The 144,179-nt window shown below is 37.8% G+C and overlaps 1 protein-coding gene across 1 annotated transcript; it reads right to left on the bottom strand.

Annotated features, from left to right (window-relative positions):
- Positions 1-36,313: 36,313 nt before the first annotated feature.
- On the bottom strand, positions 36,314-140,505 carry LOC149256491 (diaminopimelate decarboxylase 1, chloroplastic-like). Its single transcript, XM_089460764.1, has 8 exons — positions 139,657-140,505; positions 103,247-103,421; positions 103,009-103,158; positions 38,062-38,223; positions 37,709-37,894; positions 37,314-37,436; positions 37,067-37,156; positions 36,314-36,961 (listed from the first exon to the last, which is right to left on the bottom strand). Exons 1-8 carry the CDS (start codon positions 140,157-140,159, stop codon positions 36,881-36,883), a joined length of 1,470 nt encoding a protein of 489 aa, XP_089316890.1. The 5' UTR covers positions 140,160-140,505; the 3' UTR covers positions 36,314-36,880.
- Between the last annotated feature and the right edge of the window lie 3,674 nt (positions 140,506-144,179).

The following is a 144,179-nucleotide window of genomic DNA, read 5'->3' as shown; positions in this document are numbered from 1 at the left end:
GCAATGTAACAATTCAGGTCGGATCCCAGCCTTCTTTTTACTAAAACTATCATTATATTTCATTTTAAAAATAAAATAAAAAATTTGATGTGACTTGGTATAAGTCTTAATTTTATCTCAATCATATGGTTAACCTCTCTAACTAAATGAAATTCACAGAGAGGGGTTCAATAACTTATTTTTTATCTTAATTTTGAGTGAAAAATCAAATATAGTTTAGTGCTTCCTTACTATTCAATTTCTTTATATAATATGTTGAAATTATTTTTATTTCAAAGAATTTATACATGTACAAATTGTATTTTTCTCTTTCTCATTCAAAGGTCATTGTACTACTAATGTCAAGGGATAGGTTATAATAAATCATTTCCAAAAATAAGTATTATATTGATCTCTCTTTGTGTATAATAAATGGAGTTAAAGATAGATATTGATGCAAGAGCATTCAACCGAGGAGAAAATCATTGTATTTTAGTAGACAATGGGGGGTCATATGTTTTAAGGAAGTTGGATTCCTAAGTCTCAAATTAATGTAATATTTAGGCTTTTAAGTGATTAGAATAGGAATTAATTAGATGTGTGAGGATGTTTGTAAATGATCTCAAATAAAGGAGAACATGAGTGGTTAATAATGACAAGAGAGTTAGAAGTCAATTATAACTCTAAAGGTAGTTTCATGATTCGAGGAACTAGAGAGAGTTCTTAGGAATTAATTGAAGTTAGAAGTGGACATAGAGGACATTTAGGAGTCAATTCAGTAGATCTAGGATTTGAACTAGAATTAGTTCAACAGAACCTTTATGGTATAAATGTAAGCCTACGGGCAAAGTAAAAGGGAGAAGGCCATTGATACTGAAGATTAGGCCTGTGAGAGACAGAGAGTCTTGATTGTAACCAATTGTTCATATTTATATATATAGATAGGTTTATTTCAGAACTGTGTAAGTGTGTGAATGAATATCGAATGATTGAATTACATGTAAGTTGTGAATTCGTAGGTTATGTAACAGGGTTGCAGGCAGAATTCTATAGAACACGCAGAGGAGAGAATGATTCAGAGGAATCATCACAGATCTTTGAATCCAATTTGAAGATTAGATTGAATCTTTGGAGAGAGACTGCGTTGTGAGAATTCGCAGAGGAGTGAGTTGAGTAGTGGAAGCGGAAGAATGAAACCCTTTGAAGAATCCTGAACCGTGGAGGAAACGCTGAAGAAACAGTGAAAACCATAAAGGAAAGGACGAAGGAAGAAGCGAGTTGTCGAAGCATAAGTATCGTTGGATCTTATAGATCAACGGCACAAGTGACAAGGAACGAGAACCATCGATCTCATAGATCGATGGTCATCGAATGTTGAACGAGCGCGGAGGATAATCGGCGAAGAGCAGTTTGCAAAGGCATGAAAGTGGATTTCGGGCGGAAGAAAGACAGCAAGTGATATTCTTTCGTTTGACTCTAATTACATTCATAACATGACACGTAGCAGAGAAGTGGAGAGGGGAAACCACTTTTTCAAACGATTAAACCCCATACTTGTTGGTTATCCAAAATCATCATGAACTGTCTGATCCTTTAAGTCTAGATCAACGGTCGACAAGTGTCGTGCAAGTTTGCTTGATCGGAACCGATAGGGTTATGCAGGCATGGTTAATATGTTTTGAGTTCCAGAGGTTAATCGCATATCGGAGGAGATGGGGAACCATATGTTAATGTGACCGCGGACTATGGCGATAGCGATTGCGAAAAACTAAACCTCAGTAAATGTGCCAAGACCGTACCAAGGCGAAAAAGGTATGGTTTGCATATATTTCCTTTGTAAATGGTTATAAATGGATTAAGCGCGGATATATGGGGGTTTATATATAAGTCCAACTTTATCAAAGGATGGAATTTTTTATGTGTTAAACATATATAACCAATGTATTAAAGGGAGAAGGTTATATATATGTGGCTTATGGGTTAATAAGGGTTAATGAGGAGTTTGAAAGTCCTGATAGGAAAGACTTAATGAAAGGCTTTAATAAAATGGTTAATGAAGGATTGAGGGTTGATTAAATTCCCAATATGTGGAGTTTTCCTAAGAGTTAGGCTATGTTGGGTTTTATCAAATCATTGAGCATAGGAATTGATAAAGGGATCTTAACCATATTTAAATGAAGATTTGACTCCTTTGAGAGTTAAATACCTGGGACAAATGTGCTTATGCATTTTACATGCATACTGTGGGTATAAGCGGGGGTAAACCTGGCATCATTTGGTATCAGAGCAGGTTTTTAATTGAAACAATTGGTGTTAAATTAGAACAAAGAAATTCTATGTGAAAGAATTGAGAACAAGTTATGTGTCAAAGATGTTTATGCAGGCAAGGAAGGATCATATTCTAATCTAATAGAAAGTAGTCATACAGAGGTGATGTGTAGCAGAACTTGCAGATGCAAGAAACAGAGGACAATCCATTCAAGGTATAGGTGGAATGGTGAAACAAAATCATGCTGAGATCTTAAAGGTGAGGTGATATGTTCTGTTTTGATTTGAGAATGTGTGTTTATACATTGATATGCAGGTGATAGCATACGAAGGTGTGAAGGTTGCAGCAATCTAGAGCAAGGAGTGCTCAATTGGTTCCAAAGGAAAGAACCAGAGAGATGTTAAAAGACTGAGCTCAAAGGAGAGAATCTTGGTGAGGCATATGTAGCAAGAAGGATACTTGTTACTGCAGAGGGATTGTTTCAAATCACAAAGGAAATTCCATAGAGGATGTGGGTAGAATTGCTAAGGTAAGGAAGGAAGCTAGTAAGACTTTCTAAGTGAAAGTAGAGGTGGTTAGAACGAAGTATTTCATTGTGATTGAAATACAAGAGGACAGTTGTGTTCTTGAGAAGTGCAGATGAGTTGAAGCCTAGAAGGAGAAAAGAGAAGTGCTCAAAGGAGGTTCCAGAGATAGAGAACCAAGGGCTTGCCAAAAGACCAAGTACAGAGGAAATCTTGGTGAGGTAAGTTGCAACAAGGAGGACTTGTTGTTGCAGAGGCTTTAATGCAGCTCATAGTGAGTGAGCAAGGAGCTCATGAAGATAGGGAAGAAGAAGATGGCTACTGATAGTCATAGAAGAGATTCTGAGGAAGACCACAGCAGAAAAAAGATGAATAAAGAGGATGCCAAGGAAAATGGAAAGAGGATGAGTCAAGAGGAAATTGACAAAGAGATTACAAAGTTAAAAGAACAACTCGATGCATTAAGGAGAATACTTGAGGAAAGCCAGAGACTAGGTTGGGTCTTGAGGAAGAAGCCAATGAAGTGGCATAAGTTACAAAGAAAGCTACAGCAGAGACAAGTAAGGTGGCTGATGGAAAAACTCAAAGAAGCTGAGTTGGAATTGAAAATGGAAGTGTCCATTTGTGAAGCAGAACAGGGTGAAGTTTTGAGTGAAGATGAAGACTTGAAGACTGAAACTTCAAGTGAGGCCAAAGGGTCACATGGTTTTAAATCTGACAATTTGTGTATGTTTGCAGGTGCAACATGTAAAGAAGGAAAATTTGTTGATATTGTCATAAAGGAGGAAGAAGACAAGAAGAATCTAAATTCTGTTCTGGAAGAAGATGAGATAGATAGGTCTCATTTACATTTGGAGAAAGATATCAAGAAACCAAGTGAAGAGCTTGAGGAGATTGAAGAGGAGACCATCGAATAATTTCTGAGTCATAAAGAGAACTTGGAACAGCAAGGAGATATGATGGTTGAAACATCAAGTGGGACCACAAGGTCTTATGTTTTTAAAACTGATAGTTTGTGTATGATGGTAGGTATTGCAGAAGAAAAGCAACCTTTTGAAGATATCTTCAGAGTAGATGAAGATCTAGAAGTAAAAGGTGACAAAGAAAACTTCTCAGAAGAAGAAGAATTTGACTACATACAAAAGAAAAAGTCTATGGATGAGTCTATAGAAGCTGTCATAGAGATGAGGAATCAAGATCTTATTCTGATGAAGAATGAAGGAATATTGTCTCAGAAAGGTAATCAAATGAGTTTGATTAATGATTTTGATGAAGAACAAATGCAGGAGAATATTAATGCAGATGGTGAGACAAGGGTAGCTCTTGGAGAAGGTAAACAACAAGAGATTAAAGGCAAACTTGAAGAAGAGACTATGTTAGCTGAAAACATAGTAAAGGATCATCAGTTCACCATGATGATAGGCACAGTGGAAATAGCCATGGAAGCTATTGAGACAGTCAGAAAAAGAGAAGGACATCTACTGAAAGATGTTAAGAAGGAAGAAACCTATGCAAAGGATTTAACCTTGGGAAAAAGGACATCTGATGATTTATCAATAACAAAGGAAGGTATGGAAAATTGTGTGAAATTTCCAAATTCTACTCCAATTGAAATTATTGAGTTATATAGAAAATTAGACTTTCAAAGAAGGGAGTTGGAAAAACAAAGGATAGATGTTCAAGATAGATTGTTGAAAAAGGAAGACAAAAAAATTGTCATGAATGACAATCATAAGAAAAAGGAGATGGTAATGAAAGTTCAGCAAATTGACACTGCAAAAGAAGAAGTTCACTACAATGAACAAGGACAGAAAAACATCATTAGAACAGATGGTGTGGAAGAGAGACTAGTTGACAGTCTCATGAATTCTTTTGAGAATTCAAAATAGCATACTGATGTGCTGACAGAGGAGAAAGAAATAGAGCAGCAAACTGAATTGTTGCCAAAGGAAGATAAGGCACAGAAGCCTTATGTTTTTTATTTTAACAAGTGTTTCGTGACTGCAGGTTTTGTTGTAGATGCTGAAGGAAATTTGGAACAGCTGAGCAGCCAAATAAAGATAAAAGAAGAGGATTTTGTGGAAGAATTTAATCCATGGAACAGAAATGTTCAATTGCTGGAGAGAATGCTGGAAAGTCAGAGTTCAATGCAGAAATTAGATGTTGTAGAGGGAGATATCCTTAAAGATATTCAGGAAGTTTGGGTGGAGGAAATGTCTACAATGGTAGCAAGAGAAAAAGTAGAAGAAAATAAACAGCAATTTGAAGAGTTAGTAGACAGCAGCAACAACCTGAAGCAGAGAGAAAGAGGTAACAGTGAATGGCAGAATATGGACCAACCCAAAGATATGCTAGAGATGGAGATTGAAGAGTTATGGCAGTTAATGATGAAGCAGTCCATATGGAGGAAAATGATAGCAGCAGGAAGGATGATCAATTAGAACTTGAACCTGATTAACAAGGAGAGGAAGATGAAACAGAAAATGGCAGACATACAGCAACAGTGAAGAGCTTTCAGACAGTTACAAACTAAAGTTTAGGACCCTGGAGATTTTCTATCAACACATGATCAGGAGATCATGAATATTTTCTACTCTGGGAGTCTGATGCAGGAGCATTCAACCCCAGAGAAAATCATTGTATTTTAGTAGACATAGGGGGGTCATGTGTTTTAAGGAAGTTGGATTCCTAAGTCTCAAATTAATGTAATATTTAGGCTTTTAAGTTATTAGAATAGGAATTAATTAGATGTGTGAGGATGTTTGTAAATGCTCTCAAATAAAGGAGAACATGAGTGGTTAATAATGACAAGAGAGTTAGAAGTCAATTATAACTCTAAAGGTAGTTTCATGATTCAAGGAACTAGAGAGAATTCTTAGGAATTAATTAAAGTTAGAAGTGGACATGGAGGACATTTAGGAGTCAATTCAATAGATCTAGGATTGAACCAGAATTAGTTCAACAGAACCTTTCTGGTGTAAATGTAAGCCTACGAGTAGAGTAAAATGGAGGAGGCCACTGATACTGAAGATTAGGCCTGTGAGAGACAGAGAGTCTCGATTGTGACCAATTGTTCATATTTATATATATAGAGAGAGGTTTATTCCATAGCTGTGTAAGTGTGTGAATGAATATTCAATGATTGAATTACACGTAAGTTGTGAATTCGTAGGTTTTGTAACAGGGTTACAAGCATAATTTTGTAAAACACGCAGAGGAGAGAATGATTCAAAGGAATCATCACAGGTCTTTGAATCCAATTGGAAGATCAGAGTGAAGCTCTGGAGAGAGACTGCGATGTGAGAATTCACAGAGGAGTGAGTTGAGCAGTGGAAGCGGAAGAATGAAACCCTTTGAAGAAACCTGAACCACAAAGGAAACGCTGAAGAAACAATGAAAACCATAAAGGAAAGGATGAAGGAAGAAGCGAGTTGTCGAAGCATAAGTACCGTTGGATCTTATAGATCAACGACGCAGGCGACAAGGAACGAGAACCATTGATCTCATAGATCGACAGTCATCGAATGTTGAAGGAGCGCGGATAATAATCGGTGAAGAGCAGTTTGCAAAGGCAGGAAAGTGGATTTTGGGCGGAAGAAAGACTACAAGCGGTATTCTTCAGTTTGACTTTGGTTCCATTCATAACGCGACACGTAGTAGAGAAGTGGAGAGGGGAAACTGATTTATTGGACGGTTAAACCCCATACTTGTTGGCTATCTGAAATCACCATGAACTGTTCGATCCTTTAAGTCCAGATCAACGGTCGGCAAGTGTCGTGCAATTTTGCTTAATTGGAACCGATAGGGTTATGTAGGCACGGTTAATATGTTTTGAGTTCCAAAGGTTAATCGCATATCGGAGGAGATGGGGAACCATATGTTAATGTGACCGTGAACTATGGCAATGGCGATTGCGAAAAAGTAAACCTCGGTAAATATGTAGTGACTGTACTAAGGCGGAAAAGGTATGGTTTGCATATATTTCCTTTGTAAATGGTTATAAAGGAATTAAGCGCGGATATATGGGGGTTTATATATAAGTCCAACTTTATCAAAGGATGGAATTTTTTATGTGTTAAACATATCTAACCAATGTATTAAAGGGAGAAGGTTATACATATGTGGCTTATGGGTTAATAAGGGTTAATGAGGAGTTTGAAAGTCCCAATAGGAAAGACTTAATGAAAGGCTTTAATAAAAGAGTTAATGAAGGATTGAGGGTTGATTAAATTCCCGATATGTGGAGTTTGCCTAGGCGTTAGGCTATGTTGGGTTTCAGCAAATCATTGAGCATAGGAATTGATAAAGGGATCTTAACCATATTTAAATGAATATTTGACTCCTTTGAGAGTTAAATATCTGGGACAAATGTGCTTATGCATTTTACATGCATACTGTGGGTATAAGTGGGGGTAACCCTTGCATCAGATATCCAAATCATCCCTTCTTAATTATTTTCTCCACTAAATTTGGAAATATAATTGTTAGTTTGTTTGTAAAATTTGATAATTTTGCTTATAATTCCAAGTTGGTCATTCCTAAGCTTGGAAAAAAAAATCCTTTAGCTTCTTTGGTGGGCTTTGAAAAAAATTGATTACACCAAGCTAATAATTGTATATGAGATCATTTTTTCCTACCTCCTTACTAGCAAGGCACAAGGTGTAATTTCATTTATAACAAAGTGATTTAATTGTCAAATTAAATTATTTTTCTCTCCAATGTTGTCCATTTTTCAATTCCATGTTTACCTTTGATTTTATTTTAGACGATATTAAACTTAGATTATCTATTGTATGTCCTCAAATTAGAAAAAGAATGAATCCTTTGCTTGAATGACTTCTTTGGTGGTGGTTCATCAATTTATACATGTCAAATTCGACATATCCCTAACTATAATCTAAGACTCCAACCCAACATCATCAATGATTAATTAATCACATATTTTCACTAGTGTGGTCATTATTGTCATTGGCCTTATGACTTGTCATATTTCTTGAACCTCGCGACCTATCATGACCTCCCATTCCTTATGATGGAGTGTAGTATGTGGTAATTGATATTGTAAAGAGAAGATGTACAATGTCTAATGCATGGGATGGTTGAGTGGAATATGCTTCCTATTATATTATATTTTCTTTCAATAGAAAGTAAATTGACAACAAACACTACTAAAGAGAAGTTGATCTAACCTAACTAGAAAAATTCAAAGAAGAGCCTTCCCCATAAGTACAAACGTCACAACAATAGAAAAAATGAAGGCCATGATAGAAATATTGTTAAATGAAGATCAAATTGTAAAAATATTGTACACCATAATAATGGCCCTCATTCAAACCTTGAAATTAAAAGTCCCTTCACTATTTTCCAACCCAACGGTTATATTTGTTATTGGTGTACTTAGAGATAGGCAGTGTAGAAGGGAAACCTCTCTACGCTATTTTCCCAAATATGTTATCATACAATGAAGTTAAAACCATTAAGACAATCAAAATAGAATCATATGATGGGTGGGATAATGCAAAGATTGAGTTAGATAGATTGAAGACCGATGAGAAAGTAGTATTGAAGGAGATGATAGAAAAGTTGGAACATATCTAGAGATTTTTCCAATTGCATTGGCCTCATGAGCCTTAGCTAGTATCAACATTATAGTTTTGTCTATTGAAAATAGGTTTTATCATGTATTTAAAAATCACAAGAAACAACATCAAGGAAAAACAAGGTTGAATTAAAAGTGAATTTATGTTAATGGCTTCAGTAATAATGTGCTTTACTCAAGTGTTAGAGGAATATAGGGTTGTAGCAGCTCAACATTGAAAATTGGATGCATTTCAAGACAAGAAAAATGAAAATTAGAAAACAAGTTGTCAATTACAATATAAATAGAACTACGTCATTACAATTTTATAATTAAACATCAATTATATACCTCTCAAATGGTTAAATTCACATATTACAAAATTCAAGCAAAATAAAAAACTAGAAAAACAATTACTAATTACATGACACTAACACTACATAAAAGCTAAAAAATATCATTACATTGTAATGCTCTGGAGCCCGCCCTTGTAGCATTCACACCTACATAAGGAACCCTCAAGTAGATTTGAGATTCTCAAGTTTTTGTTGATACCTTCATCACAAATAGGTGTAGAGATATACTTGCCACATATTTATATCATATACTTACACCCACTCCATTTTCAACAAAAGTTGTTCCAAACAATCATGAAGAAACAAGTTGATGAAAAGGAATCTAATGTATAATACTAACTCCCATTATATCTCAAAAAGGGATCATTTCTTTGTGATTGTTTCCCAATCTCTCTTCAAGTTTAGAATTGTTGGATTCCATAAGAAATAATTTGAATTCAACTTGCATTCCTTGTGAATGATTATTGAATTCTATTCTTTCATCTCTTTGTCTAATAACTATAAGAAAGTTGACTTATATCGCTCTTTATTTGATTGATATAGACAGACTATCATAAATACTTCTCTTATCCTCATCTTCCAACTTTATTTCCTCTTTTCAACTTCCATGAATAATGGTATATTAATTCATAAATTAACTGCATTAATCTACTATCAATTATAGCACCCAATTTTGCACTTCGAATGAAAAGTATTTACTTTTCCATTATTAAATAAGGAATATTATATAGTTTTTAAATATTGCATATTATGATGATGTATTTACTACTCAACAATTTTAATCTATTAAAGTATTATTTAAAATTGTATAAATAGAAATATAAAACCTAAAAAAATTGAAAAGAATATTTATGTTAATACAATATAATACTATTACTTTTCTTTCATGCATAAACCTTAATAAAATAAAATAAATCAAATCAATAGTAAAAAAATTCACACTAGATAATTTCACCCTCTCAAATCTTCTCTTTAATAATATGGTTATATTTATAACTACTTTTATCGCCTAGTTTGTTTTTAATACAGTGTTAAAAATGTAATGTATTTAATAATCTACTTATATGAACAACCACTTTCGTGACCTATAATTATTTTTATATTTGATATTAGAAATGTGATACTTGGAAACACTTAAATATGTCCAATATACCCGCTAATTACCTAAAAATATTTATCAAAACAACCAAGTACTTTAAAAATATGGTCACTGAACACTCAATAAATAAAAATAAATGGTCAAAACCATTAAAAATATGAGAGGTGAAGTAATAATGACTTTTAGTATTATAATTATTGTGTAATTAATCATTATCATTACACTAGTACAAAAGTAATTATCTTTTTTTCCCTCGAAGATCTTGTGTGATCACCTTTCTTTTTTTAAATGAAGAGTGACTCAAATGTCAACCATAATAATCACTAATATCCCAAGGGACGTGACCTTTGGACCCAAGGCCTATAGCGTCCCCATAGAAAGTATGACTTTGATAAATGGTTTCACTAATTATCTAGACCTTAAAATTATTAATTTAACCACCAATATGTAAAAAAATAACATAATTTAGCCATAGATAACCAATCTTCAGGACTAATTATTTAGTCACAATCAATATATATGGATCAAAACAAAATAACAAATAAAATAAAAAATAATGATAACCATTTATCAACCATGAACCATGACCTTTACTAATATAATTATTATCATTCAAATTATAGACAACTAAATAATTTAAATAATTACGTTTTAAGGCATTTCTCTATGAAAACAATTCCCCAACTGCCACTGTGTATCTATCTGCACTATAAAATACAAACGTTAGACGATTGAAATGTTTTAAGCCATTAGATCCATAACCTCTTTCATTTAGCCCACTAAATACCTAACTAACTCTTCCCTTCTTTCTAGTTACAATAGATCCGATCTCAGGCTTTTTTTTGGCATTCTTGGCTGTCAGCTGGCTCCCGTTCCAACGATTCCCTGTATGTTATTGGGACAGTGAAAATGATTTCCACTGAAAGAGACCGCGAGCAAAGTGATGAAGAGGAATTCTTCATTCAAGATCGCTGAATCTGGGTGTTTTGTGTTGTGGCAGATGATGCCGCACATGTGGTCCCTGGAGATGAAATTTATCTTTGGTATTCTCAACCTTATTAATCTTTAATTTCCATTTTCAACACTAGCATGATATTTTCTTTATTTTATCAATTTTCCGTGTTCAGGGATTGGATGCGAGGTCGATTTCCAGCATGTTTTCCAGTGCCCGGTGCGTGAGCAAGAAGAGAATCGGAGACAAAGACTGCTTCATCCTGAAGTTGGCTGCCAATCCCTCGAGACATCACTCACCCTCACATACTGTGTACTTCCAGTCCAATTATTCATGGTTTTTCACTATAGCTTAAATATGATAAGCGTTAATGTATTATGACAATTTGTATATGGGCAATTTTGGTGTAGAAATGGGGCGGTCGCTTTTGCAGATATCTCTTGTGATTTAGCAAGCAAATTGGGGTGTTGTGGAGTGTTTATTTTATATTCTATCATTTTCTCAGAAAGTTGTCCAACCTTCCTCTCAAGATGAAAGCGAAATACCAATGTTTTTCAAATTCGTTCCTGTTTCCTTGACGTTTTTAGATCGGTAGAAAATTACAATTTGAATTTTTTTAAAACTATGGGTTGTGAGGAGTAGTTTGAATCGTAGAATATGAATAACCGACATGTCGGGGATCTAGGCAATGTAACTGTAGGAACGAATGGGACTGTGGAATTTTCAATAACTAAATCGTAGAATATGAATCTGATGAGAGATGCTCAAGGTAATATATAATGTTGTCAAAATAAAATATGACTGTTTTAAATCAAATATAACTGCCTTAAATTGAATGGTTGATAAATACTAACCATAAAAATACTCCCGCAACCAAGCCACCTGGAGCAGATGACGACAACAACCATAGTAAAGTTAAAGAGAACATGGATGACGAGGAGGCCATAAAGCAGCAGAGTCCACATTTCAAAGAGTGTGAAAAGGTTCTTGCCTACCATGGCCCCCTCATCTACGAGGCCAAGGTATTATTTATTTCATTCCTTGAAATATTGTCACCAATTGCCTTCAAATTCCATTCCTCTGACCCTCCATTATCACTTGCAACATTGCATGATCTTGTTCTTGGGAAGTATTTTAGTGACTGTGTTTTGTTCTCAGGGTAGCATGTAAATGGGTTTTTAAATCATATTATATTATATAATATTATTACACGATATCATTTGAATTTTCACATGTACCCTTAATTTTCATCCTAGTGGTCCTCTATTACCACTTGTAAGCCTTGCATTGTTTTGCTTGTTTGGTTTTTACAAGCATGCCCTGTAATTTGCCCTTCTTTGGTTTTTACTAGCATGCCCAGTAATTTGCCCTTTTATGTGTGTAACATTGTTTTGGGTTTTCATTCTAGTCATGTTTTTTCATGATTAGTATGGAAATAAGAGCAAAGGTGTTTGTTCATTGGACAACAATTACATTGTTTGATACCGGCATCTTGTTTGAATCCATTATTTCTATGATTTTTATGAGTAGGAATGAAAACAAAAAACAGTTTGTTAAACTATTAAATTTAGCCTATTCATATATATATATATTTTAAATGAAATTTTTGAAAACTCTATTCCAAAATAAAGTATACCTTCTATTATATTGTTTGAACATTATGATATGTTTTTGACATTTTAATTGTGGATTATTAGAACTCACTTTTATTTATGTTTGATAAATAATATATATTTTATCATAAAATAATAATATATTTAAAAAATAATATATAAATTGTAATAAAGTAATTTATGTTATATAAATGTTAATAATTAAGTTATTTAGTTTTTTTATTTATGTATCTATTTAATATATAAATTAATCATGATCTTAAAAATAAATTATTGTTATTAATATTATAACTATTTTTATATTAAATGTATATAACACTTATTATTACAATACAAATTTTAATTTGAGAATAATAAAGGGAAACAACTATATTTATGGAAACAAATAAAACTGAAAAGCCAACCAACTTTGATGATTCTATAAGAAACCAAGGTTTCATATGGTGGCTCTCATGGTAGCTACACAGTGTTATGGAGAGATGTTATGTCTTACAAATGGCTTTAAAATGTATAAATATTTCAAAGGTATTGGAAAGCATATTGGATGGACATGTGAGAGGTTTTTTATTTTATTTTTGAAAAACAGGTGACTCCCAAAATAAAATAATAATTTAGATGTCAAATTAGTAGTGAGGATAGTTATTCTTGAAATTTGAGTATGCAACGTCATTGATAACTGTTGGGTCCCTATAATACTAGTGATTACCCCATTACTATTGTAGTTATACCCCTTATTTATATTGTTGTGCCCCTATTACCCCCATATTGTTATTTTTGTGCCCCATAGAATCCCTCTATTGTTATTTTTGTGGCTTTATATTATTATTGTTAGGTCGGCTGGATTATATTGTGACTCCTTAGACTCCTATATATAGAAAGGAGGTTTTGTCATTTGTATCATCCAAGAATTGTTCATTTATGTAATGTAAAGGAGGTTGCCCCCTCGAAGAGGCTGAATTCTAAGGCGTGGATCTATCTTTTCTATCTTTTTGTGAGCTGGTTTCATAACATTTGGTATCAGAGCTTTGGATTCTAGGGTTTCGCTGCTCCAAACAGGTCATCGTGGCATTTTCGCTATAACTTTTTTCTGTGACGTTTCAGAAGTCGCAAAAAAAACCCATTTGAGAAGAAATCGCGCTGAACCTTGGGTCCGAATTTCAGAGCTTTTTGCGCGATATTTGCGGAGATATGATCTGAGGAAGTTGGTCTTTTTGCAGACTCCTGAATTACATTCAAAACAGGTGACCTGGGGAAAATCGTCATAACTTTCTCTCTGGGGATCGGATTGAAATTTCGTAAGAAGGTACAGAAAGAGGACGGACTGTAGTTTCTTGTCTGTGTGTTTCAGATTCAAAGGTTGAAACAGTGACTCGTGGCACGTCGTACAAGTTCGCTCTACTGAACCAGTCTAAAAACAAGTCACTGTGGGAGATTTCACATAACTCTTCCTTGGAGAATCCAATTTGGCTCAGACTTGTGGCATTGGAAAGAGGATGCAGAAGGCTACTACAGGTAGAAATTTCAGAATTGGATGATCCGAAATTACAGAGATACATCAGATTCAATATCAAGCTTCTATAAAGTGAAAAAAGGTGTGTAGTTTTTTTTTTAAATTTTTGTGTAAGCTTGGTTTAACAGAATTCAAAGGGCATAGTAAAGCATTATTATCGGTAACTGATGCCCCGAGGAAAGAAAATGCAAACACCTAGTAAGGAACCTGAAAGCTCTAGCATGACTCATGAAGAAGAGGAAGAAATGCTACATGATATATCAAAATTACAAGAACAAGTGCAACAAATGTCACGCTCACAAAAGCTAACAGAAGCTAAGATAAGTGGCGTGGAATCTAAGATAAATGGCGTGGAATCTAAGATAAAGGGCATGGAAGCTAAGATGGATGATTCGAAGACAGATTTGAAGAGAGACATGGCAGATTTGAAGATAGATATGAAGACAGACATGGAAGAATTGAAGAAGTTGCTACAAGAAAGGGTCACTAATGGTGAAAAGGTAGTAAAGGAAACTCATGATGAGAACAAAAGAAATGTTAATCATGATTCCATAGACTCTAATGTTGGATCGAAGAATCACCATATTCCAAAAATCGATATGAGGAAGTTTGATGGCAAGGATCCCGCCACATGGATATTACAGATGGAGCAATTCTTCGATCTCAATAATGTGCAAAACACACAAAAGGTACGTATGGCAACTGTATATTTGGAACCAAATCAGTTTGTATGGTATCAATGGCTTTGCTCTTGCAAACAATTTATCACTTGGGCAATTTTTACGGAAGAATTGATAGCACATTATGAGATACAAAAAGCAACACTTTTTTTAGCCAATTGATAAGTCTCAAACAAAAGGGTTCAATAATGGAGCACATTGAGGAGTTCCAAAAATTGAACATAAGGGTAAAAGATATTCCAGAGGAGCATAGGATTGATGTGTTCATAGGGTCTTTAAAGGATAATATCCAACATGATGTTCGCCTTTGGGAACCTGATTCATTAGAGAAGGCATTCAGGTTAGCAAGAAAAATGGAAAGCAAAATTATGGCAACCAGGAAGCATACCACTCACAACTATAAAGACGGAAGTGTTGTTGCCCCTAGTCTTCCACAACCTATAAGGTTGACACCACAACAATTGGAAGAAAAAAGAGCAAAAGGGCTTTGTTACAGTTGTGATAGCAAATACACTAAAGGTCATAAGTGTGCTGAGAAGAAATTATTCTACATAGATTGTGAAGAGGAAGAAGAAAAGGAGCAAGAAAGGTCAAAAGAAGAAGATATACTTCAGGAACAAAGCCTAGATGAAGAACAAATAAATCCGACCATATCTTGTAATGCATTGGCGGGAATTACCACTCCTCAAACCATCAAGATAGAAGGACAAATCAAGAAGAAAAAGGTAATAGTGTTGATTGATTCAGGAAGCACCCACAATTTTATTCATTGTAGGGTAGCAAAAGAATTGAATTGCTTCCTATATCCAGCACCAGAGTGTCAAGTGATGATTGCAAATGGAGGAACAATAAATTGCTCTGGAAAGTGCCATAATATCAAGCTATCCATGGGAGAATATGTATTGACTAGCCCAATGCTTTCCATTCCAATGGGAGGTGCGGATGTTGTACTAGGAGTCCAATGGCTACAATCCTTGGGTACAATAGCTTTTAATTTTCAAGATGGTATGACAAAGCTTCTAAAAAAGGAGCAAAGAGGTGTAATTGCACAATTATGCACGCTAGATGTTTCCACATTGGAATCATCTATTTCTCCAGATCTCCAAAAAGTCCTGGACAATCATTCCAAGGTATTTGAGACTCCCAAAGGTCTCCCACCTATGCGTGATCATGATCATGCTATTCATCTGATTCCAGGAAGTGTTCCTCCAAACATCAGGCCGTACAGATATCCCTATGTCCAAAAAAGTGAAATTGAACGTATGGTTGCAGAAATGCTAGAGGCTGGTATAATTCAACCGAGTCAAAGTTCTTTCTCAGCTCCAGTAGTATTGGTGCACAAGAAGGATGGATCATGGCGCATGTGTCCGGATTATAGGGAGCTCAACAAGCTCACTATTAAAGATAAGTTCCCCATTCCTGTTATTGATGAATTACTGGATGAATTGCATGGATCAATTTACTTCACCAAGTTGGATCTTCGTTCGGGATATCATCAAATCAGAATGAAGATTGAAGACATTCCGAAAACGGCATTTAGAACTCATGAGGGTCATTATGAATTTTTGGTCATGCCTTTTGGCCTTACCAATGCACCTTCAACATTTCAAGGTTTGATGAATTCAATTTTCAAACCATTCCTTAGAAAATTTGTGTTAGTATTTTTTGATGATATACTAATCTACAGCAAGTCTTGGAAGGATCATGTTGAACATGTTGACAGGGTGCTACAACTATTGGAGGAGAAACAATTATATGCAAAAAGATCCAAATGTTTCTTTGGAGTCCAGGAGGTGGAATATTTGGGTCATATTGTATCTCATGAAGGAGTTAAGGTAGACCCTAGCAAAATTAAAGCCATTAAGGAATGGAAAATCCCCACATCCATAAAGCATCTGCGAGGATTTCTTGGGTTGACAGGGTATTATCGCAAGTTTGTTAAGAATTATGGGAGAATAGCAGCACCTCTAACAACATTATTGAAGAAAGATTCATTTTCATGGACTCCGGAAGCAACAAAGGCCTTTGAACATCTTAAAGAGGCAATGTGCCAAGCACCGGTCTTAGCTACACCGGACTTCACAAAAACCTTTATTGTGGAATGTGATGCTTCAGGAAATGGAATTGGTGCTGTTCTAATGCAAGATGAAAGACCCATTGCTTTTGAAAGTCGTCCAATCAAGGGAAAGTTTTTAAGCAAAGCTATTTATGAGAAGGAAATGTTGGCAATACTCCATGCACTTAAGAAATGGCGACCCTACCTAATGGGAAGACACTTCAAGGTAAAAACGGATCATGATAGCCTTAAATACTTTTTAGAACAAAGATTATCCTCTGAAGAGCAACAAAAGTGGGTCACAAAGATGTTGGGTTATGACTTTGAAATCATCTACAAAAAAGGGAAGCAAAATGTGGTGGCAGATGCACTCTCAAGAAAGGATGAGGATGTGGAAGCATTGTTGTGTGCCATTTCTATTATCCAACCAGATTGGATAAACGAAGCAAGGGAGGAATGGAAGAATGACGAAGAAGTGTGGGCACTTATTCGAAAGCTACAACAAGATTCCAGTACTTCTGATACATTTAGCTGGAAAAATGATTCGTTATGGTACAAAGATCGCTTATACCTCTGTAAGAATTCCCAGCTAAAACAAAAGATTCTTATGGAATTGCACACTTCTCCCTTAGGAGGGCACTCAGGATTTTTAAAAACTTACCACAGGGTTAAGAAGGAATTTTTTTGGGATGGCCTTAAATCAGATATTCAAAAGTTTGTGGCGGAATGTTTGGTTTGCCAACAAAATAAAGTTGAAACAATTAAGACACCGGGTCTATTACAACCTTTATCCATTCCAAGCCAACGTTGGGAGGAGGTTTCAATGGATTTTATCACAGGTTTACCCAAGTCTGAGGGAAAGAGTGTCATCATGGTGGTAGTTGACAGACTTACCAAGTATGCACACTTTTGTGCATTATCACATCCATTTAAAGCCAGTACAGTTTCTACTGCATTTATGGAAACAGTTCAAAAGCTACATGGAAACCCAAAGATTATTGTAAGTGACAGAGATCCCATTTTCACTGGAAATTTTTGGACAGAATTATTTTCTTGTCTTGGTACTCAGTTAGCTCATAGCTCATCTTATCATCCTCAATCTGATGGGCAAACTGAGATAGTAAACAAATGTTTGGAAGGATATCTTCGTTGCTTTGTATCTGATAAACAGACACAATGGGTCAAATGGTTGCCTCTGGCTGAATGGTGGTATAACACTTCCTTCCATACAGCAACAAAAATGACCCCATTTATGGCACTTTATGGGTATCAACCACCATCCATCACATCATATTTAAGAGAAAATTCTAAGGTTCAGGCAGTGGAACATCACATCGAACATCAACAACAAGTCCTCCAACTCTTAAAGGATAACCTCGTGTTGGCACAAAATAGAATGAAACAACAGGCAGATCAACATCGCAGTGAAAGAAGTTTTGATGTAGGTGATTGGGTATTCCTACGGCTACAACCATATAAGCAAATGTCCCTAAAGCAAGCTAAGAAGGATAATAAATTATCACCAAAGTATTATGGTCCGTACAAGGTGTTGCAAAAGATTGGTACTATGGCATACAAATTGGAGCTTCCTGCAGCTTCTCGATTGCACCCAGTTTTCCATGTTTCATGTTTAAAGAAGGTTATAGGTGACAAGCTCCCAATTCAAACAATATTGCCAGAACTTGACGAGGAAGGAAAAATTATATTGGAACCGGAAGCAGTCACAGAAACAAGAACTCGACAGCTACGAAATCGATCAATTTCAGAGTATCTTATCAAGTGGAAGAACTTATCCGCTGAAGATTCCACATGGGAGGATGAGAATTTTATGCAGAAGTATCCAGAACTACTCAAGCGTTGAGGACAAAACTTTTTTGAAGGAGAGGGGCATGTTGGGTCCCTATAATACTAGTGATTACCCCATTACTATTGTAGTTATACCCCTTATTTATATTGTTGTGCCCCTATTACCCCCATATTGTTATTTTTGTGCCCCATAGAATCCCTCTATTGTTATTTTTGTGGCTTTATATTATTATTGTTAGGTCGGCTGGATTATATTGTGACTCCTTAGACTCCTATATATAGAAAGGAGGTTTTGTCATTTGTATCATCCAAGAATTGTTCATTTATGTAATGTAAAGGAGGTTGCCCCCTCGAAGAGGCTGAATTCTAAGGCGTGGATCTCTCTTTTCTATCTTTTTGTGAGCTGGTTTCATAACAATAACTCTTATTTGAGATTTTCCCCTAACCACCTTCCTTGCTTTTGGAGCATGCAAGGAAATGCATGAGTTTTGTTTGGTCCCTTGCAACCATGAATTTCCCCTGACCGCCATGTTTTCTTATGAAGCATGCAAGAAAATGCATGAGTTTTATTGGGTCCCTTGGAGTTGTGAAGTTCATATGCCTGCAATCATATAAGTTTAGTGAGGGTGCTCATTGAGCATTTTAACTTCAAAAATAAGCACTACATTTTGTAATATCATTCCATTTTCATAATAATAAAACTATATCATTCATGAGAATGGAAATTGATTTCTTTTAATTGATTTTAGTTTATGAGACCATCAAAATAAACAATAAAAATTATATATTTTTTAATTGATTTCAATTTATGAAATTAAATTATGTTACATTTGTTTTATATAATTTTTATTCTTTATTGATTTTTAAGATAGAAATAATGTTCCTTGTATTAGAAAATAAATTCATAATAGAAAAGAAATTCACAAAAGAAAATAAGCACATATTTGAAACATTTAATTTTTAAGATGCATAACTATAATAAAAAAAAATTATAAATCTCAATTTAAAATAATAAACACAAATTTCAACCATTTAATGTGAGGGTGTATGGTGTTACCATTATTAAATAATTAATTATCTGTCTCTTGAAAATGTTTTGGGTAAATATTTATATTCACAAATAAAAAACTTAAAATAATAAACACAAATTTCAACCATTTAATTTTAAGGTGTATCGTGTTACTATTATTAAATAATTAATGATATGTCTCTTGAAATTGTTTTGGGTAAATATTTATATTCACAAATAAAAAAAATGATACCTATTTTACCAAAAACATGTTTTGGTTAACAAAATTTAGGTTTAATTTACTATTTAAAAATGCACATAAAATTCCATGCAAAGTGCTTTACAACAACTAACAAATTTGTTTCTTTGTGTTTACTTAAGTAAGGATTTATTGTTTCAAAATGAAAATAAATATTTCACGTAAAGGGCTTAACGATTTCTAACATATTTATTGGTCTTTATTTTCCCAGGTTTGATTCATTGTTTAAAATTGCAAATAAGTATTTCACTCAAAGTGCTTAAAGAGAAGAGATTTATTGGCCTTTTTGTTTCCAAGTTAAATATGATTTACGGTTTGAAAATGCAAACAAATACTTCACTCAATGTGATTAACAAACAAGAATAAATACATAAAATAGTAGCAACGTCTTCGAAAAGAACAATGACATATAGAAGATCACTTGATATAAAAATTAGTAAACAAAATATCATTCAAAGCTATAAGATAAAGAGAAATCGCTTACATTATGCCAAATTTACGAAATCTATCACCTTTCCAACATAGATTGCCTCTCAATCTTCAAAGATGCTCTTTCAAGTTCCAATAACAAATATTTGATCAAAAGGATGGTCTTTTTTAATATTAAAATGTCTCATTTGATCAAAATCTTACAATGTTTTACCACTTCCTCTTAAGGTGATAAGATTTGCCTTTTCTTGTCCTAGCTTAACTTCTTTTGGGCATTTGGACTGGTTTGTGACATAGGAGGTTTATATTCAAAGTTTTTTTTCCAAAAATGACAAATTCAAAATTTACCATTAGATGAAGTAGTTTAAAGCAGAGCTACGAAATAGATATATCAATAAAGCTATTGACTCACATAAAAACTTTACAATATTTCATAGGAGAGAAGTGGATCTTTTTTTAGAATTGATTAGATAATTCTTTTAGCTGACATAACAACTTTAATTCACTATGCATAGGTACCATGGTGAACTCTTATGGTAGTAGCCACAAGTTTTCTTTTAGTCAGCATGATATTCTGCGAGACTTGGCTATGTATTTGACTAGGCAGGGACCTATAAATAAAAGCAAAAATGCCTCAGAAAGTAGACTATATTCCCAAAAAAGTGTAAAAAGGCCGTGAAGTGTACATTTCATGCTGAGAATGTTTCTTTCCACACAAGTTTGCCGCATATTTCTTTCTCCTCTCATAGTAAATCAATTTTATTTTACACCTTTCAATTCACATCCTTGTTTTTCGTCTTTGAATCTTTCTTTCTTTTCTTATGTTTTTCATTTAAAGCTTCCCCCTATTTAATGTTTTCCTTTTTAGCCCTCCTCGGTGACTTCTTATCGTTTCCTCCCTTCTTTTATGTGTTTCTAACGTATTTATTGGTATTTATTTTCCCAATTTTGATTCATTGTTTAAAATTGCAAATAAGTATTTCACTCAAAGTGCTTAAAGAGAAGAGATTTATTGGCCTTTGTGTTTCCAAATTAATTATGATTTACGGTTTGAAAATGCAAACACATAATTCACTCAATGTGATTAACAAACAAATATATATATATATATATATATATATATATATATATATATATATATATATATATATATATATATATATATATATATATATATATATATATATATGCGCCTTTGCTTTCTATTGCTAAGAATATGATACTAGCAATTGCACCAGATGTTACAAAAGAAACGCCTTAAAAGATAAATTCAAGAAGAATAGTGACATATAGAAGATCACTGAATATAAAATTAGTAAAAAAAATGTCATTCAAAGCTAGAAGATAAAGAGAAATCACTTACATTACGCCAAAATTATGAATTCTATAACCTTTCCAGCATAGATCACCTCTCAATCTTCAAAGATGCTCTTTTAAGTTCCAATAGCAAATATTTGATTAAAAATATGCTCTTTTTTAATATTAAAGTGTCTCACTCGATCAAAAGCTTACAATGTTTTACCACTTCCTCTTAAGGTTATAAGATTTTCCTTTGCTTGTCCTCGCTTAAGTTATTTTAGGCATTTGGAATCGTTTGTGGCATAGGAGGTTTATATTCAAAGTTTTTTTTTTCAAAAATGATAAATTCAAAATTTACCATTCGATGAAGTAGTTTAAAGCAGATCTACAGAATACATATATCAATAAAGCTAGTCACTCACATAACAACTTTATAATGTTTGATAGGAGAGAAGTGGATCTTTTTTTGAGAATTGATTAAATAATTCTTTTAGCTGACATAACAACTTTAATTCACTATTCATAGGTACCATGGTGAACTCTTATGGTAGTAGCCACAAGATTTCCTTTAGTCAGCATGATATTATGTGAGACTTGGCTATGTATTTGACTAGGAAGGGGCCTATAAATAAAAGCAAAAGGCTTTTTATGCCTCAGAAAGCAGACTCTATTCCCAAAAAGTGGAAAAAGGCCACAAAGTGTACATTTCATGCTGAGAATGTTTCCTTCCACACAAGTTTGGCACATATTTCTTTCTCCTCTCATAGTAAATCAATTTTCTTTGACACCTTTTAATTCACATCATTGTTTTTCTTCTTTGAATCTTTCTTGCTTTTCTTATGTTTTTCATCTAAAGCTTCCCTCTATTTAATGTGTTCCTTTTTAGCCCTCCTTAGTGACTGCTTATCGTTTCCTCCCTTCTTTTATGTGTTTCTAACATATTTACTGGTATTTATTTTCCCAATTTTGATTCACTGTTTAAAATTGCAAATAAGTATTTCACTCAAAGTGCTTAAAGTGGAGATTTATTGGCATTTGTGTTTCCAAGTTAAATATGATTTACAGTTTGAAAATGCAAACAAATACTTCACTCAATGTGATTAACAAACAAGAATAAATACATATATATTGGCCTTTGTTTTCTATTGATAAGAATATAATACTAGCAATTGCACCAGAGGTTACAAAAGAAACACCTTAAGACATAAATAATGACATATAGAAAATCATTGAATATAAAAATTAGTAAACAAAATGTCATTCAAAGCTAGAAGATAAAGAAAAATCACTTACATTATGCCAAATATATAGATTCTATAACCTTTCCAGCATAGATCACCTCTCAATCTTCAAAGATGCTCTTTCAAGTTCCAATAGCAAATATTTGATCAAAAGGATGCTCTTTTTTAATATTAAAGTGTCTCACTTGATCAAATGCTTACAATGTTTTACCACTTCCTCTTAAGGTGATAATATTTGCCTTTGCTTTTCCTCGCTTAACTTCTTTTGGGCATTTGCACTGGTTTGTGACATAGTAGGTTTATATTCAAAAAAAAAAAAAAATGACAAATTCAAAATTTACCATTGGATGAAGTAGTTTAACACAGAGCTACAGAGTACATATATCAATAAAGCTAATCACTCACATAACAACTTTACAATGTTTGATAGGAAAGAAGTTGATCCTTTTTTGAGAATTGATTAAATGATTATTTTAGCTAACATAACAACTTTAATTCACTATTCATAGGTGCCATGGTGAACTCTTAGGGTAGTAGCCACAAGATTTCCTTTAGTCAGCATGATATTCTGCAAGACTTGGTTATGTATTTGACTATGTAGGGGCCTATAAATAAAAGGAAAAGGCTTTTTATGCCTCAGAAAGCATACTCTATTCCCAAAAAATGGAAAAAGGCCGCGAAGTGTACATTTCATGCTGAGAATGTTTCCTTCCACACAAGTTTGGCGCATATTTCTTTCTCCTCTCATAAAAAATCAATTTTCTTTGACACCTTTGAATTCACATCATTGTTTTTCTCCTTTGAATCTTTCCTGCTTTTCTTATGTTTTTCATCTAAATCTTCCCCATTTTTAATGTGTTCCTTTTTAGCCCTCCTTAGTGACTTCTTACCATTTCCTCCCTTATTTTGTTCTGGAGTATTTTTCAAAATAAAAGTAGTCAACGTAGCTCTCATATCTACATCAGTAATGTACCCATATGTAACACATCGCAGGGATATCATTTGTGTCTTTGATATTAGAATATTTATCTATGGATTTCCACATCGATAGCACTAGGACATATGTTTTTATAAAAGCTTCCAACAAAGCAACCATCTTTGCATTGTCATGGGAGCCATTAACAATATAAGTTCCAATCTTCTTGTCAAACTTTGACTCGGCATCCAATTCACATCCAAAGAACTTTGTCGTGTAAGACGGTTTCCTTCTAAGAGCTTTTGCCACATCTACCATATTAACATTATTGGTCTTGATGTCATTGCCTCGTCTTTCTATTTTAGTAAGCAATTTCGACATCTTGTAGCTGTAGAAATCATCATCATGGTTGCTTGCACCAATGTTTTGGACAGCCATTGTGCTTTCCATCATTCTTGGGCACATGGTATGTTTTCCCATATGATGTAAACTGTTGTATTCTTGATTCTTGATTAATTTTTCCCTCCTCAGTGACTTCTTATCTTTTCCTCCCTTATTTTGTTCCAGAGGATTTTTCAAAATAAAAGTAGTCAACTTATCCCTCATATCTACATCAGTAATGTAACCACATGCATCACATAACAAGGATAACATTTGTGTCTTTTATATTAGAATCTTTGTCTCTGGATTTCCACATCCATAGCACTGGACATATATTTTTATAAAAACTTCCAGCAAAGCAACCATCTTTGCATTGGCATGGGAGCCATTAACAGTGGAAGTTCCAGTGTTCATCCAAAGAACTTCGTCGTGTAAGAAGGTTTCCTTCCAAGAGCTTTTTCCACATCTACCATATTAACAATATTGGTCTTGATGCCATTGCCCCGTATTTCTATTTTAGTAAGCAATTGACATCTTATATCTATAGAAAGCATCATCACGGTTGCTCGCACAAATGTTTTTGGAGAGCCATTGTGCTTGCCATCATACTTGGGAACATGGTATGTTTTCCCATATGATGTAAACTACGCATTCTTGATTATGTTGGATACACGACCTAAGATGACACCAAGGGCCTAGTGGAGCTCACATTCTACATTAATAATCGATCTCATATCAACACAAAGACAATCTACCATACCCCACATTATAGTCTATATCCAACAAACTCTATCTAAAACTAGAGATCTATGCCCATGTCATAGGCATAACTATGAAATCTATTAAAAAAATTCCTACTATCAAATAGAAGTAACAAATAGAGATACTTGATTTCATTCAATACACCCTCTAAATTTCAGACATTGACACAGTTTTATGAATCATCTCCCCCTCTCAGTACCTTAATTTCCAAGGTTATATGTCTGCAAAGTTTAAAAACAAGTCATTTTTTATGAGGCAAAATGGAAAATCTTGAGGCAGCATCAAGATATAAAAGCATCAGCGATTTGGAAATAGTACACTAATCTCTTTGGTGACACCACTTAATCGTCTTGTGTGCTTGCCTCTAGGACTATTTGAGGAAGGTTTGTGTTGGCATTATGATGCATGTGTTGTACTTGATGGCAAACAACTCATAGAAGATCAACTCACTTATATATATCTAGATGAATCTACGGAAGAGATATCAGATGACAATTCTCAGTATGACAAGTCCAAAGGGGGAGATTGTTGGCATTATGAGACAAGTGTTGTCCTTGATGGAAAATCACACAAATGATAAATTATAGTGCAGCAAATTTATTTGATAAATTATAGTGCAACAAAGTTTCCTTCATGTAGAGAAAAGTTCACGCACTTTTATGCAGAGAAAAGTTTATTCCATGTAGAGAAAAGTTCACGCACTTTTATGCAGAGAAAAGTTTATTCCATGTAGAGAAAAGTTCACGCACTTTTATGCAGAGAAAAGTTTATTTCATGTAGAGAAAAGTTCACGCACTTTTATGCAGAGAAGAGTTTATTTCATGTAGAGAAATGTTCACGCACTTTTATGCAGAGAAAAGTTTATTTCATGTAGAGAAAAGTTTACGCACTTTCATGCAGAGAAAATTTGCCTTCATGCAAGAGAAAAGTTCACACACTTTCATCGTTGGTTCATGGTATTAGTCCGACAGTTTTTGATCCTATGGTTTTGGTCCGTGGTATTGCATCCAAAAGTGTTGATCTCACGCACTTTCATGGTTGGTTCATGGTATTAGTCCGACAGTTTTTGATCCTATGGTTTTGGTCCCTGGTATTGCATCCAAAAGTGTTGATCTCACGCACTTTCATGGTTGGTTCATGGTATTAGTCCAACAGTTTTTTGATCCTATGGTTTTGGACCGTGGTATTGAGAAAGGACTAAGGCTATAAAAGAAGAAGGAGATCATTTGGCAAAGCATCTTCTGAATTATTGAATATCTGATAAAGTGCTAGATCTGGAATATGGTGATTGGGTTATGGTGCAGATCTGGATCTGAATGAAGAAAGAACCTGAGCGTAAGGAGAAGGATAAGTTCTATTGATGGGTCAAAATCTTAAGGCTGGAATAGTGGTATCTCTATATGATTTTGATCTGTGATATGTGGCACACGCTTGATCTATAAATCTAATAATATGGGTTAACTAATATCTGAATATTTGAAAGAATGAATTTATAGCTCTGAATTATTGATGCATGTTTTATTGTACACATGTTATGATCTGGGTATACTGCAAAGTTATAAGGAAATATTTGCAGATCTGTATGTGGGTTGGTTTTGGTGAAAGCATTGATTCAGTATTGGAAAAATCAGAGATTTATGATGCAAGAGTAGTTGATGGGTTTTTTGATGTTCTTGGATCTAGTCTGAAAATTAATGAAAAGTGGTCCTTGAATGAAAAGAAGTAGGGGGTTGTAGCTCCCTTCCAGGAGAGACTGGAAAACGAGAGAGAGTTGTAGCTCTCTGCAGGTTGTAGCCTACGTACTGGTAAAGGACTGCACCAGTACAAAATCATTGTAAAAGAAGTTTCTTATTAAAAGAAGATAGAGACATATTGCAGCAGGTGGTTTTCACCCACATTGGGTTTCCACCTTATATCTGGTGTTCTTTTGTGTGACTATTTGTTTTTCTTGTTCCTGCTCATTATTTTATGATACTGACATACAAAGTAATGATCAATATTTGAAGAATTATTCAAAGTATAAATAAGGAAGATATATTGAAAAGAATTTGATAATACTGATTCACCCCCCCCCCTCAGTATTATTTTCAACAATTGGTATCAGAGCAGGTCCTTCTGAAGGAGCTTGATCGCTTGAAGGAAGATCTATCATCATGAGCAACTACGAGAGGGAAGCATCAATCAGACCACCGATTTTTGATGGGACAAACTTCGTGTATTGGAAGGTAAGAGTTACTGCCTATCTTCAATCTTTGGGTACAGAAGTCTGGGACATCGTAGAAACAGGGTATACTTTTCCATCAGCTACTCCTACAGATCCAGCTGAGAAGAAGAAATATGAAACAAATGCAAAGGCAGTCAATACTCTTCTAGGATGTCTATCTCAATCAGAATTTGTGAAAGTTATGCAGTATAAATCCGCAAAAGAAATATGGGACAAGATTGTTCTGAGCTATGAAGGAGATGATCAGGTAAAACGTGCAAAACTTCAAACCCTCAGGATTCAATATGAAAATCTCAAGATGTATAATGATGAAAGTGTGGCTAACTATTTTCTTCGTGTGGATGAGATTGTTAATTGTATGAAAAATTTGGGTGAAGAAATAAAAGAGGCTGTTGTGGTTGAAAAAGTTCTAAGATCTTTGTCACCTAGGTTTGAATCTAAAGTTTCTGCTATAGAAGAAAAGGAGAATCTACAACATCTTAAAATGTCACAACTACATGGAATTCTAACTGCTTATGAAATGAGAAAAGGAGGTCCATCTGACAGGAAAGAAGCTGCCTTCAAGGCTTCAGATAAAGGAGAGTACTATGAATCAAGACATGGGTCAGAAGAAGAAGAAGAATCAAATTTTGTCAGAAATCTTCAACGGGGTGCTGGACAGTTCAGAGGTAAGTTACCCTTCAAATGCTTTGCTTGTGGAAGAGTAGGTCACTATGCTGCCAAATGTCCTCATAAGGATAAGATCAACAAGGGAAAGGAACCTATTAGATGGAACAAGAAACAGAATGCAAATAAGAAAATCTACTACACTCATGAAGACATTGATGGTCTATCAAATAGTGATGAAGATGAACAAGGTAATGACTATAAACTTTTAATGGCCTTTGAAGATGATGATTACATGGATGTTATAGATGTGGATAGTTTTTATGAAGAGATTTCTAGACTCAAAACATGTATAGAAGAAAAGAATGTGATCATTGATACTCTACAATTTCAAATTGATGAAAAAGAAAAATTTCTTGGAAAGTTAGAATGTGAAATTGTTGGCCTTAGAAAAGAAATTGAGAAAACAAAGACTATTAATCTTAAGTTTGTCAAAGGATCTGAGACTCTGGATGAGATCATCAACGTACAACGTTCTCCGCTAAACAAGACAGGTCTAGGGTATAATGGAGAAACATCTCAAGCATCCACCTCAAAGAGTTATCTTGATGCAGCAAGAAGGAATGAGCAAAAGCACAATGGAGATCACCAGGTAAAGCAGGGATGAATTACATCAAGAACTAACAAAGACTACCAGGTAAACCAGAGGCAATCTGTCTTAAGGGTGAACAAAAGCTACAACCAACCACAGGTAAAATCTTCTCAATTTGCTTCAAGAATGGATGACAATAAGAATTACAATCATTTGGGCGGTAGATTTGATAACCGCAGAAGTTTCTTCAATGGCCAATGTTTCTCTTGCCATAACTTTGGTCATAAAGCAGTTCAATGTGTTGCATATAAAACAATCATGACTAGAGAAGCTCAAAAACAAAGAAGTATGACTGGGATTACAAAAATGACCTATAACAACTTTCGACTCTTGAAATTGAATGTTCTATTTGTAATAACTTCGATCATGAAGATTCTGAATGCAGGGGCAGATTTCAGCAGACAAAGGAACAAGCCTCAAGCACCAGAACATGGAGAATAAAAGAACCACAATCAGAAAGATGTGGGATAGCCTTTTATGCAGAGGGACAGGAAAATCTATGGTATATCGATAGTGGATGTTCGAAGCATATGACAGGTGATAAAGAAAAACTTGAATCATATTCTGCTTTAGAAAAGGGAAAGAAAGTTTCTTTTGGAAATGATACTCCAGCAGCTATAAAAGGAAAAGGCACAGCTCAGTTAAAAGAAAAGGTCAAAGCTGGAAATGTTTTGTATGTTGATGGCTTGAAGCATAACCTTCTGAGTGTCAGTCAGATGTGCGATCAAGGAACCGAGGTAATATTTCGATCAAATGGATGTAGCGTTCGTGATCTTGATACAGGGAAAACAGTGATCAAAGGTAGAAGAACTCCAAATAATCTATACATATTTGAAGAAGGACAACAACAATGCTATTTGAGCAAGGATGATGAACATTGGTTATGGCACCGGAGGTTGGGGCATCTAAGCTTTTCACAAATAAGGAAGGCATGCAAATATCAGGCAATTCGTGGTCTTCCAGATATCAAAATTCCAGACAACACTATATGCAAATCATGTCAGTTTGGTAAGCAAACCAGAACCAACTTCCCGAAGAAGGAAGGATCAGCCAGCAAGCCTCTTGAACTAGTCCATACAGATGTATGTGGTCCTTTCAGGACGAGGTCACCTCGAGGAGAAGAATACTTAATATTATTCATTGACGATTTCTCCAGGTTTGTTTGGTTAGGACTTTTGAAGCACAAAGACGAAGCATTCGAAAAATTCAAATCCTTCAAAGCCTTGGTTGAAAATGAATCAGGTTACAAAATTAAGTGCCTCAGGTCCGACAGAGGTGGGGAGTTTACCTCAAATGAATTTTTCGATTTCTGTGAAGAACATGGGATAAGAAGGGAATTCCTATAGCTAGAACTCCTCAGCAAAATGGAGTGGTGGAAAGGATGAACAGAACAGTCCAACAAATGGCCCGTGCTATGCTTGATGAGTCCGGAACTCCCGCAACTTTCTGGGGTGAAGCTGCATATGCTGCAGTTGTTATTCTCAATAAAACAAATGTCCGAGTGAACAGCACTCAAACTCCTCATGAACTCTGGTATGGTGAGACTCCTTCGGTAAAACACTTCAAAATCTTCGGGAGCAAATGCTATATTAAGAATACTGATGAGCAACTTGGCAAACTTGAACCTAGAGCAGATGAAGGCATTCTTCTTGGTTATTCTCCACACAGCAAAGCATATAAGTGCTACAATAAAAGACTTGGAAGAATTGTTGACAGCATTGATGTAGTGGTTGATGAAAAAAGATACATTCCTAGGCAAGTAAATCATGAAAATATCGAAGAAGATGAAGACTACCCTCAAAGACAGAATGATGAAGAAGAAGAACCTCAAGAAGCACCAGAGGAACAGATAAGGGTAGAAGAGAAGACTACATCCAGGTACGTTCAGAAGAATCATCCAGAATCTCAGATTTTGGGGCAAAAAGAAGCAGGTGTACAAACAAGAAGAACAATTGCAGAAGCTTCAAGCTATTTGGCATTACTCTCATCCACTGAACCACAAAATGTAAAAGAGGCATGCAAAGATGAATGTTGGGTCAAAGCAATGGATGAAGAACTTGAGTAGATCGAAAAGAACAACACTTGGGAGTTGGTTCCTAGACCAAAGGATAAGAATGTTATAGGGACAAAATGGGTCTTCAAAAATAAGTTGAATGAAAATGGGGAAGTAATTAGAAACAAGGCCAGACTTGTTTGTAAAGGGTATGCGCAGCAAGAAGGAATAGATTTTGAAGAAACTTTTGCTCCTGTTGCAAGACTTGAGGCCATCCGAATGTTCCTTGCTCTCTCAAGCTTTCAAAAGTTCAAAGTATTTCAAATGGACGTGAAATCAGCCTTTCTGAATGGAGACTTAGAAGAAGAAGTATACATTGAGCAGCCAGATGGTTTCATTCTTGGAAATGATCCAAATCTTGTATGCAGACTGAAAAAGGCTCTCTATGGTCTTAAACAAGCTCCAAGGGCTTGGTACTATCGTTTGGACAAATATCTTCATCAACAAGGTTTTTCAAAAGGATCAGCAGATAGCAATCTTTATATAAAAATTGAAAATGACAAATTGCTAATACTTGTTGTGTATGTAGATGACATTATCTTTGGCAGCAATGAAGAATCTATGAGTCAAATCTTTGCCTTGGTGATGCAGAAAGAATTCGAAATGTCCTTGCTTGGAGAATTGACATATTTTCTTGGCCTGCAAATCCAACAAAAGGAAGGAGGGATCTTCTTGTCTCAAACCAAGTATCTCAAGCAGATTTTGAAGAAATATGGCATGGAAGATGCAAAACCAGTATGTACACCCATGGTCACAGGATGTAGCCTCAGTGCAAATGATGAATCAGCAGCAGTACATCAACCAACCTACAGATCTATGATTGGAAGTCTACTTTATTTGACAGGTACCCGACCAGACATCATGCATGCAGTGGGAATAGTTGGAAGATTTCAGGCAAATCCAAAGGAAACTCATCTTCAGGCAGTAAAGAGAATCTTCAAATATCTTCAAGGGACTCAAAATTATGGCTTATGGTATCCTAGAGATACAGATCTCACACTTCATGCTTATACTGATGCAGATTGGGCCGGAAGCGTGGATGACATGAAGAGCACAAGTGGTGGTGCATTCTTTATGGGTTCCAGATTAGTATCTTGGTTCAGTAAGAAATAGAGTTCGATTGCCTTGTCTACAGCTGAAGCAGAATATGTTGCTGCTGCATCTTGCTGCACTCAACTCCTTTGGATGATGCAGACCCTGCAGGATTTTTAAATCACTTGTACACCACCTATCTCCATCTTATGTGATAATACAAGTGCAATCAGCATTTCAAAGAACCCAATCATGCACTCAAAAACCAAGCACATACCAATCAAGTATCACTTTCTCCGGGAACAAGTGCTTGAACAAAAGGTCAAGTTGGAGTATGTTCCTTCTAAGGAACAGGTTGCTGATATACTCACCAAACCATTGCCTAGGGAGACCTTTGAATACCTCAGGCAAAAGCTGGGGGCTGTTGATGTATCATCTTGTTGTTGAATCTCTTCTGATTGTTGGTTGTACGCAAGGTTCATCTGAAGTATATGCGTACATTGGTCGAAGATCGAATGGCACAGGTTCAGGGGGAGCATATCATGCATTGTTGGCATTATGGAGGAAGTACAGAAGGAGATCATGGATGTTGGTCAGAATATTGCTGCAATACGTCTCTATCTCTTTCTTGGAGAACATCTTTTGCAGATCGTTCCTATAGTCAGGGGGAGCATGAACAGAACAATTCAGAAAGAGCAGAGCTTTCAGTATGTAGCATGAACAGATTGGTACACCTTGGCATATACAAAGGGGGAGCTCATTCAGAAATTTCAACAGGTACTCAGGGGGAGTATGAACAGCGGAATGCCTTTCTAAGAAAGAGAATATCTTGGTTCGCCCTTTGCCCTTGATGTCAAAGGGGGAGAGTGATTTGGTATTGTTGCCATCAAGTCCAAAGGGGGAGATTGTTGGCATTATGATGCATGTGTTGTACTTGATGGCAAACAACTCATAGAAGATCAACTCACTTATATATATCTAGATGAATCTACGGAAGAGATATCAAATGACAATTCTCAGTATGACAAGTCCAAAGGGGGAGATTGTTGGCATTATGAGACAAGTGTTGTCCTTGATGGAAAATCACACAAATGATAAATTATAGTGCAGCAAATTTATTTGATAAATTATAGTGCAACAAAGTTTCCTTCATGTAGAGAAAAGTTCACGCACTTTTATGCAGAGAAAAGTTTATTCCATGTAGAGAAAAGTTCACGCACTTTTATGCAGAGAAAATTTTATTCCATGTAGAGAAAAGTTCACGCACTTTTATGCAAAGAAGAGTTTATTTCATGTAGAGAAATGTTCACGCACTTTTATGCAGAGAAAAGTTTATTTCATGTAGAGAAAAGTTTACACACTTTCATGCAGAGAAAAGTTCCCTTCATGCAAGAGAAAAGTTCACACACTTTCATGGTTGGTTCATGGTATTAGTCCGACAGTTTTTGATCCTATGGTTTTGGTCCGTGGTATTGCATCCAAAAGTGTTGATCTCACGCACTTTCATGGTTGGTTCATAGTATTAGTCCGACAGTTTTTGATCCTATGGTTTTGGTCCGTGGTATTGCATCCAAAAGTATTGATCTCACACACTTTCATGGTTGGTTCATGGTATTAGTCCAACAGTTTTTTGATCCTATGGTTCTGGACCGTGGTATTGAGAAAGGACTAAGGCTATAAAAGAAGAAGGAGATCATTTGGCAAAGCATCTTCTGAATTATTGAATATCTGATAAAGTGCTAGATCTGGAATACGGTGATTGGGTTATGGTGCAGATCTGGATCTGAATGAAGAAGGAACCTGAGCGTAAGGAGAAGGATAAGTTCTATTGATGGGTCAAAATCTTAACGCTGGAATAGCGGTATCTCTATATGATTTTGATCGGTGATATGTGGCACACGCTTGATCTATAAATCTAATAATCTGGGTTAACTAATATCTGAATATTTGAAAGAATGAATTTATAGATCTGAATTATTGATGCATGTTTTATTGTACACATGTTATGATCTAGGTATACTGCAAAGTTATAAGGAAATATTTGCAGATCTGTATGTGGGTTGGCTTTGGTGAAAGCATTGATTCAGTATTGGATAAATCAAAGATTTATGATGCAAGAGTAGTTGATGGGTTTTTTGATGTTCTTGGATCTAGTCTGAAAATTAATGAAAAGTGGTCCTTGAATGAAAAGAAGTAGGGGGTTGTAGCTCCCTTCCAGGAGAGACTAGAAAACAAGAGAGAGTTGTAGCTCTCTGCAAGTTGTAGCCTGCGTACTGGTAAAGGACTGCACCCGTACAAAATCATTGTAAAAGGAGTTTCTTATTAAAAGAAGATAGAGACATATTGCAGCAGGTGGTTTTCACCCACATTGGGTTTCCACCTTATATCTGGTGTTCTTTTGTGTGACTATTTGCTTTTCTTGTTCCTGCTCATTATTTTATGATACTGACATACAAAGTAATGATCAATATTTGAAGAATTATTCAAAGTATAAATAAAGAAGATATATTGAAAAGAATTTGATAATACTGATTCACCCCCCCCCCCTTCTCAGTATTATTTTCAACAGTTTGGTGTTATAGGGATTTTGGTTTCCTATATTTATATGGAGTTAACTCTTATCTTATATCTGTGTTATTTATGAATTTCTTTTAGCAAAACATATGACTACTTTGGAAAGAATATTTTAAAGGAGACACTTTAGATCTACAGAATAAAAATATTGTGCACATGTTGAATTCATCTATGAAAAAGTATAATGAGTGTTTTCAAATGGGAATCTATCCATTTTGATTTTGTTCGAATGACACAATGAATTTACAATGTTGGTATTGTATCTGATATGGGTCACACTAATAAATTTATAGTGTTTTTTTATTTCTTTCATTTTCAAATTCACAATATTTAATATGGTTGGATGTGTAACTACATGATTTCCAACTTAGAACTTTAACAACCATATTATTACTCCTTCAGTCTATTCTCACTAAAGAAATATCATATTTTTCATATTTAAGATTTTTTTGTTTGACCCGCAAGAGGATTTGAACATTGAATATCATCATTTACTTAGTACTTCGTAACAAAGTCCTTGGGCATTTTTTATTAAAAACAAAAATATACCCAATTATTTGTATACATTAACAACTACAACTATAGATTGCATGACTAGCAATTGCACCGCATGTTACTAAGGAAATGTCGCGAGGCATTAGCATAGGAGAGTAGCATAGAAGAAATATTTTGATGAGGATGATCAATCTCCTCAAGGGAGTTGTCGAAGTTGATGATGGAGTGGAATGGTAGACTGACACTTCTATTGAGGCTTCTCAGAAGAGTATCAAGGAGCAACTGATGCTACTCTTTCCTATGCTACTGCTTACAGCTTTTCCATTCAACATGTGGTACAATTGCTAGTTTAATCATTTTTTAGATAAAATCTTCCCAAACCCCCTACTTCTCTAGAATATTCAAATAAAGAGTCTCTCAACCTTTAACCATACTTAGACCTTCGAAACTGTAACCCATAACATCCCTGTAAACAACATACCTATGATAAATTGTTTCACTAATTATATTAGGTCATGAAACTAATAATTTAATCACAATTATTTTAGAATTAAAATAATTTAACTAATCATATATTAAAATAATAATAATAATTACATATAATTAATTCTTGGAATTAATAATTTGATCACATGTATTCAATATATATGAATCAAAACAAAATAGCAAATAAATACACAATAGTGATAATCATTTATCAACCAACACAATATCAATCATTATAACTGCCTCAGTTCATTTTAACAGAGTTACTTCAGTTTTTCACCATAAAAAGGTTGCAAAATATTACAAAAACTTGCAAGAAACTAAAGAGGGTTAATGGGCTGAGTTGTAACATACAATTTATTCCAGATGTATTTTGGATATTCTCTAATTGTCTATTTTGGAATAGGGATTTTAGAATTTTAATTTAATTATCAATAGTTATTAAGTGAATGATAATCTTCATAAAATATTTTTAGTAGACAAAATCAAAATATGAAATTTATTTCCAAATAAGTTATGCATATTTTTCCTTTTTAATTGAATTCATTAATTTTAAAAAACAAATGTCATATGAACAAGTGTCATATGAAATAAGTTATGGTTTGTGGGCATGTGGTATTGATAAGCCATGATATTGTAACCAAACTTATTTACAAATTAAACGTCTCCACTATAAAATAGGGGTGAATCTCTATAGTTAGAAATCTTATTACATGAGTTATAAATCTTATATATGTTTAATTTATATATTAATTCTTGTATTATTGATAATTATTATTATTATTATATAGATGTTTAATTTATATATTATTTTTTGTATTGATAATAATAATTGTTATATATATTTAATTTATATATTAATTCTTCTATTATTGATAATAATAATTATTATTTTAAATAAAAATTTAATTTAGTTAATTTTTATGATTCTTTTATTTTTAGAAATTTTAAATGTATAATAAAATAATTGTTTTGAATTTTATTGACATTATTAATGATTTAAATTATATCACTGCAATATTCATCTTGGTAATCACAATTTTTTTCATAGAATCTAACAATTTTCCAAAAAAATAATTGTAGCATCACGAAAAAGCAAAATGAGAAGAAAAAAAATGCTTTTAAAAGGAAAACACCTTATATTTCCGAAAACAAATCTAACAGACCAACTCATCTTAATTATCTTGTTTGATACCTGCTCTTTCAGAATAAATGATAAATCTGTTAACCCTCTCAAATTTGATGGCATATACTTGTCATCAGAGAATAATTACTGCAGCCATAAACACTCTACGAAGTGATCCACATAGAGAATACACCAATATAGCCCAGGAGAGGATAATGATACTTGTCATCATAGAATAATTACTACAGCCATAACACTCTACGAAGTGATCCATATAGAGAATAATTACTACAGCCATAAACACTACCAAGTGATCCATATAAAGCATACACCAATAGCCCAGAAGAGGAAAATGAAAAGTTTATCTGCAGTTACATTTTACTCTCAATTATATTCATATCAAAATCTGTTAACGTCAAACCAAAATTTTGTAATTTTCAAGATCCTAAGTTCAGCACCAACTGCCCAACAGCCTAGCAAACTTGACAAGAAGACCGTCACTGTTCTCTTGTACGCTAGAAGACAAGATGGTCAACAATGTCATGAGCCATAACACCTACAAGTTAATGACAAATAATAGCACACGCACAAATTTTCATCTAATGATGTACACACCATCATAGTGATAGTTAATGTTTCATGTGCTAAATCTTCAACCGCAGCAAAGAGCCTGTGAATTTCTGAAATGCAAAAATGTCACAAGAATGCAAGGAAGAGAATGAGACACGCTTTCATGCACTAGATTGTTAGGGACATATCGTAAGATCCGCACTTACATCTGCAGATAGAAAATTACAATCTTTCTGCGGAAAAGCAGAATTGGCTTATGTTATCAACAAAATAATTATGTCAACCTTTTCATCAGCGGTGCGCTCTTTTCAATGGAAACGAAGTTGAAAAAAAAAATGATGTTTTCATAGCCCCTCAAAATAACGGAAGTGATCTTCAATTGTTTCAGCATGTCTTATCTTTTTAACTGATCCATCATCTTGAATCTGTCAAGCATTCTCTCACTCGTCAAAATCAGCATTGTCAAGCTTTAAAAATGTAACATTCAATCCAATCTAGAAACAAAAATATGCATTCACAACTCAACTTACCCAGTATTCTGCTGGCCTCATTCTTAAATTGTAAGTTGATGCCATACTCATACAGTAAGCTCCCGCGTCATGGACCACCATTCCTGCCCACTGAAAGAGGATGGCCACTCTAAGTTAAGCCACACGTGTATGCCTTCAAAGAAGCATCACAAAATAATTCTAGAAACAATTAAATATCATACTGGAAAATCGATTCCCTCTCATCATATATATTAGGTATGGTAATTACTGTCCTGTAACTACCCACCATTTCTGGAGTTGGTAGTTCCCTATCCTTTCCTAAAAAGTCTGCAGACTCGCAGACAGGCCCAACAACATCAAAAGTTTGAATTTTGGCCTTTGGGGCAGGTGGAGAAATTAGCTCGATGTGCTGTGTATCAAGAAGAATATCAGTTAGAAAATCTAAAAATCTCAAAATCATTTTATGATTCATATCACAACTTTCAGACTGTGTGCCTGTCATGAGAAAGAATGGTCTATTTAGTATCTGGGAAACTCAATACCAGTAATATTGTCTGTCAACAAGCAGACTACAAAAGTAAGACAAATCATCCATTCTATATTCATTTGGAAATTATCATCCCTTCAATCATGCATCATCAAAAAAGTTGGGTTTGCCCCAAATCAAATTTATGTACTAACTTGGTAAGCTCCATAAAGGCTAGGCCGAATAAGCTCTGCCATGCTGCCATCAATTACAATGAAGTTCTTGTTACCATTTGTCTTGACTCCAACAACTCGACTCACAAGAACACCAGAGTTTGCAACAAGAGATCTCCCAGGCTCAACAATTAGTGTAAGATTTCCAGATAATACCAGCTCTCTTACCTGAAGAAACAGCCAATGGTGCAAATATACATCTTTAAAATATGTCTATATAGATTCTCAAAATAGCTGTAACAAGGCCAGCACAGTAACTTGGGCAGCAAAAGAGTGTAATTTTGAATAAAAAGTAACTTAGTTTAAGACAATGCTTAAAAGCTTTAGGGACTTACAGAATTTATAAGATCCTTAGGAGTAGGAAGCACTTCACCCTTGTGATAGTAATCAATGCCCAAACCTCCTCCAATATTTAGATACTTAATTTCAAATCCTTGAGCACGTATTTGGTCAATATACTGGATCATTAGAACTGCAGCATCCTTAAATATGTTCACCTACAAAACCAAAGTAATAATAAAGAAAAATAATGTGCACCTGCTTAAGCCTTACTGTTAACAAACTGGGAAAATCTCTTTACACATAAAACGTTCCAAGCAACAAAATTATCACTTCAGTCTCATACAGAAGTTAAATATTACATAAGAAAACCAGAATATACTTTTAACTGCATACATATACAGAAAATGATTGCCTAAGAATATGTGATCGTTTTGTACGGGAAAATGCAGTCCTGGGGTTTGTTAAAACCTTCATCATCTAAGCTAATGCCTTAGACTTGGACAACAGACATAAAATAATCAAACTTGTCTAAACTGCAGTGGCATATGTTTGGTTGGTCCATCTGATCACAAAGTACAGTTCCAGAATAGAATGAATTTCCTATGGTTAAATCAGAAAGGTCTAACCGGCTGGTTAACAAAAAAATCATGATTACAAGTTATTTTATACTTCTTTTAAATTTTAGTGTCATCATTCTGGCTATAATTGAATACCTTTTTCATCAACTTTCAGGAATTCTGTAGAACTCATTAATGTGGAATATTACACAACAAAGGCAATATTACAGTGTTTTAGCTTTGGTTTTAGTCTCTTATGTTTTTAGCTTAATTGTCAATGCTTCACAGAACTTAACATTCAAACTTATAGCCTAAGTCTAATAAATTTGAAACTAAATTATCTCCATGTGAGTGTACTAGAAGTGCAAGTTGGCACAAGACCTTTCTTATAATATCAGCACATGCAAATAACTTGTCTGATGTAGCTTCATATCTTCCTCTTCTGCTTTAGACATCATACTTCTGTACTGAATCAATATTGCAAGCAAGAAATACTAAGCAGTTGATGCTGCTTTTTATTTTATCCACCATGGATACAAAGTATGACACTGTTAGAAGATAAGTCAAACAAGTTGGATCCCGCCCCAAGTATACATGTTGAAGACTATAGTTTTGACATGCAAATATTTTTACAGAAATGAATAGGTCAAACCCTTGATCGGAAATACCCACCATATGGGCATCCTCACAGTCGCTGGCTTCATAAAGGAAATAGAAATCTAACAAGATAACCTAAGTTGCATTAAACCAAAAATAGTGAAGTAGAAAACAATACCAGTAAAACAGTCATCCATAATTATGGATCTTTTACAAAGTGCAAAATCAGAAATTAGCGTTCCAGCAATTTTAAGAAATATTTAAAATTTTAAATACAAAACTATTATTTGATCTCGAACAATAAATAATAATAGACAGAAAATAAACAGAAAGCATTCTAGATGCCTATATCAAACAATTCAGTCAATTCAACAACCAAAGGAAAATTGATAATCAACAATGGAACACTTGGAAATGTGAAAAACAAACACCACTGCTCCCTTTACTTTGCTGGAAATGAACTAGGTTCGGTCTTCATAATTTCCATTGTACTTGTATCAAAATGTATTTCATGTAAAAGCAAAAAGAAGAAAAAAAAATTATTATTATTATTTTTCTAGTCAAAGCATGTTCTTCATGCTTATAGGGACATTTGAGTCAAAAAGAAAATCTATTATGAGTCACTGAGTCAATGTCCCATTTGGACTTTTTGAAAGGAAAGGAAAGAAATTTAGTTTTCGAGTCAAAGTGTCTTCACAAGACCAAGTCAACCCTCCAAGATGGACAAGTCGGCCAGCCCATAAATGATAAGAAATGTCTCATCATACAGTCAAACAACTATACATTGCCACCTGTGCTCCACATTTTGGCATTTAATTTGGGTTCTTTGTGGAAGAAGAAGTTTGGATCTGTAACATTAAATTCTGTGTCACGAAGAAGAAGAAGAGACCAGCGAAGTCAAAGGAAGGAAAAGGAGGTCAATGGAAAGAGAAAGTGATCTGTTTTTGCCCTAATTCTGTCCACACAAGCGAAGTTCCTGCAATTTTTCAGAATCTGTTACAGGGCCAGAAATTTCATGGACCGGATTTTTAGGGGATGACCAGAATGCAGAGATTTGACCAGCGTTGACTTTTCTTGGTGAAGAAGACTTGGAGGAGGTCTGACTTGGGTTGATTGTGACAGTATTGGTCTTGGTCTTGGTCTTGGGTCTTAGATATCTCATTTTGCTCTGATTCTATATGAAGAGGATTTTCTTGGGTTTCCCCCTTGTGGGGCTTTGCCCTGGCTTGGAGCCTAATTTCCTGTGTTTTTTGTCTCTTGTCATCTTCATATTTTGTATTTTTGGTAATTGCTTGATGAAGAACATAACAAATTGAATAATAAGCCAACAACCATTCACAAGTAATCATCAAGTAAGAGAAATCACCTTAATCTACAAACAACCTGATTTCTCAACATGGTATCAGAGCTAAGGTGAAGGGGAAGACAGATTGAAGATCACATCTTGTTGACTTATCTGAAGATATACATCTCTCTAGAGAAGAAAACTAAAATGAGCAGAGGCATCTAGAGACAATAGTCAAGAACTGATTCATACAAAAATTCTCTGTGGTATACAACCGAGTTCAGTGAAGCCTTAACCAAAGTCTGTAGCATGGTTCAAAATCTGAGCACCTGTTCAAGGAGGTCCGAAACTTATATTCTGTAATCCAAATTACTATCATTATATTTTTGTTTAAAATCTGAGCTCAGGAAAAGGTGTGTTCAGTCTTATTTCTTATGGTATGATAAGAATATCTGTTTTGTAAGAACCATGTAGAAGAGAACCTATTGAAGCACATCAACAACACATTTTCTCTAAAGCAATACAGGTCTGTAGCAGCATTTCTTCTGTGGCATCTTAGTTATGACAACATGTTTTCTCTATGGACAAGTTTTATGATATTACTCTGTGACCTGTGGTAGCTTTTGGGAACAATCTGATTCTGTTGTGACACTCAAAACAAAACTTCTGAAGCAGTCCAAAACTTCGACAGTAGCTTGATACAAAATCAGTGACATATCTCTGTGAACATTGGTGTATAAAGTGTGAATTATGGTAGAAGTAATCCAAGGTGTGCAGTAGGTCCAAGATCAAACAACAACAAAAAATTATGACAACCAATGATCAAACTTTTGACTAGAAGAAGCTCATTACTGTGGCACTGTATACATTCAATGGAAGAGACCAAAGCCATGTAAATCATCTTTGAGATATCTGTGGAAGAATTATATGCAACTTATCTATGACAAATTCTAAGGCACAATTCTCTGTAAGTAAATAGGCACAAGAAAAATACGAAAGTTCTGAAGCTCTGTTTCAGTGAAATAAGTGTGAAGTTCTGAAGTGAAATAATGCAAAGTTCTGAAGCTCTGAGACACGAAATTATGTGACCTATGCGAAGTTCTGGGGCTGAGGCAGAGGCCAAAAACTTGGAGACCTACTTGTGCACAGTTTCTATGTCTATTACATGATGTAAACTATGTCTATTACATGATTTTGTTGTATCTATGGTTAATCGAATGTAAAACAGATGATATGTGGAATGTATTGAAGTTCATGGATGTTTGATGTAAATGCTTTAATATCTCTAAGTTTCCAATGTTTATCTGCTTATGATTGTATTTCAAATTTATCTGCATTGTTTAGAAAAAAAAATAGTATAGGGATGGCCCCTACAAAAACAAAGTTCATGAACAGGTCCAAGATTAAGAGGGAGCCAACCCTCTTCAAAAGATAAGTACTCTACATCTCCTTGATTACTACTATAGTCTTTATCATTTGTTTTTTGTTATTTCATAGTCTTCTAACAAAGGTTGCAGGTCAAAAGAAGAATTATCTGAGCTTGAATAACAGATGGAAATTTTGAAAGAACATAGCAAAGCATGAAGATTAAAAAGAAGTTGATTAAATGGTAGCACAAAAAGAAGTTCACTTACCTCAGTCGGATAGAATGAAAAGTTAGATCTCAGATGGATACAATGCTACTTGAAGAATTAGGTTCACCAAATTAGAATTGAAAATCAGAAGAATACTTCTCACAAGAGAAAAGCATCAGCTGAGATTATGCAATAAAGAAAGAATGTATTCACTGAAATGAGGCTACAGTACATTTATATCCCCAAGAAGAATTAAGTAAACTAGAAGTAGAATCAAGAATCAGGAGAATACTTCTCAGCAGAGACGGATCATTTGAGATCATGTAATAAAAAGGAAAGCATCCATTGACATGGGCTTGCAATACATTGTTCTTGTTACCGCTCAAACTAGCAGGGGACCTAAAGGGGATTCCTAAGGGTCAAATGCTAGGCCAAGGGCAACAAATGGAGAGTTTAGCCCACTATCACCTCAGCTAAGGCTCCCTACTCTTTATGGACTTTCACTGATGGGAGGAGGCCCAATATATATGGAGTCACAAACAAATGATAAAACAACAAATGGATATAAAGTGATTCAAGCAATCCTTTCCAAGAAGAGAGTCAAGAATGGAGCTTGCTTGCTTTCTAAGCAAGGTACAATGTCTTCTAGAAGAAGGATGTGGGGATTTAAGGGTTAGGTTTAGGGAATATGACTTGTGAAAGAGTTTCTCAATCCCTAGAATCTTTATTGAAATTGGTATCCCAAATGGTTCTTGAAGAATAGTCGTCTTTTCAAGGATGCAAGACCACACAGGACCAAGTGGACCTAGACTACGTTAAGGGGCACGAATTTAGCAACCAATGATGTTCTTAACCCAGACAAGGAGGGGGTAAGGATCAAAGAAAGAATCTTCACTTAAAGGTGTCAAATTGATCCTATGAGGCACTAGCCTTAGGGATGTTAGGGCAAAGTTTAATCTCGAAGCTATGGCTTGGGTTATCTCACAACTCCACCGTATAAATGGCTTCAAAATTCGAGGAGGCCTTGAGGACACACCAGCGAAGGAGAGGCTAGGAGATTGAACATTTTGGAGGGCAACTTTGTCAGGAAATTGATGCCCTAGGTGGCCTAGCGTGGTTAGAACTAGAAAAAAAGAGAAACAGGTGAAGAAATAGGTTTGAAGTGACCACCCTTTGATGGATCAGTGCCTAATACCTCTTGCGGATATGGAGTCAAGGAGAACTATGATGATGGATCTCGTTTTTTGTTCAAGGAGGCCCTCAAAGTCAACTTCGTCCAATGTTAAAGGGAAGAGAAGGAAAGTGACCTTAAAAGCATTTATACTTTGTTGCAAATGGAGAAGGCTTGTCAAGGTAACTTTGACCTCTAGGACAATTCATTCATCAAACATGGCTCATACATAGAGATAATCTATATAGAGACATAATTCCACATTGATGTTGTAAATGCATGCAACAACTAGCCCAAAAATAGCAAAAATCTCATGATCAATGTATGCAACAAAGTAAAAGAAAATAGCATCAAAATTGTACTTACATGTAAGAGAATATATCCAACCATCAACACATTTGCAATATAAGAAGCTCCAAGATAAGAAGACCCAATCCACACATCAAAATTCATCCATGATCCAAAAATATCCTCCAAGGAAAAATGTGAAGTTCTCAAGAGAGAGAATGATCCCAATCAAGTGATGATACAAAGTGAATTCATCTAACTCCTATCTGTACACTCATTAGGAGTTCAAATTACCTAATTGGGCCTACATTAGCCTCTCAAATAAAATAATGTGCAAATTAACTAACTTTTGGTGACAAGCCCACCAAACTAGCTCACAAATAAAATAATAAGCCTCTCAAGAGGTCAAATAATAATCTATGCATGTCGTAGGGCCCTCCAAGAAACCTGATGAGGTTCATAAGTGCCATAATGATGAATAAGACCCTCAAAAGTGATGGACAAGGGGGTGGCCCCTTGTTCTCCAAACAATAAACCTGTGGTGCTCCTAGTGGGTGTGGGGGCACACCTATAACCTCATGGATCTCCAAGTAAGTCAAAGATGCCTATAGACCATTTGTAAGGGCTTAGATGATGGAATACATGATGCCACATCAATGTACAAGTCTTGGGTCCCCTGCCAAGCGTATGGTGCAACTGTGGGGCAGGCTGGACATGGTGTATCAAGTGCATCTTCCTCGTCCAATAAGTGAATCTCGAGCAATCTTAGAACATCCTCGAGGATCTATGGAGTGTTGTCTATTGTTGTGGAGGCCCATGGCTCTCAAAGCACACCCTTATATGTGCCAATGTAGCCCTCTGGGGGTTTAGGACCCCGCATAGGGAGACCAAACCCAAGATGGAGACCATCTGCAATCCTTCATAAGTTCCAATGTGTCCCCTAGCCTTCCAATACAACAAGTCATTAGAGAAATTGAGTAAAAGAGCTTACCAACCATGGACCACAAGTGGGGACTTCATAATGGCATGCCCTTCCATAATGGGCTTTTGGCATGTGCTAATGTCTCCAAGCTCCAAATGGAGTTAACCAAGTATCCTATTAGGTGGTTTCTACTTCTAAAGGGGATAATATGTTCAAGGTACATCCTTTAAATGGTGTGGTATGTGATAGAGAAGTGGATGAAGTAGGGGATAAGAAGGGGCAACCCTGGGCCACATGCTAGGGTATAATGGTAGCTGATAGAAGGGAAGCCCACAGTTGGGTCTATAATGTATAGGAGGAAGCAATCATGGTACATGAGGTGCCTCGGCCTTGATTTTTCCACCCTTCTTTATAAGCCTTTTACCTTTTTATGATTTTTCTTTGGTTAACTGCTCGAGGCTCAAGGGCTAAGAGCATGATGTGTGAGATATAGTAGTGAATACCCCCTTTTAAGGTAGGGCGGTGCATTGCCCACCATGGGTTCGGACAATCATGGGTTCCTATATGATGGAGGCTCATAAAAACTGTAGGAACCAGGGTGATGACCATGATGATGGGGTAGAGCTCATGTATTGGCTTTTGCCCACGTGCTAAATGTGTTTGTCTTGGCCATCTTTTGCATTTTGTGGTACATTTTCCTGTTGAATGTGGACAATTATGCTTTTATCTTTCTTTTTAGCTGCATCAACCTCTAGGGCATCGTTCCATGCCTAACCCTAGGTGTGGGCAAGGGGAAGGGGAAAGCTAACCCTATGCGGACCCAGTGGAGGAATGTGGACCTAGGTGGGAGAAATGATGAATGTGGTAATAATGAGTGGAAAGGGTGTAATATATGTGGATAAGAGAGCAAGACCGCGCAACCAAAAACAGGGTTTCCCGTGAAATACCATCCCTAAAGCCAAATGGTCAGTAAAAGAGATCCCACGAGACTAGAATCCAAGGTTAATATCCAAAAAGGGTCTAGGGTACAACAGCACAGACCCAGCCTATTCTTTCCGCCGAATCCCCCCATTAATCCATGACCAGAAGTGTCCATGACAAGCAAACTACAATATTGAATTACCAAATGATAAGGCATACCTTTAGGTTTAGGAAGCCCACCTTCAAACATACCATTATGGCAGATGGTTGAGGGACCACATGGTTGGCTCAGGTGACGGAGAAACGGCACAACAAGCTAGTTGGTGGCTGCAAGGGGCTATTAGCTGCGGGCTGAGGACCATCTTGGAGAAAACAAGATTCCTAAGGATATCGCCCACAAAATGGTGGGTAACATTTGGCTCCAACTGGGACGTGATCTCTAGGAGAAGTGGACGAAGCTTACTTGAACGGGTGGTCATAAGAACTCCAACAATCTCTTGGTTACCGTAGACCTGTCATCTGCACATATAAGAGATGAAGAACATGGGGCAGAACACTTACGCAGCATCTCATGATTGCACATGCTTAATGTTAGGCCATAAAATCAACAGAAAAATAAAATATGCAAACTTTAAGTTAGATGCATCTAATCTACCATGAGAAATATCATATGAAGTTAGTTCTAATGAGTTCATGAGCATGTAATGCATCCTATCCTAACATGCATATAGTAAGGCTAATACTAAGTGTAATCATAAAGCCAGTGCAACTAGCATATCATCACATCAATATACATATGCTTGCCAGTATGATTACTCATATAACAACTCCCAAATCAAATGCGGACAGAGTCACATGGCGGAAGAAGTGGGTGGGAAGCGGAAAAACATGATCTCCATCCGAGGTAAAGGGAAGTCCTAGGAGAAAGAAAATAGGTCAATCTAGAGGCCTCAGGCTTTCCCTCTAAGTACACAATGGTGGAATGAAAGATCACTCTCAAGAACTCCTCATCACAAACATTGCTTGTAATATCATGCTTTGAAGATGTCACATGGTTGTGATGAGAGGGGAATGAAGGGTGAGAGAAAGAAGGAGTGCAACAAATGGGTTTCTCAATGTGATGGTCACATCGGAGAGGGGAGGTCATGAAGTGATCAAAACCCCGCAGGTGAGTCAAAGGGGACAAGGTATATTCAATGAAGGGTTCTTCCTTGACACCATATTCAGAAAGGGGGAAAGGGGCATGGTCACTCGAGGTCATAGCAAAAGGGACGAGGGACTTACTTGAGGAAGACTCAAGATGATGAACAAGAGGGAAAGGCAAAGGGGAGGGTGAAGTGTCATATTCAATAGTTTTTCCTTCCCCATAATCTAAAGGCTCAAGCGATTTGAATATATAATCATGAGGTGGGTAGGTAGGAGCCTCATTGCTTTCCTCATTATAAGCATCAAAGATTGGGTTTTCATCAAAAGGAGAATCAATCATTTCCAACTATCCTTCTTCATGCAAGGGAAAATAATAATTCTCCTTTCCAAGGGTATCGATGGGTATGTCATCGCAAGTAATGCCCGAGATAAAGGGAAAACCAATCTCAACCTCATCTTCTTTGTCAATATCATAAATGGGAGCATAATCAAATTGAGGCCCAACAATCTCCCATTTCTCCTTTTCAATGCAAAAATAATCTCCAATGTCATCCTCCAAGGAGCTCATGGGATCACCTTCCTCAAGGTTCTCAAAAGGAGAGTCATCGTGAGTAATAACCTTGAGAGAGGTAAGGTCAGTCTTGGCCTTACTTTCCATAGCCTCATTCTCCTCAACACATGTGCTCTCAAAATCATCCTGGTCATCTTGTGGCCCCAACGAGGAATCATCTTCCTGCTCATTGGCGAGATCCTCAAGGTCATCTTCATCTTGATTGTTTGACAAGCGAGACCTCTCTTCTTCTCTCTTCCCTTGAAGAATAATGGCTAAAGTATTTGTTGCATGATTTTCGTAATATGCTTCTAAGAGGAGAGCATTAGTAGGGTTCTCTTTATATTCACACTCCATCTTATGAAGCTTCAACTCTTCATCATATAAACGGGAGAATACTTCATTAGAATTACATTCTCTTACTAACCCCCTGCATGACCTACTATATTCATCCATTCTTTCTTGCGTGATTTGGAGGCTTTCAGGATCCAACTCTTCGTCATCCTCAGAGGAGATGTCTTTCACTTCACTGCTATTGGCCCCCAATTCCATAATTGATATTTGCTCATCATCCTCATTTTCTTGGTCATCCTAGTCATCCAAATCCTCATCTAGTAATGAGCCATATTTTTCTTTGATCTTGTGAGACAAGGAATTAAATGCACCAGTATAATAGGCAAGCTCCAAGAAGAGATAATTTGTGGACCCTTCTTCATACTCTTGCCTTATGATGTTGAGGTTTGACCTACTCCTGTTATAAAAATTGGTTATGAAGTCCTCGTTCTCGTGCTCTATCATATGATCACAAAACTCAGACCACGAATCCAATCTTTCCCATAGTTCTTGTTCTTCTTCAGGGCTAATGTTGTGGATACTTTGTTCAACCATTTTTCATGATCTTGCATATAATGCCAAAATGGAGTCGTCGGGGTGATTAAAATGCCTTCACAAATGTCTACTTCACCCTATAAGCATTTGAATTTGAAGTTCAATGAGGAACTAGGACTTCATTCCTCCAATGGAGTCACCAAATGATATATCAATAATGTCGTATGGGGAACAAAGCACATGTTTTGTGTCCGCAGCGATGGTGCCAAAATTTTACCGCTCAAGCTAACATGGGACCTAAAGGGGATTCCTAAAGGATCAAATGCTAGGCCAACGGCAACAAAGGGAGACTTTAGCCCACTATCACCTCAGCTAAGGCTCCCTACTCTTTACGAACTTTCACCGATGGGAGGAGACCCGGTATATATGGAGTCACAAACGAAGGATAAATCAACAAATGGATATAAAGTGACTCAAGCAATCCTTTTCCATAAGAGGGTCAATAATGGAGATTCCTTGCTTTCTAAGCAAGGCACATGTCTTCTAGGAGAATGATGTGGGGATTTGATGGTTAGGTTTAGGGGATATGACTTGTGAAAGAGTTTATCAATCCCTAAAATCCTTATTGAAATTGGTATCCCAGATGGATCTTGAAGAAAAGTCTTTCCAAAGATGCAGGACCACACAAGACCAAGTGGACCCAGCCTACATTAAGGGGCACAAATTTAGCAACCAATGATGTTCTTAACCTAGACAAGGAGGGGAAAAGGATCAAAGCAAGAATATTCACTTAAAGGTGTCAAATTGACCTATGAGGCACTAGCCTTGGGGATGTTAGGGCAAAGTTTGATCTCGGAGCTAAGCCTTGGGTTATCTCACAACTCCACAGTCAGAGTGGCTTCAAAATTAGAGGAGGCCTTGAGGACACACTAGTGCAGGAGAGTCTAGGAGATCGAACTTTTTGGAGGGCTACTTTGTCGGGAAATTGATGCCCTAGGTGGCCCAGCGTGGCTAGACCTAGAAAAAACATAAAAGGGTGAAGAAATAGGTTTAAAGTGACCACCTTTTGATGGATCAATGCCTAATTCCTCTTGGGGATATGGATTCAAAGAGAACTATGAAGATGGATCTCGTTTCTTGTTCAAGGAGGCTCTCAAAGTCAACTTCGTCCAATGTTAAGGGCAAGAGAAGAAAAGTGACCTTAAAAGCATTTATACTTCGTTGCAAATGGAGAAGGCTTGTCAAGGTAACTTCGACCTCTAGGACAATTCATTCATCAAACATGGCTCATACATAGAGATAAGCTATATAGAGACATAATTCCACATTGATGTCGTAAATGCATGCAGCAACTAGCCCAAAAATAGTGAAAATCTCATGATCATTGTATGCAACAAAAATAGCATCAAAATTGTACTTACATGTAAGAGAATATATCCAACCATCAACACATTTGCAATAAGAAGCTCAAAGAAAAGAAGACCCAAACCACATATCAAAATTGATCCATGATCCAAAAATATCCTCCAAGGAAAAATGTGAAGTTCTCAAGAGAGAGAGAATGATCTCAGTCAAGTAATGATACGAAGTGAATTCATCTAACTCTTATTTATACACTCATTAGGAGTTCAAATTACCTAATTGGGCCTACATTAGCCCCTAAAATAAAATAATGTGCAAATTAACTAATCTTTGGTGACAAGCCCACCAAACTAGCTCACAAATAAAATAATAAGCCTCCCAAGAGGTCAAACAATAATCTATGCATGTCGTAGGGCCCTCCAAGAAGCTTGATGAGGTCCATAAGTGCCATAATGATGAATAGGACCCTCAAAAGTGATGGACAAGGGGGTGGCCCCTTTTTCTCCAAACAATAAACATGTGGTGCTCCCAGTGGGTGTAGGGGCACACCAGTAACTTCATGGGTCTCCAAGTAAATCGAAGATGCTTGTAGGCCATCTGTAAGGGCTCAGATGATGGAATAAATGATGCCATGTCAATGTACAATTCATGGGTCACCTGCTAAGTGTATGGTGCAACTAAGGGACCGGTTGGGCATGGTGTGTCAAGTGCATCTTCCTCGTCCAATAGGTGAATCTCGAGCAATCTCAGAACATCCACGAGGATCTATGGAGTATTGTCTACTACTGTGGAGGCCCATGGCTCTCAATGCACACCCTTATATGTGCCAATGTAGCCCTCTATGGGGTTAGGACCCCGTATAGGGAGACCAAACCCAAGATGGAGACCATCTGCAATCTTGCATAAGATCCAATGCGTCCCCTAGCCTACCAGTTAAACAAGTCATTAAAGAAATCAAGTAAAAGAGCTTACCAACCATGGACCACAGGCGGGGACTTCATAATGGCCTGCCCTTCCAAAATGGGCTTTTGGCATGTGCTAATGTCTCCAAGCTCCAAATGGGGTTAGCCAAGTATCCTATTAGGTGGTTTCTACTTCTAAAGGGGATAATATGTTCAAGGTACATCCTTTAAAAGGTGGTGGTATGTGTTAGAAAGGTGGATGAAGTAGGGGATGAGAAGGGGCAGCCTTGGGCCACAAGCTAGGGTATAAGGGTAGCTAATAAAAGGGAAGCCCACACTTGGGTCTATAATGTATAGGAGGGATCAATCGTGGTACATGAGGTGCCCTGGCCTTATTTTTCCACTCTTCTTTATATGCCTTTTGCCTTTTTATAGATTTTCTTTTATTAACTGCTCGAAGCTCAAGGGGTAAGAGCATGATGTGTGAGATATCGCAGTGAACACCCCGTTTTAAGGTAGGGCAATGCATTGCCCATCAGGGGTTGGCACAATCATGGGTTCCTATATGATGAAGGAGGCTCATAGAACCTATAGGAACCAAGGTGAATGGCCATGATGATGGGGCAGAGCTCATGTATTGGCTTTTGCCCATGCTAAATGTGTTTGTCTCGGCCATCTTTTGCATTTTGTGGTACATTTTCTTGTTGAATGTGGCCAATTATTCTTTTAACTTTCTTTTTAGTTGCATCAACCTCTAAGGCATCATTCCAGGCCTAACCCAAGTTGTGGGCAAGGGGAAGGAGAAAGCTAACCCTATGCGGACCCAATGGAGGAATGTGGACCCAAGTGGGAGAAATGATGAATGGGGTAATAATGAGTGGAAAGGGGGTAATATATGCAAATAAGGGAGTGGGACAACGCAACCAAAATCATGGTTTCCCGTGAAATACCATCCCTAAAGCCAAATGGTCAGAAAAAGAGATCCCAAGGGACTAGAATCCAAGGTTAATATCCAAAAGGGGTCTCGGGGACAAGAGCACAGGCCTAGCCATTTTTTCTGCTGAATCCCCCCATTAATTCATGCCCAAATGTGTCCATGATAAGCAAACTACAATACTCAATTACCAAATGACAAGGCATACCTTTAGGTTCGGCAGGCCCACCTTCAAACATACAGTCATGGCAGATGGTTGAGGGACCACATGGCTGGCTCAGGTGACGGAGAAATGGCGCAACAAGCTAGTTGGTGGTTGCAAAGGGTTGTTGGTTGCTTGCTGAGGACCATCTTGGAGAAAAAAGTTTTCCTAGGGATATCACCCACAAAATGGTGGGTAACAGTTCCTTCACAAAATGGATTATAACAAAGATAACTTATGGGGATGGTGTAGAATAAGAAGCTCTAGCCAAAAATAGACTCCATGTGTCTAATATCTATCTTTCAAGGGTAAAATTACCACTCAGTATGCATTCAAGAATAAAGGTTTCAAATTCAAAGACCCAGTCCAGTGCAGGAACTACTCAAATGATAAAGAGAATTATAATCATGCATTCCCATTGTTATAATACTTGGCTAAGTACATCGAGTACTCTAACATTTTACTCAGCTCTGCAAAAATAAAAGAGCCAAGTAAAATTGACCAGGCATAAACTCAGTCAAGCAGCCAAACCTTGCAACACTCACAGAATTTGACGAGGTCTTGTAAGACCTAGTGGAGTTTTGTTAAAATTGGCAACTAGGGCCAAACTCCATGTGGGTCATCTTATTAATGGAAGCTGATATTTTTCTTGGATCCCTCTCATCGAGAGGTGTACAATTGATCTAAAGATCATCCGATTCCTACAAGTATTCATGGAGATATGAATTTGTTTGTGTTATGGGACAATTCGTCAAGGTCGGCCAACAACCAAATAAACCCCACTTGTGCTAAACATTTTAGTATAAATAGAGGTGGCTTTCAAGTCATTTCAACACACTTGGGATCTCTTCCTCTTTACTTGTCTTTGGATTTTAGTAGGAGGAGAGATCCTAGGGGATAACGCTGCCTTAATCTAGAGGGCAAAAGCCGAAACTACTGGGAATAGTTGGAATTGCCGGAACTACCAGTATTGTCGGGAACTGCCGGAACTGTTGGGAAAAGCCGGAACTACCGGAACTGCCCAGAAAAGCCGGAACTGTCGGAACTGCCGAGAACTGTAGGAACTGCCAGGAAAAGCTAGAACCGCCAGAACTGTCGCGAACTGCCAGAACTGTCGGAACTGCCGGGAATAGCCGCAATTGTTGGAACTGCCAGAATTGTCGGGAACTACCGGGAATAGCTGGAATTTCTGGATCTGTCGGAACTACTGGGAATAGTCGGAACTGCCGGGAACAGCGGGAACTGCCAGAACAGTCGGGAAAGCTGACGTAGAGGGCAAAAGCCAGAACTGCCGGGAACTACCGGAACTGCCAGGAACTGCCGGAATTGTCAGGACTGCCAGAACTGTCGGGAACAGCTGAAATTGTCGAAACTGCACGAACAGCCTGAGCATTTGTCTCTGAAGGAGAGCAGCATGCAAGGGACAACTAACCAACATTGGGACAGTTGTATGGTACTTGTCAGCAAATACACCAAGCATGCAATGTTACAGCTAGCATGCAACAGCAAGCATGCAAAGGACAACAAGCAAGCAAGATGCAGCCAGCATATAGGTCGGTATGGCAACATCGTGCAGCAATGGCACATAATGCAGTACAGTAATGGGTACAGTCATGATTAATGAAGCATGATGAGATGTAGCATAGTGATGATGGGTGCAGCATTGGTGCAGCATGGTGAGGTGCAGCATGATGACGAAATGCAGCACAATGATAGGTGAAGGAGTCACCTTGGAGAATCAGTTGAAGTAGCATGTCTTTAACTGATCTCATGTATCATCTTCTTAGAGATGATCTATGCTCTTGTGTTGACTTCCGTTGTAAATGTACTATCTCTCTCTCTCTCTGCTGAACTATTGAAGAACATATAAGAATTGATCAAGGGTTTCCTCACGTTGCGGTTTGTCCTTGGCTAGCGCCACATCTTGTGTCCTCTTGTCTTGGCTTGTCTTCTGCGATTTATGTTTATGTTCTATCTGCAGTTTACTTTAATGTTGATGTGATTTCTAATCTGGAAAAGATATTGAGCTAACTGTGAAAATTGAAATAAACTGCTCTAAGCATAGAACATACCTAAAATTAACATGGTATCAGAGCTAAGGTGAAGGCAATGCCCAAGCAAGAGTAAAAGAGCAATCACCGAAGACAGCTGGGAAAGAAAAAAAGGATCAATGGATTCTTCATCCCTCTTCAAATTCACCGAGGGTGAAGTCGAAGCAAAGAATATTAACAGAATGGTGCAGCGGAAGTTTCTGATGCCCTACCTAAAGATCACTTCATTAGGAAGCCCGGATCTAAGGGTGGAAGGAAAGGCAGATGCCTTGGTTGCAATAAGTTCGGCCATTATGCAAAGGAGTGTTCGAATGGCAGAGACACATCTCTTGATGAAGATAACAATCATTCCAGGGACATCTTCAATGATCAAAGGAATGACAGGTAATGTAGGTCATCAAGGAAATGGTCGACTCTTCAAAGAAAGCAAGGAGCCCCAAGTATGAAGAATCAAATGTTGTTTTTGATAAGATAAAGAAGCGTTATCTTGTATTGGCCCTCTCCTTCAAATTCTTTGGGAATCTGGCTTATTGATTGTAGTGCTTCAAGTCACTTCATCAGATAGAAGGGTGCACTCTCTAATTTGGTAGAGATGGAAACAATCGTGCGATTATACTTGGAGTTGATGCCACCAATCACAGAAAGGGTGTAGGGAATGCTACCCCTCAATTGAATGAGGGTAACTCGATTCATTTACAGAATCTCTTTTATATACCTGATCGCAAGAAGAACCTCATCTCCATTTCAGCAATGGAAGTCAAAGGTTACAAGGTGGCACTGATCGATGGAAAGGTATGTGTTTGAAAATAGAGATGCTTTTGAGTTCAGGTTTGTATCAAGTTGCAGGAAGTCCACTAGGGACCATGTCCATTGACACATAGCACTGAAGGTCTGTGAGTCAGGTAGTGATAGGGATGTCTGAATTCAAAAAGAGCATGAAAGTACATGTCCAAGATGTATCGAAGGAAAATCTTACAAGGGGACCATTCCCCTCATGTAGCAGGTCCACAGGTTTGGAACAACCTGAGGGGTTTGAGATTGATGATCAGGAATCTCACGTATGCAAGTGCAAGAAAGCCCTCAATGGCTTGAAGCAAAACTCCCCAGGCATAGTATGAGAAGATTGATAGCTGTCAGATGAAGCTGAGATTCACTAAGAGTGAAGCCGATCCAAACCATTGTTTGAAGGTTGTGGATGATAGACCTCTCATACCAGCACCTTATGAGGACAACCTATTTTTGACAGGTGCAGACCCTCTCATTTGCAGAAGTAAGAGGGAGTTGGATTCCGAATGTGGAATGATAAACTACAAGCCTATGACTACCTCAAGGATCTTAACTTTCAGAAGTTATATGGTAGTGATGTCGAACCAGATTTGGGAAATGCCTCTGAGTTTCATAAACTCATTCGTGTTGATGTTCTTGGTGAACTTCCGTCCAGATATATGTTTTGCAGTTAGCATGGTGAGCTCATGTTTGGTTGAGCCTCACTGGATTGGTGCCAAGAATCTTCTGAGATATCTTCAGGGCACAATCTCTCATGGATTGAGATAAACTGCCGGAAATATGAAACTGCATGGTTATTCGAATGCTGACTGGGTAGGCAGTGTGCAGGATCACTAGAGCACTTCTCAATGCTGGTTCTCTTTGGATTCTGCTTTGATATCATGGATGAGCAGGAAGCAGAAGTCGGTTGCTATAAGCACCACCAAGACCGAATACATAGCTACGAGTATGATCTCATGTGAAGCTACATGGTTGCAGAAGCTCTTAAGTGAGTTGTTTGTACCAATGTTTTAAAACTCCGACTCCGACTCAGCCGAGGGTCAACTCCAACTCGGTATCGACTCGGCTGGCTCGATTTCAGTGACTCGATCGTTGTAAAAAATACATTAAATATTTATTTTTTATAAAAACCCATAATTTTAAAGATTTTCATTCATGTTTCCAAACACACAGCATTAGAAAATAGATAGAAGACAACATATGATCAAAGTAGGCTCATGAATATATCCATTATATCAAAATGGCACCCAATGCACTGTCCAATACATACACGATGATGATATAGAGATCAAAACAAAAACACATAACCAAGGAGGCTATAAATGGCCTCAACAACAAAAGTCTGTGACCAGTACTACTGGCTACTGCTAGAGTTGCCAACATCATCTGGCTCAATGTTACTTGGGAGTGGGAGCGAAAGCGGGGAGCGGGAGCGAAAACGGGAGTGGGAGGATGAAAATGAAGATTAAGGAGAATTTCACTTTTACTTTAAGAATTTAACATTACCATGAAATTTGAATAGCATATCAATGCTAGAAGAGGGGAATGGACCCCAAATAGCACTTAACCAATTTAGAAAACACCTTGGAGTCCCCAACAATCAGCTAAATGTTAAAAAGTTAAAAAAAAAAATTAGAAAAATCATTGTTTTTTTGGGTGACTGGCCGGATTTAATGACTCGGCCGAGTAGATGCGGAAATGGCCGGGTTGACCGAGTCATGCAATAACTTGGCCGAGTCAGTCATGACTCGGCCTCCCGAACTGGTTTTTCTGCCAGGTCATAAATTTCTTCAATGACTTGGATCAACTCAGCCGTTTCGGATTCGATTCGGCCGAATTTTAAAACAGTTGTTTGTACACATGATGAATACCATTGTGATTCTCTGTGACAACCAGAGGGGGGATTTGATTATTGAGGAATCTCGTATTCAATGATTACTCCAACAGATAGACATCAGATATTGCCTTATCTAGGATATGGTAAGTCGATGAGTGAGGAGACTCCATCGCATTGAGACTGATGTACAAGTCGCAAACAATTTGTCAAATCCCTGGGGAAAGGTCAAATCTGTGACTTTCCCAAACGACTTGGAAGGGTCCTACATGTTGCATGCATTGAGCTCTGGGAGCTCTGGGGGGCTTGGGGTACTTACTAGAGCAACATACGACCACAGGGCGACTCACCCTCCCCTAGTGGTGTTCTATGTACAAGATGATGGGTTCAACCTTCCCCTGTGATACCCCGTGGCGACTGGAACAGGATGATTAGTTCTCCTGTGGGCCGGGATGATTAGTTCTCCCATGGCAACTGTGGAATAGGATGATTAGTTCTCCTGTGGGCCGGGATGATTAGTTCTCCTGTGGCCACTGTGAAACAGGATGATTATTTCTCCTATGGGCCAGGATGATTAGTTCTCCCATGGCGACTATGGGGCAGGATGATTCGTTCTCCTATGGACAGGATGATTAGTTCTCCTGTCAAGGCATCCTACCCATGCAATCTGGGACTCATGGGAAGTACCTCTCATCTGATCAATGAGCAAGGAAATGGGGTTAGGGACCATAGTAGTACTATCGATGGACACATCAATGTATCTACCGTACTCCCTATGCTAGGATGACCTCCATTGATCTAGGATCAATGAAACTGATCTGGGATCAGTATGAGTGGTTTGAGACACTCTCTTGTGATATTGATATGGGATCAATAAAACTGACTTCGGGCCAGTAAGAGTGATGTGACACACTCTCTTCAGATGAAACTAACTTTGGGTCAGTAGAGAATGGTATGAGACATTCTCGATCAATTCTTCTTCTTCATGGTTTAGCAGAGCAGTGCAGGGCACTGATGGCAGAGATAGTACAGTCGGACATATGGATTAGTGGATGGAGTTCTCCCCAGATGAGAGGGAGTGTTAAAATTGGCAACTAGGGCCAAACTCCATGTGGGTCATCTTATTAATGGAAGCTGATATTTTTCTTGGATCCCTTTCATCGAGAGGTGTAGGACTGATCTAAAGATCATCCAATTCCGATAAGTATTCATGGAGATATGAATTTATTTGTGTTATGGGACAATTCGTTAAGGTCGGCCAGCAACCAAATAAACCCCACTTGTGCTCAACGTTTTAGTATAAATAGAGGTGGCCTTCAAGTCATTTCAACACACTTGGGATCTCTTCCTCTCTACTTGTCTTTGGGTTTTAGTAGGAGGAGAGATCCTAAGGGATAACGCTACCCTAATCCAGAGGGCAGAAGCCGGAACTGCCGAGAATACCTGGAATTGCCGGAACTACCGACACTGTCGGGAACTGTCGGAACTGCCGAGAAAAGCCAGAACTGCCGGAACTGCCTGGAACTATCGGAACTGCCGAAACTGCCGGGAACTGTCGGAACTACCGGGAAAAGCCGGAACTGCCAGAACTGCAAGGAACTGCCGGAACTGCTGGAACTACCGGAAATAGCCGGAATTGCTGGAACTGCCAGAACTGTCGAGAACTACCGGAACTGCCGAGAATAGCTGGAATTGTCGGAACTGCCGAAACTGTCGGGAATAGTCGGAACTGCCGGGAACAGCGGGAACTGCCGGAACAGTCGGGAAAGCTGACGCAGATCTTAAGAACTGGTATCCTATTCCCAGGATCGATGAGTTGATGGATGAGTTGAAAGGGGCCAAATATTTTTCGAGGACTATCATCAAATTCGGGTTCGTGAGCAAGATATCCCGAAGACAACTTTTCGGTGCCACTATGGGTACTACGAGTTTTTGGTTATGATATTTGGGCTAACCAACACTCCCGCAACTTTCCAATCTTATATGAACCATGTATTCAATAAGAAGTTGCACAAGTATTTGTTGGTATTCTTTGATGACATATTAATCTACAACAAGACATGGGAAGACCACCTGAGACACTTGGACAAGATGTTGGGAATTCTGGAGGAGAAGGAATTATATGCAAAGGACTCTAAGTGTGAATTTGGTATGACAGAGATGCTCTATCTCGGGCATGTGATTGGTCATGATGGGGTACAGGTGCATCAAGAGAAAATCTGGGCAATTATTGAGTGGCCCACCCCAAAGAATGTCACAGAACTGAAAAGCTTCCTTGGTCTTTGCACTTACTATAAAAAGTTTGTTAAGGGGTTTTCGCAATTAGCAACTCCTCTTACAGACCTCACTAAGAAGGGAGCCTTAAGTTGGTCAGAGAAAGCAAAGGAAACATTCAAGAGAATGAAGAAGGTGATGAGCACTTGCCCTGTGCTTGCTTTACTTGATTTCACCCAACCATTTGTGTTGGAATGCGACACTTCGAGGACATGGATAGGAGTAGTCCTTATGTTGAATCAACACCCCATAGCGTTCGAGAGTCATAAGCTTAGAGATTATGAGTTGCATTATTCAATATATGACAAGGAGATGTTGACCATAATGCATGCATTGGCCAAATTCAGACAGTATCTAGTGGGGAACCGATTTAAAGTAAAGATTGACCATAACAGCCTGAGGTTCCTCATGGAGCAAAAAGAATTGAGTGAGAGGCAGCAAAAGTGGATAAGCAAGTTGCAAGCCTATGACTTCGAGATAGAGTACATCAAGGGCAAGAACAACATAGTGGTTGATGCTCTATCGAGAATGCCACCCACTTTCTCACTCATAGAGATGACAAAAGATTGGAAGTCGTTGTTGTTGGTGGAGTATTCAAAGAATAAATTTGCTTGTGAAATTCTAGAAGGATTGATCCATGATGACAGGTACTGAGTTATGAATGACATTATTTACTATAAGGATCGAATCTATCTTGTGTTGGAATCAAAACTCAAAGAGAGAATCATGTAGGCAACTCACAGCTCACCCTTAGCAGGACATCCGAGATATCTAAATACCTACAGGAAGATTAGGGAGAGGTTCACCTGGAAAGGCCTCAAGATGGATGTGTTGAAATTTCTGAGGGAATGCAATAGTTGCCAACAAAACAAGACAATGCACACTCATCTAGCAGGTTTACTACAGCCCCTCCACCCTTAGCAGGACATCAGAGATATCTAAATACCTACAGGAAGATTAGGGAGATGTTCACCTAGAAAGGCCTCAAGATGGATGTGTTGAAATTTGTGAGGGAGTGCAACACTTGCCAACAAAACAAGACAAAGCACACTCATCTAGCAGGTTTACTACAGCCCCTCCCCATCCCGGAGCAGAAATGGGAGAGCGTTTCCATGGACTTTATCATTGGCTTACCTTTGGTGCAAGGCAAAGATTGCATATATGTGGTAGTAGATCGACTCACAAAATTTGCCCATTTCTTTGCCATATCGTCAAAATATTTAGCTTCGCAGGTGGTCGAGTTGTTTTTCAAGGAGGTCTTCAAATTGCATGGGTTGCCAAAGACCATTGTCAGTGATAGAGATAGCAAGTTCATGGGCGGCTTTTGGCAGGAGCTTTTCAAACTTGTGGGGACTAAGCTAACTCCGACAACTAGTTATCACCCACAGACTAATGGGCAGACAGAGATAGTCAACAAGTGGTTGGAAGGCTATCTTAGGAATTACGTGATCGACCAACAAAAGATATGGGTGAAGTGGTTGCATCTAGGAGAGCATTGTTACAATACCACTCTCCACATGTTCATTGGAATGACTCCCTTTAGAGCATTATATGGATATGATGACCTGACTTCTACAGACAGGATATTTGGGGACAGTGGGGGCACCACTAGCCAAACACTGGATCCAAGATATTTTAACTATCCTCAAGGAAAATCTACATATGGCTCAGAATCAACAGAAACTGTATGCAGACAGGCATAGGGTGGAGTGCAACTTTGAAGTGGGAGATATGGTGTACCTCTGTCTTCAGCCCCACAAACACTCGTCACTAAAAACCAAAGGCACAAAAAAGCTAAAACCCAGGTTCTAAGGGCCATTCAACATTTTCAGGTGGGTAGGAGAAGTGGCCTATGAACTCAAGCTCTTGAAAGGATGTAAAATTCACAATGTCTTTCATGTCTCATGACTCGAAAAGGCCTTGGGGCAGCATGTAGTTGTTTCCACAAAACTCCCACCATTGGATGAGGAAGGAGAATTGATTTTGGTTCATGAAAAGAACCTTGATATAAGGGAGAGGAAGTTGTGGAACATGACAATCAAGGAGTACCAGGTAAAATGGAAAGATTTACCGATAGAAGATGTTACCTTGGAAGGTGAACAAGTGCTCAACGAACCTGAATTGAAATTGCTTGACGACAAGCAATCCTGGGTGGGGAGGACTGTAATGTCCTCGACCACTTAGGAAGCTTATGATGGAGTCTGCTAGCCTAGAGTGGTTCCCATAGGCTAAAGCGAAGAAATATTTAATAAAGGGGACTTATATTGCTTAAGGAAAACATTATAAAGTCTAAAAAGGAGAAAGGGTGATATTCCCTAGGCAAGTGAAAAGTCACTTTAACTTTACAAAGTAAAATATCATAAAGTGACTTTATAAAAGTTAATTTAATAAAAGGGAAGGTGAAAAGGTGACCCTAAGCTCATAAAAGAAGAAAAATGAGGAGACTCCTTATTTGTGCATTTGTGAGTTTGGAGAAAGAGCTCTTGTAGAGAGTTTGAAGAAGCTTAGGGTTTTGGAACCCTAGCCGCCATAGCAGACTTTGGTGTTGAAACTAGACACCCCAATTTTGATTTGAGAGTGAAATCACATAGATCTCATCGTTGAGCTTCAATGGAGAACGGGATTTACAAAAAAGAATGAGGTACTCAGGTGTTATCAGTTGATTTTATGAACTTAAGTGGTATTTCTATTGTATTCTTTCAGGTTGAAGAAAATCCATCGAAGATATCCAAGTTCTAGCCATGGTGACATCGATTTGCTGAAGGAATAAGCCATAAAGGAGCTGGGGCGTATTTTTATTTAGTGGTTGATACCAATGATTGTGTTAATCACTCTTTGCTGACAAGTTTCCACAGGGAAGTCGACCCAGCCATCTGCAAATGAATCTAGATGAGTCTATCTAAATTTCTAAGTCATACCTCTGGGCAAAACGAGGGTTTCTCTTTGTACTATCCCCTAAACGAGTTCTAGAACTAATAAGAGTCGAAATATCGTGTATTGGAGTTGTGATCTTTGACAAATCATAATTGAATGTGGCATGTGGATGTAATAAGTTTATGGGCAGATAAAAGGGTGCACACATTATTTTTGCAAGTTGTATTCACTTGTTTGAAGTTGTTGCCTTTCTAATATGCTTGTTCGGGTTATTTCTGAACTTGTATGCAGCCACAATCTCTTACCTAAAGCTGCATTGACAAGAGGATTGTGGGAGTACCATTTTTTGTGGCCCATAGCATTCAATTAATTGTTGGTCTGCATGTGTATCCACTATCTCCTGGGCAGCGTATTTTATTGTTATGTGTTGGAGCATTATCCTAAGGTATTGTTATTTGTGTATGTTCGCATTATTAACGGGTGCCTCCACCTCTAGGTTCTATCCCTCTAGTCAATTCACTTTATATTCAATTTTATTTTAAAATAAGAAATGTCCCTCTTCTAGTTGCCTTTGATTATTGTCAACTGCATTGTGGTCCTAAAACTTGTGGACACAGGATATAGGCACTCAGCCATGGCAAAACCCCTCTCCTAGTGGAAAACCCAAAAATTCTCTTCTCTTCCTTTAGAACCAAATCAAATGAGGCAACCAAGATAAATACCTCCTCCATCCACCAAGTCAGCCACCCAAAATAGTTCTTCCAATCAGCGTCTTCAATACTTCATCAACCAAAGGTTTTGACCCTACTGCATCAAAATTTCAGCCTTACTGCAGACTTGCAATTTCTGCCCCTTCTACAAACCAGAAACTCGCACGTGTGACAGAAAAAGGGAGAATTTCGACTTCCTTTTGCTATACAAGTGTCTCCTTCGCCATGATTGTCCTCCCCTTTTAGGTATTCGCACTTCTTTTCTTCATCTTGCAACTGCAGATCGAAACTTGCTTGAATGGATGTACAAATGAGGTCGTGTTGCACTTCTATATATAGCCTTTAGGTGTGGTTGAATTCCCTTTATGAGGCCAACTTGAATGGAGGGCAAGTCGACTTGGTGGAGGAGCCATATTAGACCAATTTACATAAAAATAAATTTTCTTCTTTGACACAAAATGCCCAATAAGGGACTATTACATGATGACAAGGACAATGACTCATGACATAAACCCTAGAAGCACACAATGGGTGCTTTGACCTAGAAACAAAATAAATAAAGCATGAAACCCATGCTTATAAATATTTTTTCTTTTACAATAATTTTTCTTTTTCTTCCTTTTGATAATACATTACAGCATGATGCAAAATACAATTATGAAGACCAATACTAGTTACATTTCTCAACACTAGATCCCTTAATAGGATATGTAGAGTTATCTCCAAGTATGATTTTCAGATTTGTCTCCCTCTCAACTAGATTTGAGAGAACTTCTTTATAGTGAGTAAAGTGCCTTGAAGCACCACTATCAATCAACCAGCTATCACAAGAATCTGCAGGAGAGGAACTAGAAAGAGCAGAAACAGGAAAGTACCCTGGTTGTGTCTCAGTTGCATTATTATCATACCTCAGGTTCCTTGAAGTCTTGGAAGAACGGTAGCTTTCTTTATGAACAACAGGAACTTCTTTTCTTCTTCTATAATCAAAAGTGGGAAACTTATCATTGTTGCAAATGGTAGTAATTAAAGTCTCTCGAGTAGGAGAAAGACCTCCAAGCGTAATCAACACCAACTCTTTATCAGATATAATTTCACCAACAGTTGACAGTTGATCCTTGATTTTTGATATCCTCATGAAGTATGCTTGAATGGTCTCTCCTTTGCTCATCTTAATGTCCTTGAGTTGATTCTTCAAATCAAGGATTTGACTCAAGTTGATTATTTGATACATTCCAATCAGGGTTGTCATATATTTCCTTAGATTTCTTCGAGTTGGAAACATAGGTGATGAGATGGTCTCCAAGAGAATCAAGGATAATATTTTAGCCTTGTCTTCTCTTTTCTTGTATCTAGCCTTGATAGCAGCATTCGAACTTTCTGGTGGTTCTATTATCTCACCTTCAACACATTCCAATGTGTCATTTTCATCACGAGTAATATCCAATCTTGCCTTCCATGAACCAAAATTCGAAGCATCATTCAGCTTCTCTTCATTCTTGAAGTAAGAAGAAGACATCTTGATCTAACCAAACAGATTTTACCAACAAGTAAAAGGAGCAGCAAGTGATATTTCAGTAGTAAATAGAAGGAGCAACAAGTAATATTTCAGCAGAGTATGGAAGGAGCAGCAAGTGATATTTCAACAGAAAATAGAAGAATGATAACTCTTATCTTCTTGGGCTTGTCTTCACCAAAGCTCTGATACCATGTTGAAAATCAGATGTTCTATGCTATAACAATCACTTATTACAAAACTTCTTTATGTTGCAATATTAGTTAAGAAATTGTAGATAGAACATAAACCAAATGCACAATAGAAGACAACCAAGAACAGAATGAGACACAGAGAATTTAGGTCAAATGACCAAGGAAAAACCCACAAGGGGAAAACCCAACTAGATTCTTCTTCTATTAGATATCAATTGTTTAGCAGAGATACAAAATACAATGAGAGATCAAGAGAATGAGTATGTTCACCCAAATTTGAACAAATTGTAGCATGAATATCACTCATAGCAGCAACTGATGCAAACATTGAATCAACCTTCAAGTTCTGCTCTTACTCTCCAAGCCTCTCCCTCTCACAATCTTCTTCAAATCTCTCTAATTCTCTCTCTCAAGTTTGAATCCTTCTTTCACAATGCACAAGTAGTGATGAGATGAGATGATATGAGATACATATATAGGAGGAGCAACAAATTTTGGTCATAAAAGAGTAAAACGCATGCCTTGAGGAAGAGTAGCATATGCTATTTAGGGAGTGTAACTCGTGCCATTATGGAGAGGCAATGCATGCCTTGTAACGTATGTCATTAAAAAGAAGGTAATGCATGCCTAGATGGAGGAATCTCACATGCCTTAGTAACTTATGCCATAAAGGAGAGAGTGTAACATATGCATTAAAGAGCGCGTAAGAGGAACCTTTTATGACATGTCTTTAAAGTTTAATGAGTGTAAGAGTGCAACGAATCCATTAAGGGACGGAGAGAGTAACGTAGTACCTTGTAATTCATCAAAGAGAGAGGAGAACAAAATGATTGAGGGTAAGGTGCCTTGAAATTCCTTTTAACAATAATATCATAGTATCTATAACGAACAAAGTTCGTATACACAGTTGAATAATTTAGAAGAACTGAAATATGTAAGTATCCATTGTAGTAGTAATTATATATAAGAATTGTTGAATGTACAAAAGATGTGTGTAATGATTACAATGAGGGCTCGCTTATGTACCTAGGTAGGTGCCCTTTCATGAATGGTCATGTCTCTAAGACATGCTTCTTCATTACTAAATAACTAACTATTAGTTAATTAATTATTATTTTTTATTATTATATTTATATTTACATTTATTATTTTTATATGAACTATATTCATAACATTGTCCCTCTCTTCAAAAAATTTTATCCTCAAAGCTTATTGATGAAAGGGCTTGATCTCTTTTCCTGTTTTGAATATCTTCTCGCCTTTGAACTTTCATCTTCGTTGATACTAGACGATATGATGCTCTGAGTGATAAACAAAATTGTCGGACTGAGAATGGATTTGACCATCCTAGATTAATCTTCTGTGGAATCTTCCGATCAATAGAAATTTATAATGAATCATTATCATAAGACTAGATTTTGCAAACTTCAGTATTCCTTGGAACATAAATTTGTTGCTTCCATTCTGAATGGTTCAAATATGTAGACTGACTTAATTGTCTGCTCTTGTGATTCGGATGTTGATAAGGAGTTCTTCTAGTTGGACTTTCCCTTATCTTGTGTGTAGCAATTTCCTTATTTTCTTTAGATATTGTTGTTGTTGAGTTGGCTACTGAATCATCACTTGGAATTTCTATTGTTTGAACTGCAACATCTGAATATGTTTTTATTTCTATTGGTTTCTCATCTTCTTGAGTTGTGATATTTTCTGGATCGGAGTTCGTATCTATTTCTTCAACTTGGACTGAAGACTTCGACACTTCTTTCGTGATAAATTCTTCTAATTTGTTGTTCAATGATTTCTTATCAATTTGAGTGAGTAGACTCGAATTATGATTTTTGAGACGTAAGAGTTCCTCATTTTCCGAGTCAACTTTAATTTGGCATTCAAGCTTCTCGTCTTTTAAACACTTGATTTGTTCTAATATTTTTTGTTAAGGTCCTTTAAGTGTAAATTTTCCTCTTCTTTCTCTGATAGACTTTCGTTGAATTTCTTGTCAAAACATTCTTTTTCTTGTTCTAACTTGTGATTCTTAGTTTTACACTTTTTAACTTGTGCAAGTAATTTCTAGATATGATCTTTTAAACAAGATTTTTCTTCGTTTTTATTGGATATGGCCTCCTCAAGCTCTTTTTGCTTCTTCAATATTGAGTTTTGATTCCTTTGAGGTATCAATTTCGTAACATCTTTAAAGTCTTATGATGAGGACATTATCGATTTTGACTTCATTGTCATGTCTCGAAATGTGATCATCTTTCCCTTATAAGAAAACATCAACAACAACAAAAATTCTCTGTCTAACATGAACGCACCAATTTCTCTAAACCAAGGTTGACCAAGAATTATGTCAACCTCTATGTCATACATTTTTACAACACGAAATTGGGATATGTACTCATAATGATCTACTGTTATTTGTAAATCATTAATTTCATATTTGTTTCCAAAAAAAAACTGTTGTTTCACCATATTAATATTTACATAATTTTCGTCATTGCTTGTACTAATAGTGAAATTAACTTTTTTCCCTTGGATAGTCCCTCTTAATGTAATTAACTCATGATGTGTGATTAAAACACCGTTATAGGAAAATCGTCCGTCCTTCATTTCATTATTAGATTCTATTTCACCTTCGTTGATAATTCACAATTTTTTTAATATCTTTGATTTATAATTTATTTTCTCAAAACTAAACTTTAACTTCATGCTCTCCACACTTCTCCTTTTTCTTCTTTCACCTCTTATTATAAGTCTTCATTCACTTATAGTCCAATAATTTATTAAAACTTTAATAGTCTATTAAAAATTAATTTTTTTCCACTTTTTCACTTTAACAATACCTTGTAAGTATTCAACTTATAATTTTTCTTTTCCAATTTTTCACTTTAACAATACCTTGTAAGTATTCAACTTATAAATTCCCTTTTCTAAGCATATAATAGCGATTTTTTTATATAATCAGTTTAATTGAAATACCATTAGATATATTGCTTTAGGAATTGTTGATTTGTTCACTAATTTATTTTAGTTCAACTATTACTCAGCATATAATAAAAATAGACTTTAATGCAAGCGATTTCTTTGTCAAGCATCGTAGACGTAGTCCTTTGCTTCCAATAGCCTTTTTTTCCTTCGAGCATATAATAAAAACAGACTTTAATGCAAGCGATTTCTTTGTCAAGCACCATAGATGTAGTCCTTTGCTTCCAATAGCCTTTTTTCCATTCGAATTAGAGCACAGATTGGACAATTTTGACTCAGCATAAATAGTTAGAAAATGCTATGCAAAATAAGGTCATTTTTATGACTCACGGGACCCTTGGCTCAAATGTAATTTCAAACTGCAGTAGCCTTTTCACTTGAAAATTATATTGGCCTGTGCGATCATTAGACGACGCTTAGTGGCCACTGTGATGGATATGTACGGACACGATTTTTAACCATACAAATGTGATTGTTGTAAAATGGTGCAAAGGGAGTATGGATTTGTACAGAACACGATTACATATGCACAAATTATGGATGATCTGCGAATTGTGTGCATATGACAACAACAAACAGTGTAGTGGCGGCTATGTATGGAGTTTTATTGCTGAGTATGGTGATTGAAGCAAAGGTCGAAGGAGTGACGGTTAAACGAGCTGGCGACATGGTAGAAAAATGATCTGGCGGTGTGTGGAAATTGCGGCAACGAGGTGTTGGGGGCCCAGCAAAGGTCGATGCTTGTTGTTGGACACGTCGGCTATGGCGACAATGATATGTGACAGTGGTTGTCGCTGCAGCTACAACTCTCTTCTTTTCTTTCTTTTCTGTTTTCTATTTGTATAAACTCTTTTTTTTAATTTATATAATAAAAAAAAAAAGTTCTCTTGTTATTTTTGTTTCCAATTTTATATATATATATATATATATATTTGATGATTATTTTTATTTTTTTTATATATCTTATTTTTTTGTTTTGTTCTTTTTTCAATATTTCTGACCTTTTTTTCTTTTTTTTCTATTTTTTTAGTCCTTTTTTATAATTCAATTTTTTTTAAATGGCCAAAGGCCTTTGACGAAATCAGTGATGAAGAAACTCCAAGATTTGTGTAGCAAAGCGCTTCAATTACGACGACAATAAGGTTGACGAAAGTTTGATGGCCAAAGGCCAGGATCAGAGAACATGGCTCTAATACCAATGTAACGAACAAAAGTTCGTATACGTAGCGGAATAATTCAGAAGAACTGAAATATGTAAGTATCCATTGTAGGACAAGTAGTAATTGTATATAAGAATTGTTGAATGTACAAAAGATGTGTGTAATGATTACAATGAGGGCCTGCTTATATACCTAGGCAGGTGCCCTTTCATGAATGGTCATGTCTCTAAGACATGCCTCTTCATTACTAACTAACTAACTATTAGTTAATTAATTATTATTTATTATTATTACATTTATTATTTTTATATGAATTATATTCATAACAATATCATAAAGATAATAATAAAGGTAAACATAATATTGATGATTAAGTCAGAAATTGAACTATTAAGATTGATTAATGATAAGTAAAGTGATTTTCCAACATTTATACTTGATTCACAATTGATGCAAGGTGATGTACTATTTTTAGAAAGTCACTCAAGAAGTGTCAAAAATAAAATTTTATTCAAGGAAATTCATCCTTGAGCTGTCAATTTTCAACAACAATTTTGTGCACTTTGACCAACATTGATCGTAGGTCAATTGAGGTTGTTTGACCAAACTGACTAAGAAAGTTGCAAGGCCAAAATTTGATCGCCTTTAACTACAGTTGACCAAAATCAAAACAGACCGAAAATCATCTTGTTGACCAAAGTTTACTAAACAGAGGTCAAATATCTTCTCTCCTTTGACCAAGTTTGACTAGAATTAGGGTTTGGAAATTAGCACAGATTTCTAGACAATTTATATATATATACTTTGTTGAAGATTCTTCTTAGAAGAAAAGTTTGTGGGGTTTTTCCCAGGGTAAATTGGTGTCTCTTGTGTTTGGTTGTCTCTTTATGATCCCACTGTTATCATTGTTCTACTGTTGATATTTTCTATGTATAATTGCTTAATGATTCATGTAACATAATTATATACCATTAGAAGTAATTATCAATATTAAAAGATCAACATTTTATAAGAAAAATCAGCATGGTATCAGAGCCTAGGTGAAAGAGCAACCATGGAGTATGAACAAGTGATAAAAGGAAGTTTATTATATCCTAAAAGAGAGAGAAGGTCGAGGTATACTTGTATCTGTGGAGAGGATCGAAGCCCTTATCTTTTGTTGAAGGTAGGTCGAGAAGGCCTCACCTATTACAAAGGGCTGAGAAGGGCTCAGGGCCTCTTACAATGGGCCGAGAAACCTCAAGGGAGTTAAAGAACCTCAAACAGTAGCCAGAAGGACTCCAAAATACCTCTGTATGTAGAAAAGCCAGTTCTTGTGCATAATGTCTGCTAAAGTTTGTTTGCTTAGTTCTCAGGTCTACAAGGCATATTGTTTGGTTCATTGTTTGAGGGTTCTTTGTTCCCATGCAAAGCACACTACAATGTTGGGACGTTCGAATGATAACACCAGGGAATACAACCCTATAAAGAGGCCTGCAAAGATGTAAGAAGCCTACTAAAGTCTAAGGTTTAATGCTTCCTTGAATCCTTAGTATGTGAAGTATGTATCTTTCCTTAATTTACTCACAATGATTTCGTTTGAGATCAAATTTTTCTTTGACAGCACTTTTCATCTAGAGGAAACGATCACTTGTTAAATAAGCTCTACCAATGAAGGCCTGGTTGTAAAATTTGTATTAAATCTTATATCAAAGTTTTTGGAGATTGATAAAGTAAGGCTTGATTTCAGTATGCCTTGAAGGACAATTATGATTGTTAAAAGAAGTCTCTTCACCTACTTGTGCAAAACAATTTTATACTTCAATGGTGCTTGTGCAACTATAAGAAAATGTTGTTAGATACTAACTTGTAGCATGAAAGTCATCTTAATATTTTAAGAAGCAATGACATCATCATAAACCTTGAATTTGGATTATAAGCATAGCTAAGGGAGATGGACCAAATGTGCCAAAAATATTTGACATCCTGAAGGTTGATGTGGGTGAAATTGAGAGATATATATAGGACATTCCTTTGATATAGAAGTTGCCTTGAGGTTGCGGAGATCTAAAGCCATGAAAATATCTTGTGTGACCAAATAAGGGTTCTTATCAAGAATATGTCTTGCATTACATTGTTGTGATTATGATTGTATTGGCTAAGATATGGGGCCATTATGTATATGGAAAAGTTTTTAGAAATATGATAATTTTGATCCATCTCTGGTTGATCCACCAAAGGTGTTCCTCTCTAAGCCAAAGGGAGTTAAGAAGGACGTTGGAATAAAAATGTGCAAGTAGTTTTGTCACTTTAAAAGGGGTTGAGTCCAGTTTTGATGGCATGGTCAAATTATTGGTGCTACAATGGTTTTAAGTAGGCCAAGTTACTTGATTTGGACGAACCGAGGGTAATCATCTAGTTTGTACTACTCAGAGGATAGAATTTGTCAATACCTCTTCCATAAAGGAAGTCTGGACCATTTGAAGACTATTTATTTATAAAAGAGTTGGTTGATGAAGCAAGTTCCCTTATAAAATGTTATAGATGACATTGAAATTTCGTACCCTCATTGGAGATTTGTATCTATGACTCGACATGCCATATTTCTTGCTTGTTGATAGTTGGAGGATGTTGTTTTCTTCACCATGCATGATATTTTTGGTTGGATTGATATCAACATTGAACATCCTTGATTGTTTGATGTCATGATTCGTTTCATATACTTAGGCATGGGGACTCTATGTTTTTGGCCATGGAAAAGAAAAATCGCATATGACAAAGTCTATTTTGCAAAAAGGTGCAAATAAGAGTTGTAAATCTAGGGAAGACTTGAAGTCTTGGATGAGAAATCCCTAGAGTTTGTGGATAAAACCCAAGAGCTGGACCTAGATCAATGTTTCCACTGAAACAAGAAACCCTAGCCCATGCAAGTAAGTAACTAATGATGAAGATGAGGATGATGAGTTTGCAGATGGATGATTTCTACAAGATGGCAAGGATCAAGAGGGAGCTGACAATTCCCTTCAACTCTCAAAAGATAAGTAATCTATATCCTTCTATCTTGATTTTACTTTATTTCCCTCTCTTACATTTCTTGTTTTTCTTTATCTTCTACTCAATAATAATTGTTTCTTTTATGATATCCTGAATAAGGTTTGTAGGAACATTGTTAATATGGTCTCTCAAGTAAGAGGGAGCAACAGTAACAAAAGAACTTGCTTATGGAAGAGAGATGATGGAAGGATTGTTATTGTGACAGAGGGAGCAACCAAGATCACCACAAGGAAGACCTAAAGATGAAGGATTTTGTCTAGCTTTTTGATGAACTACAAATCCATATTCATGGACCAAATATCTAAAATTGAACATCTCAAGTTAATATACATATATGGTACATTGGTACTTATGATGTATATTGGATATATCTCAGGAAATGAAGTGAGTCTTTGCATAAAGCAATGACCAGATCACTTCATTCGAGACATGATGAAGAAAGGAGCATTTGAGCTCCAGTATATATTCATGAATGAATAGATTGTGGACAAATTTGAGCTTAGTATGATGCTAGATGTCTCCCTCATTGAAAGGAATGATGAGGAAGCCAAAAAGTATTTTCGCTGGGTCATAAAGGATTTTGACCAAGAAAAGATGTATACATTCACTTTTGAAGCCAGAAGGACTTGGCTAGGTCGACCAAAAGTGAATGTTCAAGGGAAACTATAATATTGGATAGATCTTCTCCTTAGAAGCTAGAAGGACTTGGCTATGTCGACCAAAGGAGATAGATGAAATTCACCTTTTAAAACCAGAAAAACTTGTGTATGTGTTAATTTTAGGTATGTTAATGCTTAGAGAAATTTATTTCAATTTTCACAGTTAGTTCCATATCTTTTCCATATTAGCAATCACATCAACATTAAAGTAAACTGCAGATAGAACATAAACATAAATCGCAAAAGACAATTAGAGAGAGGAAGAGATCCCAAGTGTGTTGAAATGACTTGAAGGCCACCTCTATTTATACTAAAACGTTGAGCACATGTGGGGTTTATTTGGTTGCTGGCCGACCTTGACAAATTGTCTTATAACACAAATAAATTCATAACTCCATGAATACTTATCGGAATCGGATGATCTTTAGATCAATCCTACACCTCTCGATGAGAGGGATCCAAGAAAAATATCAACTGCCATAAATAAGATGACCCACATGGAGTTTGGCCCTAGTTGCCAATTTTAACACTCCCTCTCAACTAGGGAGAACTCCATCCGTTGATCCATATGTCCCACTGTACTATCTATGCCATCAGTACCCTGCTGTTATGAATATAATTCATAACAACTAGATAAATAAAATAAATATTAATATTAAATAATTAAATATTATTTAAGTTAAATAGTCATTAAATTAAGTGAAAAGGCATGTCTAAAAGACATGCCCATTCACGAAAGGTCACCTGCTGAGGTATAAAAGTAGGGTCCTCATTGTACATTCATATCATCTTATATCATCTTATAAATTTTATATATAATAATAAATTATTATTATCAAATACCTGTGTGTATTTTCAACAATCAAGTCTACAAGCTATCAGTTTCGTGCTACAGCATAAGTTTTTATGCTACAGTGGTATCGGAGCCATGGCACACGATATAATCATGCGGGCCTTTGAACATAGTTCGCCGCACAATGTGCCATTACATTCACATCTTGATTACATTGAACAATTTAGTATTCAAGAAGCATTACAGCGTCTAGAAAAATCATTTGCAGAAGTTAAAGAATGTCGAAAGGAAATTGATAATAAGGATGAAGATGAGGTCAATGATATAATTCCCTAGGAAACTGTTTCAGAGATTTCTAAAACTCAACTTCAGGTGACAGAAACACAGTTTTCAATTGAATCTACAAGTGCATCTGATGATATGACATTGTCAGATTCTAATGTTCCTGGTCTGTCTAAAATTAAGGGAAATGGTAGGGGCAGAACCGAATTATATCCGCCGCTCAACTCTAACTCAAGATAGAGAGGCATACCTCCTCCGCCGATAGCATTCTATCCGCAACCCAACAAAATAAGGAAAACCTCCTCCAGGGACTTGTCTGCCGAACTGAGCGAAGTGAGCGAAAGGGAGTTCCCAAAAATAAGACGCGTAGAACAAAGGGGAAATGTCAGGGCTATTAATTCCAGAAGCAATATTTCCACCCAAACGAGAAGCCAAATTGATGAAACCGAGAGCAGTGTTAACGCTAAATCATTAGGAAGATCTTTGGTTGGCTCAGCTAAACACGTTCAACAAAATCTTAACAACATTGATGGAGAAGTTTTGGATAATAATACAAAGATCGCAAGAAAAAGCATAGTTGAAGGGCTGGGTGATTTTCATGAGAGGAACAAGAATTTTGATGCAGAAGTCGCAGACAGAAACAAAAAGAGATCCAGACCTGAGTCTCCAACTTCTGAGGATGGAAATAATAGAATCATAAGCGACACTAATTTTCCTACAATCAAAAGACCGAAGCTACAATTTAAGCCAGAGTTGCCTGCAACTCCAGTTGTATCTACTTGCCCAACAAAATCTATTAGAAGGTCGGCTACTACCAACAAAGTATTTGGAACTCCCAGAAATACCATAAACAAAGAAAAAAGAGTTTTTGTGTTCGATAGGTTAGGGGAAAAGATCGATCCACAGACGAAAGGACAAAACAGAGTAGCTGCCAATGAAGTACCCAGCAACGTAGATTCTGAAAGTTCCAGCTGTCAAAATAGTTATGGGGAGACGAAGAACAGGAAAACCCACGAAGCCCTACCCTTCGTCCATTGTAATTACTCTGAAAAAATGGATGGCAGTTGCGATGGAGGTGATGGCGTAGTTGACGCAGACTAGACATGCGTCGGCAACCAACACATTGGGCACATAACTATTCGAACGGCGAGAATGGTTCAGGCAATTACAACCGTGTTTTTCGGGCACCAAAAGACTTTGGTCAACCGACGCAATTATGCAAATCCCTCCGATGCTTTTTTTCATCCAAACGTTGCAACCGGTCTCTGTCAACCGTACGTCGCCCCTCATCAGAAATTAAAAACGAAAGTATAAATCTCTTAACAGGAAAAAAAAAAAACAAAACTATATATATATATATATATATATATATATATAATTTAATTATATCATTATATGTTATATTATAATTAATATATAGTTTCTAATTAATTAATTAATTTTATTAAAAAAAATTACTGGAGTTATTAAAAAAAAAAAACTAAAGAAATATTACCGATGAGCTATAAGAGAAGAGGATGGCCAGACTATATACATCGAAGATGACATACACTAAGTGAAGAAAAACCCAAGCGTTAAAGCTTTGGGGACAAAGCTTCCCAAGGAAGAGGCTATGTTTTTTTTCCCCTGGAAAAATCCGTAATTTTCATTATATAGAGAAAATTACATATTGTAGATGCAATGCATATGTTGTATACTGAGTCTATCATGAGAGACTCTGTGCTGTTTAGATACACCACGCAGGGTGATCTGCTTAAAAAACAAAATCCATTGTTTATATACTTGTTATATATCTGTTTCGCCTGTACATGGGTCTCGCAGGACCCCTTTCAATATGATATCTCATATGTATATTAACAAAAAATGTTTCAAAATTTTGCATTTTTGAGTTCTTTACAATAACATTTGAAGGTCAGGGGCTAGGGTCCCCCTGATACTGCTGATCTATATACGGCCGATGATAATAACGAAATTCATCAGCCCCCCTCTGCTCTTGTATCACCCATTCACCTCTGGGTAATGACGCGGCCTCCTTGGATAGTTGGTCAGCGCTGCTGTTATGCTCCCTGTAAATGTGATTACAAGAGATGTTGTTAAATTCAGCCTTGAATATATTTACCTCATTTAGAATAATGCTAAGTGTGTGTATGTGGCAAACAGATATGCTATTGAACCAGTGAATGATGATCTTTGAGTCCCCAAATATATTCAAATTGAAGCACTAATGTCTCAAAGAGAAATGCAATAGGTGACGGAGGGTAATGAGTTTCACAAAATTGTTGGTGCCAGCTCCTAATCCCATCTTTACTTTGTAAGAATGATTGTCATTTATGAAAAGAATGAAGCCACCTCCACAGCCCTGTTGATTTGCAGCCCCATCAAAGAAGGCCCAGGGGGTGGCTTTGTCAACGCTGGGAGGTGGGTGAGTGCGGCGCTCTCTAGGGGGCGGAGGATCCGGCAATTCATGGTATGCAGAGATAATTCCAGCCTCAATGTGTGGCCAGCTCACGGGTTTGTTATCAAATATGTATCGGTTTCGTGCCTGCCAGACAGTCCAGCTAACAAGCAAGGGAAGGCATTGAAGTTTTTTCCCATTGTGTCTTCCAGACCAGTCCTCCCATGCGCTGTAAATATCATTACCAGACCATGACCCCGTGAAGCCGATAGATGTGGATATGTTTCGCCAGAGAGTTTGTGTTGCCACGCAGAGTAGGAAGATGTGTTCCGTGGATTCCGATTCGCGTTTACACAGTATGCACCAGGTTGGTCCAAAGATAGCTCTATGTGTTAGATGCTCCCCCGTGGGCACAATGTCTTTAAGCATGCACCAGAAGAAAAGTCTAGTACGCGGGGGAGTAGTAATCTTCCAAATGTGACTCCACCAATTCATAATCTATTCTGGTTTTTTGTGATGTATCAGAGCGCTAAATCCCAACTTTGGGGAGTATATACCATTGTCAGCCAGACTCCAAACTAATTCATCAGGCCCCTCTTTAATCCTGATGTGGGATTCCAGAAGTTCTTGCACATAATCGCTCCATTCTTGGTGCCATCGAGGGGGAAGGTCGATTTGGTGAGCCGATTTCCAAGCTTGAGAAAATATATTCGAATTTTGTTGGTCTGCAATGTGAGAGAAATTCTTGATCCCATGTGCGTGTAAATATACAATGAGGTCTCTGGATAGGATGTGTCTTCCTCCACAACCTATCCACGGATCCAACCCAATCCTACCCTGGGAGCCATCATTAATTCACCAAGCCAAGTTGTCTCTTATAAGGGGGAGGGAGTGGATCAGTGCCTTCCATACAGATGAACAACCCATCGTCGGCCAAGTGGGAAGTCGAGCCCAGTCCAGCAAGTTTTGTGGGCATATGTATTTATGGTATGTGATGTGAGACCATAGATTCTGACCTGTCATCAAGGTCCAACCCATTTTGGCAGCTAAGGCTTGGGCAAAAGGGGGGAGGTCTTTCAGTCCCCAACCTCCCCATTTCTTTGGTAATGCAATTTCTTTCCAACTGATCCATGCAAAAAGTCTTTTGTCCTAATTCTCGTTCCAGAGAAATCTGTTGCATAATTGTTTCAATCGAGATAGAATATTCTTGGGAATCCATGCCAGTGCCATCCAGTAAACTGGAGTAGCTTCCAGGACCGATTTGATAAGCACCAATCTGCCCATCCTGGATAAATATCTATGACTCCAGATGGATAGTCTCTTCTCCAGTTTTGTAACCAGCCAGACCCAATCTGCAATCTTGTGGCCAAAGGGTTTAAGCCAATAACCCAAATATTTGAGACCTCTATCCAAGGGGTGGATACTGTAGGGAAAGACCTGGTGTGCAAATTGGGATTCATGAACAGAGGTGCGAGAAAAGGTTATGGTGGATTTGGATTGGTTGGCAAGCATTCCAGTAGCGGATGAGAAGAGAAGGAGGATCTTGGAAAAAGATCTGGAATCCCGGATGCTGCCATCAAGCAAAATAAGCACATCATCCACAAATAGGAGGTGTGTGAGGTAACAATCCTCAGAGATCTTGAGACCGCAGATATCTCCGTCCCTTTTGGCAGATGCAATCAATCGACTCAGCCCCTCCATGACAATAAGAAAAAGAAGTGGGGATAAAGGGCAGCCCTGGCGAAGCCCCCTTTCAGAGTGGAAGAAGTGTGAGGCCGAGCCATTGATGAGGACACTGAAAGAGGGTGTGGTGATGCAGGCCATGATCCAAGAGATTTAGTTGTGAGGGAAGCCCAAATGAATCAGCAGCATCTTAATATAAAGCCAGCTGACCCGGTCAAAAGCTTTGGATAAGTCGATCTTGAGGATGATGCTTTTTAGGTGCTTGGTCCAGATGGAGTGGATGGCTTCCTGAGCCGAACCAATGGCTTCATGGATCTGTCTGGACTCAAGGAAGGCGAATTTTTGGGGAGCAATATGCCTGGAGAGGATCAGCCTGAGTCGATTTGCAATTATCTTCGAAATAATCTTATATAGGCAGTTGCATAAGGAAATAGGCCTATAGTCATCAAAAGAGGATGGGGCATCGGACTTAGGTATGAGGGCGATGAAGGTAGAGTTGATGGCATGGTATAGGGAACCCGAAATTCTGCTTTCCTCCACTACTTTCAATAGGTCCTGCCCCAGTAGTTCATAAAAAGCCAGGTAGAATTCAATGGTCCAGCCATCCGGGCCAGGGCTCTTATCCTTTTTGAACCATTTTAACGTACTTTCAAGTTCACCAGGGCTGACTGGTGCAAAGAGCTCTTCTGCTTCATCCTCATTGACAAACCTTGGAAAGTGTCCTGCCACATTGATGATGTCAGGAAGGTTCGCTTCGCGGGGACATTTGTAGAGGTTCCTGAAGTGTTAAGTACCAAGGTGGGCGAGCTTATTGAAGCTATCAGCATAGCCTCCCTCCGGCATAGGAAGATTCCAAATGGTGTTAGATACCTTTCTGCCCTTGGCGTAATTTTGAAAGAACCTCGTATTATCGTCCCCAGCTTTTAACCATATAGATCTACTCGTCAACCATTGAGATTCCTCGCGCTCCTTTAGGATGATGGCCTTTTGATTTTCAAGCTCAATCAGTCGGATCTTCTCCTCTGCAGAAATGAATCCCAAACTTCGCTCATCAAGTAAAGAGCTCAACTCTGCTTCAATATTAGTTAGCTGTGAGGTTTCCCGAGCATGTTTCTCCCTGGCCCATTTAATAGAGAGGTGTTTAATCTCAGAGAGATTGTTGCAAAACCCTTTTGCGAAGGACTCTGCTCGGTTAATAGGGTTTGCATTCCAGAAGTCGGAAACCAACTTGATGTACGTAGGGTCGCTCAGCCAGACATGGTTGAATTTGAATGGGGCTTTCGGCTTTTTGAAAGGCCCCTGGATTTCCAGATAAATGGGAGAGTGGTCTGATACACCCCCCGAGCCCACCCATTGCTTGTAGTGATGTAGCTATTGTAGGAGAGGTCCTTTCATTAAGAATTTGTCAAGTCTGCGAGCTAGTGCAGCATCACCCACCCTTCTGTTCCTCCAGGTGGGTAGCGGTTTATGCATGGGGACATCAATAAAATCGGTCTGCTCCAGTAGATTAATCATATGGTCAGTGATAGCATCAATTTGGGCTGCAGACCCCCATGATTCTCTGAACCCCAGAGAAAAATTTAGATCCCCTCCTATAATAGTATGCTCAGAGACCAGAAGGGAGAGGTTTAGAAGACGCTGCCAGAAATGTTCCCTTTGATGACAGGGTCCATACACATTCACAATCCTGAGGATCATACCTAGATCAGCAGAGAAGATATCCAGGCCCAAGTATCCCGATCCCCCCCAAGATGCATCAACCCTGATTGTTCGGGGGTTGTATCCTATAGCCAGACCCCCAGACCTCCCAACAGCATCTAGGGCTACAAATGACCAGCTCGGGATCATGAGTTGGAGAGTATGGGAGATTTGATCAGCCATACCCAGTGTTTCTTGAAGTAAGATAATGTCAATTGGTTCGATCTCGATGAGTCTCCTCAAGGCTAGTTTCTTTGAGACACTAGCCAAACCCCTGCAATTAAAAGACGAGCACTTCATGGAGGGACACCTCGCGGGGTATGTCTTGCTCTAAGGACCCCATCAATAGTGGATTGGCAGCCAGAAGCGACCTCCGCCCTAGCTCTCCTGATTGCCTTGGAGAGATCTGACTTTCTACCCCTGGATGATAGGGGGATGACACCAGGCATCGTAAGACCTAGACCAGTCTGACGGACCGGGGGATCCTTGGTGTGTGATCTGGAGCAAAGGAAATATTGGTGGGGGAGAGACAATCCTGTGGATGACGACGAAGCAGCGGAAGTGGAAGGAACGGAGAAAGAAGGGGCGGTAGTGACAATGAGCGGAGGAGTAGACATAATATAATGCTATTGAAGTCTGAATCGGTGAGGCTTCCATATGCGAGGTAAGATCAAAAGATGAGAGAGTAGGGTTCAGAGAGATACCCGAAGCAATCGTGGCCTCCGCGGCAGAGCGGGCCCTGGTCATCGGTGGCGAAGGCTGTCTGGTGCCACTGTCCACTGTCTTTGATATTGGAGGGATGACCGCTGGTGCCGGACCCAAGGGCGAGGGGCGCAAACCGACTGGAGAATTTACCCTGGATGGTGCAGGCGTGATTTTAGGTGAGTCCTCTGTTCTCCGATTGAGAGGGCATTCTTTGAAGAGATGTCCGACCTTGTGACATCGTCTGCAGCGAAATGGCACCCCTTCGTAGTCCAAGATCTGAACTCTGATGTACTTCCCCCACTGCAGAGTAATCTTTTCCTCCAAGCCCTCACGGGTATCCAAGTGGACCAAAATGCGAGCAAGAGTTCTCTTTTTTGGACTCCACAAAGGTGCGGTCATGATCTAAGTATGTGCCCAGAGCATTGCCGATCCTGATAAAGACCTCCTCACTCCAGAACTGTAGTGGTAGCCCTGGCAGGCATACCCAGAGCGGACCTGCCCCAATTTGTTCGCATTCAGGATCGAATAAAGGGCTCCACCATTTAAGAAGGACCGGGGCCATCTCAATGTGCCAGTACCTGGCCAGTACCAGGTCCGTGTAGTTTTCCTTTGCAAAATGCAGGGAGAACCAACCCCTGGGCAGTACATGAACCTCAGGTAGTTCCATCAGTAAACCTCCCCAAATCTCCTTAACCCACTGAGACAGCCTGTTGGCTGAATATGCCCAACCACGAACATGTCCAACCAGCACCGTGCAAGCCATGATAGCAAATTCACCAATAGTCGAGGTCTCGCCAAATCTGATGGTGATATCCTTGGAGGTCGCCTTGATGCACTTGGTCTTCTTTTTGTTGGTGCGAGGAGCCTATGGGTGGTCCACCAGGGGGTTTGGAACGCCTTCCGGAGGGTTTTGTTTAGTCGATCGAACCTTAACCGCAGGGGTCTCGAAGTAGTCGGATGGTCGAGCACCCGAGCAGGGGGGTTGATATTAGAATATTCCTATTATTTAATGCTCATTCTTTTTAGCTGTTGCTACTTGTATTCTTTTAGCAGTTTCTTAGATGAAACTGATTGTTTCCATATTCTACATAGAAACCTGATGTTTCTATTATTGTAAATATCTCTGTATTATCATTGAGCTGTTTTGCTCATTCTGTGATGAATTCATTCGATATTCTTTTACTTGCGTGTTTCGCACTGTTTTATGGTATCAGAGCACATGTTTCTTTCGGAATAATTTTTCACTGTTTGAAAAATTCTGTTTCATTCCGAAATTGCTCTTTAGGGGTCTGGATTTTTGGTTATCGTGGCCATATTCGAAATTTTTTTAGAGGTTAGAGTATCCATTTGTAAAGAACGCTTCTAATCTCTTTGAGTAGCTGAAGACGTAGCAAGTGGACGTTGGAAGCTGCATCGGGGGAGCTCTCGGCTCTGTTCAAATTTCAAATAGTTCAGCGAATTCAATAAACGGCCAGCGGACACAGAAATTGATGGGTTTGTGGTGCCGGCAGATGTAGGAGATTGGACGTCTTGTTCTAATTCCGGCGTCTCTGTCTTGTCCGCATAGGGCAACAAGATCTCCACGCATTCTCCTCTGAAACACACCGATGTGGCCGTTCTCCTCGATAAGGAAGCTATCTACGATATTTACCGTCGTTCTTTGGACATTTCTTCATTGACCGTGTCCCCTGCTACGAGCCCTCTGCACGTCACGTGGTCAATCAGTTTTTTTTGCAGTGAGAATTGACCACGCATCTTGGACATTGGCTCGACTCTCGTGGCGGATCCGAGCACCGGTCGATGGTCGAACTTCGTCAATAATCAGTCATTTGCGGGAGAAGTTTCCAGCCTGGATCTCACCTATACGCAAATTTTGAATCACGGCTCGATCAACCAGACTCGGGCGTCATTTGTTGTTTTCATTTGCGGGCTGATAACAGCGATAACACCAGTTTCGCTGTTTTCATTGACGGCTTCATAACATCGATATATCGACTGCAACGGCTTCCTATATTGACGTCTCCGCTTCTTATATTGACGACTTTCTCATAGCAATCTCTGCGCCTAGGGCACGTAAGTACGCATCCGTTCTGAGAAATCTTGTTTTAGTGTGAAACAAAATTACAATCCTTATTTTTGAGCAATCAAGGGAACTGCGTACAGCAGAGAGAAAATCAAAGAACTTTACCGTTCTAGAAATTTCGTGCCGCTGTTTTTTGCGTTTCCTGCCTGTGATATCAGTCTTTTGTTTACAATCGTGGGTCATTTTCGGCGGCTACCACAAATCCGACTACAAGCCACGTAATCATTCCTGGTGTGCGTTCTGCGGCAGTCTCTTCCTTTAGTGGCGTTGCACCATCGATGTATTTGTGACAGCGGCTTTCTCCAACAGTAACAGTCGACAAAATTTGTTTTTTTTTTTTTTTTATGCAACAGTCAGCCTCTTCAGCGATCGGTTCAACATTTCTTGGTCCGAAAGAGGTGATTTTGGATTAGTAAAGGCAGCAGAAACCATAGAGAGCATACATACTGCAAACAGCCGATATTTCAGATTTCATCGGACAGCAGCTTGTATTTTCAAAATTTTCAGAAGTTTTCTGTACTTCATTTTTTTCAGCAGATTTGAAATTTGTTTCCAGCCCCTGCCCAAATTTTGTCCAGTACAGCCGACATCTTCATTTGCTGTATTTTGTGTCTTGAGAAACGTGAAAATGACCACGCTCACCAATTTGATGTTAGAAGGAAATCAAGCCTTTTATGCCTTTATGGCTAAAACGTCTTCAGATCATGTTCCTTCTTCTGCATGGTACATTGATTCTGGTGCATCACGCCATTTCTCTCACAGGCGTGATTGGTTTATTGACTTTTCACCTTTCAGTGATTCCGTGGTATTTGGCGGAGGTGAAAAGTACACAGTAGCTGGCAGAGGTACAGTTCAAATTCAGTCTGGTGGGCGCACACTCATATTTCTGAATGTATACTATGTTCCTGGTATGGAAATTAATCTGCTATCTGTCAGCCAGATTATGAGGAATTCTCCTCAACTTGATGTTGTGTTCAGTGTACACAAGTGCTCCATTATTGACAGGGAAACTAGTCTAACAGTTGCTGTTGGCCTAGAGGACCATGGTCTATACAGGCTACTTGACACCAGTGACTCTCCAGAAGTGGCTCTAGCAGCACGTGTCTCTCCCATCAGTACTCTTTGGCATCAGCGATATGGGCATCTAAATATGCAGTATCTCTCTCAGCTCTCCAGGGAGGGACTTGTGTCAGGATTACCTGATATTCAGACTCAGCAGTTGGGGGTATGTGGCGCCTGTCAAGCGGGAAAGCAACATCAGTCTTCATTCAAGAATGGAGAATCTTGGCGCGCATCTAAGGTACTCCAGTTACTTCATGCTGATATTTGTGGTCCTATGAATACAGCTTCTATCACTGCTTGCAAATATTTTTTACTTATTGTAGATGATTTCAGTAGAAAGATGTGGGTGTATTTTCTAAAAAATAAATCTGATGCACTTAGTACCTTTCAGAAGTTTAAAACCTTAGTTGAAAAAGAGTCTGGCTGTAACATCATGACTCTTAGGACCGACAATGGGGGGGAATTTTGTTCTTCAGCTTTTGCCAATTTCTGTGATATTCATGGCATCAAGCGTCAGTTAACCACACCCTACACTCCTCAGCAGAACAGTGTTGTCGAGCGCCGCAACCGCACGGTTGTTGAAATGGCTCGTTCCATGTTACAACACAGGAGTGTTCCAAACAGATTCTGGGCTGAAGCAGTATTTACTGTTGTTTACCTTCTTAACCGATCACCCACTCAGGCTGTGACAGGGAAGACTCCTGAAGAGGTTTGGTCTGGCCGTAAGCCTAAGATCAGTCACCTCAAAGTATTTGGCTCAGTTGCATATGTTTGGATTCCAGCTGCTAAGCGCTCTAAGTTGGATTCCAAAAGCCAGAAACTTATGATGACAGGGTACAGTGATCATCACAAGGCCTATAGGCTGATAGATATAGCCACTGGTCGTCTTAGCTTCAGTCGGGATGTAGTCTTCAATGAGGACAGAGGATTCTTTCAGTCTTCTTCTTCTAAGCAGTGTTCTGAGGATCAGCCTCACAGTGTTCTTCTTCCGGTCGGTTCACCTGATGGGAGGGATGATGTAGCATCAGTATTTGATAATACTCTATCTGAGCTTCCTCCAGAAAATAACCCTCCTCTTGCGGCCCCTATTGCTTTTGAGTCTTCTCCACCTCCTCCTGATATTAGTTCCTCTACTCCTGATATTGGTCCTTCTACTCTTCGGCCTAAATGGTGGGCTAAAACCATTGGTGATCTCCGGGATGATGAACTCCTTGAAGGTAGAACTTCTAGACATAAGAACAGACAACAGTCTACAGTCAATTTTGCTCTTATGGCTAACCTACACAGTATTTTTGAGCCTCAAACCTATTCAGAGGCTAAGGGTACATCTGAGTGGGAACAAGCTATGGAAGCTGAATTCCAGAGTCTTCAGAAGAATCATACATGGACACTTTCTAATCTTCCTGCAGAGAAAAAACCCATAGGCTGCAAATGGGTGTATAAAGTGAAATACAAAGCTGATGGAACCATAGACAAGTATAAAGCTCGTCTTGTGGCTCGAGGGTTCTCACAGAAGGAAGGCATCGACTATGAGGAGACTTTCGCTCCTACAGCCAAGATGAGTACCATAAGGCTTGTGCTTGCCCTAGCAGCTCAGTTCAATTGGAAAGTTCATCAGATGGATGTAAAGAGTGCTTTCTTAAATGGTGATCTCCAAGAAGAAGTCTACATGACGCAGCCTCCAGGATTCAAGGTTGCTGGTCAAGAACAGAAAGTGTGTCGGTTAGCTAAAGCAATCTATGGATTGAAACAAGCTCCTCGGGCTTGGTACATGAAAATTGATCAGTACCTGACAGATCAGGGTTTTCAGCGGAGCCCATCTGATGCAAACCTGTATATCAAGCATACTGGTGATGATATCTTGTTTGTGGTTGTCTATGTGGATGACCTTATCATCACTGGCAATTCTGTACATTTGATCCATGGGATCAAACAAGATTTATGCAGAACTTTTGAGATGACAGACTTGGGACTTCTTCATTACTGTCTGGGGGTTGAAGTTTGGCAGACTGAAAATCAGATCTTTCTTTCTCAGTCCAAGTATGCCAAAAATCTTGTGGACAGGTTCAGAATGCAGGATTGCAAACCAGCCACGACTCCTATGGAACCAGGGCTCAAACTTTCAGCACAGTCATCCTCTCCCCTTGTGGATGAAACTTTATTCAGACAATTAGTGGGCAGTCTCATCTATCTTACTGCTACCAGACCTGACATCAGTTTTGCAGTAAGCTACATTTCCCGCTTCATGTCAGCTCCTAAAGCTGATCATTGGATAGCAGCAAAGCGTGTGCTACGATATGTGTGTGGCACTTCTGATTATGGCCTCCTATACACTCGAAGTTCCAATCCTATACTCAGTGGTTACACTAATTCTGACTGGGCCGGTTCGGTTGATGACCGTAAATCTACAGCTAGGTATGTGTTTAGTCTAGGATCCGGTGCTGTTACTTGGACTAGTAAGAAGCAACAGGCAGTGGCTCTCTCCTCAACAGAAGCAGAGTATCGGGGAGCAGTTAAGGCATCCTGTGAGGCAGTTTGGCTTCGACGTATGCTTGCAGATATGCATGTTTCTCAGACAGGGCCTACTCCTTTGTTTTGTGATAATCAGGGAGTGCTCAAACTTGCCAAGAACCCAGTCTTTCATGAACAAACAAAGCATGTGGAAACTCATTGCCACTACATTTGCCAGCTTGTTGAAGACGGCTCAGTTCAGTTGCAATATGTTCCCACAACAGAGCAGCCTGCCGACATTTTCACCAAGCCTCTTGGTCCTGATAAATTTGTAAAATTCAGAGGGTCTATTGGTGTTGTAAATAGATTGAGCATTAAGGGAGGGTATTAGAATATTCCTATTATTTAATGCTCATTCTTTTTAGCTGTTGCTACTTGTATTATTTTAGCAGTTTCTTAGATGAAACTGATTGTTTCCATATTCTACATAGAAACCTGATGTTTCTATTATTGTAAATATCTCTGTATTATCATTGAGCTGTTTTGCTCATTCTGTGATGAATTCATTTGATATTCTTTTACTTGCGTGTTTCGCACTGTTTTAGTTGAGGGGCTGCTACTGTCACCGGGATATCAACAGAGGGAATATTGAAGAAGGATGAATGTGGGTCAAAGGAGGGCGAGGGGGGCGTGTGCGAAGATAAGATATGGAGGGTGCCCGGTGACAAAGGAGGTACTTCAAAGCCCGGAGAATCCACAGAATGCGATCCGGAGGGTAGGGGATCCGAGCTATGCCGAGGAAAAGTGACGACAGGCGAGGGCAATGGCGGTTCCGGGAAAGATAGCGATATAGCGGAGTCAAGCGGCTGTGAGCGGGAGAAGCTAGGGTTTCCAAAGATAACGCGATCCGGGAAAGGCTCCTCAGTATAATCCACCGCCTCAACCTCCATATTGTCCCCCATTTCAGCCAGGGGCCTATAACTGAAAGCGACGGGTGTGCGAACGAAAACGGCGAGGAAGACAGAGCACGGCATTGGAACAAAGACGTCTGTCTGCAGTAACTGTAAAACCCTAAGGTTTTACCCTAGCCCTGTACGAACGGCTTCCATCCCTCTTCCCACTAGGTCTAATGTCCAGGTTGTGCACTTCTAAAAATGCATAGGGATGAATTTTTAGGAAGAAGCTATGTTATGAATATAATTCATAACAATTAGATAAATAAAATAAATATTAATATTAAATAATTTAATGTTATTTAAGTTAAATAGTCATTAAATTAAGTGAAAAGGCATGTCTAAAAGACATGCCCATTCACGAAAGGTCACCTGCTGAGGTATAAAAGCAGGGTCCTCATTGTACATTCATATCATCTTATATCATCTTATAAATTTTATATATAATAATAAATTAATATTATTAAATACTTGTGTGTATTTTTAACAATCAAATCTACAAGCTATCAATTTCATGCTACAGCATAAGTTTTTATGCTACACCTGCACTGCTCTGATCTGCTAAGCTCTGCTTTTCTCTGCTCTACTGAACCATGAAGAAGAAGAATTGATCGAGAATGTCTCATACCATTCTCTACTAACCCGAAGTCAGTTTCATCTAAAGAGAGTGTGTCACATCACTCTTACTGACCCAAGGTCAGTTTTATTGATCCCATATCAATATCACAAGAGAGTGTCTCAAACCACTCATACTAATCCCATATCAGTTTCATTGATCCCATATCAATGTCACAAGAGAGTGTCTCAAACCACTCATACTGATCCCATATCAGTTTCATTGATCCCAGATCAATGTCACAAGAGAGTGTCTCAAACCACTCATACTGATCCCAGATCAGTGTATTGATCCCAGATCAATGGAGGTCATCCTAGCATAGGGAGTACGGTAGACACAACGATGCGTCCATCGATAGAACTACTATGGTCCCTATCCTCATTTCCCTACTCATTGATCAGATGAGAGGTACTTCCCATGAGTCCCAGACTGCATGGGTAGGATGCCTCGACAGGAGAACTAATCATCTTGTCCACAGGAGAACGAATCATCCTGTCCAGTGGATGCCACGGAGAACTAATCATCCTAGCCTACAGGAGAACTAATCATCTTGTTCCACAGTTGCCACGGGAGAACTAATCATCCCGACCCACAGGAGAACTAATCATCCTGTTCCACAGTTGCCACGGGAGAACTAATCATCCCAACCCACAAGAGAACTAATCATCATGTTCCACAGTCGCCACGGGGTATCACAGGGGAAGGTTGAACCTGTCATCCTGTACATAGTGCACCACTAGGGGAGGGTGAGTCGCCCTGTGGTCGTATGTTGCTCCAGAAAGTACCCCAAGCCCACCAAAGCTCCTAGAGCTCAATGCATGCAACATGCAGGACCCTTATAAGAAGGTCTCTCGACGACTCCAAGTCGTTCAGGAAAGTCACAGATTTGACCTTTCCCCGGGGTTTTGACAAAATGTCTGCAACCTGTACATCAGTCTCAATGTGATGGAGCCTCCTCGCTCATCGAATTACCATATCCCAGATAAGGCAGTATCTGATGTCTATCTGCTAGAGCAATCATCGAATACGAGATTCCTCAATAATCGTATCCCACCTCTCGTTGTCACAGAGAATCACAGTAGTATTCATCATGTGTACAAACAGCTCACTTAAGAGCTTCTGCAACCATGCAGCTTCACACGAGATCATACTCGTAGCTATGTATTCAGTCTCAGCGGTGCTTATAGCAACCGACTTCTACTTCCTGCTCATCCATGATATCAAAGCAGAATCCAAAGAGAACTAGCACTGAGAAGTGCTCTAATGAGCCTCCACACTGCCTACCCAGTGAGCATTCGAATAATCATGTAGTTTCATATTTCCAGCAGTGTATCTCAATCCATGAGAGATTGTGCCCCGAAGATATCTCAGAAGATTCTTGGCACCAATCTAATCAGGCTCAACCAAATATGAGCTCACCATGCTAACTGCAAAACATATGTCCGGAGGAAAGTTCACCAAGAACATCAATGCGAATGAGTTTATGAAACTCAGAGGCATTTCCCAAACTTGGTCCGACATCACTACCATATAACTTCTGAAACTTAAGATCCTCGAGGTAGTCACAGGCTTGCAGCTTATCATTCCACATCTAGAATCCAACTCCCTCTTACTTCTGCAAATGAGAGGGTATGCACCTGTCAGAAATAGGTCGTCCTCATAAGGTGTCAGTCTGAGAGGTCTATCATCCACAACCTTTGGGTAATGGTTTGGATCGGTTTCACTCCTAGTGAATCTCAGCTTCAGCAGACAACTATCAATCCTCTCATACTACACCCGGGGTGTTTTGCTTCAAGCCATAGAGGGCTTTCTTCCACCTGTATACATGAGATTCCCGATCATGAATCTGAAACTCCTTGGGTTGTTCCAAACCTATGGACCTGCTGCATGAGGGGAATGGTCCCCTTGTAAGATTTTCCTTTGGTAGATCTCAGACATGTACCTTCATGCTCTACTTGAATTCAGAGATCCCTATCACCATCTGACTCACATCAGGTAGGGCCCCATAGGTAGACCTTCGGTGTTATAGATGCGATATTTCAATTAACATGATCCCCAATGGACCATCCTGCAACTTGATACAAATTTCCAACCAAGTACCCATGAGAAAAAGCATCTTTGAAAATTCTACTTTTTTTTTAACATGTACCTTTCCATCGATGAATGCCACCTTGAAACCTTTGACTTCCATTTCCGAGATGGACACCAGGTTCTTCTTGCGATCAGGTACATAAAAGAGATTCTGTAAATGAATCGAGTTACCCTCATTCAATTGAGGGTTAACATTCCCTACACCCTTTCCGGGATAGGTGGCATCGACTCCAAGTATAATCCCATGATTGTTTCCATCTCTACCAAATTAGAGAGTGCACCCATCTATCCGATGAAGTTCCTTGAAGCACTACAATCAATAAGCCAAATTCCCAAAGAATCTGAAGGAGAGGGCCAATACAAGATAACGCTTCTTTATCTTATCAGAAACAACATTTGATTCTTCATACCTGGGGTTCCTTGCTTTCTTTGAAGAGTAGGCCATTTCCTTGATGATCTGCATTACCTGTCATTCCTTTGATCATTGAAGATGTCCCTAGAATGATTGTTATCATCATCAAGTGATGTGTCCCTGCCAATCGGACATTCCTTCGCATAATGGCCAAACTAGTTATCCGCCTTTCCTTCACCCTGAGATCTCGTCTTCCAGTGAAGTGATCTTTAGGTAGGCCATATTCTGCTGTGCCATTCTGATAATATTCTCTGCTTCGACTTCACCCTTGGTGAATTTGAAGAGAGATGAGGAATCCACTGATCCCTTTGTCCTTTCCCAACTGTCTTCAGTGATTGCTCTTTCACTCTTGCTTGGGCATTGTCTTCACCTCAGCTCTGATACCATGTTAATTTTAGGTATGTTCTATGCTTAGAGAAATTTATTTCAATTTTCACAGTTAGCTCCATATCTTTTCCATATTAGCAATCACATCAGCATTAAAGTAAACTGCAGATAGAACATAAACATAAATCGTAAAAGACAAGTAGAGAGAGGAAGAGATCCCAAGTGTTTTGAAATGACTTGAAGCCACCTCTATTTATACTAAAACATTGAGCACATGTGGGGTTTAATTGGTTGTTGGCCGACCTTGACGAATTGTCTTATAACACAAATAAATTCATAACTCCATGAATACTTATCGGAATCGGATGATCTTTAGATCAATCCTACACCTCTCGATGAGAGGGATCCAAGAAAAGATATCAACTGCCATAAATAAGATGACCCACATGGAGTTTGGCCCTAGTTGCCAATTTTAACAGTAGGTCACAAAGGACTCTGACAAGAAAAGTGAATAGTCCTAAGGCAAATTCTCTTGAGAAGTTAAAAGGATTTAATGCCTAGGCTAAGGTCATGACCAAAAGAGTTTTATATATTTGCCTAAGGAGCCATAAAGGAACTTGGCCCACTCTGGATGTTTAGTTAAAAGGCATGCATCATTATGACAAGTTCATGAAACTTTTCTTATGAAGGAGAATTCCCAGCTAAAGGGAAATATTTTTTATTGCTAATGGAAAAACCTGTGAGCAATTTATGAAACCGACGTTTCGGACTAGCTAGGTGAGTCCATCATCAGGGTAATGAGATCTTTATTTTGAGAAGAGAGAGTCAAGAATTTGTGAACCTATTAATAGAAGGATAGAGAGATAACTAGGGGCATGAGAGGTCGGCTAGATTTTCATCTATTTACTAATAACTTAATTAAGCTGATTTTAATTTAGTTTAAAATTTTAATTTAATAATAAACTTAAAACTAAATTAAAAATAAAATTAATTTAGCCTAAATTAAAAATAAAGTTAAAATTAGTTTAACCTAAATTAATTTAACCTAAATTTAACCTAAATCCAATTAATTTAACTTAAAATAATATAACCTAAATTAATTTAACCTAACTTAAATTAATTTAACCTAAATTAATTTGATTTAACCTAAAATTAAATTAATTTAATTTAACCTAAATAACATTAATTTACCCTACATTAATTTTATTTAGGTTAAATTAATTTAACCTAAATAAAATTAATTTAACCTGTATTAAATTAATTTAACCTAAACTAAACTAATTTACCTCAATTAAATTAATTTAACCTAAGTTAAAAATAAAATTAAAATTAATTTAAACTAAATTTAAAATAAAATCAATTTAATTAATTAATTAATTAAATTAATTTTAAATTTAGTTTAATTTTTATTTTTATTTTTTTATTTTTTTTTAATTAGTTAATTCATTAATGTATTTATTTATTTATATGATTATATGTATATATATAAATATATTTTTATTTTAATTAATTTAATTTTTTTTAAACTATGAGTTGTAACTGCTGTCTCAAGGAAGAATCTGAATAGATTAAAGTTACTTTATTTTATTCAGTAAGGGTTTCCAGGTATTACTTAGTTTCAGACCATCATCCCTATTCATATTATTTGAGGATTTTTCAATTTCAATTGCCTCTTTAATTCTTCTTTTTAAATAGTGTTCTTCTTTATGGATTAATTTAGCTTGTTCCATACATATATAGTGAGAGGAGGAACAAGCATGCTCAGCTAGACCTGATTTATCAGACCTATTTCTAGTGATATCATTAATGCTCTTTTAATCTTACTCCAAAGGATCTCCCTGTTTCCCCTATATAAACTTTACCGCAAGAGCAGGGAATCGAATAAACGCCTTTGTGATTCTTTGGGTCTATTGTGTCTTTAGCAGATTCAAGCATGTTTCTTATGGTGTTAGGGGGTGTGAAAGCTACCATAATGTTGTGCTTGGCGAGAACTCTGGCAATTTTATCAGTGGTTCCTTTGATATAGGGAAGGGAGATTCTAGGGTTTTCAGACGATTTTCTTTTTTGTTTATTGGTTAAGGAATCCTTGATTATTTTGCGGATAGTGTGATGTTGATAGCCATTGTCTAGGAAGACTTTATGGAGATGGATAAGCTCTTCTTCTAAATGTTCTGGGTCGGAGATTCTGGAGGCTCTGGTGGTTAGGGTTTTGATGACTCCCACTTTTTGTTTTGGATGGTGGTGGGAGTTTGCATGAAGATATCTGTCAGTGTGTGTCTGCTTTCTGAAGACCTGGTAGCTTAGTTTGCCATTTTGTTTGGTGAGGAGGACATCTAAGAAGGGGAGCTAGTTGTCTTTTTCAATTTCAATGGTGAATTTTATGTGCTGTGAGAGGCTATTTATATGAGCTAAAAACTCCTTAAGCCTATCCAGACCATGGCTCCATTTAGCAAAAATGTCATCTACAAATCGTTTCCATTCTTCAGGTGTAAAGGGGAAAGATCTAAGGGCCATTTGCTCAAAGTGTTCCATGTAAAGATTGGCAATCAAAGGGGATAATGGAGAACCCATTGCAACACCATGAGTTTGTTCATAAATTTTTCCCTTAAAACTGAAGTATGAAGATTTAAGGCAAATGCTTATAAGTTCCACTGTTTCCAGGTCTGTAATTTTCTTCAAGACTTCTAAGGCTTCATCCACAGGAATCATGGTGTAGAGAGACACAACGTCAAAGCTCACCATTAGGTCTTTGTCATTAAATTCTAGGTTTTTGATCCATTCTATGAAGGAAGCGGAGTCTTTGATGTAAGAGGGAGTATTACCAGCTAAAGGTCTAAGTTTGCTAGCTAGATATTTAGCTAACCAATAAGTGGGGGATCCTATGGTGTTTACTATGGGTCTTAATGGAACACCAGATTTATGGATTTTAGGCACTCCATAAATTCTAGGGATAATGGCATTGTTAGGAATTAATTTTTTCTTTATGGTGGCATCAAGGGAGGAGCTTTTAATTTTGTCACTAACTTGGCGAAGAATTTTGCTGCTAGGGTCTTTGTTCAGAACTCTATAGCAGCCACTATTAATTAAGTGGTCTTCCATTTTTTGTTCATAGTCAGCCCTATCCATGATGACAGTGGCATTACCTTTGTCGGCTTTTAAGATTATAATGTTTTTGTTATTTTTGATGTTTTTTAGGGCTATGGCTTCTTCTTTGGAAATGTTGCTGGGGGGAGGTCTGGCATTTCTAAGAATTCTGGAAACATCTTGCCTTATTTCCTCTGCTTTATTTTGGTCATTGTTCTTTATAATGACTTCAATGTTACTTATATGTCATATATAGGAATTTTGATTGGGGATAATGCAAAATTTAAACCTTTTTCAAGAAGCAGTTTTAAGTTGTCATCTATCACAAGCTGAGAGAGGTTAACTACAGTCGTATTATTGTTAAGGTAGTGAAGCGGATTAGAGGAGTTCTTCATTTGGCCGCAGTCCATCACGCTGGAGGCACCACTATTTTGCTGCGATGGGCCAATAGAAAGGGCGTTAGAATTTTCACAGGTAGCTACATCTCCAGCTGTTCCACGATACTCCATCAATTCTTTGTTGGGCACCTGTTTAATCTTTTGCTGCAAGGAAGCCAGATCATGAACCTTCTGAGTAGGGACGAGACTTTCTAACTGCGTAGATGCGCTGCCAGCCACCTGTGCATAATCATTGAGATCTACCTGCGTATCCAGCTGCGTAGATGCGTTGCCCACATCTTGTGCATAATCATTTTCCTGCGTATCCAGCTGCTGTGCATAATCCTTGAGATATACCTGCGTGGGGTTACATGATACATAGCCTTTCTGCACCACGTTGCTGGAGGCAACGTTATTCTACTGAGTTAAATTCATAGGACGGGCTTCCAACTGCGCAGGAGCTTGACCATCAAGTTGTACGTACATGTGCTCCTGGGTAGGGATGGGATCCTCAAACCGTACTGATGTGTTAAGGGACTTCTGCGATTTGCTGGTGGAGGGATTACCGCTCTGGTCCAGGTTTATACGTGGATTGAGATTGAGGGCTCTCAGTGAATTAAGTTTTCTGGTCTTATTGGCTAGAGTAAAGTTAAGAAATTTCTCAGCTTTGGTGTAAGTGAGAGGGCGTCTAGGCTACGCCAGAGATCAGGGCTGAGAGTTGCCGTCAATAAAAGGTGTAAACCCAGAAGAATTTTAGAGGTTTTAATTAACTGAAATCTGGCAAATTTAATTTCATGTTTTATGAGGGCTTTGCTGAGTTTATTAAAAAGAGAAATGTTACGACCCCGATTAAGAGGATGGCTGCATTTGGCGAAATTAGGAGTGAGGTTTTCATCTCTGCATTGCTTTAGAAATATTAGATTGGATAGGATTCTAGCTCTTGACATTCTCATCTTCTCAAAATTTAGAGCATTGTTCAGCATGTCCCTTCCATGGTGGGACCTAATGGTGTTAAAGAGAGATTCCATACAGGCTGGTAGAATTTTTTATTGCTAATGGAAAAACCTGTGAGCAATTTATGAAACCGACGTTTCGGACTAGCTAGGTGAGTCCATCATCAGGGTAATGAGATCTTTATTTTGAGAAGAGAGAGTCAAGAATTTGTGAACCTATTAATAGAAGGATAGAGAGATAACTAGGGGCTTGTGAGGTCGGCTAGATTTTCATCTATTTACTGATAACTTAATTAAGCTGATTTTAATTTAGTTTAAAATTTTAATTTAATAATAAACTTAAAACTAAATTAAAAATAAAATTAATTTAGCCTAAATTAAAAATAAAGTTAAAATTAGTTTAACCTAAATTTAACCTAAATCCAATTAATTTAACTTAAAATAATATAACCTAAATTAATTTAACCTAACTTAAATTAATTTAACCTAAATTAATTTGATTTAACCTAAAATTAAATTAATTTAATTTAACCTAAATAACATTAATTTACCCTACATTAATTTTATTTAGGTTAAATTAATTTAACCTAAATAAAATTAATTTAACCTGTATTAAATTAATTTAATCTAAATTTAAAATTAATTTAACCTAAACTAAACTAATTTACCTCAATTAAATTAATTTAACCTAAGTTAAAAATAAAATTAAAATTAATTTAAACTAAATTTAAAATAAAATCAATTTAATTAATTAATTAAATTAATTTTAAATTTAGTTTAATTTTTTTTTATTTTATTTTTTTTAATTAGTTAATTCATTAATGTATTTATTTATTTATATGATTATATGTATATATATAAATATATTTTTATTTTAATTAATTTAATTTTTTTAAAACTATGAGTTGTAACTGCTGTCTCAAGGAAGAATCTGAATAGATTAAAGTTACTTTATTTTATTCAGTAAGGGTTTCCACGTATTACTTAGTTTCAGACCATCATCCCTATTCATATTATTTGAGGATTTTTCAATTTCAATTGCCTCTTTAATTCTTCTTTTTAAATAGTGTTCTTCTTTATGGATTAATTTAGCTTGTTCCATACATATATAGTGAGAGGAGGAACAAGCGTGCTCAGCTAGACCTGATTTATCAGACCTATTTCTAGTGATATCATTAAAGGGAAATATGTTGCAGAAGAATACCTCCCTCACTAAGAGGGAGCGTTGATTTTTTGTAGCATCGGGAAGTATTCCTGCATGCCAAGGAGCCTCCCAAATCAACAAAAAGAAATTATAATTATTAAAAAAAAAAACAAATTTTTAATAGTCTATGTAGGCTCCAAGAAGCCTAAGTCGGCCCCACCATTAGAGGTGACCCTTGGTCAAAAGGGCACCCATTTGACCACTATAAATACACAAAGGAGACGTCAAATTCATCAATCCAATCCGACAACATGTGTAAAGTCAACTGAAAGAGGAGAAGCGAAGTTTGACCAGAACTGAAGCTGCCACTTACCAGCATTGAACAAGTCAGTTCTTGCATAGTTTGACCGAATTTTCAGGCTGCCATTTCACCAAATATTTGACAAGTTTGACTGTGGAAGGATTGTTTTTTACCGCAGAATCTCAGAAGTTTGACCACAGTTCTGCGCACTTTGACAAGCTATTTGACTGAATTCACTAAGGAAGTTGCAAGGCTGAAATTCAGCGTCCTTTGACTACAGTTGACTAGATGTAGAACAAACCAAAAATCAGCCTGTTGCCCAAAGTTGAATAAACTAAACGGAAGTCAAATATCTTCTCTCCTTTGACCAGGTTTCACTGATATCAGGGCTTGGAAATTGGCACAGATTCCTAGAAAATTTATATTGTAAACTTTGTTGAAGATTGAATTCTCCTTGGAAGAAAAGTTTGCTAGGTTTTCCCAGGGTAAATTTGTGTCTCTTATGTCCGCATAGTTATCCTTCTTTTTTTGGTGACACCATCGATGAATTTCCTCCTTTTCAAGGTAACAATGCTTTTACTGCGAAACTCACCTTCAAAATGTCAGCCTCTGTATAAGCAAGTGTCTCCCATATTCTAAATATGAAGATGTGAAGATGAAGATTTTCATTCTTACCTTATCTGGAGATGCTTTAGATTGGTTTGTTAATTTCCCTAATAACACTTTTGATTCTCTACAATCAATCATTGATGCCTTTGAAGATAGATATGGAGATAAAGACAAAGTCAAAGCGAAAGTTGAAGTAAAGGAAACTATAGAAGTTGAAAATGATTTCAAGGAGTTAATTCAAATGGTTAAAGACATACAGTTAAATCAAGCTCAAGTAATCAAGAATGCAAAAGTTAATTAGGCTCAACTTATTAAAGATATGGAACTTAATCAAGCAAGATTAACAAATAATCATGTTAGGGAAATTAATTCTATGAAAAGCAAGTTATTAGCCCTAGAGGAAAAGATGATGATCATGGAATTCAATCATTCAAATCAAGTGATTGCCATGGAAGCAAATAATCAAGAAGAAATAAGTTTGATTCAGAACAGATTGTCAGCTATGGATGAAGAAATGACCATCATGAGATTCAATTATAATAATCAGTTAGCTACCATGCAAGCAAATCATAAGAAAGAGATAAACTATATGCAAAATTGCTTCATGGGCATGAAAGCAAAGAATGATAAAATTATAAAGGACATGGAAGTTGATCAAATATCTCTTCAGAACAGATTGTTGGCCATAGAGAAAAGGCAGGTACCATGTGTCATAAATACAGATGGAATACATATCATCAAAAACATATTAAAAATAATGGAAGTTAATCATTCTAATCAGATGTCCATTATTCAGAATCAAATAACGATTATGCAAGCTAATCATGTCACTCTGCAAGAAAGATTTGTGAAAATTGAACTCAATCAAGCGAAGTTAATAGTAAGAAATGTCAGAGAAATGAGTTCATTATATAAGAGGTTGGAAGAGAGGAAATCACAAGTCCTGTCTTGTTGTGAATATCCCGAGAAAGAGGCTAACTCCATTAACGAAGATTTAACTAAGAATGACATGATCAAAGAAGAAATTAAAAAAGATCAAGTTATAACTCATGACACCTGTGAGACTGATCCATCATTCTTGACAGAGCAAATGCAGAATGAGGAAAGACATGTCACGCATTTCTTACATACTTCATCTAATAGTTTTCAAGAAGAATGTTCCACATCATCAGTGATACAGCCTGCCACAAAGAAAAAGCAAAAGAGAAAGAGAATGAGAAAGTGATTTGATGCATCAGATGGTCATGAGCAGCTTGATTTTCGGATAGGAAAATGTCCTACAATATGCAGGATTGTACATGGCACATCTGAATAACAGCCAACAAATTTGCCTGAAAGCAGGAAAATGCTCAACATGCACTACATGGAACACATCTAATGCCATGGGGCATCCTTTGTATTGTATTCCTAAACCTACACCCTTTTATTTCAATATTTTATTTTTGTAAGTAGATGTTTTTCATGTTATTAGGATAGTTAATAAATGAAGAGCTTATATCTTTCATGTGCTTAACATTATATGATGATTGTTGGATGGACGCTACTTATGTTATATTGTGTGTTGCGTGGATGCAGATTCTGGATTCTCACATTCCTCCGGTGCGGCAACGTGTGCCCAAGTAGACCAGATGTTGACTACTACGTGTCAATGACCCATAGCAGTACACCCCCTTTTTTCGCAAAAGGGATAGCACTTGATCGATGTGTCTGTGTCGTCCAGCTATCATCATCAGCCTGACTTCCAAGATGTTATGTAAACCCTTTTTGCATGTGTATAATGTAAATAATCTCAGCAGATCTGTGTCATGTATGTAATGACCTAGGTAAACCTATTTTTCTAGTGACGACCTCCATTCTGGGAGGATTTTTGTCTCACCGACCCATTCTCGGATGGTCGGCAGAGATTTCCTCCGGTCTTACCCCAAAGCTGAAATGGATTTTGTCGCTAGGATCTTAGGTGAGTCCCTATGTTTTAGATCGAGTCTATGTAAAAGTGATTTGGGAATAATCCTAAGTATTTGGTTAGGTTATTTTATTACAAATTGCTTGGTCTGTTGGATTATATTTGTGTCGCAGAAATGGGTAGTCTGTGAAGGTCTATTACAAATGGGTTTCCCCCCTTATGATGTAACAAATATGAAAATCATGATGTAAAGTTTCTTGAGGGTTGGAAAAATAATTTATCCCCTCATAGGTTAATTAATTAAATTTTCTGGCCAAAAATTAATTAAAATCCTAAACCAAAATTTTAATTAATTATAGGTCCTAGGTTAATATAAATTCTCCAAAGGCAAAATTCGTCGGTCCTTAAAAAAAAATTTTAAAAGGTCTCGGGACTAAGGTAAATTAATTATTTTGCCAAATTTTAAACCTTTGATTCTTAAGGGTTAAGTCATAGTCAATTTTTTGAGGAAATTAACTCAAAAATTTAATTTTTGAGTTAATTAAAATACATTTAATTAAAAATTCGAATTTCCTCAAGAATTAAATATTTCGACGGATGAGATTAAAAGAAATTTTAATCTTCATCAACGGTCGAGATTGCTTTGACGAGGATCACTCAAACTAGTCGTTAGAAGATTTATCTTTAAATAGGAAGTCATTTGTCAATTGATCCATCCAACCTGAGTCGTGTGCTTAGCAAGAAGCTCTTGTGTAATATTTTTCTGGATAATAAAGAAAGACTTTGGGGTTAAGTTTTGTTGGTGTTACTTTTCATGGGAATACTGTAAGATGTGTTGTTTCCATGCATATTTTTTTCTAAAGGCATTGATGATAGCTTCTAAAGAATGATTTGAGTACAGGTATCTTGCTCAGTTGTTGGTATTTGAATAATAATCTAAATTTTTAACGTAATAGCAGGTATCTCTATTTCTCTAAGTTTTATTATTATTTTCTCGCTCTATTTTTAATGGTTAGGTCGAGTTTTGTAGGGAAATCTTGATTTTAGATCCTCGAGCGTTAAGGAAAGTTTTCAGTTGGACCAGCCAACTCTCGATCCGTGTTTTCTAAGGAGCCCAGTAAAATTAATCCCGGGCTTATCATAAGATTTTTTTTTTTGGTGATGCACAAAGGGTTTCGAGTTAGCACCTCCTTAAAATTTAAAAAAAATAAAATAAAAATTGTGCAGCATAATGATAAATCTAGCTGATTAGAACCTGCAGTTTGTAAATTTTGTAATTATTTTTTCTAACGTGGGTTTTTCTGGGTTTTAGTTTTTATCATTGTATATATCGTTTGAGTGTTTTATTTTTGTTGTATAGCTACAAATCTAAGGAGAAAATTTGTGTACAGTCCAGATCTAGGCAGTGGAGGGTACGATCTAGATCTCTGGGGTTTTTTCACATAATTTTGCAGGATATTATTCAATTTTTGCAGTCCAACGGTTGTGAAATTCTTAAATCTGAAAATTTTCATGAGGGTTTCAGGAATAAATCTGAAGCAAAAGGATTTAACATTTTAATCGGAATTTTTTGGAAATATCTTCAGGGGTATTCTGGCTATCATTTATCTGAGTTTTTCGATCTGCTGGCTGAGTTTTCGATTTGCTATAAAAAATTCGAAATTAAAAAAAAAAAAAAAAAAAAAAAAAAAAACCTCTTTTCTACCTTCGTGTTTCCTTTCATCTCCCTCATTTGTCGTCTTCCCTTCCTTATCTCTACGCGTCCATACCTTGCTGCCATCATCATTGTTGGACTATGAGCCTTTCCATCTGCATGAGCTCGTTCCTTCCTCACCTGTCTACATTTCTGCATTTCTCCTTGCCCTTCGCGTTGTTGCCTGATCCCTTGTTGTCATTGTCAACCTACAAATGCCATCAAACCCTATTGCGTTCCCCTCTCTTCTCCTACCCGCGGCTCCCTCTTCCATTTCTCCCCGCACTACATGCTCCCTCCATCCGCAGGCCATTTCCTTAGCTCCTGCGACCTACCCGCAGCCCTTTCCTTCTGCTCTCGTGCATTTTCCTCGCATCCCTGCATCCTTCCTTGTTGCCAAATCACTATTCTTATACCTCTCGAGCTCCTTCAAGCTTCCTCTTGCCGCTGCCGTCAAGCGAAACTTGCAAACAAACAAGCAACCTGAGCTTCCTTTTTCTTACTTCTTATGTTTTACGTTTTAGTTGGTTAGGGTTAGGTTTCATTTTATTTTATTTCATTTTACATTTTTTTATTTTTTTTGACTTTGACATCGATTTCATTTTTACTTTTATTTTAATTTAATTTTGTTTTTTTTGTTTTGAATCCTATGTTTGTTTTATTTTTTATTTTAATTTTTTCTCTTTTGGGTTTTGTTTTACATTTTTTGATTTAATTAAAAAAATATATATTTTGATTTCATTTAAAAACATTTAAGAAATATCCAAAAACCATTTAAAAAGCATTAAAAAAATCTAAAAATTAAAAATTTTCATTTATGTGACTTTAAAATTCCTAAAAGAATTAATCAAAGGAGGTTTTGTGTTTTCACATTAAAAATGTTAATGTGGCCTATGGCCCATTAAAATTTCAATTTATTAACTCTTTCGATTTGTTTTACTTTTGTCACGTCAAAATTTAATTTCTTCATTCACCACATTAAAATTTGCTTCATTAGCTTAGCATTTACCTAAGGGATAATTGAAATTCTAAATCTAAAGTTCCTTGGTGTCTTTTATGCTAAGTATAAAATTTTAATTTTCGTGGTAGTGATTTCTCTATTGTCAGGTGCGATTAATGTTTTAAAATCATTGACTATAGGAGAAAGATTATTTTCCCCAGATTTGGGGCTATTGAAGAAAATTAATTTTTAAATCTAGAATAACCTGCATACTAAAGTTTTGGGCGTTGACATTTAATTATTCATGATTGTCGTTTTGCCACATTATAAATTGCTCTGGGTAACTTGTTTCTATTTAGTCTTTGGTTAATTGAATATAAAGGCACTGGTTTATAATCATTTCTATCTTGTGGTTGTGTCTTGGTTGTATTAGTGTTTAATCTATTCATCTCAGTTAACCAGGACTCATTTACATTCGTCAAGTTGTCCATCTTTAAGTCTCCTAAAGCCTGTTTTCCACAGCCTATTCTCATTCATTCACCTTAGGGACTAACCCCCTTGACTTGTCTAGGAGAGAGTCTAAAAGGAGTGAGTAAGAATTAGAGTGCCAGCCCTTACTCTGACCATTGTCGTGGTGCCTAGACACTTTGTGCGACAACAGAGAGCAGAGATATCTCACACGTGTGGAGGTTAGTTGGCCCACAAAACAGTCCCAAATCAACACTTAGATACCTCGCTGTTCCTTCCTTCTTTCTCGCTGGTAATTAGGCTCCCTTGATGACCCTCGCACTTCAGATCTTGACTGAATTGTGTCTCTGAAATTCTGTCTCCTAAACTTAGGCCGAGCTGCCTATTTATAGTGGTTTGCCTCTGTAATTAGCCGACATGAAAGAGCTTGAGCCGACATGTCTCTTAGAGTAGGTTATTTACTCCATTTTGTAGCTGACATGAAGGAGCTGTTTGTGCTTGGTCTTGGAGGGCTTACATACTGATTTAATGACTCATACACAATGTAACATACCCAAGAAGGGTCCTTCATACATGACATAGACTCAATTTGACTTTTATGACTAGATGACAAATCCTAAAGGCTCACAATGGGAGCCATCACTAAAATAAAATTCCTTGCTCATGAAACCCATGAGACAAGCATTACAATAATAATTTAATTTTTCTTCTTTTCATCAATTACATAAAAATCACAATTACACGTCATTATGAAGATCAAACCTAGTTACATTTTTCAACATGTATCATAGGCCTCATTGCAAATCTGTTCCAGAATTATTACACACAAATGCACATATATAACAATTGTTTGGCGCACTACTTCACATATTTATCAACTGGTCTGCTCTCCAAGAACAGATCACTCCTCCAGCTAATCCGAGGAAGAAACAGGGCACTTGCCACAGACAGCTACTACATATTAGTATTCACTCTACAAAGTAATCCATCTGTGCCATCAGTTTTATCAGGATTTATATGTCCAAAGCTCTGGGTAATACGTACAACACTAACTGCATAAGGGTCTGACTTTCCAGCTAAATAAAGGTCTTTGAAACACTGTTTTATATGAGCATAGCCTGTTTACAAATTGTTGCATGAGACACCTGCTGGAAAGGCTTGTTACAGCGCTCCCTCTTGCCAATTTTACTGATGTTTATCACCGTGTATGCACTAATTCAGAGCCAGCAAGACAAATGGTACCTTAACCTGCTGTTTATAGACTATAGTGCTTTCCTCCTAATCCAGATTTATCATAGATAGTGTACAAAGATTTGCTTTTATGAAGAAAAACTTAAAAGATACATGACATCCAATAGGCCTTGCTATGTTTTGATTCCAAACTGGGACTGATCTAGGTCCTTAATTTCAAGATGGGACAAGAAACAGCCATGCTCATTCCATTATTTTAACACAAAATTCATCTTGGCCTCCCTAGTCTTTCTCCTTGGAGCACCAATATCCCAAGCTCTGATTTTAGGTGGTTCAAACAAACAATTTTGGTCCTAGACAAAATTGATGTGTAACAAGGCCAAAATCATAGTGGTTCACAAAATATGATTATCACAGGTCATTATAGATGGGGATTGTAGGTGCAAATACAAAGAAAGTTTCACTTACTTGGTGTAGTTGGAGGTGTGTAGCTATAACAGTAATGAAGAGATTAGACAACCTTATGGTAAGTTGTAACAAGTTCATCATTTCTAAGTAGCATAGGCTTGAGTCCCTTGTGTTAAAAAAAGCAAGTTTGGATAATTGTTCAAGATTTCAGGAAATTATACTCCCAAAATTGTCCTCTTCAGATTTCAAAAGATGGAGTATTTTTATGCATATTTGGAAGGAAAGATTGAAGCTTGAGCAATGATGGAAGGAACAATATCAATATGAAACCAAGATTAATATTCTATTGAAAAAATCGCAACTCATCCTTGTGAAATAACAAATACAACTTGATTTTTCACTTGAAAAGTAGACCATTAGACCTTATTTGGTGATTTATTTCAAGGCATACATTACATACTTCGCTGAAGACTTACAATTCTTCCTTAGATCCAGGTTATCTGAGTCCTATAATCAAGTGTATAGGCAGATATAGATTTGTGTGTAACCCACAGAATATTTGTATTACTGTTTCTCATAACAAATGCCAGGGAAGACCAATAATATATTTGAGACATTCAAATCATTTGTTGTCCAGACTCATTTATAATGATATATGAACATAAGGAAAATTATTAATTCCTCCATCTGAAGATGAGCCTTCATGCCTCTCTTGACTGTTCTTTTGCACTTTGCAGCTGCTTTATGTTCAAGAGGTATTATAGTCAAAGAGGGGTTGAATGTGCCACACATTCTCAAAGAATATCTCTCATTCTGGGTCTAAAATAAAAAAGCAACCAGAACAGGAACCCAAAAACCCATGATACAAACTTCAAAGAAAGAATATCTTTAATACATAAAATGCCAAATTTTTACTGCCACAGAGAGATATCAACGCTTTTACCAATAAGAAAAACTGGACCACTAAGATTGTTATAATCACAGTGAAGGCATTCTTATCTTCCCAACATGAACATTGGCAGATTTTCTGTACAATAAAGGAATAATAAGAGGTTTGCCAACCAATTACCTTGGTTATTGTTGATCCAAGATGACAATGTGCACCAACTAGATTCAGTTCGTTTGGGTGTGCCTTCACCGTATCTAAAAACCATTGCAGTTTCTCATTTCTGATGCCAAACTTAGAGTTCTTGTTTCCAGTTGCAACATATGGGTGAACCTAAGATAGAAGAAATAAACAAAATTAGTTTACAGTAACACGTGCATATCACAAACTTTTCTTCAGAGATTGATCTGAGTTAGCTAACCTCAGGGTCCACATCTGGATTGATGCGAAGCAGTACTTGGACCTTCTTCTTCGCAATCCTTGCTGCCTCCACAATGTTCTCCAAATCAAATTCACTATCTATGTTCACCAAAACTCCCTCCTTTGCAGCCAAAACGAGATCATCTAAAAGTTTCCCATTTCCATTAAATATACACCTGCTCATCCAAAAGCCAAATAGATACAATTTAATCTCTGAATTGAGACTTCTGTGATCCATATTGTGTATATTGGAAATTTTTCAGAAAAAATCACGAGACTTTTCTAGTAGACGTGTTTCAAACCATCCAGTGTGGTTCATCATCAAGATAAGAAGAACCATACTGGATGGTTCGAAACACGTCGACTGAAAAGTCTCATGTGATTTTTTCTGAAAATTTTCCAATAGATACAATTTAAATTTTGCAAAACTTTGAATTCAATTAGAGAAACATAGTGTCACAGTAGGTTCTGTTGACCAGGTCAAATTGCCAAGTAATGCCAAATTCTCATAACGACCACAAGGATAAGATGAACCACACTGGATGGTTTGAAACACATCTAATAAAAAAGTCTCATGTGATTTTTTCTGAAAAATTTCCACAAGATACAATTTAAATTTTGCAAAACTTTGAATTCAATTAGAGAAATGTAGTGTCACAGTAGGTTCTGTTGACTAGGTCAAATTGCCAAGTAATGCCAAATTCTCATAACGACCACAAGATGCTACAGATTTCTTCTGTGACCTCCTTACCTACCAAACGAAATTCTTATAATGACCACTAGCTGCTACCAAATATCTCCTTGCCCATTTATATATTGCTCATTCATGATTAATGCTGAAAACTGCAGACAATTTGAAGGCAATATTTCCAAACAAACTTCCAAGTATAGCATCTTACAAGACTATAAAAGCAAAACAAAACATGTAAGGCAATAACAACAGAGAAAACAGTAGTAAAACAAACTCCCCTCCAGGTAGGACACTCGATATATAGAAAAGCCGGAATTTTTTTTAAATGTTTAGATTAACAAAAATATGGTATACAAAATATATACAACCAAGAACAATACTGCCAAGGACATTCCATACACCAAAAAACCCAAAAGTTGTAAGCCTGTAAGACAGACTGTACTAAACCAAGATTGCCAGTCAAACAATTTCATGCAAAAGAAAAGCAAATTGCATGAAACAGTAAACTCGTGGCAAGAAATGAATATAAAATTGTGATATATAGTTTCTACAGCAATAGATACACTGTAACCTATAATTTACTGAAGGAGATCAACCTAGTTATCCAGATTCTGATTCCAAAAGCAGCCTATCTCCCAGAGAGACAGTTCCGTCATATAAATAGCAGAAAGCCCAGAATGATCTGAATAAAATTTCTTACTTATGCAACAGCAATGTTCAATTACATCAAATATGCTATACAAACAATGTAGATGCCATACAATTAAAAATTAGCTACCATAGGCTCTCATTACATTGGTGCTCACGCATGTGCTGTATGCAAGCTCATTTACTTCTGTCCGTCTGAGGAATGATACTATATTATCAACCAATTATATTAAATATTAGAACTGAACCTATAGTTAACACTGAAACTTCAAAAAACTGATTCTTTGACTTGAAAATAAATGCTCTAGAACAGTTTCTAAAGCAGACCGAAATATATAAAAAAAATGGATGCAAGTATAACAGAAATTAAATATAATGATTACCAGATCAAAACAGCAACAAACGTAAGTATTCAAGATTCTTCTCACACTCATTATGACCAGAATCAGATTTACAGTATGTCAACCTCTAAATTTGCCCCTTAGTAGATAAAAACATAAATGAACGTAACCATCCAAACTTCTTCTCACACTTGTTATGGCCAGAATCAGATTGGCAGTATGTTAACCAACACATTTCATTAGGCTGGAGGTTCAAATAAAAGTACAGATACAGGCTAGAGGTCGGTTCCTAGGAAGACCAATTGCAGCATTCATTTAGTGATGATTCAGACAGTTGCAAAGATTGAAGAGAGTTGTTATTTTTAACAGGTCCCCTGGTAAATAAAAGATAGAGGTCCAGGGATGGTACATCAGTATTAATCACGTATTCAGAGTCCTCATGAACTCAAGATTTCAGTGAGGCTTCTCCAAGTGATATGCATGCCACTTACTATGATTAGCAGGTTCTGTCCAAGGACTTGCATGCAAGGGGTGATGATATATTTAGAATACTTGTGAGATTCTAAGTCCGATGAGCTACTTACAGGCAACATTTGGACTCCCCACCGAGTTCTAAGTCTGATTGTGGTAGTTTCATCCAATTCTGAGGACTTTCTATTTTTAACAGTCTTGGCATGGCAATGCTGACAGTGTATTTGGGTTCCCCGTCAAATGTTGAGTCAAATGAGTATAATATTGTGGACACACAGTGAAACTGAAATCTTTATTTTTAGCAGTGCCTATTTTCAAGTGTACATATATGGCAGGGTACCCCATATCTATTCCACACATTTGCTACTTTTCCTACTTTTGAGGGTTGGTATTTTTGGCATGCTTATTTTTAGCAGCATGTGGTGGCAGTCTGAGGGTTGACGCATGGCAGAAGTGTAAGTGGACAAGAAGCAAGAGTTCAGATGAGTCATCAGTGAAGCAGCAGAGCGCATGAGTTGAGATGGCAGTACAGGCGATTTTATTTTCCTCTCATATTATTCTCTCTCCAAGTACGTTCCCTTCTCCTATTTTCTCTCCTACTCCTCTTCCTTGTCCCCCTAATTTCATTCTATTTTCCTCTTCCCTTTTCGTACTTTTCCTATTTAATTTACTCCCTTTTTTCAAAATAAAAAAACATATCAATTAGACCTCCTAAAATAATACCAAGCCAAATAGCTAAAGATGGTTTGAGGGAGAAAAATTAGCTAAGTTGAATTGCTTGAGGTAAAATTAAACAACTTGACCTAGATGAAATTGACTTGGGATATTGTTATCATGGAGAAAATTCACCAATAATATTTCAAGGAACTTTTTACCCAAGTCGAATTAGCTATATTTGTGCTCAGAGGTATTTTTATCACATGACAACTTGGAGATTCTTTAGTTCAACTCAAGCAAAAGGGCCACTTAACTCAGTTTTATTCTATAGTCAAATCTCAGTTCAACCCACCATGTGCATCAGTAATTATTAATGGAGAATTTGACCACCTCCTCCTCTTAGCACGAATTGAAGGGGAAAATTTATTAAAAATATAGAGGAACACCTACCTTCCAATACGAATTGTCTTGAGCAAAGCAAGCAACCCTCTCTCTTCTCTCCATCATTCTTCTCCCTCTATCTTTTAGCTCTTATTATTTTATGTCTAGAAACCATTGCCTTCAGTTTTGTAATAGTGATCTTGGTACAGCCAGCCTATTGGCCCTTGTGGAATATAACTCAATTTTGATTCAATCTCTCTGGGCTTGTTTGACTCAATGATATTTTGAGCAATGTATTAAGAGTTATTTCAGCTATTTATTTTGGTTATTAGCTACTTAAATACGTTTTCTATTTACTATATTTTTCCATATAAAAGGATGATATGCAAAAGACCATTACACACGTTAAATTTAAGAATTTTACACACATGTTTGGCTACTAACATCCTGATCAAACAGCCATATCTTGTTGTTTTTTCTATGATATATTGCATATTTACAGGTTAGAACAACAGGTACAACGACTAGGGACACCCCCCTGAGGTTGGCAAGCACCAACACAAATGGAGAGGGAGATTTGGTAACGACACTTAGGGCAGATTTTCCTATTTCTTCACTAATTTCTACTGCTGAATTTTCAAACACGATCTTATTCACCAGCGATGCAGAAATTAGTGCTAACATTTTGGCATTATTGCTAGGGACATAGAGTTTTGGATATTACTACGACATTGGTGAGTTTTTATTTCGCATTGATTATTTTACTAAAACACCTGGCGACACCTATGTGGACAGATTAAATTACACTAGATTCCCCCCGAAGATCTTCTAGATTTGATTCATCCCAAACTCTGTTTCTAATCATCAATGAACTAGAACACCTTTTCCAGAACAGATAGACCACTATTGCTGGAGGGTCTTCAGTAATAACTGTTGGGTCCATTATAGTAACTACTTCTGAGGTTACTTTTTCATTTCCTATCTCTATTGGGACTGTGGTAAATACACTTTCAGTTGAACCATCAATTTCAATAACTCCTCCCCTTGTCACTTCTTCTGCTATTCCTTTGATTAGTAGTTTTGCTCATATAATGGCTGCTCAACCTGTTCGTTTTGCTTCCAATGCATATGCTCCTCTTGAATTTTCCTAGATACAGGGGCAGCCATATTAGTTACCTATGAGAGACTACCATGAACGCTTGCCTAAGTTTGTAGGGAACAATGCAGTTACAATGGATGATCAACTTGATGCACTCTTATAGTTTGTAAATGATCTGAAGGTATAGCATGAAGATGTTGTGCTAACGATGTTTGTGCAAACCCTTTTAGGGGATGCTCGAGCATGGTACAAAGTTCTTCCTGCCAATGCAATTGATGGGTGGGATTCTTTTCTTTTCAAAACACTTTCACTGAAAGATAGGACGATAAGCAAGACAACACTCTTATGCTAGATGCTTCTGCTTCGATTTGAAAGGATGAAAATGAAACTATTCCTGAATATAATACTGGATTTTCAAAATTTTTAATTGCTCCTAATCTTATCATAGCTTTATTATACTATTTCCGATCTTTTGATGAATTTTTTTATTTTTTTCTCAGGGAGAGGGATCCACAAACTTTGGAACCTGCATGTGCTACCCCTGTCAAACTTGAAAAGAATATCATAGCATCTAGGAAAACCCAAGTAACTCCTAAGAAGCTTTTCGATCCACGGGAAAAGAGAACCCAAGATCCACCTGCTAAACGATTACAAGAGCCTACGGAAGAATCAGAGCCTGAGAGTGAAGAGCTCCCTTCTACGATTAATGGACTGTTGAATGACTTGAACAACAAGGTTGTCAAGACTGAGAAGAACATCCAGAGTCAACATAATATGCAGGCAATCAACAATCTTTCCAAAACAAGAGGACTATTCAAGGGAAAGAAACAAGAGAGTCCAAAGCCTCCTACACCCATGCCCACTAACAATTATGTAGACCATTCCTCTTCCAGCCATTATTGCAGAGCTTGCGAGCTTCCACATAGAGAGGAGGGGTGTGCAGTTTTTGCCAGGATATTGTATATCTTTTCCCCAAAGCAACCTGAGTAGACAGATGAATGTCAGAGAGGATACTTTGAACATGATTTCAGGAGCAGAGTATGGCTACAGTAAAGAAGTAAGTTTCAAAATTCTTGTGCATTTATATTCTGATGATTATAATGCATGCATGGCTTCTATGCAACCCACTAGTAACATGATTCTTGGAAGTCAAATGGCTCCGGCAAGTATTGAGATAGCTAATTCTAAGGCCGCAGGCATGGTGGCAAATATTACTAAGACTTATGCATGACAAGGTAAGGCTCTAAATGAACCATCTCCCAAAAGGACAACACAAACAGGAAATATTCCTTTACATAATGAACCTTCAAACTTCTCATTGGAGAGAGAACTTGCCAAGATCAAGATTTTGATTCCCGCAAAAAAGCTGATCTGCATGCTAGGACAGAGAGAAACAATGAATCGATTTGTTGCCACATGTCATGTATTAGATCCTCTTGAGGTTCAACCATAGGTATACATTGGTATTGGGTAAGGCAAATCATGATCCTGCTCCTTTCTATATCTCCTTGTTCATTAATGATTTGATATTACATAATTGCATGTTGGATTCAGGTGCTTCAACTAATATAATGACTTTGGAAATCGTGTTAAACCAGACCAGACCAGTTGAACCAGCCAATCCAGCTGTTTTGCCCCCTCAGCTAGTCTGACCGACAAACCAAGACCGAAGAATGGTTGGTTCACCGCCAAACTGACCATTTTCACCAAACTAGTCAATTTCATACCACAGTGTACATCACACACATGAACCCCACGAATTTTATTTTTTTTAAATTAAATGAATTTCCAAGGGTTGCCCACCGCCAAGGCAACCCTAGGGCCCCCTAAAAGAAACACACCCCACCTCTATTTCACTCACACTATTCATTTGAGCTTCTTGATATTCTTGAGCTGAGTTTCTTCAATCGATATAAATAGATATTTGCAGGGCTGTTTTGAGGGATGTTAGGATATTCCGACATAGGAAATAGTTAAGTATAACTTGGTTTAGTGTAGACTCCAGAGTTAGGTAAAGTGTGTTTCTTTACGATGTACTTTTGTAACTTACAATCCGACAGTCACAATATGTTCTAGACATGAAGTGATCTGACGGTTCATTCTCTCCTCGGTATTACTGACACTTGATCTATGGTTTAACACTCGATTGGTCCATGATCTCTATTTAAAGAGCATGGAGGGTCATTTGTACGGTGACCGTTCATGAGAGAAGCTTGTGTAAATTTTCTTTCTTTTATTAATAAATTGCCTGAAGTGGCCGCGTTGGCTCCGGCGGTGGACTATTTCCCTCTTTGAAGGTTTTAACCACGTCAAGGATACTGGTATATTGATCTGTGATCTGTTTGTGAGTAGTGTCCTTTGGTGTTCTATTTGAAGAACTTACCCTATAAATTCCTACATGGTATCTGTTATCACAAAATCGTGTACTAAGGGCTGCTACTTAGCAAGATCTCATGCAACTATTTCAAACCAGGCTTTAGACTAAGGCTTAGCCTCCTTAGTCAGAGAGGGCTCTCTCACAGATTCTTGATATGAATTAAGAACAAGAAAAGATGGCTAACTCTTCAAACAGTACATGAAAATAAGCTGGTTGGAACAACAAAATAACATCTCTTCCATTGGGCTCATGGAGTCAAATACTTCTGCAGTAAACTATAAACCACTCAATCATAGAAGCCAAGGCATATAATGTTTAACACTCAAAACATCTCTCAAAAAGAACCTCAACTCATAAATATACACAGGAAGTCTGAGCACTAGGTGAATTCAGAGTGATTGCATATTTAGTGAGCTGTAAAATATATAAAGGATAATGACAAAACCACACATATTCTGAGCATTGAACACATGATGAATCTTGGGAAGAAAAAGTAATCCTTTTATTACTGTCAAAAAGTCTTTTTACATAAGCTGATAAAAACTCTGTTTTTTCATAAATCTCCAACCTTTTTTACATCAGAGTTTTTCCTATATATAGGAAAACAAAACTACAACTACTTGAGACTCCTCCTCCAGCATGAGGGGAGCTCGAAATCCTATCATTAATTGCCTTATCTATATCTAAACAAACTTATTAAATACAAAGGTATTGCGCTGTGAATACATAGAGTCCTAATCACATTGAAATTCAAAGTCTATCTCCTCGTGTGCATGATGCTTTCCTGAGCCTTGACACCTGTACCCTTTCTGTAGTGGCCGAAATAAATTGGAGAGGCATTCACTGAACGAGCTGCCTTGGATTCTAGCTGTGCAGATGACTCATTAGTTGGTGAAGATGTGTGCCCTGTTTTCACGGTCCCTGCCTTCCATCGGTCTTCATTTCCAAAAGAACATGCTTCAAGCTATTTAATACCTTTAATAACCACGCATAACACCATATGCCTTATGATCTGGATGCTTTGTAAACTGAACAGGTGTCCAACCCAAAATTCCGGTAACCCTACCAGAACCCTAATAATTCGGTCATAAAGTAGCTTTAAGAAGACTTTAGCAAAAAACAAAATATTTCACCTTTTTCTCCAACACTCACACCTGTCACTCTTTGAATATCTGGATAGCTTTGTATAGTCTCCTTACTGGCCTCGAGTCATCCTTTTCAAGATTTGCTGACCTCAGCATCAATTTCATTTTTTCTCATAAAACAGTCATCTACAGCAGTTTCGTAGCGCGCTACGAAACTGCTGTAGATAATCAAAACAGAACATATGAATCTTAAAGCACTGTTGACTTAACTTCATGATTTCTTCAGCTACTTTGTACAGGTGTAAGGGATCCAAAAAGTTTCAAAATGATGGAAACCAAAATTTATCAAAACTTGAAAAGCAAATTTCCCCTTGGATTAATCAGCTAGTTTACCTAGCTTCTTCTTCAAACTGCTAACTTCTTTCTTCAAAGCCTTGTTTTCTGCTCTTAGGCTTGTGTTCAGCTGTTTCATGGTTTTTGCCTGCTTCAGAGCTGGCACTGTCCAGAAATATGCATCAGACACTGAGTCAGTTTGGCCCATTAGACTTGTACTGCCTTTTAGTACAGCCTTTTTATAATTTGCATATCTCACTGCCCTTTCCTTAGAAACATTTTTAATCTGAGGCACTTCTTCTTGTGTTGTTCCTGCCTGTTGCTTGATAGCAATGACATTTCCACCTTGGCTGATGATGACCCTATTACTCTTGTCTTTACTCCTGGTTGCATGAACTGTTCTGGTCAAAACCTCAAGTACATCTGTACTAGGCACTTCTAAAGGTGCCTCCTCTTTCTGCGCTTTCTCCACCTCTTTCATTTGTCTTCTTGTGACTGGCCTACGTGGCTTGAAAGCATATTCTTTACTAGGCTCCTCAAATCTCAACCTTTTTGAAGCTCTTGGTTTCTTAGTACTTTCGGGTGAAGATTGAGTGAGGTCAATATGCATTGGCTGCACTGGGTGATCTTGCTCAAACTCTATTGGTTCAATCTGTATTGGCTGATCTTGTTCAAGTTCAATAGCTACAAGTAAGTCACTTAAACTGCCTTTTGACATAGGGCTTTCTTCCACAGTAATTGACTTACCTTTCTCCTTGTTTAGTTGACCTCTGGTTTTTACCCTTGAAATCTTTTCAACTTCGCTTGGTCCAGTTTCATCCTTCTTTTTCTGGATCTTCTGCTTTGATGACTGAGGTGTCTCCTTTGCCACCACAGACTTCTCTGATTTCCTTAACTTGGTTTTAGGCTTCTTTTGGTCTGTCACCTCCTTTCTGAGCTCAGCCAGAGTAGGTTCTTCAATTCTTTCTTCCCTTTCCCTCACAGGCAATGGAGTGAGGCCTGTTTTGCTTTGAAAGCCGGCCATAAAAACAAAAGAATCCCAATCTCTGCCAATCTTTTGCAAACCATCCAACACCAGCAACTTTACCAAACCATGGTGAAACAAGGATGTTTCACAACCATCTTTCTTTAACTGGATTTTATCACACATTTTACTAATGCTTCTGAACAAATAGAAAGGGATATCTATTGAAGCTTTACTTGTGAAATGCAACAAAAGTTTGAAGTGATAGGAATAAACTTTGTTGTACCTTCCCTCGCATGTTAGGTATTTCTGGATGCATGTAAGGAGCATAGCATAATGTTCTTTTACGTAACTCCTTGGCACCGCTTTGGTGAGGTCCTCATTTACATAAGGTTCCTTCAAAAATTCCTTACAGGGGCTCATGTCGAATTTAAAATTTTTGAACCATTCATGTCCACCTCTAGGAATCTCAGTCACCTGAGAAATAGCTTCTGGAGACACAGGGAATTCTAGCATTGACACCTTAGAGTTTAAACCAGTAAAATTCAATGCAAATGCCTTTGTCACCTCTGCGTGCCCTCCCTGCAACTTCTCGCAAAACCTCCAGCAACCAGCCTCTCTAAACGCTTTTGCTACTCCTTCATCCCTTAATGTAAGATCCAGCCCCACTGGTTCTGTTCTGTGGCACCTACCGGATCGATGCTCCCTCCTTTCCATTTTACTTTGAAAACTTTCGAACAGAGAACAAACAGCAGCTTCAACTCAAACGGAGACTTCGAACTTTGGAATGCAGGCTCGCTTGCAATTCAGGTCCTTTTAAATGAAAACTCGGGCTCCTTTGCGCTTCAATAGTCTTGTCATACAAACAATCCAGTTTACGCACTAATAACCATAACATGACACTACCATACATCATAAAATCACTTTGAATGATGTTTATGCGCGTGGTTCTGAACCTTATGGCGGGATGATGACTCATAATGACCTGGAGAGGATATTAACTGACAATATATGGACGGACCTAATGACTCATTCCCCCCAGACTTGACATTTCAAGAAAACGCGCTGCAAAATCCCGAAACCCCGATTTCGTAGCGCAGACAGTAATGAATTAACAAAAAGCGCTACGAAATGGCTGGTAAATGAGACGCTACGAAAAGGCGGAAACATCATTTCGCTGCCAAATTGGCCAATCAGACTGCGCTGCGAAACTGCGCAAAGGACAAATGACGCAAACAAGACAAGACATGCCTTAACCAAATATGATAGAGGATGATTAACGGTTTTTTGCAATGATTCACAACAATACCTTTTTAAATCATAATCCCTAAGTGACACACATAGGATCATAACCACTAGACACACATTTTTTGACAATGAAAAATTTTGTTGTTTGGGACAACCTTATGTACATGAACTGTAGTTCTAGGTGATAACAGTATCAAATCTATTTGAAGGCCACATCCATTGGTGATCCAAATCAAAATTTGTACTGCATCCGATTGTCGTTTCCTAGATCTATTGTTTCTGACCGCTTTCAAGCCGAGACAACTACTCTATTGTGTTAGGAGCATCTGTTCCAGTGAGGAACCCCTTTCGTTTCACGCGAAAAGGCTTCCAGTAGCCCTAGCTACGTCATTTTTAAGATCTAGAGGTATAAAATCTTTATTTGCAGTTCTTGTTATTTATCTCTCTGTTTATTTTGGTTTATTTATCTCTCTGTTTTTTATTAGCGGATCTATACCTTTCATTTCTGCGTATGCTTTTTGCCCCGTGACTCTGTGCAATGTGGGCAAATCAGAAACAGAAAGGAAGGATTTTTCTCATGCGTATGCTCTTTTCCGCCGCACCTTAGTGTGATCTCGGAAAATCAAAAACATTGAGGAAAATATTTAGTTTCTGGTGAAAACTAACTTCAAGCCAAAAGGTTTGGTTTTTTTTTGTATGTCCGTGTTAAGTTGTGTGGTTTTTTGTTTTGTAAGCAAAAAGGGATTTTTCAAGCAAGCGCGCACACCAAAGCTTCAATGACTTAACAAAAAAAAAAACCCTTCCTCTTTTCCAAAAATTACTAACCTTTTAAACTAGCTTGCTTGGTCCAAAGTTACTTTATGAAAATAGAGGACTTGAGTTCAAGTCTTTCTTTTTGTTGAGTTACATTTTCAAAAAGCACATGTAACTTATGTTTTAAAATTACTTTATGTAAAGTGTTCTCACCCATTATAAAAAGTGAGTCACTTATAGTTCTAAAGTCTATTATCTTTTATTCAAGTTACAATTTAGTGGGTAGCTCATAAAGTACCATTGTAAAAGTGACTTTCACTTATTTATAAAAGTGGGTCCCATAATTTTTTTTTTAAGCGAGCTAATTATATTAAGTTTGGAAGGGGGGGATTTTTTTAAATATAACATTATCATTTAGTTCCGCACATTCATGCACTTCGTCGGCATCTTCATCAACTTTTCTTCAAAAAGCCATAACTTCTTCATCCGGAAGCCGTTTTTTTTTAATCAAACTAATTTTTCAAGATCTTTCCATTGGAACACTTAGTTTCAGCAACTACAACTTCAATTTCTGTTACAATGGAAAGTCCATGACAAGTTATTCTTAACAAAACCAACTACTTCCAATCGTGGTCCTACATTGTGGATTTACTTAGAAGTAAAGGTCTTTACAGAATAGCCTCAGGCCAAAAAACTAAACCTAAGGATGAAGATAAGGCAACCAAATGGGAAAATAGGCAAGATCAAGCACATGGGTTGATAGGGATGTCTATTTCTCCAAACTTTAAATTCCATATTGTAGAACTTGATACCCCTAATGAAGCAATGAAATAGCTCACTAAAGTTTTTGGAATAAAAAATGAAATTAGAGCCCATCAACTCGAAAATGAGTTTCTTACGTTGGACCCCAATATTTTTTCTTCCATTGAAAATTGTTTGTCCAAGTTCAAGACCCTTAGACTTCTCGTGGAAGGTGTTAAGGTTAACCAAGAAGATGGTAGCCTTATCTATTCCATTCTTACTAAGTTGGGACCAACCTACTCTGTGTTTGTTTCCACCTTCCATTCTACTAGAGAAGCCTTTATTTCTCAAGGACAAGACTACTAGTCCCCCTCTTTTGATGTCTTTTGTGATTCTTTAATAAGAGAACAAGAAAAACTCTTACATCTTGGCCTTCTTAATCTTAGAAACTCTTCTAAGAAAACCTTAGCTGCCCAACAACAACCAAATTCAAAGAATCCTAAGAAGCAATATCCTAAAAAGAATGGTCCTAAACCAAACAAGGGTCCTAAGCAATTTCAATCTCAAAATGTATAATAAATTCAACAAAATGATAAGGCAAATAAAAACAAAGGGAAGAAGACTGATAGACGTTGCAACTTTTGTAATCAATATGGCCACTTAGAATCCAAATGCTTTGAGAAAATGGAAGCCTTGGAAGCAGCAATGAAGATGATCCGGATTTAAACAAGAACTCAACAAAATTACAGAGATAACCATAAACACAGATATGCAGCGGAAATAATACTTCATTTCATTAATGTAAAATACTGAAATATGCTTACAAACAGTGATGGAAATAAACCAACTAGGGCGATGGTAGCTTATCTCTAAGAAGAGATGCGGTAGCTACATGCCTCTCAATTGTCTTACAATGAGGCTCAAGGGCCTTTTTATTATTGAACACTAAGAGAAAACCCTAAACAACCAAAACCCTAACCCGAGGAGATGTAACACCAAGAGTTTGTGGGCCCCATTGGGATGAGTTGGACAGCCAACTTCCCGGGGTCGCGAATCGGTTATATTATTTCTATTTGACGCGCATGATAGCCCATTGGAAAGATCTCTCCGAGGACTACGATGGAAAAGACAATAGATTTTCCAAAAAACGTCGTTTAAGGCTTCAAAACGGCTCTGGAAGTTTAGGACCCGAAAAACTGCTAAAAATAGTAAACTATGTTATAATTAAGGAAACTGAAAGAAGCACTGGTGGGGATCCAAGTGGAATTAGCGGGTGGCCACCAATATCCACCTAGATCAGAAGAAGCATAACATCCATTTGGAGCACTCTTCAACTTCAACTTCATCTTCAGGAATAGCACTTTCTGCATGTGGTTGTCAAGCATTTCGGTCTAGTTATGCATTAAATGTATCTTCTTCCTCCCATTCTCATGAGTGGCTCATTGATTTTGGAGCTTCTTATCATTTAGTTCTACACATTCATACACTTCGCCGGCATCTTCATCAAATTTTCTTCAAAAATCCATAACTTCTTCATCCTGAAGCCGTTTTTTTTAATCGGACTAATTTTTCAAGATCTTTCCATTGGAACACTTGGTTTCAGCAACTACAACTTCAGTTTCTGTTACAATGGAAAGTCCATGCCAAGTTATTTTTAACAGAAACAACTACTTCCAATGGTGGTCCTACATTGTGGATTTACTTAGAAGTAAAAGTCTTTACAGAATAGCCTCAGGCCAAAAAACTAAACCTAAGGATGAAGATAAGGTAGCCAAATGGAAAAATAGGCAAGATCAAGCATGTGGGTTGATAGGGATGTCTATTTCTCCAGACCTTAGATTCCATATCGTAGAACTTGATACCCCTAATGAAGCAATGAAACAGCTCACTAAAGTTTTTGGAATTAGAAATGAAATTAGAGCCCATCAACTCGAAAATGAATTTCTTACGTTGGACCCCAATAATTTTTCTTCCATTGAAAATTGTTTGTCCAAGTTCAAGACCCTTAGACTTCTCTTGGAAGGTGTTAAGGTTAAGAAAGAAGATAGTAGCCTTATCTATTCCATTCTTACTAAGTTGGGACCAGCCTACTCTATGTTTGTTTCCATCTTCCATTCTACTAGAGAAGCCTTTATTTCTCAAGGACAAGACTACAAGTCCCCCTCTTTTGATGCCTTTTGTGATACTTTAATAAGAGAACAAGAAAAACTCTTAAATCTTGGTCTTCTTAATCTTGGAAACTCTTCTAAGAAAGCCTTAGCCGCCCAACAACAACCAAATTCAAAGAATCTTAAGAAGCAGTATCCTAAAAATAATGGTCCTAAACCAAACAAGGGTCCTAAGCAATTTCAGTCTCAAAATGTATAATCAATTCAACAAAATGATAAGGCAAATAAAAAAAAAGGGAAGAAGATTGATAGGCATTGCAACTTTTGTAATCGAGATGGCCACTTAGAATCCAAATGCTTTAAGAAGATGGAAGCCTTGGAAGCAGCAATGAAGAAGCATAACATCCGTTTGGAGCACTCTTCAACTTCAACTTCATCTTCAGGAATAGCACTTTCTGCATGTGGTTTTCAAGCATTTCGGTCTGGTTATGCATTAAATGTATCTTCTTCCTCCCATTCTCATGAGTGACTCATTGATTCTGGAGCTTCTTATAACATGCCAAAAACAAAGCCATGTTTTATTCTTCAAATCATTGTAACACCAAAAATATATATGTTGGTGATGATAGATCTCTTAGTGTTGTATGGACTGGAACTGTTCATCTAGACAATGGTCAATTTAATGATGTATTATGTGTTCCAACCTTATCCTGCAACCTTCTATCTGTATATCAAACCACTCACTCAAGTGAAGGTTGCATTGCTGATGATTCTACAAGGTTGTATAAGTTTAAAAACTTTGGGTCATCAACTCTTCCCTCAGTATTTGTTGCTCATAATGATGAAGTAAGCAAACTTTGGCATGAGCGATTTGGTCACTTAAACTATCGCTCCCTTCAAAATCTATGTAAAGAAAATATGGTGACAGGTCTTCCTATGGTATCTTGCAAAGATGGTGTTTGTTCAGGATGTGTACTCGGAAAACATCATCGGGATAGTTTTGAAAAACATGCCTCTTGGCACGCCTCAGCCCCTTTACGGCTTGTGCATAGTGATTTATGTGGTCCACATCCAGTTGTTTCATTCTCTGGCTACAAGTATTTCTTAACTTTCATTGATGATTTCTCCAGACGCACTTGGGTATACTTCTTAAAACTCAAGAGTGAAGTATTTAACATGTTCTTGGCCTTTACGGCCTTTGTTGAGAAACAATCTGGACATCAAATTCTTAAGCTAAGATCTGATAATGGCAGAGAATATGTTAACAACAAATTCATCAACTTTTGCACTGAGCATGGAATTCCAATGCAACATACTGTTCCATATACTCCACTACAAAATGGTGTAGCTGAAAGGAAGAATTGCACCTTAAAGGAAATGGCTAATTGTATGCTTCAATCTAAAGGACTTAGTCTTAATTTTTGGGCAGAAGCAATTAGATGTGCAAATTACATAGTAAATCACACTCCTACTAAGTTTTTAAAGAATATCACTCCAGAAGAAGCATGGAGCTCAATTAAACCAGATGTAAGTCACTTTCGTGTTTTTGGAAGTGAAGCATGGGCCCATATTCTAGATGAGAAACATAAAGCTTTAGAACCTAAGAGTGAAAAATGTATTTCTGTTGGATATTCTGAAAATGTCAAAGGATATAGACTTATTCCACGTAAGTCCAAAAATGTTATCATTAGAAGAGATGTAAAGTTTGCTGAAAATATATCGGCCTATGAGCCGAGTTCGGCGGATGTGCCACCTCTCTCTATCCCTTCTACTTCTAAAAATATTTCTTCTTCAGATGATGACAGCGAGGATGACAATCCTCCGCCACCTTCTCAGGATCCTCCTTCAGCTCCTTAGCTTCCAAAATGGGTTTGTGCTACTCGGGATGCAGCAGGTGCTCTTGCAGGTGATCCTACAGATCAACAACATACACGTTCTCAGTTTGATAGAGCCTCTTCTTTACTGGCTCAAACTTCAGCAAATTATGATCCTGACACCTTTGCAAAAGCTTCAGGCCATCCAGATTGGGACACAGCTATGAATGATGAATATTGTTCATTATTGGCAAATAATACATGGGATCTTGTTCCTCTTCCAAAGGGAAGAAAAATTGTTAGATGCAAATGGGTTTACAGAACCAAGTTTGGACCAGATGGAAAAGTTGATAAACATAAAGCTCGTATTGTTGCTAAGGGTTTTTCACAAGTTGAAGGCATTGACTATACTGAAACCTTCTCTCCTGTTGCCAAAATGAACTCTATCCGCCTTGCTCTTTCCCTTGCTGCCTCTTTCAAACGGGAAGTCCATCAGATGGATGTTAAATCTGCCTTCTTGCATGGGGACTTGCATGAAGAAATCTATATGGAACAACCTCCTGGCTTTATACAAACAAACTCCTGCCTTGTATGTCGCTTAAGAAATCCCTTTATGGTCTCAAGAAAGCCCCTCGGGCTTGGTATGCCAAAATAGATAGCTTTCTTTTCGATACTGTCTTTTCTAGGTGTCATTCTGACAATACTGTCTACACCAAGAAAGTGGGTAAGTCTCATATGATCCTTGTTCTTTATGTTGATGTTGATTTGGGGTAGCATCGGATGTGCTCTAGCCACGAAATTTGGTGGAGAGCTTAGGGCACATGAGTTCTGCTATACCTAAAAAGGGTTTGGGCAGATTCTAAACAAATTAGGAGATATTAAAATAATTAATATTTTTAATGAAGTCCATAAATCTAAACTTAGGGAAAATAAAAAATTAATGGGTATTAATATGAATCTGTGTTAAAATGGTCCAAAAGACATAGATCAAGCCAGATTTAATCTTAGTCGTTGATTAGGGACTTAATCTCGGCCATTGAGATGTCAAAAGGAAAAGTACAAGAGGAGGTTTGAGGGTCACTTGGAGAATACACCAGAGTGATCAGTCATTCTATTCTCTAGAGCGGGGTTTGCTAAGAGAGATAGAATCAGTGATTGGGAGAGCAGCTGAGGGGCATTGAGTACAGAGAAACAGAGAAGGCGGAGATTGTGCCGGGAGAGCAACGTAGCAGCCAAGGAGAGTGACGCATAACCAGCAAGGGCTCACGCAGGGCCATGCAGAGGCAACCAAGTGTTGCGCAGAGCACCAGAGGGGCCAGCGTGGCTAACGCAGAGGCTCCCAGAGCTGACGCAAGGCCTCCTGGGGCTGACGCAGGCCAAGGAAGGCTGACGCAGGGCCAGCGCTGGGCTAGGAGTGGCTAATGCAGTCCAGATTGGGCAGACACTGGGGTTGCAGAGCAGTTTTGTGTTGAGGAACTTCCGGAAGGATTTTCCGGGGTTTCAGCCAGGGGATTTCTCTCAAACTATTAAGGAAATTCTCTATTGGGAGGCCATTTTTGGCACCCAAAATGTACTATGATATTGCTTAATAGGAAAACCCTCAGATAGTTGCACCGGTTTTCCCGCATTGGGTTTTTCCGAGGACATTGGTCCAAAAACAATGGTGTCATGTGGTGTGTTTGTTCTTATTTCTTTTAGTTGTTGATCTGTAATATGTTGAGAATGCACTAGTGTTTATTTTCAATATTTACTTTGTAAATAACTTGTTAAAGAAAAATAACAAGTAGGAATAAATCAGAAAAAGTGCATGAAGGGTTTCTAAACTAAGTAAACTTAAAAACTTCAACATGATATCAGAGCGTGATTGCAGATCACAAGAGGAATAAAAGACATTAGCCGAGCAGAGAAATAGCAGCAGAAAACAGGTGTCCCAAGGTGACAGAAGTTGTTTCTAGCAACGTAGAAGCCAAGAAATGTGACGCAAAGCCATGCAGAAGAAGCCGAGAGCTGCGCAGAGCCTCAGAGAGGCCAGCGTTGTTGACGCAGAGGGCCAGAGGGCTGACGCAGGGCATCCTAGGGCTAACACAAACCCATCCAGGGTGACACAGGGGGCAGAGAGGAACTGACGCAGTTCACAGAGAGGAAGTGTTGGGGTCTAGAAGGCTGTAGGAATATTGCAGAGTGAAGTTGGTGAGGTACTGTAGTCAGAACAATACCTGACAGAGAAAGGCCAGAAGAGTTGTTACCGAGGGTTTCTAGCCGAAGAACCTGGATCAGCAGTGCAGTTGCACAAGACGATCAAAGTAGGGGGCATCTCGACAAGCGGCAATAGGATTTCCAGGAGGGAAATCAGGACTCAAAGGGAGTCCAGAAGAGAACTTCCAGATGGGAAGTAGAGACTCAGAGGAGTCGAACAGAGAACTTCCAATAAGGAAGTAGAGGAGCGTCATGGCACTACACGAGGTAAGAGACCAGGTAGATTGTATGGAGCACCGAACTTCGCAGTCTGGAAGGCCAGAATCTTATCAGTGCTTGACAGGAATTGTGTCAAGAACTTCACCTTGAAGGTTATAGCTATCCCAGTCAACCCCAGTGATAACGACAAGTACGAAGAGGCAATGACAAGGGCCAAGTGCATTATCCTTAACGGGGTCAAGGATCATGTGGTACCACATATAGCCGAGAAGGAAACAGCAGTTGAGATGTGGGAGGCTCTCAAGAACCTGTACTAGCATACTTTTGTGCAGAGAAGAATGTTGCTCGAGAACCAGATGAGGTTGTATCAAATGAAGAAGGGTCAAACAATTGACTCCTTCCTCGGAGGACTGAATGAGATCCGAGATTAATTGACTGCTATAGGAGCGACACCGGATCAAGAGCTTATGGTGAGAACAGCCCTGAATGTTGTCTCAGAAGAGTGGGAAGTGTTCGTCCAGAGCATCCTGGGCAAAGGGACTCTCCTACCTTGGGACGAGATGTGGGCAGCTCTTTGCCAGGAAGAGATCAGAGGGCAGTCAAAGACAGGTGGCAGCAACAAAGGGATCAAGGTCAAGCAAGAGGAGGATGTGGCCCTAGCATCTGAGGGAAAGCAGGAGAAGAGGAAGAAGAAAGATCTCTCCAAGATCAAGTGCTTCCACTGTGGGGAGTTGGGTCACTATGCGACCCAGTGCCCAAGGAAGAAGAGTAAGGGAGAGTCTTCGGAGACTAAGGCAGCGCCAACACGGGCAGAGAAGGAAGTTTTGACAGACAATGGTTGTGCCATGAGTGCACACGCACCACTTGAGCGGAAGTGGGGAGACATCAAGCTGTAATCAGGTGGACTACAGGCGATGAGGGGCAGGATCCTTGAGGTACCTAGCCTCTTGGATTAGACCTTGCTACGGGAGCCCCGACGTGGAGTAGCAGGACTGGCTGAGTGGGTAGATACTAGAGGCGGATGCGGATGGAGCGGCAAACCAAATGGTCAGTAAAAGAGATCCCCCGAGACTAGAATCCAAGGTTAATACCTATAAAGGGTCTAGGAGACAAGCACACGGACCTAGCCCATTCTTTTCGCTGAATCCCCCATTAATCCATGCCCAGAAGTGCCCATGACAAGCAAACTACAATACTCAATTTCCAAATGACAAGGCATACCTTTAGGTTCGGGAGGCCCACTTTCAAACATACGATCATGGCAGATGGGCAAGGGACCACATAGCTGGCTCAAGTGGTAGAGAAATGGCACAATGAGCTAGCTGGTGGCTGCAAGGGGTTGTTGGCTGCTAGCTGAGGACCATCATGGAGAAAAAATTCTCCTAGGGATATCACCCACAAAATGGTGGATAACAAAGCCACAATGGAAAGAAAATGTAAAATGTAAAAGATGGTCGGGACTTATTTTAGCACATGGACAAAATCCTAGCATATGTTCTACCCCCTTCATTAGCCATCACCTAGTGCCTCAAACATTTGATGTTTTATCTAAAATAAAGGAACTATTAAATGTCCCAACCCTGATGAGCGAGAAACTGCTACATCATTAAGGGGTATTGAAAAAGCACAAAGTAAGCTTGGTCTCTTGAGTTATGCACCAACGAAAGATAAATCAAAGTAAAAAACGTATCAAAGAAAAATAAATCAACAAAGTAAAAGACGCACCAAAGGGGTGGAAAAAGCAAGCTGAGGAGAGGGGTAACTCATGCCTCCACAATTGCTCCCTCCTTACATAATTATATTTAGAGTGCTAGACCTCCATTAGCTCGTCTCATGTTGTAGCATCTTCATTGAAGTCTTTCTAACTCCACAACCACATTATCACATACACCGATGGATTGATGGGTCTACCTAGGATATGTCACTCCCCTTGATGGATGGAAACACTTAATAGAATTGTTGAACTATCATCCCTAACATAAATGAGGTAACTTGTTTACAAATCTTGAGCTAGTAAGACATTTGAAGGTAAGTCTTGTGTGAAGTATTTATGTGCCCCTAGCATTAGATATGGTCCACGTGATGCTTTAATGGCTTTGTGTCCCTAATGATGTTGATCTCACTTGATTTTGAGAGGTTTGTTTCAAGTGGTATCATGCATACAACAAAGGCCCCTTGAGGGATGGTTCGACTCCTCTCCAACACACTCCAAAGGGCATTTTGCCTCGTTCTGAGAGCATATGTGACATTGTAGCCCCAACATTACCCCTTGAGAAATGAGCATTGGAACTTGAGAATACTCCACATGGTTTGTTGGCTTGATGGGGCTTGACCCAGGTTCAATGTTATCTGCGCCAGCCAACAAAACCCTAAATTGTTGGCCCTTTCGTTAACTACCCGCATAGCGCAGGCTGCAGTCTCACCCGAAGCAGTAATGGGAGATGACAGAACCAGGTTTATGCATCCAGAGGCTTGTGTGATAGGTTCTTGTGGTTCCTAAGGCTTATTTCTATCTTCACGAACCCTAACCCTTTCGACACAAATAAACTCAGTAATTCACTTTAACAGTATCTAGATTTTCGCGGAGGCTTTTAATTATTCATAACATGCATAAATAGTATTGATCTACCACTTTCGCGCACAAGATAAGCATTTATTCATATAAATTGTGATACAGAGCGAAAATACAAAAACTTGCAGAAGTAAGAAATAATACACAGATGCACAAGTATTGGATCAAACAGTGTTTATTAGATGTAATCGTTTAGATAGAAACTCCTTTTCCCTGCGCACTCAGCTGCAGGAGCCTTCCCCTTCGCCTAAGTACAGGAAACAGACATTTCCTGCCTTAGCTTACTTGCCCTTACAAAGATTTATATATATGAGTTACTTTCTAGACTCGCTATGACTCTTCTATTTATAGCCTTTTTTGCTTACAATACCATTGTCCACGGACCATGGGCAGGTCTCAAAACCTTCCTATCACCTACCCACCTAAGGGACCAAAGCCCCTTTGACTTTTACTATTTTCGCGCTTTGCTTCCACAAATCGCAGAGACTTTACATCTTTAATAAAATAACTTACAAAATTTACCCCAAGGACCCTATCCCAACAAGCCTCCAAGGCAATTTGGTGACTCGTCCTCGAGTCACTCAACCGACGCTTTAATCTTGGCCTGGAGTTCGCGGAACTCCATCTTCAAAACTTGCAGATCAATTGTTCCCTGCATTGCTACATGTTGCACTTCCTCGACTAGCTTCTCTGTAGTGGGGCCTTCCACCGCGAGGCCCATTGTCCTTTGTGTCTACTGGATGCCCTTTTCGGCGCAACTCTTCAATGTCAGTCTGTAGCTACTTGCATTCCTGTAACTGCGCGAACCGCTGTACTAGCGCCAAAGTGCGCGCAGTCGACCTTATCTCATCAAATTGTTGTTGCTTTTCCCTAAAGTAGATCTTCTGCAGAGTGGGGTCCTCCTGCAGAGATGTCCAAAGCTCCATGGCCTGCTCAAATAATTTTGTGCAGTCCTTGACTGTTGCATCTAATGTGGCCATTCCCTCTTTGATGGTTGCTCTGCGCTACTCCCGAACCTCTCACAAAGTTGTCGACTATAGCTTCAATTGCAACTCCGAAATCTGCAACTATAGCTCAAATCGGACTAGACTGATTTCATCTTTTGACTCCCTTATCTTTTGACTTTGCGTTCTTTGTATCTTTTTCATTATTCTGCTTCTGCTCGAATGTTGAGTTCGGACAGCGCATTACACGCGTAGGGTGGAAATATCCACAAGCCCAAGCTTGTTTCTCAAATATTCAAGCTTCAACCATAGTTGCATAAGGTTGATAGAGGACCCATTGTCCCGACATGGGAAAATGGGTCCTCTATCAACCTTATGCAACTCTGGTTGTCACAACATATGATGGTAGAGTCCAAAGGTCCTTCAAACAAATCTGTAAGCAACTTCTGGAGCCAAACTGCTTCTCGACCAACTTCACTAGCTACTATATATTCAACTTTAGCACTACTCAATGCAACTGAGTCTTTTTCCATGAAATCATAGAGGATCCCAAACAAAAACATCCACCTATAGTACTTTTTCCATTTGCATCATTGCTTGCCCAATCTGAATCTGTGTAGCCCAATAATTGAATCTCATTACCTGCAATGTATCTCAGACAATGATGTATAGTCCCATGAAGATATCTCAAAATGTGTTTGGTTGCTATCCAATGATCATGCCTTGGCTCCATCTAAAATTGGCTAAGAGTGTTTACTGCAAAACATATATCTGGCTAGGTGTTCACAAGGTACATCAAGGAGCCAATCAATTGTCGATAGGATGTAGGATCAACAAAACTTGAATCTGAATTCCTTAACTTCTTCAAATTAGTGATCATAGGAGTTGTCATAGGTTTACTATCCATCATACCAAATTTTTGCAAAATCTTGATCACATATTTTCCTTGACCAAGATAAATCTCACCAGGTTTCTGCCACACTTCGAGTCCCAAGTAATAGTGCATTAGTCCAAGATCTTTCATATCAAATTCAGCTGCTAGTTGCTTCTTGCATTCACGAATACGATGCTCCACACCTGTTATTAGTAAGTCATCCACATAGAGTAATATGATGACAGGTTCATTCTTTACCACCTTGATGTAGAGATTTGGATCTGCAAAACTTTTGATGGAACCAAGTCTTAGTAGATAAGAATCCATTATGGCATACCATGCTCTAGGGACTTGTTTCAAGCCATATAGAGCCTTCTTCAACATGCAACAAGTGTTTCCTTGCCATGTACTTCAAATCCTTGGGGCTGCTCAATGTAGACTTCTTCATCAATTGTCCCATTTAGAAAGGTTGTCTTTACATCCATTTGATGAATGCTCCAACCAATAATAGCTGCAATAGAAATAAGGGATCTAATGGTTGTGTATCTAGATATTGGAGCAAAAGTTTCTTCGTAATCAATTCCTTCTTGTTGAGAGAATCCTCTTGCCACAAATCTTGCCTTATATTTTCCAATACTTCCATCAACTGCGTGCTTGATTTTGTACACCCACTTGGAAGTCACAACTTGTTTGTCTTTAGGTCTAGGAACAATTTCCCAAACATCATTCTTCATTATAGATTGGTATTCTTCTAACATTGCATTCTTCCATACCTAATGCTCTGCCTTTTCATAAGTGGTACGTTATGTTTCAATTAGTTTGGTCATGTAAGTTGCATAGCCTGAATATCTCTTGGATTTCTTGCTTTCTCTGAATGTTCCTTTTGTTGTTGCATGTCCTTCGTCTTCTCGTAGAGTTGATCTTAACCAAGCTAGTCTTTTTCAAGTTTCCGGAATGATGACTGGCTATATGGGTTCACTTGGTCCTTTTGGTTTTCCATGATGATTAGGTTCAGAATTTCCTTGGATCTTGTGTCACTGTTAGTAAATGGCTTCTTCACATTTTTACCAAGGGCATATCCCTTACAAACTCCTTCATGCTCTTCTTTTAATTGGGGTATGCTAGAAACCATTTGATTCAATGATGGCAATATCTTGTAATGAATATGACCATACCTTCTGTGCCATCATTAACAAGGGTTGATGTCTAAATGTACTAGAGCTTGAGGAGTTAGAAGTCTATACAACCTCCCCTCACGAATCCCAATAGTTTTTGCATTTTCTATACTAGATCCCTTTGCCCAAACAATAACTTTGCCATCAATAAATGCTACCCTATCTCCTTTATCTTCTAAGCAAGAAATAGAAAGCAAATTCTTTTTCAAACCTGGAACATAGAGGATATTGTTGAGATGAATATTCCCACCGGATTCCAGCTCTAAGGAGGTAGATCCAATCCCTTTGACCAAGTAGCTATTCTTGTCTCCAAGTTCAATTGAGTGAGAATAGTTTCCCTTTGATAGGGTTTTGAGTTGACCTCGTTCCCTAGTCGTATGTCTAGAAGTTCCACTGTCAATTACCCATGTATTATCATCTTCAAATGAACCTGTAAGAGCGGAATAAAGACTTCCATCCATGACTTCTTTAGATAGCTTGGAGATGAACTTGATGATGCATCCTTTAATGGATTCAAGGAGACTCCTAAGAGTATTGAGACCTTCCTTCATGTATCTTGTCATTGGAGAGGGAGAGAGAAGATAGCTACTTATAAGAATGTCATCAAACAAGAATGCCAACAAGATGTGATATTTAAGCTTCTTTCCTTCGCTTTAGCTCTGATTCCGTGTTGAGAAACCAAAAGCAAGTAGATAATAATGATTTCTCTTAACTTGATAATTACTTGTGAATATTTGTTGGCTTCTTATTAATATTATGTTCTCTTCATCAAGCAATTATCAAAAACATAAAGATCACAAAGAGACAAAGAACACCAAAAATTAGGCTCCAAGCCAGGGCAAAACCCCACAAGGGAGAAAACCCAAAATTCCTCTTCTTATAGAATCAGATCAAAGTGAGATATCCAAGACCCAAGACCAAGACCAAGATTGCCACAAAGACCCAAGTCAGCCCTCCTTCAAATCTCCTCCAACCAAGTCAAAGTCAACGAAAGTCAATTCTAGTCAAACCTTGTCAAATCTAGTCAAATCACAGAATTTCAAACCTGTAGTTCAGATCTAAAGTTTCGGACCTGTAATTTCGCAGAGTTGCCCCAACACCTTCACACGTGTGAACAAAAACAAGCCAAAAATCAAAATTTTCTCTCTCCTTTGACTTCGCTATCTTTCTTCTTGTATTTGGCACAGAAATCGATGTGTGAGTTGAGTGAGTAAATGAAGTCGAAGTGTCTTGTATTTATAGTTGTCCAGGAGGTCGAATAGCTTCCTCTTTTAAGTCAACTTGTCCAAGAAGGGCCAACTTGGTCTTGTGGAGGACAAATTGACTTTTTTACTCAAATAAAATCATTTTTTTCTTTTTCTTACAAGAAGTCCAAAGGGGTCTTTCACTCAATTACATTTCTTTGAGTCATAATAAATTTTCTTTTGACTCAATAAACCCATAAGCATGGAGAACATGCTTTGACTAGAAATAAATAATAATAATGAACATAACAAATACATCATGAAGAACATGCTTTTACTAGAAATAAATAACAATAATGAATATAATAAATACATCAATAGTACATTTGAATTTCATTATAAAGACCGACATTGGTTACATTTTCAACAAAAACCTCCTCACTAGTCATGTCATCCACTGCCCTGTGAGGACTATTGTTCTACAAGTATATAGACATATTACATGCCTCCACCCATAAGAACATAGGCAAATCTTGATCATCGATCATGACCTTGGCTGCTCTTAATATACTCCTGCTTTTCCTCTCTACCACTCCTTTTTGTTGTGGATTGTAGGGCACTGATAATTCTTTCTTGATTCCTGCTTCCTTGCAAAAATTCTTAAACTTGTTGGAGGTATACTCACTCCCATTGTCTAATCTCGGGATCTTGATATTATTCCCAGTCTGGTTCTCCACAAGAGCTTTAAACTCTTGAAACCAACTAAATACCTCATCCTTGGTCTTCAGGAAGTAAATCCACATTCTTGGAATAGTCATCTATGAATGTCACAAAATAATTGCATCCCAAGATAGACTCCATTGACGTAGGACCACAAATGTCGGAATGCGCCAAATCTAACACATTCTTAGGCTTGCTCTCACTACCAGGAAATGCCTTGGCTTGCTTACCAAGCACACATCCCTTACACACACCATCATGCTCTATATTGAACTCCGGAAAACTAGTGACCATCTATTATAACAATGGTAGACGCTTGTAGTGTAGATGTCCCATCCTCCTGTGCCAAATCTCACTCTAGTTGTCACTGCTATGTACTAGGGCTTTCATTGGTTGTCCTCTCAACAAATACAAGTTATTCTCCCTACTGCCTATAACTTGCCTCATGCTAGGACCAGCCCCTTTCGACTTGAAAGCTACCTCACCTCCTATGAAACCAACCTCAAATCCTCTGTCCACCATGGCCGAAACTGAGAGTAAATTCTTCTCCAACCCGAGTACATACATCACCTCCTTCACCTCCATAAGACTCCTTGAGTCTAGCTAGAACTGTATGTTGCCAATGCCCTCTACTACATACCTAGTGTTGTCACCAAGCTCCACATGTAGATCTCTATGCTCCTTGGCCATACTAGTGAAGATATCACGAGATCCCATCATGTCACGAGATGCTCCATTGTCCACAAATCACACACCTCTTGTAATGATGCTAGAAAGACAGCATCCTAAAGCAAATTCCTTCTCGAATTTGTCAACCAACTCATCCATCTATGCAGATGCAGTTGTTATTGTCTTTCCCTTGCCTTTCTTCTTGTTTGGACATTGTCCGGCATAATGACAAAACTTGTGACATACAAAGCACTTAATTTTCCTAATGTCTTTCTTCCCTTGTGAAGATACTCCTCCACTCTAATTTTGCTTGACTTTACCCTTACTCCTCTTTGTTTGCCCAGCAAGAGCAAGGTTCTCCTCACCTCCACCTTTACATTGTCCACAAATTATCGATTCCTCCCAAATCTCCTATTGGGTAAAATCATCCCATAATCTGGCCCAATCAGAAAGTTTATCTCTAGCTAGGATACCTGTCACAAATGCAACCCACTGCTTGGTACACCCTTTCAGTGCTACTTTGACAAGATCCACCTCTGCCACCTCTTCCCCAACACTTGTAAGGAGGGGCACAAATAGGAGACACTAATTGCCTAAGGGCCTAGAAACTTTGCCTTTAAGAGGTAGATGCAGCTAAAAAAAGATAAAATCATGTATAGCCACAAATGAAAGAAAATGTAAAATGCAAAAGATGGTTGGGACAACTAAAAGTAAGTGGATAAAAGCCTAGCCTAGCTTGAACTCTACCCTCCTCATTAGCCATTACCCAGTTTGTAACATATCATGGTCCATCTAAATAAAAGGAACTTACGAATGTCCCAACCCTAATAAGCAATAAACCACTCAATCTTTAAGAGGTATCTAAACCATTCAAGCAAGCTATGCAAGAAATAAAAGAAAATCAGGAAAGTAAATGGTGCACCCAAGAGGTGGTAAAAATAGGCAAAGGAAAGGGTTAACTTAGGCCCCCGCAATTGCTCCCTCTTCACATCATTAGACAAGATGTTGGATCTCATTCAACTGGTACCATGGAAATGGCAACTTCCTTGACGTTTGTCCCATTCCATGTCCACCTTTATCACTTGCACCTATGTATTAATGTGCCTTCCTAGGATTGTCCTTCCCCTTCAAGTTGGAATCACCTACTAGGCTTCCTAGATAGTCGTCCCAAACATAGATGTGGTAACTTGATTACAAATCATCAACTAGAAAGGCATTTGAAGGCAAGGCTTGTGTGAAGTATTATGATGTCCCCCACATTAAATATGATCCACTATAAAACTTTATGGTTTCTTTACCTAATGATGTTGATCCCACTTGATCTTGAGGGTATGTCTCAGGTGGTTTCTCCCAAATGCACTGGATATCCCTTGAGGGATGGCTTGACACTTCTATAGTACCTTGAAGAGGATGTCTAGCCCAATCAAGAGAGCACTTATGACCTTGCAACCACAATGTTGCCCCTACAAAGATGAGTGTTGGCTATTGAGCAACCCTCACATGGATGTATGACAGCATCAACATCTCTATATGAAGCCAAGACATTGCCAAGATTGGTGATGTGTCCCAAAGGACCCAGGATGCCCCTAGGGTGGCCTTGGACCTTCTTGATGGGCATTGCCTTGTTCCAAAGCCCAAATGAAGATGATGATGACTTGAGATGCATTGGGAGGGTTGGTACACCCCTTTCTGATGATGACGTCATGCTCTAGGTTTGCAACATCACCCTTGCAGATCCAAGAGTGATGACATGTGGCCTCTCGATGATGACATATGAAGGAAAGAGTCATTTATTATGTTTTATCATTATGAAAAGCTATCCTAGCGTCTGCTTGTGGCATCTTAGCCTTGGTGAATGCTTGAAGTCATGTTTTAGCAATTTTACTTGTAAATTATGCCTAATTCAACTTGGTTAGCCTGATATAAGTAGAGGCGAGTTGAATTAGAGGATCCATTGTCACACACACTCAATCCATTCTCTTGCAAAGAGTGTGCACTAGTTCTCTCTCTTTCACTTGGACACAATGGGAAAGTAGGGTAGTAAATTGCCTTGGGAGCATATATTTTGCATGGAGATACTTTCTTTGGATTGATTAAGTAATGCTTGAATGAATGGTGTAAGTTTAATGTTAATTTTTCTTCCATTTTGCGTTAATTGTTGAAATTAGGGTTTATCTTGTGCCATGTCATAAATCACAATATCATTTATGAACTCTTGTTTCTTATTATGCAAAAATTGTCATCAAGTATCCATCCAAGGAACTAGATTGCATCCTTTGACCTAAAATATCCTAAAATAAAAAGTTGCTAGGGTTTGGAGGTGAAGCATACAACCTCTCTTCCCTCTATATCCAAGGTCATCGGCCTTTTGACCTTGTCTTATTGACTCCATTGTCCAATTGACTAAGGACACTAGTCATTGTGTGTAGATCAATTTAGTTTTTCCATTTCTCTTTATTTTATGGTAAACTAGTGTTAGGGTTAGGTAAAATCTGCATTTTATAGCTAAATTGCACTTATATGTTATTGTTCTAAAGTTTGGTATTGCATATATTAATGTTAAAAATGAAAAACATATCATCACATGCATTTTTCACCCTCATTTTGAGGGTTTCCATCTGGGTCTTATTTGTTGCTTTGTGCATTTTCAGCCATCAAAAACATATTTTGACCTAACCCTTGTTTACCCCCTTCAAATAGCTTTAAGCCATTATTGATCATATCATTAATAGACTATTTCCATTGTTGTAAAGTTTGCACATTGTAAATATGCATTCTCTTGAAATCCTAACTTATAATTCCATTTTATAAGTTGATGGTGACTAGTGGAAAAGCTTGCTTGAACATCCATAGGCATCTTCCAAGGCTTTATCAATAGCTTCATCCAATCCATCATCTCTTTTTCACCCCTTTCTTTATTAAAGACCATTTTAAGGTGTATAGTTTGCAAGCTCCTTAGAGAGCCATTTGGCTTAGGATTCCTTAGTCATCTTACCTATAAGCCTTGTTGGGAGATCCTCCCTTATAAGGATAATATCGGACCACAAAACAACAGGAAGAAACCACTAAGGTGACGGTGGTGGTTGATCTCATTGTTGCCCTAGACCTAGAGTGCCTAGTGAGGCTTTGCACTAAGCCACTAAATTTTGTAGTAACAGGCCCTAGTAACCAACCAATGAAGATTACCACACAAAATGATAATCAAACATTGGTTATCCCAAAACACCATGATCCACCACTTTTGCACAATACAAGCTTATGCTTGGATGATCGTGAACCAGTAGTTACAACACTTGAGTCATATGCAAATTCCCATGCCGATGAAGCTAAAAAGCCAAATTTTCAAAAGGGTTTGTTGGTTCATCCAATCAATGATGATAAAGTTCAAGATAAAGAACAACAAATCAACCATGCAGACTCGGATCAACACAAGACCTTGTCATTCCTCATCCCCATAATGGTTCAACTTCAAGAACAGTTTGATCAGATAACATTGTAATAAGTGGAGGAGCTTTTGGTTCAACCAAAAGATGATTTGCCTTACAATTTTCCCATAATTTTGCATTCAAATTTTTTTCTTCAAGGAGATCCTTTTACTTACATATCAAGGTTACTCACATACTTTTAAAAATCGGAAACGAGCTTTGAACCGACCACCTATCTAACCAAGTTTTGAATCAAAACCAAATTGAACCGGATTCAATGAACCGAAATTGAAAAACAAAAATAATAATTAATTTCTATTGGAAAAACTAATTTTTAAAAATTCAGACCATGATTCCAAACCATTAAAGACAAAATATGCAAAGTTTGCTCATCTATATACCATGTAAGAGGTGAATATATCAAATTGGCACCAAGTGCAACACATATCAACAACAAAATACATAATCAATGAGGCTCTAAATGGCCTCTAGAGTCCAAAAAACAATGCTACAAGCAATTGGGCCACTAACCTACTACAAACCATTGATCACATGATCATTCGTCACCACTACTAGACATGGGATCATCAACAAGAGCAACATAAACGTCACTTGGCTCAAAGTATAATGGCCCCTCAAACTCATCAGGGATATCTACAACCTCAGTAGTGGTAGTAGCAATATTAGGCCTAGCAAAAGCACGAGTTGGCCAAGTTGCATGGCTAGAGCTTGCATGTAGCATCTAAGTTACCGAAAATGCTGCCCCCAACTCCCAGAAACGTTGTTCAGTGTTTCAAATACAAAAACAAGTATGGAATGGCATGGAAATGTTTCTGCCACGTTTCACTTTTTTGGAAACAGCCAGCCTAAGATCAGAAACATTTCAAAGGAGTTTCAAGAAAATTTGATACATTTCCAGAAAATTTGGATACGTTTCCAGAAAATATGGATACATTTCCAAGTTTCCAGGTTTCTAGTTTTCCAAGTTTCCAATGTTCTAGGCACTTTATTGCAAGAATATATTCCAGGTTTGTTTGTCTAGAGCATGTAAATGCAGCTAAATTCTTTGCAAACCTTATATCCATTGATTACAGCTCATTTGAAAGTGAACATTTATCTTAAAAAAAGGATTTATGACATGATAGAGATATTTGCCAATAAGCTTTCAACAATGCCAGATCTAAAGGATGGAAACTCATAAGGTATCTATGAAATCAAGAAGGAAAGTCGTTACCCACAAAGTTGGCTGGTGGAAGCAATTTCTTTGCATTAGGTAAAATTTCTCAACATTTCTTTACTGGTATCATACTTCACAATACTTGATTGCTTAAATTGTGGCATCTTCATTCTTGGTCATATGATCTTAGGTTGTGAATAAATAAATCTAGCTTACTTCTTTCTATGAATTTCAAAGAATCTCATGTTGTAGCTATTCGAATATAGTCCAACTTATAATGTGTAGACATTGTTATTTACAATGGTTAAATTTACATTATATTTGGTGATATTAAACAATATTTCTATGTCATAACTCCTTTAGAGTCTAGACCAAGAAATTGTGCAACATACTATTTACAAAGTCAAATGCACTATGCTTCCTCTGTGTTAGTGTTGTCAAATTCAATAGAAAAATATATAATTTCATGAAGTATCATGTGACTCTGAAAACAATCTCATATACTTTTAATTGTGAGTGGGTATTGACATTTTAATCAAAGGTGCCAACTTGAATGTTATAATAATCATTGATGATGATGATGAAAATGGTTCTACTAAATTGATGATGATGATTTGTTTATGATGAATTCATGATGATGATTATGTATTTTTCAATATAGAATCTAGATTCTAAAGACTAAAAGATGAATGATAATATGAAATTTTTATTATATATATATATATATATATATGTCGTTTCCTTGAACCCCGGCCCCCCCAACTCCAAGGCATTAATATCAAAATCAGCATCACACTCTCCTAGTTGAGTCTCCTCTACCCATTCTGATATTGGATCAATATCATCCAACACAATGGGATTTGTATAAGATCTTTTCAGCATATGGATGCACCTTAGTCGAAGGTTGTACTACACGAAGACAAGATCATTTAACCACTTTTGTTCCTCAAAAATAGACCAATTGTGCTCACAACCAAAACCATTGCAAGTCTAATTGGGGACTCTAATTGCAAACTTTTGTAATCGAGGACATTAGATGTCAAATGACTTCCACAAATGTGCTATAAAGACAAAGCCTAAAGTTGGTTCATTGTTCGACAATTTCGATTGTGAGTTTGGCTACAAAGGCAAGTATTTATAGTTTAAATTTTAAATACTTGAACTTTAAAAAAAATGGAATTGGTTCCCTTGTTGATCCACATCTCCTGCAATCTTTGCTCAGTTTTTGCTAGAGGTACCTGTGGTCTTTGTGAAAGCGTTGATCTATCGATGGATTTCTAGCTATTTAGAGTCATCAAGGACATGCACTCCAAGCATTCATACAACCCATTTTTGACCTCCCCAAGAATAATCTTCTCCTAACCAAGCTTTATAATGTTACCTTGGGTTCAAGAAATACATAGTTGCATGTATAAGATGATGGGGTTAATTATTCCATCTATTATAAATAATCTCCCAACTAAGCCCATACTTTGCTACTCTATCCTTGTAGACTACCCAGAATTGCTCCTCTGCCTGACTTATAGCCTCATAGATGTAACCCATGGCCAATTTTTCCCCATCCACCAACTGCAACACCTTAACAAGGGGCTCACCAATTTTCACAGCCTCTTATGTTTTTTTTCCAAAAGGTGTTGCCAATAACTTTCTTTTTGTGTAATTTCCATCTTGTCTGCGAGCCAACTGAAATACATTCCAATTATCACTGGAAAACATTTTTTGTGAGTTTTATTATTGGGAAGTGAGAGATTGCAATTTGAGGAAGTAAGATGCAAATCCCATGATGACCAACCTTGTTACCTACCCAAGTGGTTGAACCCCAAGAGAAGACTTTTCTCCCATTCTAATCATCTTGCAAACCAATAGCCCTATGTTATCTACAGATAGCTAGCCTCAAAGGCCCTCCATCTATGCTCTGATGAATGCTTTGTAGCATCTAGCTTACTAATCAAATGAAGGTAGGCCATACATTATAAGGTACATCAACCATTTTTGTAATCAAGTGCTTTCATTTAATGTTTAAGAGCATATTAGTATGAATGATTGACCACTTTCAGTTGTATTTGGTTCCCATGCTTCACCTTGGTGGTTATCCTCTACTACTAGTCTAGTGTGACCTTCTTTTAGGCTCTTCTTTCCATTGTGAAGGAGGGCCACAAATAGGAGGTATTGATTGATGATGTGTGCCCATCATAATCCATGCTTATCACTTTCCATTTTTCCCTAGTTTTACGTCCCAATCCTTTGGTTGATTATTATATATCACCATATTGGTTCCCTAATTTCTTCATTCTTAAACAGGGGCTTGGAAGCTTGCTCTCAGTGAGTGATGCAGCAGAAAGAAAAGAAAAGGCATGATCCATAAAAATAAAATGCAAAATATGGACTAGAAAAAAAAAAAGAGTGAGGACAAAAGCCTAGCCTAAGCTCTACCCCCCTTTTAGCCCTCATCCAGTTCCTAGCTAATGCATAAGCAAATCAAAAGAAAATGAACTTTGGTATCCCAACCCTAATGAATGATAAATTACTTCATCTTAAGGGTAATAAATGCATAAATCAAACTTGTAGCCCAAGCTACGCAAGAAAAAATAAATCATTAAAGAAAAGGACATGCAAGAGGGGTGGTAAAATAGGCCAAGGAAAGGGGTAACTCAGGTCCCACGATTTCTTCCTTTGCATATTATAATGCTTAAGAATGATGGTATTTCATAACTGGTACACAGATGGGGGCATCCTCCATGGAGTAAACCCCCACTATGCCACTATTCACTTACACCTGTTGATTGATGGGCTAGCTTATGCATTGTTCCTCCACTTGAGGTTGGAAGCACCCAATAAGGCCTCGTGATAACCTTCCTATACCTAAGCATGGGAACTTGTTTACAAACCCTAGGCTAGAAAGACATTTGAAGATGATGCTTGTGTGAAGTACTCTTGTGCCTTTTGCATTAAAATTTAAATATGGTCCACTGTGATACTTTTATGGTTTCTTTCACAATGATTATGATCTCACATGATTTTGAGAGTACGCTACAAAAGTCTCCCAGGTACAACCACCATCCCTTGAGGAATTGATTGAGACTTCTCCAACACTTCAGAGAAGACGTCCAACCCCACTTAATGACACTCCAAGATCTTGTAACCAAGATGTTAACCACTCAAAGAAGAAGAGTGTTGACCTTGGGATTGATCCAGCACTAATGATGACCCTCTCCTCTCCCTCCAAAGCCCTACCCAAAGAAGCCAAAACATTGCCAAGAAGGATGATGTACCCCAGTGGCCACTGGATGCCCCCAGACTGGCATTGCACCCTATGATTGATGTTGCCCTGTTCATAGACCAATTTATGGAAGATGATGACTTGAGATCCCTTTGGAAGGGATGCTACACCTTTCTTGATGATGATGTCATGCCCTAGCCTAATGATGTTACCATAATGAGGCCTAGATTGATAGAAATATCTTCATTAGGAAATTTTTGCTTAACCTTTGGAAAACTTGTTGATGAGGAAATGGCTTTAAGTGAACAGCACTCATATGACTCATCTAGAACCTTTTTTATCGATGTCTTCACTTTTGGATGATGAGATCACCCTTGGAGGCCTCTTTACTCATATGTGTGGGATAAAAGAAGGCTAATTGTTATGTTTTATCATTGAGAGAGCTATCTTTTAGGCCAACTTGTGACCTACTCTATTTACCCTAAATCAACTTGCTTTCCCTCATATAAATAGAGGGAAGTCGAATTTATAAGGATCATTGTCACACACACTTGTTATTTCTCTTGTAGAGAAGTGTGCACTAGCTTGCTCTTTTTCTCTTGGACGTAATGGATCACTAGGCTAGCGATTTGTCTTGGGGAAGATAAAATTGCATGGATGGACATTCTTTGGATTAATGTAATGTTGCTATGGTGAATGGTGCTCTTCTATCGTGAATAATTTTCTTCCATTTTGCAAATGTTGTAGAATTACAGTTTTGTGAAGTCTTCATGATATATTGTATCTTTTATGACTCTAAAATCTCCCTTTGCAAGATTTGTCACCGAGTATCTATCGAGAAAAATTAGAACAGTATTCCCTGACTTTATATCTCCTATTTGTGAAAGCCACTAGGGTTAGATTGAGAGGTCTTCCTCTCTCTTTCTCGCTCTATTCAAGGTCTCCCGCCTTTGTCCTCACCCTTTTGACTCCATATACCCAATTGATAAAAGGAACTAGTTCTCATATGTCAATATTTATCAATATATATATTTTTTCCTTCTTTTTCATGGTAAACTGGGGTTAGGATACTACAAAACCTGCATTAAATAGCATAAATACTTTAAATGTCATAGTCCTGGGGTTAGGGTTCTTATACATTAAATTGAAAAAGGAAAAACATCATTTTTATGCATTTTTCAGCGATAATTCTAGGTCTGACATCTAAGGTTGCCTTGTTTTATGCATTTTCAATCATTGAAAATTTTGCTTTAACCTTTCTCTTGTTTACCTATTTTATAGCCTTCTATATTGTATTGTCTATCATCACATATAGGTTATTTTTGTTATTGCTGTCATAAATTTTGCATGCTGTAAATTGTTTTTATCTCAAACCTTAACTTATAACAATGATTGTTCAATTATTGGTAGCATGTGTTTGGATTCTATTTGAGCATCTCCATGACTTATCTCATCCCTCTAGTCTTAACCATAGGTTCTTTGAACTCACTACCTCATCTTCACCCAGAGCCCTACCTTATCGAAAACAGTTCTGGGGTGTCTAATTAACAGGTTCCTTAGAGGGTATTTAACCTGGGAATCCTTCGGTTACTTAATCTCCAAGACCTGTTGGGGAAGCATCCCTTATGAGGATAATATCCATCCACATAATAGCAAAGAAGCAGCCATGAACGTGACAGTGGTGGTTGATCTCATTGTTTCCCTTGACTTAAAGTTCCTAGTGAGATTTTGCACTAGGCTACAGATTTTGTAATGACTGGCTTAACAAGCTCCTTGCCCCCGATGTTTTTCCTCACTAGACTACCTACGAATGGTTGTAGATGTATTGTGAATTTGTAGGAGTTCATTATTTTCCAAGGTACATTTGCAGATACTGCAAAGAAGGTTGCGACTCTTGCGAGTCATCGCATGGGTTGCAGGCTCTGCAATGGGAGCTTGTAGGTTTTCCAAAACAGGGTTGTGGTTTGTGACAGACTTGCGAGTTCTGCAAACAGAAGGTTTGTGAATATGGCTTAAAACTCGGAATACGATCTTTCAGTCCAACGACAAGGAAAATGCATAAAACGTCTACGCACTATACTTTTTGAAACGGACATGTAATGATGTAGGAATTACCCACGTACGTGACAACATCAAGCATAAGCTCCAGAGCTTAACCATACTTCCACCCCAAAAGTTCATAACACCGGCCCAAATGACTGTCCTCGAAGTTCCCATATAAATGCTAAAAACTCCTTTTAGCTACCTCAAAGCCAAATATACAGAGAAATAAAAGCCTCGGAACCAATGAAATATTATTAAACCAAATAACAAATTAAAACAAACCTGCTAGGATCGAAGCCCGCATTGAGAGCCACTCTCAACTCGTTCCCACTGACGAGGACTGCTCCAGAGCCAAGGCTCCTCAAATGCTGTAAAATCTTGAGATTATTGTTCGCTTTTACAGCATAGCCAATAATGGAATCCAAACCCTGCAAGGCGTTTTCATAAGCCTCGTAGTTTCTGGTGATCTGAGGTTTGCTGTAGAGATAAAAGGGTCTCCTTTCCATCGTATCAATGACATCCTGCAACCTCACGCCCTCGCAGTACATGAACCCGTCCCTGTTCTTACTGAAGCAGTGCTGGAATGTCCTAGACGACACCCCTTGCCGGCACTGCACAGAAAATTTCCGGATAACCTCGCCCCTACGTTGCGGGATCGAAACGCGAGAGGCAACCAAAGAGTCGGAACTCCTGAAGGACTTTGCAGGGGCTTTGAACGGGTTTGAAAGAATGCTGCCATTTTCGGAAAGCTTCGATACTGGTGAAGCTGCAAATGTGGCCGCCATAGTAGTAAATTACTCAAGCTCTCTGTGCACAGCTCGGCACAATATCAGCGGGCAGAGGTTCAGAAGTCAAAATCCTTTTGAGCTCTGCTCGAATGATAGATATGTCTACGTTAAAAATACACAGGCGCGAGTTAAATGGAATTAGCTAGGATTGCGGTCGTGACTGATGAGAAACTATTCAAAAGTTTCCAAGTATTTTATGTTTCAAAGGGGTCCTGACCAACGACTGGATAAGGGAAGGGAAGAAACCTCTACGCAGGTCGATAGATTCCCACGCTAGTTTTTGCCACCAATGTATAGAGCTCTGTGAGGTACGTGTGGTGTAGTCAAAGCCTTTGGTCTCCTTTATGTGGGGAGTGAATATCGTAGTTAAGCAATGTTCAATTTCGAAAAAAACATATACATCTGAACTTTAGATCGAATAAGTAAGTTAAAGTGTAATTGATCCCTGTGAAAATGAATTGTTATGTGTGAAGTTTAAATTTCTTTTATGAAAGGGGCATATATAGGTATTTAGGGGTTATAGTAGTAGAAGTTGGAATCAATCTCGAGTATAAGACTAACCTAGTTATTGATTTGTCTAGTAAATTAAATGGTAGTTATTTTTATAGTCTTTCTTAGTAATAGGAAGATGGTTGCTTGGAAAGTTGGAAACGGAAAACACATCAGAATTAGGGAAGACCTGTGGATTAGAAAACTATATAGGTTTTCACACAAATTTTGGACAAGTTATATGAGGATGGTTGTTATTCTCTTAGGGATGTTCACTCTTTATACCATATCAAATTAGGCATAAACATTTGGCTCACAAACAAGCAGCTTGGCCTACACGACGAGCTTGCAACAAAATGGAAAAACATTATTAACAAATTTGTGACATGTTTTATCATATTAAAGGAGGACATAAAAGACACTTTGGTTTGGACACAAAACCTAGCAATGAGAATATTCACTGCAAAACTTGGTTATAGAATATGGATTGAAGCAAGATTTAATGAATAACGATCATGGTAATGGTATCGTTTATGGAAGATCCATGCTCTCCTTAAAGTAAAAATCACTTTCTAGTCGGCTTTCAATAACAAGCTCCTCTTATGGGAAAACTTAGTTAAATGGGGATTGTCAAGCCCTAGTTGATGCCCACTATGCAAGATATAATCATCATCTTCCTATCACTTATTTATTTCATGTGGTTATCTCGGTTGGGTGTGGAACTTGGAAAAGGACAAATTTTCTTTCATTGTGGCATGCATAGTCCTAATTTAGAAGTCATATTTCGTTGTTGTATGAGTGAGGCTTCACTACAATGCTTTGGTTGTTTTCCTCTCTTAATAGTATTTTTCATTTGGTGGTCTCGTAACTAAATGATATTTCAGGAAAAATATATTCATATTTGTTGAGCCCTATATAAGCCTCGTGTTAACCTTAAAACCTTTATTAAGTCCAAAATATTGAGAATTTGCACTTCTATTGTCATATTGTTGTGTAAGCTTCTATCATTAAATCTTGTCTTATTGATCCGGATTTAAGCAGGAACGCAATAGATTACAGAGATAACCATAAATATAGAGATGCGATAACCATAAAAACAGAGATGCAGCGGAAATAATACTTCATTTCATTAATGGAGAATATTGAAATATGCTTACAAATAGAAATAAACCAGCTAGGGCGATGGTAGCTTATCTCTGAGAAGAGATGTGTCGGCTACATGCCTCTGAACTGTTTCGAACTGTGTTACAATGAGGCTCGAGGGCCTATTTATTGTTGAGAAACAATGGAAAACCCTTCACATTCCAAAACCTAACCCTAGAAGATGAAACGCCAGATTGTGGGCCCCGTTTTTGGGTAAGTTGGTACATCAACTTCCCGGGGTCGCGAATTGGTCGTACTATCTCCGTTTGACGCGCATGATAGCCCGTTGGAAAGATCTCTCCGAGGACTACGACGGAAAAGACGATTTTTATCAGAAAAATCGTTGGCCGTGGATTTCCCAAAAAACGTCGTTTAGGGCCTCAAAATGGCTCCGGAAGTTTAGGACCCGAAAAACTGCTAAAAATAGTAAACTATGCTATAATTAAGGAAACTGAAAAACTGAAAGAGACAGTTGTGGGGGTCCAAATGGGATAGGTGGGTGGCCACCAACATCCACCTGGATCATTCCTCCCCCCTTAGGAAGCAATGGTCCCCATTGCGTTGAGTTCCTCCTTGAGATGAGGAAGCTTCTGCTGAGCTGGGTCTCTGGTGAGCTGTTCTGCAATCTTTGATGTGTCCAGAAATGGTGGGGAGCATGGTCGGCGATGGTCCACATTGAACACTCGGTGCAAGCGAAGGAATGGAGGAACGTTGTGCTTCAAAGCATTGTTTCCCGTAGCCTTGTTACTGGTGTAAGGACCTCAAAATGGCCTCAAAATGGCTCCGGAAGTTTAGGACCCAAAAAACTGCTAAAAATAGTAAACTATGCTATAATTAAGGAAACTGAAAAACTGAAAGAGACAGTTGTGGGGGTCCAAATGGGATAGGTGGGTGGCCACCAACATCCACCTGGATCACTTATACATTATATTTATTGTAAAATGAGGTTTCCCCTCAAAGTGGAGTATAATTATTTGTTTCTTATCATTTTAAGGTTCAAGGTTCATAACATCTAGTAGCAGGGCATACAGATCTAGGATTTTGTTGCTTCAAATAGGTCATATTAGCATTCTTGTTATAACTTCTTTTTTGGGATGTTTCAGATGATGAAAACTTTAGTAGATTCAAGCGAGACCTTGGGGAACATTTAGTTAAGATTTCATATTTTGGTTCACTATAGATTTGGAGATAAGTTGTGGAAGTTGGGGTTTGTGATTGGTCCCTAAATCTATTTCAAACAAATCATCTTGAAATTTTCACTAGATTTTTTTTCCAGAAATTTTCAAACTATGAAATTTTGATCAAATATAGAATAAATCTCAAGGTACATATGGGAAATTTTTCATAATTATATTTGAAGAATTGGGCACATGACACATTGTACAAGTTTTCTCTTGGGAAGACGCCAAAAATCAGCAAGTTGTGGAAAAGTTACCATATTTTTCACTTGGAACATCAAATTTGATTAGACTTGTGGAATTACATAGAAGACATACCAGAGTATTGCAAGCCAAAATATCAAATTAAAAAGGATTTAAATCTCATAGATATATCAAGAGAAAGGTCAACCATTCAAATATTCTTCAATTTAATGTTTGAAAGGCACATAACTTACAAGTGACATAACTTTTAATTAGAATATACATTTTATTGGGGTGATTGAAAGTTGTGATAAAGAGGAGTATTATTATTATTTTCACGCATAACTTTAAAGAAAGATCCAAAATTTATTATGCCAACTAAACCTCCTAAAGGCGCAATGACTCTTGAAGAAATAGAAGATATTCGTTACCGAGTCACCAAGTTGGAAAATTAGTTGTCACAAATGCAAGGATCAGTAAAGAAAGTGGAACAAAAGACGGTGAAAACCAAGGAAGGAATACAAAAACATTTCAAGGAAGAAATACAGAAGTCCATGAGTGAAAACAAGGAAGAAATACAAAAAAATCATGACTAAAAACAAGGGAGAAATTAAATAAATAAATAAATAAATAAAATTTAAAAAAAAAAAAAAAAAAAAAAAAAAAATTCTATTACATAATCTCTCTAAAAGGGATATGGAAGTCCAAGGAAATCGTGAACATGAAGAGAAGTAGGGTTTCGAGACTCCATCATATGGGGAGTATTTCATCACAATTGGAGAACACAAATATTGAATCACAGAACTGTAATCATGACTTTTTAATCTAAGATCCACATTATGAGGGCTTCAAGTCAGCACCAAGGAACTACTATCTTTTAAAGATCAATATGAGAAAGTTTGATGGTGACAATCCTATAACATGGATATTATTGATGGAGAAATACTTTGATCTACACCAAGTGACAATCTTACAAAAGGTAAATATTGTGTCCATGTTTTTTTGAAGAAGATCAACATGTATG

Source organism: Pinus tabuliformis, chromosome 7 (assembly GCF_031772625.1).
Source record: "Pinus tabuliformis cultivar Carrire ecotype Pingquan chromosome 7, CPIR1, whole genome shotgun sequence".
In the NCBI taxonomy this organism is placed as follows: domain Eukaryota; kingdom Viridiplantae; phylum Streptophyta; class Pinopsida; order Pinales; family Pinaceae; genus Pinus; species Pinus tabuliformis.
Note: the sequence above shows the minus strand (reverse complement) of the source record. Positions and strands in the feature narration are given on the sequence as shown.

Bases quoted from the DNA above. Each gene is read 5' to 3' on its own strand.
- LOC149256491 (XM_089460764.1), bottom strand. From the start codon at position 140,159: ATGGCGGCCACATTTGCAGCTTCACCAGTATCGAAGCTTTCCGAAAAT. The intron at 103,422-139,656 runs GTTTGTTTTAAT...TTGGATGAGCAG, and splicing joins GCGGGCTTCGATCCTAGCAG to GTGTATATTTAATGGAAATG. The intron at 37,895-38,061 runs GTAAGTCCCTAA...CTGTTTCTTCAG, and splicing joins CTAAGGATCTTATAAATTCT to GTAAGAGAGCTGGTATTATC.